This window comes from Simochromis diagramma, unplaced genomic scaffold (assembly GCF_900408965.1).
Source record: "Simochromis diagramma unplaced genomic scaffold, fSimDia1.1 OVJJ01000596.1, whole genome shotgun sequence".
Lineage (NCBI taxonomy): Eukaryota > Metazoa > Chordata > Actinopteri > Cichliformes > Cichlidae > Simochromis > Simochromis diagramma.
Window position 1 is genome coordinate 3,542,222 of NW_024387245.1, and position 144,179 is coordinate 3,686,400.

The 144,179-nt window shown below is 38.4% G+C and overlaps 6 protein-coding genes across 10 annotated transcripts in view; 4 read left to right on the top strand and 2 right to left on the bottom strand.

Moving 5' to 3' along the window:
- Positions 1-1,718: 1,718 nt before the first annotated feature.
- On the bottom strand, positions 1,719-63,271 carry anapc1 (anaphase promoting complex subunit 1). Of its 2 annotated transcripts, none has more exons than XM_040000286.1 (53): positions 63,060-63,271; positions 62,021-62,260; positions 61,501-61,665; positions 61,241-61,283; positions 61,058-61,155; positions 59,643-59,725; positions 59,385-59,458; positions 59,154-59,299; positions 58,918-59,075; positions 58,531-58,659; positions 58,230-58,448; positions 57,758-57,853; positions 57,563-57,653; positions 56,676-56,741; positions 56,403-56,540; positions 56,149-56,292; positions 53,528-53,588; positions 51,219-51,274; positions 50,239-50,370; positions 49,859-49,933; positions 47,868-47,990; positions 46,912-47,081; positions 43,815-43,906; positions 42,781-42,929; positions 41,853-41,931; positions 39,847-39,883; positions 39,542-39,615; positions 38,916-39,094; positions 38,695-38,781; positions 38,465-38,604; positions 38,116-38,234; positions 37,691-37,821; positions 36,797-36,937; positions 34,794-34,946; positions 34,486-34,567; positions 33,965-34,056; positions 33,413-33,547; positions 32,817-32,899; positions 32,069-32,147; positions 31,883-31,957; positions 30,045-30,097; positions 29,814-29,967; positions 29,512-29,705; positions 25,655-25,741; positions 24,920-25,037; positions 22,038-22,115; positions 20,618-20,685; positions 20,329-20,467; positions 18,388-18,474; positions 12,909-13,004; positions 12,066-12,255; positions 6,116-6,247; positions 1,719-5,878 (listed from the first exon to the last, which is right to left on the bottom strand). In XM_040000286.1, the coding sequence occupies exons 2-53, from the start codon at positions 62,234-62,236 to the stop codon at positions 5,736-5,738; spliced, it is 5,949 nt and encodes a 1,982-aa protein (XP_039856220.1). In that variant the 5' UTR covers positions 62,237-62,260; positions 63,060-63,271; the 3' UTR covers positions 1,719-5,735. The 2 variants fall into 2 exon arrangements, with proteins under 2 accessions (XP_039856220.1, XP_039856221.1); XM_040000287.1 differs by lacking the exon at positions 63,060-63,271 and adding an exon at positions 62,865-63,008.
- A 20,431-nt stretch (positions 63,272-83,702) lies between these two features.
- On the top strand, positions 83,703-88,986 carry LOC120714647 (vasoactive intestinal peptide). The gene is made up of 6 exons (XM_040000990.1): positions 83,703-83,914; positions 84,806-84,910; positions 85,425-85,529; positions 86,275-86,400; positions 87,157-87,262; positions 87,664-88,986. Coding segments are annotated over exons 1-6 (453 nt in total). The 5' UTR covers positions 83,703-83,912; the 3' UTR covers positions 87,673-88,986.
- Positions 88,987-102,591: 13,605 nt separating this feature from the next.
- Positions 102,592-105,766, bottom strand: fbxo5 (F-box protein 5). The gene is made up of 6 exons (XM_040000811.1): positions 105,609-105,766; positions 104,508-105,079; positions 104,246-104,416; positions 103,994-104,084; positions 103,425-103,646; positions 102,592-103,260 (listed from the first exon to the last, which is right to left on the bottom strand). Exons 2-6 carry the CDS (start codon positions 105,062-105,064, stop codon positions 103,015-103,017), a joined length of 1,287 nt encoding a protein of 428 aa, XP_039856745.1. The 5' UTR covers positions 105,065-105,079; positions 105,609-105,766; the 3' UTR covers positions 102,592-103,014.
- A 4,583-nt stretch (positions 105,767-110,349) lies between these two features.
- Positions 110,350-116,892, top strand: mtrf1l (mitochondrial translational release factor 1-like). 3 transcript variants are annotated; one of them, XM_040000853.1, is made up of 9 exons: positions 110,350-110,740; positions 111,532-111,592; positions 111,706-111,785; positions 111,959-112,063; positions 112,250-112,328; positions 113,436-113,599; positions 113,785-113,902; positions 114,277-114,413; positions 114,642-116,892. In XM_040000853.1, the coding sequence occupies exons 4-9, from the start codon at positions 112,046-112,048 to the stop codon at positions 114,852-114,854; spliced, it is 729 nt and encodes a 242-aa protein (XP_039856787.1). In that variant the 5' UTR covers positions 110,350-110,740; positions 111,532-111,592; positions 111,706-111,785; positions 111,959-112,045; the 3' UTR covers positions 114,855-116,892. The 3 variants fall into 3 exon arrangements, with proteins under 3 accessions (XP_039856787.1, XP_039856788.1, XP_039856786.1); XM_040000854.1 differs by having other exon boundaries at positions 111,981-112,063; XM_040000852.1 differs by having other exon boundaries at positions 110,350-111,592.
- A 2,465-nt stretch (positions 116,893-119,357) lies between these two features.
- On the top strand, positions 119,358-142,507 carry desi2 (desumoylating isopeptidase 2). The gene is made up of 5 exons (XM_040000864.1): positions 119,358-119,927; positions 131,658-131,730; positions 132,020-132,113; positions 134,560-134,701; positions 139,426-142,507. Exons 1-5 carry the CDS (start codon positions 119,889-119,891, stop codon positions 139,699-139,701), a joined length of 624 nt encoding a protein of 207 aa, XP_039856798.1. The 5' UTR covers positions 119,358-119,888; the 3' UTR covers positions 139,702-142,507.
- A 711-nt stretch (positions 142,508-143,218) lies between these two features.
- Positions 143,219-144,179, top strand: part of LOC120714576 (cytochrome P450 3A40-like) — a 6,612-nt gene continuing 5,651 nt past the window's right edge. The window contains exons 1-3 of one of the 2 annotated variants that reach the window (XM_040000851.1): positions 143,219-143,517; positions 143,623-143,716; positions 143,880-143,932. In XM_040000851.1, coding sequence (XP_039856785.1) covers positions 143,468-143,517; positions 143,623-143,716; positions 143,880-143,932 — 197 coding nt within the window. In that variant the 5' untranslated portion in view covers positions 143,219-143,467. The remainder of the gene's footprint in view (positions 143,518-143,622; positions 143,717-143,879; positions 143,933-144,179) is intronic. The other variant, XM_040000850.1, reaches the window with a different exon arrangement.

The window sequence follows — 144,179 nt, forward strand, 5'->3', positions numbered from 1 at the left end:
CATCATCATAACAGTAGGGGTACAAGGAAGTTCAAGAAAGAAGTACAGTCATTTAAACAGCCTTCAGTCGAGACTTGAGGACTATTAAAACCACGAGACTTTCATCATCTGACAGACATCCACAGGCCATCCCAGTTCCTGTTCCTGGGCTCTGTTTACTGATTAACATCATGTGACTTTTCTCTGGAATGTTTGTTAAGACGTGTTGACTGAACCAGCATGCGTTTCCAGGAAACCACATGCATATAATCAGCCAGCTAAACATGCAGCACAGACACTGGGTGCCTGGTTAGCTTACAAATTACACTGTGTGTTACTAGATACCAGTCAAACACAATGCTACATGGGTGGCATTGTTGGCATGCAAGAACAGAGTTCTTTCACACTAATCTTACAGGAGTTATTGCAGATAAGGAGCAAGTCAGCAGTTGTCAGCAGTTTGGAAATAGTTTTACTATTTATATTGTTGTTTACCAGCTCTACACTTACAGGGCTGTAAAAAAAAAAAAAAGAAGAAGAAGAAGAAAGAAATAAAAAATAAAATTTTCCCCTTCTTGACTACTTATTTTTTTGCATATTTGCCAGACTTTTGTGCTTCAGATAATCAAAAAAATATATATCACACTAAGATAACCCAAGAAAATAGATCATTACATTTATTAAGGGGGGGGGGGGGGGGAAAGCATCCACACCACCACATATTTGGGAAAGCCGAGTTCAGTGTGGCTAGCCTCACCCATGCCTGATTACTGCCAGACCTGATGAACCAAGAAACCGCTTAAATAGAACCTGTCTGAAAACATGAAGCAGACTAAACGATCTCAGAACTCAACACATCATGCCACAAGCTAAAGGAACTCCAGAACAGATGCAAATGGTTGCAAAGCCATTTCTAAAGCTTTGGGACTCCAGTGAACCATTGTGAGAGGCATCATCTACAAATAGAGAAAAACTGGAACATTGTGTACCTTCCCAAGAGTCGAAAATCTACCAAAATTATTCCAAGGGATCCCAAAAGAACTCAGAAAAACATCTAAAAAACTGCGGGCCTCACTTGCCTCAGTTAAGGTCAGTGTTCATGATCCGACAATAAGAAAGAGATCAGGCAAAAATGGAGTTCATCGATCCAAGAGTAAAACATGGCGGTGGTAACGTGATGTTCCGGGGCATTGCTGCCTCAGGACCTGGACAACTTGCCATAGCTGATGGAACGATAAATGTTGCCCTCAACTAGAAATCCTGAAGGAGAAGCAACTGCAATGAAATGAAGACCATTTGAGGAAGACTTCCATTGGTCCATCAGTTTGTGCCCTGAAACTTAAACATACTTGGGTTATGTAGCAAAACAATGATCCGAAACATACCAGAAAGTCCACCTCTGAGTTGCTCAACAAACAATCTAAATGAGGATTTTGGAGTGGCCTAGTCAAAGCACTAACTTAAAGATGCCTCAATGTGAGGTTAGGTCATTCATGCTGGAAAACCTTCCAATGAGGCTGAATTAATAATAATTCTACAAAGAAGGGTGGACCAAAATTCCTCCACAGTGATGTGCAAGACTCATTGGCAGTTATCACAATGCTCGATTGCAGTTTTTGTTGCCAAGAGTGGTACTGCATTTTGTATTTACTAGGTTCATGTTTGTCTACTATTACAATTTGTTTGATAATTTGAAACAGTAAGTATGAATGTGAAAACTAAATAAATAAACATGCAGGAAGGGTGCAAGCTGCATTTAATTTCTCTCTTAGGGTCAACATAGCAAGCTAATATTGATTATAATTAGCTTAAAAGCACACCATGGTTAACATGTTACAAGCAACTAATTCACATGTTCAGCAGACAAGGATGCATTCATTATTAGTGAGCCAATATTGTTTCCTGAAGGAAATTTCTCTCATTACTCATGATCAAATATTTATTAACCTGAGCAAGATACTTTCTGTTTCATTATCCTTTCCCACTGGGAAATACCCATGTCATTATCTATTACCCATTACTCATTATCAATAGCTGTCCATCCGCTGCTAAATACTCCATCACTAGGGAGCTTCATTTTGTGTCATTTTAAAACCAAAACCATGAGCAACAAGTAACTAAATCAGTAGACCTGAGAGACAATTCTCCATGGGTTAGCTTTAGAAATTAGTTACCATTGGTTAACAATATCATCATATGTTAGGGGGATTGGGAAACTTGTAAGGTCTTATTTGTGGGACATGGCAACAAAAAACAACCAAATACTCTTTCCCATATGAGCTTAGCCCACTTTAAAAGCCTGGTGGAAAACAAAACAAAACACAAACACATGTGGAAAAACACTCAAAGCTGGAAGCAGAAGAAAAAAAAAAAAAGTCCCTTGCCAATGTTCGGGTAGGTAAGTATTTGGACAATGAGCTTTTGAAAGCCCCATTAAAGGAGAATAAATTTCAATGTTGATTTAGCAACTGCAATGAAATGAAGATCAATTGAGGAAGACTTCCATTGGTCGGTCAGTTTGTGCCCTGAAGCTCAAACACACGTGGGTTATGCAGCAGAACAATGATCCGAAACATACCAGAAAGTCCACATTTTTTTCAGTTACTCAAAAAAACAAACAAACAAACAAACAAACAAACAAACAAAAGAAAAACAATCTAAATGAGGATTTTGGAGCAGCCTAGTCAAAGCTCTGACTTAAAGATGCCTCAATACATGACATGAGGAATCATGTCTCAGCCTCTGAAAATGAGGGACGATGTATAAAAATGACTAAAATGAATACAAACATTATTAAGACACTTTTGTTAAACCATTTAATTAAAGCGGAGAGTCTGCATTTCCATCAAATCTTGTTGAAAATCCACTGTGGTGATGTAAAGAGGTACAGTTACAAAAATCATGTCAGTGTCCAAATCCTCATGGGTTCCTATGCACACAGAAGCTAACCAACAAAGGTGGTTTTTATATTATGTCTCTTTAAAGAAAGGGCCTCATTGTGATGGGAAAAGGAACTAGTGTTTAAGGAGACTCAAGCACCATATCCACCCAAACAGTTCAGACAAATTCAGATAAAAGCAAGGAAATATTTTAGAAAGACATAATAGAATGACCACAATTGTCTTCTTGAGCAAAATAAAACTCCACATCTTCAGTCGTGGCCCTGAAAATGTCTTTTCATCCTTCAAAGCTATGCAAGTCACGTCTGGTTGCTATTTTAGAGCCTTTTCAAGGTTTAAACCATCAGAAAAGGCTTGTTTAGCACAGCAGGAAACACAATGGTGTTTAAATGTGGGTGGACCAGCCAAAGGAGTGCTTAACAGATGCCTGAAATCCTGTGTTTTGTCCACCCAAACCATAGCATGTAGCCTCAGAATGAGGAAGAGTAAATTAAAAAAAATAGAACACTTGTTGGTCCTTTATTATAACCTGTCTTATCTGTGGATAATGACTCAATTAAATGACTGGCATTTGTTGGAAGCTGGAAAGTTTGCCTCGTCTACAACTTTTGCAAATGGAAGCAAGAATTTGCTGAAAAATAGAAAACTACAACTTCACTATATTATCTGAAGAGTTTGATGCTAGCATGCTCTGTGTGTTGCAGCTCTATGAGGTGGGTGTGGGCCACTTGTTTGCTCGGATGTTTTCCATTTGCTCTGGAATGTTCTTAGAGCTGTTGGTTAGAAATGATCTAAGACTGAGCTAAACACATACTGCAAACCCTCCCACACAGGAACTACATGACATTGGGATTTCCATACTCAGCTGGGAATCAAAATCCAAGAGTTTTCTGAGAGTTTAAAGGCTAAAGTGGATTTTTTTCCACCTATAATACTGGGACACACACATTGTGGAAGAGCAACATATCCAGATATTGATAGAAAAACATGAAAAAAGGGGTTAGTATTGATTTAATAACATCTCTTTGGGAGTTGTAAACAGGAAGTGTAATGTTGCTTTGGATGTGGGCTGCAGCTGGATATATTTATTTAAATTTGAACAAAATGGGTATTGAAAAGGTCTTGTTTGCAATGAATCCACATTTGAATAGACAACCATAACTAGGCTAGTTTGATAATAAAATGTTAAACCTGATGGCACTCCAGCAACTACAGAAAAAGCATCTGGGAACCACACTGAGCCACTGTTGCAGCTTATTAATGTGAGGATTAGTGACCTTACAGTCTCTTAAAGTCTTTTAATGAAATCTATTTACTATTTTTCTCCAAATTTTTATATCCAACACAGTATTATCATCATTAAGATATACATCAGTTAAGTTTTGTTCCAAATTTCTGTCTTTACCTGTTTCATTTATATAAAATTTATTTCTGCTCATTGTTGGTGAAACTGTTTTATAGAAATCTGACTCCGTGAGCACTTTGGAAGAGAAAAGCGTCAAGAAATGGTCAGTTAGTTTTCACTAACTCGGATTTCCACCACTACATGCAGTAGTGCATTTTTAAGCACTTATGCTACAGTCATGAACTGCAAAGGAAAGTCCCAGAGTCTGGGGTGTCAGATTTTCTGGCTAAGCTCAGCATCAAATATCCAACAGAAACACAAAAGTCTGTAAATGTCTTCAAGAAAACACCATCATAACTTACTTCATAAGAAATTGTGTTTTTTTTGTTACTACTAGCACATTTTAACCTGACCATTCAAATTACCTCCACAGTTTTATGCGTTATGGTTTGGTTAAATAAAGGCAAAAATTTAGAGGATTAGATGCTGACCTCACGTTCTCAGGCCATATCACAGTTTCTGTGTTGGTGTAAAGATTCACAAAGCAAACTAAAGCAAGTAACAGTGCAAATAACTAGTAAACTGAGCCCCACCTGTGGGGGACATTGCTTTACTACAAAACTATCACTGGAAGATCAGGGGATTTCTTTCATGTGGCAGGACACCTGAAACAACACAGACCATTTTGTTTCACGCATCACTTAAAAAGCGACCTTTATCTTATCCACACTGATGCAAGGCTGGCACCACAAAAGTAAGATCTGAGCTAAATAAACAAGCATGACGGACACTGGCAACAACACATCAAAAAAGATGAATGCGGTTCTTGTGTTTAATGAGCAGTAAGCAACCGGTCTTTGTCAGAAACATAAAAACACAGGAAATGCAGCAGCATTTTCAAAAAGAGTATCTTCAAAGTGGTGGACATAATGAGATTTAAAAAAGAGGAAACAATAAGGCAGATGATGTCCTGATTATGTTGAGGAGTCTCATTCACCCATAGAATAAAAACAGTATTCATGGAGTGTGCAGGTACTTCTGCTTTTTATTGCCTTTTCTGTCTTTTCATGTTCACTCAACCCAGTGGACTGAACTCAGCTTGAAAACTAGTATATGACAACAGCTGAATTATGATGATCAGTTCATTCTGTTCTATCTGCCACTGGAATTCTGAGTAACCATCTGAAAAGGTTAAACTGCACGATTACTGCAGCCTAAACCTTTTTTATACCATAAAAAAACCAACCTAAATACAAATATGTTACAAAGATAATTACTTTAGTTATTTCATTTCCTAGAGCCTCAGAGGGAAAAAGTCAGTTCTTCTCCATTCAAGGCAGCCATGCTGCATTTAGACAAAAGATGTCTAATGCTCACATTTTGTCCCACGTGCTGCACCTGTTTGCAGCTGTTACAGGTAGAAAATCAGTCCCACGGGTGCCAGCAGTGTAAGGCTTTGAAGTGTTTCTCTGAGAGGTTACCAGCCCATTTACGAGTTCTGAGAATCACAATCAAAATGCTTGCAGTGGAAATCCCAGCAGTGTGTGTGGTCCAGATGCAGAACCCAGAAGGACAGGTACGAGCCTCAGCAAATCTCTCAAAGGGATGCCCAACTGGCTGCTAAGTAACAGTAAGTCCCCAAGTGAGCTGCAGCCTGCATGTGAAAGAATAAAGCCTTAAACAAGTGTACAGTTTTCATCATATGAATTTTTTTGTACAATGGTTTCAAGTTCTGTATGATCATGATGGTAGAAATGCTACTTTCCCCCTCTTAGTTACATTGTAGCGATCTAAGTCATGGAGGTAAATTCTTGATGCTGTCAACAGCATGCTGGATATTTAACATGCAAAAGTACAAATGCAGTTTCATGTGAGCGTATGTTTGTCTTACCCTCCAGCTGTGTGTGTGCGTTCTTGAGGTAGGGGATTGACCGGTACACCAAGAAGCAGGCCAACATGATCGATTGGGTGTCCTTTGAGAGTGCCTCTCCCTTCATGTAGGTCCTCAACACAGAGCTGTTTTCTAGGAAAGAAAACAGATATTTGATGAGATGAGAAACAGATATTGTTTTTATTTACATTTTTTTTAAGCTTATACCGGTAATCAATTATCTTACTAGAAAATGCCTTTTTCCATTCTTTATTTCTTTCTTTTTTGAAACCTGATACCTGTCATGTTTTTGTCTTCTTTGCTCATACATGGTAGAGTGAGCCAATGTGGATTACAGACACTGAATGAATGAACAAAAGAAAACTAAAAACAGAAAAAAATAAGTGATTTTTGTGCCTAAAACCAGAGGACCCATAGTTTTCACTATCCCAAAAGAGGATATCCGCTTGTTATCCCTCTGGAACTCTTAGGCCAGACTGACTCTTAGCACCAGTGATCTGGCGAAAGCCAAGGACTTTATGAAGGACAGTTCTGCACTGAAACTGGAGTAATAAAAGGCTGCTTAAAAGCAAAGTAGCAGCTGTTCAACAGGCAGTATTTAAACTCTGTTTACAGTTCCACTTTAGCAAAGGTGACAGCAGATAGAACAACACACTCATGGTTTGCCCTCCGTGGCATTGATGTTATCAAGTACATTTTGTAAAAACAAAACAAAACTTTACTCGTTGCTATTTGGAATGTGTGTCGTGTCAGCAAACCATGTGGCAAATATGCAGTTCTGCACATTTGCTGCATGCAAATTCACCCCTTGACTTACTTTCAAGCAAGCCAATTTAGCTCAAAACTGTAATCATGTCACAAGACTGTAGAAATGTGTTTCTGTCCCCAGGCTTTGCACGCATCCTTAAATATATTTCAACAGGAAATGCCCCTGGTGATTTTAAGGGTGGAAATCTCCATCTCTCTCAGAACAGTTGTGTGAGAAAAGGTCTCAGAAAAATAAGTCCTATGCTGCTGAATTTCCTTACATTTTCTAAAAACACAATTCAAAACTAATCTTTAATTGATAATGGTCCCTTTTAGTATTGCATGAAATTCAAAGAATCCCATCGGGAAATATCTGACTTCTTGTGTATCTCAGTATCTTTTATGAATGAATTCACTGTTGCATGCAGTCACTTCTCAGAAAGATACAAGGGTTGAAACAAGAATCATAAAAATAACAAGCAAGCTCTTGATACATATTTCATTCATGGTTGAGTTCCAGAGAACTTCAACATTCCCGATGCTTGAGGTCAAGCTAGTTTGGATTTCCTTTCAGCTGTCTGCCAGAGGCGAGAGGCGTCACAAAACATAAAAGTAAAGGCATGTTTGAATTATTTCATGAATGCAGTCCCATCCAACTACTTCACCTGTTTCCCACGCTGCTTATTGTGCATTTATTACCATGTGGGTGTGTTAGTGTACTTGTGTGTGCAAATTCTGTGATGGAATGCGTGTTTGTTTAAGTATATACACAGGCTGGTTAACTTCTAAACTATGACATTAATGTGCTACACCCGTTACAGGAAAACAAGCTGAAACACATCCTGCCTGTGAAATACTCGGCATGTGACACTGCTGCTCAGCAGAGCCAACTCTTTGTCACATGCAGGCACTGCAAAAATAAATGCTCACTAGATCTATATCTATTATCTATCTATACATGTTATGTGTTCACAGAGTCTATACTTGCTGATATTAATGCATCTAATGTCAAGCTTGTTTATCAGTAGAAAAAAAAACTGATTGCTTTTGAACAATGTCTAGCTAACAGCTGACTTTCCTCAGCTGACACCTGTCATATGGTGGCCTTCTGATTCTCTCTCATACAACTTGTCACATTGTCCTTAAAGTGGACTATTGCGCCAATTCCTGCTCCACTCAATTCTATTTTAATCAAACAGAACAATATGAAAACAAAGGTCACCCACAATATTACAGAGAAAACTGCACCAATCAGATAATCCCCTATGCACAAGCAGTAGGCAACAGTAAAAACAACCCCCTTTTAATGACGATGCCTGTCTCCCAAATTATGGGAGACTGGCAGCTGCTTCCACATGAGAGGTCCATAATAGCTGGAGGCTCTGCCTATGATTTTACTTTTAGAAATTCTAGGAGCCACAAGTAAGCCAGCAGTCTGAGAGCAAAGTGACGGGAAAATAAAGTACGAGGAAATCTTTATGATATCATGCTGGCTGATTATTGAAGACCCTGTAATTGAGGAAGATTTTAGATTTAACAGGGAGCCATAGAAGAAAAGCCGTGTCACTACTCTTGCTCCATTATTTTGGATCAAGGCTTTTCAGAGAACTTTGAGAACAACCTGATAATAATGAATTACAATAGACCCATGAAGAAGTAATAAATGTATGTTTGTTTAAATAGATGTTTCTAATTTTAGAGAGATTGTGTCGATGAAAGAAAGCAGTTCTGTATTTTTACTTAATATGAACACTAAATGACATAACCTGCTCAAAAATGACTCCAAGATTCTTCAGTTTTACTGGAGGCTAAGGTGATGGTATCCAAAGCACACCAAAAACAGAGAATGCTGTTAGATTAGTTTTCTATGATTCACAATTCTAAATAATGTAAATAATAATATTGTATACTAGGCCTTGATGCAGGGCCTCAGTTCAGCCAATGCCTGAAACAAGCCCTTGCAGTTCCTCTTCCTTTTAACCATTTTTTCTGATTGGCTGCCCTTCATAAAGAGGTGGATGTGGCTGCTGTACTCACAGTTAGAGCTGTCTCTGAGATGACCATATTAAGAAAATCCTCTTTCATTATAAAAGTTCTGGGCAAAGTTAAAGAGGCAAGATTTAGATGGTTTGGACATGCGCAGAAGAGGGACTGTGGATATGTTAGAAAAAGGATGAGAAAAAGAGGAAGACCACAGAGAAGATTTATGGATGTAGTGGAGGATAGGGAGTGTCTCCTCCCCTGTCTGTTATGACAGAGGAGGGCGCTAGGGATTGGATGAGATGGAAGCAGATGATCCACTGTGGCGACTCCAAAAGGAGCAGCTGAAAAGAGATTATAGAAATTCAAGAATGAAGGGGGGGGGGGGGGGGGAATAGAGATAGATAATAATGAATGAATGAATGAATGAATGAATGAATAAATAAATAAATGGAGCATTCAGGACAGTCTAAAACCTGAGATCTGAAAAATTCCCCCTGACGTTGTTGATATATATTGTAAGAAACACTTGAAAAAAAATCTATTATTCAATGAATAAGAGACAATTATTAACACCGTTTCAACTCGACAGAGAGCAGGACCCACAGTGAGCAGAAGTTGTGTTTGCTAAATGTGTTACTGAATAGGGTAAGACATCTGAGCCTTTGCTCAGCATTCTTCATGTTGTTCTCATGTTGATACCATCAATTGATACCCACATCAGACATCTGTAGCAGCAAACAGCAATCTGTCCCGCATCATGTGCTTTCTTCTACCAACACATTCAGCACAGCTTTACATCTGTTTAAATGTGGTGTAAATGCAACCAGGCAAGAAATGCAAACAGATTCTTTGTTACACAGCACAGAGGAAAGTCCCATCTCTGTTGGTCAAGAATGTATTTGGAGTTGAAACATTCCTTTCTTAACATTTTAACAGCAGTGCTTTGGGTAAAAAGAATTAGGTACAGATGTGATCTTTGCAAGACAGATGTTTGTGCAAGCAAACACCAAAAACCTCAACTCAGGAACTGACCTGTTAGCACATAAAAAACATCAGCTTTTTTGGGGGGTAGGGTGTACTTGTTATACATAAAACAGTTTTTATACATGACTGCAATGCACCCTGAGTGTTTGATCCAGGATGAAATAAGTCATTTTTATTATTAATTTTTATGATTGTCACATCTCGATTAATCATTAACTACACTAAGTGCAGATATAGTTAGTGACCTTGGGTTTAACTGCTAAAATTTTTTATCAAACACTATCAATTAGTCCTCTGTGACCTGACTAGGCTATTTTTAGTTTCAGTACAGACTCTTCAGTTTAAAGGTTTGTAAGATTTAACCTCTCTTCATTAATCCTTGAATTACCCCTCTTACAGTTAGTCCCACAATTTGTTGAATGAAGACCATTTTTGTAGTTATGCCTCTGCACACAGTCACAGTGGATTCCCTTTCCCCTTAAATGCTCTGCTAGATGTTTACTAACTGCCTTTAACTAATGTGTGTTTGTGGGTCTCTATCAGTGTTGGTCAAGTTACTTGAAAAAAAGTAATCAGTAACTAATTACTGATTACTTCCCCAAAAAAGTAATCCCGTTACTTTACTGATTACTTATTTTCAAAAGTAATTAATTACTTAGTTACTTTTTAAAAACACGATTTACAACCTGAAGAGGTGATAAAGCGATAGATCTTTCAGTCCAATTCTACTTTTTCTGCAATCCATCATACAAAATGTAATCAAATGGAAAAGTCTCTTTTTAAAACTTGTTTTATTAGTTTTAACCTTTTAACTTTATGCATCAAGCAAAAATTTAATTATATGCACCATTCTCTGACTTGAAGAAATTAGTTTAACATTTAAACCTATTTTCTGCACATTCCAGCACATAAAATAAAATATTTTTTGTGTTTACACTCAGTCTTTCAAATAGATGCAAGTAAAACACAGCAGAAAATAAATAAAGTCAAAGACTAGCGGTCCTTTTGCTCTATTTTCACCTGTAAAGCAGGACTGGCGTAGGCGGAGGTTTACCCTGGTGCAGGTGTGCCGCGGTCAGTGGAAGAATCCGCGAGTTTCTCTGTGAGTTTCCCATTACGTTGTAGCTACTCGGTGCTTGCTTGGAAGTTTAGGGGTTTTTTCGCTGTAAAAAGAAGTTTTCTTCCCACGCACAACGGACACTAATGTTTTGTCACTTTTTATGGAATCAAACTCAAAGTAAGGTCAGTACTTCCACGCTTTAAACGCTGCACGCTCTCTCCCACAATCGATATGTTATCCATTGTTGCTCTGCACACAGCTGTTGTCACTAACGGCGCACTCGCTTACGTCACTGTCATGAGACATTCTCGCAAAAAAAAAAATCATGGTTTTAGTAACGCAGTAACGCAGCGTTCCTACGGGAAAGTAACGGTAATCTAATTACCGTTTTTGCAATAGTAATCCCTTACTTTACTAGTTACTTGAAAAAAGTAATCAGATTACAGTAACGCGTTACTGCCCATCTCTGGTCTCTATGTTCAGTTTTGTCTTCAATTTTGATTAATTTTTTATTTGATTAATTTACATGTTGAAAGGGAGTGGGAAGAAGTAAACACTTATTTAATCCCACTCCCTTTGCCATAAATTATCAGTTAATATTTAGTCAGCTTCCTTACTGATAACTGAAAAGCATGCTCTACAAGGTTAAGATCAGATGACTAACTTGACCATTGAATAATATCCCATTGCCTTGAGAAAGTCTTAGATTTCTCTTGCTTTATCCTTCGGGTCAGGTCATCCTGTGCTTTGGGTTATGATATCCTATGGTTCAGGTTATTCTTTCAAGTACAGCCCTGTTGTGAAGTTGTTGTTTTTTTCTTAACCACAGAAATAATTCCGTCATTATGTACTTTAGTTATCTTCTGTGCTCTTTTAGGCCTTTGGGTGTTGTTGAGGTGGCCAGCGCATTCATCTGTTTCAAGAATGCACCGGATTGATTATCTGGTCACTCCTAAAGTGGTTCCTCTCTAATAGATTTACTCTGGTTTCTCAGTCTAAAGATGGCCCTCTTCATTTCTTCTTCTATCTCAATGAAAAATACAAATTCAACACTTGTGGTGGTTTACGGAGGAAAAGCTGCAAAATGTGTCTTTGTCCAAAAAACAAAAAACAAAAAACAAACTAAAACTATGGACCCAATTAAAGAAAAGGTCTGAACATGTAATCTCTCTTCACCTTTGAGCCAGCTGTCGAGTGTGGCATCCACCGCATTCTTCATGACCGGCAGAAATTCAGAGGTAAGCAGGGTGTCGCGGCGGTTCGCAGGACCTCGCTGCATCCTGCTGTCCCACAATTCCACTACCAGACGCAACTGCCACAAGGGAAAGGTCTGCAGCAAATCACCCCGACGCAGAGCTGACACTGCCTGAGAGACACCAGCAAAGGCAATGTGTTCATGTGTCTTAACAGATGTAGAGCACTTACTGAAGGTCTGTCAGGCGTATCTACCAGTGGACATTTAAAAACCTTGCAAAATTATTTGATTAGGACATTAGCTTATTTTTTTTGTGGTTTGTTAGCCACAGCTTTATTTCTGTATGAATTTGTATTTTAAAAAACAAAGCAAAACTCTGTACTCCAGGGGAAAAAACAGGCTATAAAGATTCTGTGGTATGAGACAAAGGAACTTTAAATATAACAGGTAAAACTAAAAAGTAGGAAAGACCACTTGACATTCTAATACACCTTCCAATTTATCTGATATATATACATATGTATGATGTATATACGTAGTTATACCCTGTTACTGGTCTAGATTTTTGATAACCATGATTCAAAGAATATTATGTGTTTGTAAATGAATTTTCTAACTTTAAGGTAAATATTTTTTCAGTTCATTTCACTTAGTCATTTAAAACTTAAGCCAACCTGACACACACTAGTATTTCATTTCATGGAATTTCTTTTCTGGAACGTTTGTGTTACTGTTACTTGGTTGTTTAATTGCTTTAAAATTGCTAAAATGTACTGACAGGGAAGAGTCGCCTCTTTCTCACATAATCTGTACGTTTGCGTTACCTGCTCGATAGCAATATATGTGGGCAGCATCTCTGGACACTCCTGCGTCACACATTCGTACAGCATAGCTGAGAACAACACTAGAGTATCTTCTCTCTGCAAAGACAAAACATGGAGTGAGCGTGTGGCAATTCGACAAGGCTCAAGGTCTCACAACATCCAGAAAAATATGTCTCCCTCTCAAAAAAATAGATGTGATTTAAGTTCAGACTACTAAGCTTTACAAAAGATTTTAGGTTCACTAAATACAGGGAGTGCAGAATTATTAGGCAAATGAGTATTTTGTCCACATCATCCTCTTCATGCATGTTGTCTTACTCCAAGCTGTATAGGCTCGAAAGCCTACTACCAATTAAGCATATTAGGTGATGTGCATCTCTGTAATGAGAAGGGGTGTGGTCTAATGACATCAACACCCTATATCAGGTGTGCATAATTATTAGGCAACGTCCTTTCCTTTGGCAAAATGGGTCAAAAGAAGGACTTGACAGGCTCAGAAAAGTCAAAAATAGTGAGATATCTTGCAGAGGGATGCAGCAGTCTCAAAATTGCAAAGCTTCTGAAGCGTGATCATCGAGCAATCAAGCGTTTCATTCAAAATAGTCAACAGGGTCGCAAGAAGCGTGTGGAAAAACCAAGGCGCCAAATAACTGCCCATGAACTGAGAAAAGTCAAGCGTGCAGCTGCCAAGATGCCACTTGCCACCAGTTCGGCCATATTTCAGAGCTGCAACATCACTGGAGTGCCCAAAAGCACAAGGTGTGCAATACTCAGAGACATGGCCAAGGTAAGAAAGGCTGAAAGACGACCACCACTGAACAAGACACACAAGCTGAAACGTCAAGACTGGGCCAAGAAATATCTCAAGACTGATTTTTCTAAGGTTTTATGGACTGATGAAATGAGAGTGAGTCTTGATGGGCCAGATGGATGGGCCCGTGGCTGGATTGGTAAAGGGCAGAGAGCTCCAGTCCGACTCAGACGCCAGCAAGGTGGAGGTGGAGTACTGGTTTGGGCTGCTATCATCAAAGATGAGCTTGTGGGGCCTTTTCGGGTTGAGGATAGAGTCAAGCTCAACTCCCAGTCCTACTGCCAGTTTCTGGAAGACACCTTCTTCAAGCAGTGGTACAGGAAGAAGTCTGCATCCTTCAAGAAAAACATGATTTTCATGCAGGGCAATGCTCCATCACACGCGTCCAAGTACTCCACAGCGTGGCTGGCAAGAAAGGGTATAAAAGAAGAAAAACTAATGACATGGCCACCTTGTTCACCTGATCTGAACCCCATTGAGAACCTGTGGTCCATCATCAAATGTGAGATTTACAAGGAGGGAAAACAGTACACCTCTCTGAACAGTGTCTGGGAGGCTGTGGTTGCTGCTGCACGCAATGTTGATGGTGAACAGATCAAAACACTGACAGAATCCATGGATGGCAGGCTTTTGAGTGTCCTTGCAAAGAAAGGTGGCTATATTGGTCGCTGATTTGTTTTTGTTTTGTTTTTGAATGTCAGAAATGTATATTTGTGAATGTGGAGATGTTATATTGGTTTCACTGGTAAAAATAAATAATTGAAATGGGTATATATTTGTTTTTTGTTAAGTTGCCTAATAATTATGCACAGTAATAGTCACCTGCACACACAGATATCCCCCTAAAATAGCTAAAACTAAAAACTAACTAAAAACTACTTCCAAAAACATTCAGCTTTGATATTAATGAGTTTTTTGGGTTCATTGAGAACATGGTTGTTGTTCAATAATAAAATTATTCCTCAAAAATACAACTTGCCTAATAATTCTGCACTCCCTGTATGTGCATTAACCGCTTATACTGTTGGCCACTGAAAGATGTCCATATTCTCCCGTTTGACAAACCTTTGCATTGTATTTGGAGTATGTTTTGTGTCATTATCCATGTTGTGGAAGTTTTCCATTTAAAGCCTGCAGACAAGTGGTGAGCGGTAGCTAACATCCTTTAATAAAAACATGGTCGCTGAACAACTGTTCCATGGATGGGCTGATCACCCCTGAGGGAAAAGGTACCTTTGTCCTACCAGCTTTTGAAGCGGAGAAAATGGAGGATTCACAGAGCTGTGTGTTTTAGCCACCACCGAGACCATCAACTTTGAGACAACTCTCAGTGTCCCCCTGACTGACGTTCCTCCTTATGCATGAGATAGTTGAAATAAAGGTGCTGTTACAACTCATTGTGTCTGCAGGCTTTATTAACAAATTTCCACAAACATTATTTCCACTCTGAAGCACTTTGTTGGATCTGAGCAGAGAATATAGCCCTGTGCACTTTAAAACTACTTCTTCAGTCACATAATCTATAACCACTAGTAACCAAGTTCCTTTGACAGCTATACATGCCTATATGACCATATAACATTGTCCCTACTATGTTTTACAGATGAATTAGTATGCTTCAGATCATAAGCTCCTTCTCCAAACTTTTCTTTTCCATCATTCTGGGAAGCTAATCTTTCTTCTGTCCAAGGGATGTTTTTCTCAGAAATGTGCAGGCTCTTTTGAGTGTTTTCTGGCTTGCACCTTGTTGTAAACCCCCTACATTTACATCAATGAAGGAGTCTTCTCGATAGATTTAGTGAAGGGTTTTTCCTTAACTGGCTCACCAATGGATTCCTTCTTTTAAAGGTGATTGGTTTACTTTGACTTTTAATCCTAATGGCCTCTTTCACTTGCATTAACATCTCATTGGGCTTTCCAGGGCAAAGGTACCAAATACAAGTTCAGCATTTGGAATCACGGCTATCCCTTCACAGCCTCAGCCTCCTAGTAAATAGACCTACGGACGTTCAAGATCCTACGTCGCCTTGTTCTCGAGTTTCATTCGTATTCACAAGACTTTCAGAAAACTTGACCTCTGACCTCAATCTCGAGGTCGCTAGATCCGAAGATTTTTAGTAGATACACCCGCTGGTATCAATTTCAAAATCGTACATCTCTTCGTTGTCAAGTTATCACATTTACAAACTTGGTTGATCACACCGCCTGCTTGCCCGGTGGGTGACGACAATAGCCCATCAGCCTTTCACAGCTGAGGGGTAAATATGTCTCTCTCTCCTAAACAATGAATGCAACACTTTTGTTAAAACCCTTGAATTCAAGCTGAAAGCCTGCAATCAGCCACATGTTTAGTGTATTAAAATTGTGTCGCTGTCTAAAATTGTATGAATTTAACTGAAGTTTGTACAGAACACATCTTAATCAGTTCCTTATATAGAGGCTGAACTCTGATTAAAAACTAAATTCATTACTTTTAAGGCCATCTGTTCATGTTAGGCACACTCTACTGACAAGGAGAAATACGGAGCCTGTTGGGATCTGTATATTTAAAATCTAGGCATGGAGCTATTTCACCCCACATTAATACCAGACAGCAACGAATCTTGCAATTACACGCCAGAAAACAATTTCCTGAATTTACAGGCTATATTCACATTTAATAAACAAGTAAAAGTAGAAAATGTAGAGGCAGAAATGCTGAGATTGAACAGATAAAACTAGATGAACAGCAAAGAGATGTCCTCCTGTTCTTAAATTTAATTACAGAACACTATGCTTCAACATGATTAATTTTCTTCCATTTCACCATGCAAGTTGAAAACAATGACCTCTGTGCAATCTAACCGATTACCCAGATGTGACGAAGCAGCCACTTTACTCAAAATAAGAGTCAAGTGATTAATAAGATCAAGATGTAGGTAAGCATTTTTTGGGCGTCATTACAGTTTATTTTTTTCATTAAGCTTGTATGCAAACCTGTTTTGACTGAAATATCCTAAAAACTATTCTTATTTTAAAGCCAATCTTTTTTGTGAGTTCTGTGATTTCACTTTTGCCAAATTTATTGCTAAAAGCAATGTTAAGCTCATTAAAGGCACAGAATGTGTGACTTTGAGGTCAAAATTGAGGTAAAATATAGTACAGATGTTAAAAATGTGCAGGAATGTTAAGGGGTAATAACCTGTGTGAGTTTTGAATTTATTCAATACTTGCCTCAGAGGGCCATTGAATGCCTGTTACTCTTGTTGGCATGTTGAGTCAAAGTCAAGGTCTTGAATATTTCCCACATTTCTACCAAGAACTACTGTAGCTGTACTTGAAACTTGTTTTGTGTGTGATTGTACAGACATATTTGTAACATATAAAACACTGACACAGAGTCTGGTAAATGCTTCCTATATGCTTTTAATTTAAGCTGATCTCTTCTAAAGGCTGATATGGCTGTTTGTAGTTAGTTTTCCCTGATTTTTCATCTTTATGTTTATCGTTTGCTATAGCAGTTTCCTGAAATTGTCTTTATTCTTTATATAGAGAACAATTCCTTTTAATATATTTGTAACATTATAAAATCATGCTCATGGATGGGTTGTCCTGCACAAGACCTGAATCAGGATGCAGGAATACATGGTGTATGAAAATTGTTGTTTATCTAACACAAAACTGACCTATTTGGGTTTTGTCTAACATGAATCTGGGAAGACATTTTATTAGCTTTTTGTATTTTTCCATTGCTTACGTCAGAGCTCCTCCACAATCATGGCTCCTTGTTTACTCTAAAGGGAAGAGGAGTTTTGTTTACAATGTAACTATATTTCATTGCCAACTATGTTAACAACAAAGCTGTGAGATATTTGAAAGGTCAGGCTTCCTGGGAAAATTGACAAACTCTTGTCTGGAATAACTCTCTAAAAATACTGGCAACTACGAAGTATTACCCCTCAGCCTCCTAGTAGGCACAGCTATGGTGCATTTTTGCATTTTTTCTCAAGTTATTGCATTTCAGAAAACTTACTCTGACCTTAAGATCAAGGTGATCGAGAATCAAATTCATCCAAGATTTTTAGTAGATGCACCTATGTTATTAATTTGGAATTTCCTTCTTCAGTTATTGCATTTAAAAGATTTTCAGAAAACCTATTTTGACCTTGAGGTCAAGGTCACTGAGAATCAAACTCCTTCAAGAGTTTGAAGCTCTTGCATCGCCTTGATCTCAGGTTATCGCGTTCACTAATATCCGGTGCCAGGAGCCAGCCCCCTGCCTGGTGGGGTGACGATAATAACCCATCAGCCTTTAACGACTGAGGGGTAAAAATAGTCGGTTCTGTTTAAAAAAAAAGAAAGAAAGAAAGAAAATAGGGAAAATGCTGGATGCATCTGGATAAATGAAAACACGTTTTGTTACCTTTTGTTTGCATTTATATTCAACACATTTGCTTTAGAAATCTTACAGTAAACCATAACTCACCACTGAGCTGGCATCTCTTAAGAAAAAAAATCTGTTTAAGGCTGAGTGTTTTGCAATACCATTATACCCCTTGTGTTTGTTCAAACCAGCCACAGGCTCTCTGTTGCTCACCCACAACAGTAACATGACTGCAGGGATAAGCCATTATGGAGGAAACCTGACTTCAGAGTGTATCCGTATCCATTTCTGGATGTAAAACTCACATGTTTCATTCCTTCAGAAGTTTTACAGAAGAGCTCGGCAAAGGAGACAAGAGCTGGCTCAGAGGTGAACGTAGAGATGGCTTCAGGCTGCAGAAAAACATAAAACAATTGTAATATTGCTATAAATTAACATATGGAGGAGAAAGAGAGAAAAGGAAGGATACAAAAGACAGATAAAGAAGCATTTGAAAGAAGAAGACATTTAATATAAGGAAGGGGCACAAGAGATGTGATCTGAAGAAATAAATGAAATCTTATGCAGTTAACACTTTTTAAACAAATCAAATTCATCTTAAAGTGTTACATAAACACGAGACAAAACAGAGGAAAAAGAGGAAACTGTGTCAAAATTGCAACATAGAAGATCAGAAAGAAAGAGGAAAATAGAAGAAGAAGAAATTGAGTGGGGGGGAGGAGAGTGTGGACAAGTGGAATAAACAGTGTTTGTTTTCCCCCCTCTGGACTTCTAAGTATATTGACAGCATACACTGAGACCATCAGGAAACTAGCAAATAGTCTGTCAACCACACAGCTGCCTACTGAACATTTAGTGACAACCTGCCAAGACTGGACAGAAGCATTCACTGGGGAGGAGGTCAATTCATTTCCAGTCACTCCTATTAATGTGTTTGTCTGTTTTCAAATCAAAATTTAAAGGGTACAAAGGGTTTGTAAGAAGCAAAATGCAATAGAAAACTTAAAATGTTATAGAACCCCCCCCCAAAAAAAAAAAAAACTATTCACTGCAAATCAACAGTATCTGAAAGTCATGTTCTTAAGAAATAGGAAAATATACACCAAAGATCTGACACAGGATCTGTAAGATGCATCTGGCCCCTCAGTTGATTGAACTATAGTTATTAATGCGCATTATAAATCTAAAAGAAAAAGGGAACCATGAGCGTCTGTGGATTAGTAGTATCCGACTCCCTACTAAAACCCTTGCTTATCTCAGGCTTCTGAAAGCTGTGTGCAGTACAGTAAGCAAATTGTTGAAGGAGCTCGTTTGCAGATGAACTCACTGGAAAGATGCAAACTGACTCAAACTAACAAGGGTGCGGTGCAAGTTGAGGTGAGCTTTGCATTTGGCACTGTGTGGTAAAACATTGTCTATTAAAGAGGGAGAGACACACAAGGCAAAAAATAAGATAACCTATAGAAAACTAAGAATAAAATGGCTGTTTTTTTTTTTTTCAAATTTGTAATATGAAATTGTCTCACTTCAACTACAACGCATCTAAAATTTTCCACCACCTGTAGATTTTTGTCTATGTGTATTAGGAGAAAAGCATAAACAAAAAAGCTTGATAATGCTTACAAAACCTGTAAACCTACATAAAAATGTACTAAAGCCTTCATTAACCTGCAACATGTTAATGGACTCTCACCACTAACAAGTACACTACAGAAAGTGAATACAATGCAGATGCTCTGGCTGATAGTAGCAAACTTAATCTAATTTTTTAAAAAGGTGGATATTTATTGCATTTAGCACAGTTGCTTCGGTTAGCATCTATGCTGAGCTTTAAGTCAGGGTTTCTTGTGTCACAAATATGGCTCGCTTTTTCACCAGCTAAATCACCATGGTAACATAAGCTGAACACATAACATGAATAAAAACAGGTTATGTTCAGACTTTCAGTTTAATATCAGCTGTTTTTCTCCAATTCGTTTTATTTACAGCATATTTTAAGTGTAATCCTCTATTGGGAGAATATGATTAATACATAGGAAGTTGCTTACGTTGCTAATATCATGAATGAAGCCCAAATGTAAAGTTATAGCAGTGGAAATTACTGTAGCCGGAGGTAACTGCAAATACAACTTCTCTCTGACTGGGGTTTTAGGTTTAGCCACATTACCTAACACAATGAAAGCCTGCTCATGTTGAGCTTCCCCTATAATGTCGTTATGCTTTTCAGGTTGGTGTGACAGTTTTACCTTGAAGGCTTTGACTCCAGAGCTGCGGTGGTTGACTGTGGTGGCTACCAGGCTCTTCCAACCTTGAGGGTCGTCCTTGTAGGGCAGCTGGCCAGCCCGTAGTTTTACATACAACACCCCATCTCTCGACAAGATGGACCTTAGAGAGATAACAAAAGTAAGATTCGCATTTCAACCTAGATTCCACTTATACATTTACAATAAAAAGAAGGAATTATTGTCCTTATCATTTAGCAGAATCATTACTGTAAACCTCTACCAAAGTTATACATGTTCTCTCTATACTTGCTTTAGATGCTGTGTTTCTTTGCTGAGGTCTACAGACAGTTCCCAGTAACGTGGTCCTTTCACTTTTACCTGAAAAAAATATATTGACAAAAATGACAAAAAAGAGATTTTTCCAGGGGGTCCAGGGAATGCTTACTGCAATTAAAATGATTTTGGGTGGCATAAGAAATCAGTGCTGTTAATAAGGAGACTGCAAACTTCTGTTCTAGAGAACAGAAGATGATGGTAGGAATGGGGTGAGATTCCCATCTTCGATAAGGGGGATCAAATTGTGTGCTCCAGATATAGGGGGATCACACTCCTCAGCCTTCCCAGGAAAGTCTATGCCAGGGTGTTGGAAAGGACAGTCTGTCCGTTAGTTGAACCTTGGATGCAGGTGGAACAATGCGGTTTTCGGCCTCGTTGCGGAACACTAGACCAGCTCTTTACCCCCTTTATGGGAGTTTGCCCAATCAGTGTGTTTTGTGGATCTGGAATTCGACCGTGTCCCTCGAAGTGTTCCGAAGGGAGGTGCTTCGGGAGTAGGGGGTGTCTGGCCCGTTGCTATGAGCAATTCGATCCTTATACAACCATTGCAGGAGTTTTGTCTGTATAGCCTGCAATAGGTCAGACTTATGGGTGTTGAACTCATCCATTTCTGCCCTATTCTCAACTATTCTGTTCATAATTTTTTTTTAATGGACAGAATTTCTAGGTGTAGCCAGGTGGTGGAAGCCTTCCACTTGGGGGGGTCTCAGAATCTTGTGTCTGCTTTTTGGAGATGATGTGATTCTGTTGGCTTCATCAGGCGGTGGCCTCCAGCTCGCACCAGAGTGGTTCACAGCAGAGTGTGAAGCAGAGTGAAGAGAATCAGCACCTCCAAGTCTGAGTCCATGGAACTCAGCCAGAAAAGGGTGGTGTGTGCCCACTCTGGGTAAGGGACCAGTTACTGCCCCAAGTGGAGGATTTTAAGTGCCTCGGGGTCTTGTTCACAAGGGAATGGGAGACTGACAGACGGATTTGTGCAGCGACTGTAGTGATATGGATGCTGTACCAGTCTGTCGTGGTGAAGAGAAAGCTAAGCGTAAAAGTCAAGCGCTTAATTTACAGGTTGATCTGTATCACCTTACCCTATGGTCACAATCCTTTGATATTGACCCAAAATAAAAATGTGGATACAAGCAGTGGAAATGAGCTGAGTAGCTGTCCATGCCCTTGGAGATAGGCTGAGGAGTTCAGCCATCCGGGAGAGGGTCAGAGTAGAGCCACTACTCCTGCACTTCAAGAGGAGCCAGTTGAGATGGTTTGGGCATTTGACAAGGATGCTGCCAGGGTGAGGTGTGATTGATTGATGGATGGATGGATGGATGGGAATGCGGCAACCCCTACAGGGAGTAGCCAAATAAAGGCAAAGAAGAAGAACAACTATTCTCTGGCTTTACCCGTTTGAGAAGTTGCAGCTCAGGAAGCAAGGTAGGAGCCATCAGTTCTACTGTTGTCTCGTCATACCACTTAGTCTCCTATAAAAAAAGAGGAAACAGTGTCACTCACACTCTCAAAGTTAGCCTGTAAGATGTCCAAGCACCTTACAATTTCACCAAAGTGCACTATCACCCTTTTATCAGTACAGGGTATTAATACACATAATATTTTATAGAACTGAAACATACAAAACGATACACATTTGATCTATATTTACACAGTGTCACCAAAAAGTATAGAATAGCAGATTGTATGTGAATGTAACAGTATAACAACATGAGGGACAGCACCCCTAAATTCATTCACTTAAATTCATTTTGAAACAAACCATCTCCAAGTCTGAGTAAGTTTTCACAGATCTTAAAAAGCACACGAACACTTTTACACACCCACACACCCACACACACCCACACACACACTCTGAGCATTCCACTGTGATTAAAATTTAACTGAGCCATTCTATTGAAGGTAGTCCTGACAAGCCTCCATCTTTCTTTATCTGTAGAAATGCATAAAGAGTTCAATTCAATTCTATACTTCACTGTTTATCTCTCTCAATGACTGTAGAAAACATTTACACAGTCACTGATCTCTCCCAGCAGCAGAATTTATAGATCTTGCAGTTTAAAATACAAACAACAGTTTAATAGGTTTTAGCAACAGTTGAAGATGAAAAGCAAAAGACACACAAAGGGATTAAAGTAATGATTCTGTACACAAATAAAAATTAGGTTCAATTTATCTAGCCCTACAACAAACTGGCAACCAGTGCCTTTTGCCCTGTTACAGCTGGGATACGCTCCAGCCCTCCATGACTCTTAACTGGATTAGAAGAAGAAAAATGGATGAATGGAAGCTTCTATATGGCGGGGTTTTTTTTGAAATGTGTAAATTCCCATCTCTTTGGGCTTCCTCAGCGTTTGTCAAACTACGAAACCAGCAAAGAAAAGATTATAAGTGACTCAATAAAATATTAATGAAAATGACTACGACTATATGAAGTAACTGAAAAAGGTTTTGGAGCAGACACTATTTGCTGGGCATGTTAAAATTCACTAATGCTAGAGGCACCATGGAGGTTACAAAGAAGGATCTTGCGTCATTTCTCCCTTCCTCATTTCATCACTCTACAACAGTACTACTATGACAAAACAATTTTCTTGCTCAGAGCGCATCATTTCAAAAGTCACTGGTATCGCTCTGTAGCCCTTTTCTTTAAAAAAAAATAAAAAAAAAAAAAATGAGTAAAGACTTTTTCCTGACACACCTCTCAACTGATTTCCTCTCATTTTAGACACAAGCATGTTGAGACCAACTGTTCCAAGAAAGGTCTGCTTGTGGACTAAATTTGCAGAGAATTAAGTTCTGAAGGAATGAGCAATTGCCAAAAGCAGAGAAAAATGCTCCCCAATTAATCCCAGATTATACTTTGTGTGTATTTTACACATTGGTGTAAAAAAACAACAAAAAAAAAAAACAACAAGTTCTTCTTCTTACTATTACTATTTTTTTATGTTGCCGATCAATTTTGACGATGTATTTTTGATGATATGTTATAGCTAGTTTTGTTTAAAGTATGACAATAACTACACAATGCCAGTGTCGTCTGTCATTTATTTGAGTAAATTCCCATTACCTATTGGCTTTGTTCCCAAGAGTGTCAAATATTTGCTTTTACAGATATTCCAAAAAAAGCCAGCAATTTCTATGGAAAGGATTTACCTTCACACATGAATGGTTGACAACCATTGATACTGGGAAACGGCACCAATGTGCGTCACTGTGGCATCCTAATGATGCCACAGTGACGTACATAAAATTCTAACAATGTACTTGCTGAAACAGAAAACAATTGCTGCTGTGTTTTAACACTAGGGATGTGTGTGTTGCCCTTAATACTAGAAACTTTTTTTCCCTTCAAGACTTGCTAAGCAGTTATGCTATTTTCACTTTCTCTTATATAAAACTGAAACCTACACAGTGCTGGATACCAGTTTTGGAGAAAACTAAGGTGCAGTGCAATGACTTTCCTCCATTTACATGTAACATGTTTAACTAAGAGCACATAGGCAGTGAGGCCAGCTTTTATTTAATGAAATTGTCACAGATTAATTCGAAAGCACATCTTTTGTCTTTCAAAATCAAGGATACTTGATCAAAACTAACAACGAGGAAAACAATGAGTGGCATATAAAACTATGCATGTCTACATACCAGAAAGGAAACTAAAGTTAACATAGGAAAAGACTATATATTTATGTACAACAACCAGATGTGCAGAAAAAGGAAAACAACTGTATGAACAGCTGAATTATTGCTAATCAGTTAAATGCAAAATTAGTAGCAAATATATACATATATATTAGCTACCGTACTCATAAGCTGGCATAAAACTGCTGCTCTTAAAATTTTAAAATAGCAACAATATGAATGAGATGAGACCACGGTAGCTGATTTTACACTGACATGAAGATGATTTAGTTTGAAAGTGTATGAAATCAACTGTAGAGGAAGTTGACTAGCTAAGAGCAGTTAACACTGATAAAAAAAGCAGAACACAGTGGTATAGTGGACAGGCAAGTTTTTCTAACACCTCAAAACGAACAGAAACCATTGTGCACTACACTCTACAGTCTGAGTCAGAACGTACATTTGCTTTTGTGTTAATGTAAAATTGGAGCACAGAGCACAGCGGTGCCATTTGTGACAATGAGCTGTGACAAAGAATGAGAGGTGGTTTCAAAGGTGGCTTTGGGACAGGAAAAACTATGTTCAATTTTGAAACATGAACCTAATGGTCATTCACAGGTATTAGGTTGGTACATGTTTCTTGTAACCTGACCTTGTAAGTGACCTCTAAAAGGGCATAGCAGGGCTTCAGGGAGTCCACATCCACAGGGACGAGCAGTCGAGGCTCTGCAGCCAGCACAGCCAGGTGCCGAAGGGCCTGCAGGTGGTAGCTACAGCAAACACAGAAATACAAATATGCATTTGTTTTGTTTTGTTTTTAATTACTAATATGAACGGATAGACATTCAATATTGTTTGTTAATATAAAGAATGACAGAGAATTGTGTTGTTATTCTCCAAAATTGAGACAAGCTTAGTTTTTTTTACTGCAGGTGTGCCATTCTGAATTTTACAGATCATATAGATCAGGCCTGCCCAATCCCAGTCCTCGAGAGCTACTATCCTGCAGCTTTTAGATGCATCCCTACTCCAACACAGCTGAATCAAATGGTTTGATCTCTTCAGCATGCCATCATGTTTGGCAAAGGCCTGATAACAAGCCATTCATTTGATTCGGGTGTGTGGGAACAAGGATGCATCTAAAAGCTGCAGGACGGTAGCTCTCGAGGACCGGGATTGGGCACCCCTGATATAGATCATATAGAAGTTGTACAACAACTAGTACAAAAACACATGAGAGAGCCACACAAGCAATCATCTGTCCATCACTAATGAAATGATCACAAAAATCACATTTTTATAAGTTTCTATTGCTACTTTTTGGTACTTACATGGGTTATCAACTAAACTCTTATTTTAATATTGTGCGCATATGTATTAGTCTCACCGGTTGTCAGTGCTGTGAGCAGGGAAGTGTGGATACAGGGCACACAGCAGAGCAGCGATGGCTGAATTGGAGGTACTGAGGGTGTACCTGAAAGATGACATCAAACATCATCACTAAAAAAAAGATACAAATACACCGTTCTTTCTTTTCACAAAACATTAAAACATGTTCAGTACATACTGATGGGTTTGTAAGGAGAATTTAATTACACAAGCCATTGTAAAGAAAAACGACAACAATAAACTTAAACAATAGAGTACTGTACAAAAGTCTTGAGTCACCAATGTTCCAGACTTCCAAGTAATCTTACACTGCAACTTAGTGGCAGCAGGTCTTATGGAGTGAGGAATCCAATTTTGAAATGTTTGGCTCAAATTGTTGTCATTTTGTACGAAGGTCAAGCAAGAGCTACAACAGTGTCTACAGCTATCTGTAGGCGCCTTCATGGTTTGTATTTCAGCCAGCTTTCTGGGGATATTGTCAAAATTAATGGAATTCTGATCCATAGCAAAATATTCAGAAATAAGATATTCCTCAAGACTTTTGCACTGTTTTTTTTTTTTAATCTAAATATATATTTGAAGAACCTTGTGTATAAAACCAAAACACATTCTTCCACATAAACTTTGTGTTCTGTTAGTTAAAGCAGGTGAGTGCTGTAATCCAGTTAAAACCTTCAGACTGCAGTAGAGCCACTTAAACGTAATAGCTGGCAGTTAAGCATCTACTTTGACTGAACATTATTATAATGACCCCATTAGTCATACAATAAAGGCTTCTTGTGTCTGGAAGGTTACTGAGGTTCAACTGGGATAAAGGATGTTGCTCTTCATTTAATGGCTCCTTAATACTTTTAATTCCTCTACTCTAGTAGTTCCAAACTTCAGGGTCAGCATACCCTAGAGTTTCATAGAGGGTGTTACAGAAGTCCTGCAGCAAGTACACAGTAGACAGATAACACAATAATCATGCTTCAAGCAAAAAAAACAACCGAACTCTATTTCCAGCTTCTCAGTTCTTGATAAAAGTGAAAATAGTTTGGGCTTTGGGGCACAAAAATGACAAAACAATCACAGTAAGAAAAATCGACACTTCTGTTAAAACTAAATGTCTAACTTTTGCTTATACATTCCTTGAGACAGAATACCCTTATTGTACCCCCATAGCCTTCTAATAATTGCACTCAAAACTCTGGTTTCAAAACAGACAATGACATATGGCAAAGGGAAAACAAGGACAAACAGGATGTCCTTAAAATCCTAAAACAATTGGGAGCCACTGCAGTGCTCTCTACCAAAATACTGTTTACTTTATACCGCTACACTAAAAGCACCTCAGTCCAATGAGGTGCTTTAGTGAAGCATCATCAGTTTTCTATTTTAAGCAAATAAAGATTTTTTTTCTGCTTGTAGCACTGAGTCAGTCAAACTGACTAACAGCAACATTACACGACTGAAGAGTCCTACCATTTGGGCGCCTGGCTGCTGCTTAGACTAAAAGAGGGATGAATGCTAACAATCAGTTCTTTTGAGTCACTTTCCTTTTGTGGTGCGCTTGACATTTTCAAATTCTGTTGAAATGAATGAACTTCCAGGAGACTGAGCCAAAAGAAAAAAGAAAAAGAAATAAATCCAAACAAAATAGGGGCAAGTAGCAGAATCTAACTCTAGTTCTGAGTCTAGCATTTTAGTCAGTGTCAGTGGGACAAGTATAATATATCTTATGTGCTCATGCTTAACTAGTACAAACTAAAACTCATGCAAACAGAAAGAACTCGTGATAGAAAAGCCACAGTCACCTTTGAAATACAGATCTAAGCCCTCTTCACACAAACTGTGTACACTGTTGGAAGAACTGGATTGAGCTGCCCATTCTCACATAAGCAGTGAGAATGGGCAGACAGTGTTCTTACTACTAGAAATACAACATCTGAGGCAGAATAAAGGTGCTGTAGGGTGAACTGTGTAGGGCAAATGAACACTGGCTCACAATATCTGTCCAGTTATCACATGGGGCCAATCAGACATCAAACAGTCGTCGTACTAGGGAGGTGACAGTTTAAAAATTATTCAATGTGAAATCCAGCTGTGTCAGACACAGTTTGCGTCACTTCAGTTTCCTACTGGGGGACAATTACCAAGCTCTATCTCAATTGAGATCCAATGGGAAGAGGAAATTAAATAAGTAAATAAAGAAGGAGAGGTTGAGGAAAGGGGAAATAAAGAACAAAAAGGATCACCAAATAAAGAGACCAAACGTAAATAGGAAAAACATACGTGAGAAATTGAATGAGGGAAAAAAAAAAAAAAAAAAAGAACGGCCAGGATGTAATGATAACTGCTAAATAAGTGGAAAGCAAATGTGACCGGGACATTTTCAATGGAAACAGAGAAACTAAATGACATACGAGCAGACAGCGAGACTGCAGGAAAAGTGACAGTGACATAGCATGACTCTGCTACCCAGCATGACCTACAATCTCTGAAATGACACAAGACAAACTGCTTATGAAAATATATGCTATCGTGCAGAGCATTCAAACTTGCAGTCCTTACAGTGTGTGGGCTTTCAGCTGGCAGGTCTAAAATAAAATGTGACCTGAATGAAATGAAAAGGTCCATCTGATTATGGCTGTAGGTGGAGAGATGTTTTTGCAGAATGTGATGAAAGAGTGGGAGCTGTTGTTTCTCTTCAAAATACACAGACCAGGGTCAGCGGTTTGAGGAACCTGGCTTGGGTGTGTGTTTGCGTGCACATGTGCGCATGAATGTCATTCATTATGTGGAACACAGCACTCAAAGCAGACTCAAAGCAGACTTTTTTGTATTTGTGTGGCTAACCCACGCTGTGCATGTGTACGTGTTGCATATGGTCTTTCCCAGAGAAAAGCAGGGTGGGTGTGGGTTTGCATGTATGTATGTATGGATGAATGCATGCAATTGTTCAATTCAGGTGTCATATGACAGCCTACATACAGAATATAACTCAAACCTCAGTGTCTTCCTTCATTCAAGAAGTATGAGCAACATCAAAGTGTGTGTGTGTGTTGGTGTGTGTATTTATTTTTTGAAGCATGATTCCTTAGAGGTTGTTGTGGAAGTTTAAAACAATGCCCACCTTGTTGGTACCTTGCCTGTTGTATAGTCTTGAAATGATTTTATGTATGTAAACATTTGCGTTTATCTATGAGTATATTGTACAGTTTTTTCTTCTTATTGTTATATTTATTACTACTGTACTTCCAAGCTTTACAGTTCTTCAGAAAAATCTACATCAGAGAACCACATTGTTTCATTGTGTGAGATGTTTCTCCAGTATCTTGAATATTGGAGCCACCGTTGTTAAGATATCATCAGTACAACACTAAATATGTATTCATCTATAGCTGAAAATAAAATGCAGCAAATGGTCTAGTTGATGCTTTTTGGAAACAAAAATGATTTTAAAAAAGCCAAAAAAAAAAACAAAAAACCAACCTATATTTAATATTTAGAAACTAGAATATTTGTCACCTCATCAAAATGTTATTTAGGACAGAGTAAGCCATCGCTAGCCAAGAGTTAGGCTAACTACAAGAAAACCAGCCTGATCTTTATGTTCAAGTAAAAACACAAGTTCAGTGATTACAGAAATTGCTTTACCGGCCGCTCTACCCTTTCCCCAAAGCAACTTGACAAAAGCCTTTTGATTTTTGGCCTGAAAATGCACTTCAGCTATGAATAAATAATTGACAATTGATATGAATTCAAATGTATTATAGTTTTATACTAGTTTTCTTCACTTGCAATAAGGAATATATTTTAATAAATTTCAATGGGATTGGGAAAATGGCCATATTTTGGTTGTTCCCATCTCACCTGCCTCCTCCCAGAAAGAGCAGACCCAGTGCCATGTGATGAGCCATGTGGAAGCCATAGTTCATTTCACCACCAGTCCGCTTGTGGAAGAAACGACAAAGCTGCAGGACCTTCAGGTTTCCTGTACCAGACATCACCATGGACATAGCCAGCAGAATCATTGACAGGCAGGTCTGGAGGTTGTAAAATGTGTGCTAGGGAAGAAAAAGAAATCAAAAGAGAAAATAATTTAACTGTAAGTAGATGAGGTAGCACAACATTGTTTCTTACTGTTAACAAAGTCAAAAATATAAAACACTCACAGCACCCACAGCAGCTGTACCAGCAAAGGACATGATTGTCATGTGGGTCCTGGCCAAGCTATAAAGGCAGTCAAAGGCATCAGAGTTGGCAGAGCCAGCAAACCGTAAACCAAGTGCCAAACAGGCCCCAGCTGTAATGTAGTCTTGGGCTTGGCTAAGAGAAACAAATACAATCAATTAGCAGAATTCAAATGTATAACATGAGTTGATGTTTTTGGCTTCAATACTTACGCCATCGTCTCCATGTTAATGTCCTCTGAAGGGTCAAAAGTCCCTCTCATGATCTGAAAACAAAATGAAAGTTGAAAACAAAATATAGACATGAGTGGTCAGGTTTCAGAAACAATACTTTTGACAGTATTTATTTGCTAAATTAACTGAAAACTCACAAAATTCTCATGATAAAACTATGGAAATAGAAAGTAAACATCAGGGAGGAAAGGGCAAAAGAAAAATCATAGGCAGTAAGGTGACAGTGGTTTAGAGTTAGCTTGCTCTCTCATGTTTGTGTGTGGCCAGCTTCATCCCATAATCCAAAGACATGCAGTTACTGGGGCTAGGTTAAGTTAACTGGTGATTCTGAATTAGCCTGACTCTCTCTCTCTCTCTCTACTGGTTGTGCAGCAAGCTATCCAGGATGTACCCTGCCTGGGTCCTGTTGCAGCTGGCATAGGTTCCAGCTAGCACATGACACTGCACAGGGTGAACTTAAGAAAATGGATGGAAGGAATGAAAAGATATTAAAGCATAAATCTCTGTATAGTGCTGACTATAATGCAGCTATTCATACCTGATTAGAAGGGCAATAACCTGTTTTGAGTGTGCCAAGGTTCTAGTAACTAGTATTTATTGCCATTCAAAATACAAACCACAAAAATGTAGTTTTACATATTTATATCCAGTGGTGTAAATTACACTGTAGCAGTGTTTCTTAAACTGTGGGGGTGGGCCCCCCTACTGGGGGATAAAGTCATTGCAGGGGGGCGTGGACAACCAGAAGAAAAACATAAAAGATGGGAGTGAAACTAAACTGAGTTGAATGCTATCATGCTGACAGTCTTTTAGTTATCTATTTGACAGGGAAAAAAACATGAAATGGAATACATTTATGTTATTAAAGATTAAAAGTATGGGATTATTTTTTCCTTTTTGTCATAAAAAGGCAGAACAAGCCTGAATTAATTATTTGATACAGTTCCCAAGGGGAAAATATTTCTGGCAGCTTTGCTGACCAATACATTGAATTTTCTTCATCATGAAGATATCAAGCAACAAACACTGCAATAAACTATCCACATCTACAGGTAAATGCTTGGCTGATTTACAGATAAAATTTTGGCCTTGGTCAAATTTATCTGAGTTTATGTTATCAGTAAGCCTATAAGGACATAGGAAGTTAAAGGCTAATATGCAGACTATTTGTTTTAAAGTCACTGTAATTATTCACAGTGTTATCAGACACGGCTTATTTTCCTGCCATTTCTCAAGCCTAGCGGCCACACAGGTTTTCACTGTTCTATAACTATATTTACATATACACGTTGGACATTTTTTAATGTTTACTCTCCCAGTCGTTTGTTGAAACATCTCTAAGATGTTTTCAAGTTGTATTTTGCTCAGATAACTTTTCTGTTTTTAGAAATAGCCTTTTTCTTGTTTATCCACTGACGCCATTTCTGCTCATGTAAACTACCCATCCATCTTTGGGTGCATCAGTAAAGTACAACTACAGACCAGGGGAAATGCTTTTATTAACAGAATGTAGCTAGAGTCATTATGCTGTTACAGCAGTTACTAAGAACCAATATCAGTGCATCTTCCACAAAATAAGCCACCAGAATTGGCTAAATTAGTTAACTGAAAAAGGGTAAACCTGCCTCCATCCACACAAAACCACACGTCACAAATGGGATTTTCTTTGCAAGTTGTTGATTTGTTGCAGGGTGTGTGGCATCATGGCTCCAATCATGTCCACTTGGTCCTGTTTGTGTGTGTGTGTGTGTGTGTGTGTGTGTGTGTGTGTGTGTGTGTGTGTGTGTGTGGTGTAGGGTGCGTGTACTTGTTCTCACCTGTGGGATGTTACTCTTGACCCAGATAGTATTAGGCAGGATTTCATCCCACATGATAATACACCGGGCCAGAGTCTTTAGGGGTAGAGAGAAAAGAAGAGGAGACGCAGGTATATCAGATTAAAATATAGAAAGGTGGGAAAAAAGATCACACACAGAAACACACAGAGCTAGATCCACACTAACCCTCAGCAGCAGAAACTCTGGCTTAATGAAGTCCAGGAGGAACAAAGTATCTGGAGGTTTCAGCCAATCAGCAATCGACCTAGTGGGCGAAACCATGATGAGAAAAGGGAGTGTTAATACCTTCTTTCAGCACCCTCTCAAACAACAGATAGCAGATGAGCTTTAAAGAACCTCTTGACCATTAGACGGTTAGAAACTGGAGGAGTCTCAGTCTGATGTAGTGTAATGTCACTATTTTTTCCATCAAATAGGCTATGGTGCTCCAGTTATGGTTCATGTGGGCAAGAAGTGGTTAGAAAGTCGAACACAGCACAGGACATTTTGGCCATTTTAAAGAAACACCCCACCAGCATTACAGAGTAATTATGGTGGAAAGATTCTGTGCCCCTTGAACAGTTTGCTACTTCTAATTCTATAACACCGGTATTACATTTTTGGGGGGGTAAATATTTAATGTAATATTTTTATTTTTATCTTTTTTTTTCCAGTTTATTCTATCTAGTTCTGTTTCTCCTAATAAAATAAAACACTTGTCAGCAGAGTATCTCTTTTTAGATTGTTTTGTCACACCATGAAGAGTATGCCTACACTCTTTGTATACAAATTTTAGGAGGTCAGTAGAAAGGAGATAAATCTAAAACAGAAGTCTTTAAGTCGCCTTTCCAAGACATGGAATAAACCTATTTTCATATCAAAACTTTTTTATTTTATTTTGGAGACAAAACTGTAAAAACCTTTTTTCTCTCACCTGTTGTTGGTCTTGAGGTAGATCATGGCGAGGGCTAGCGTAGCACCTGGACATGTCACATCTACATTAATAGTGTCACCCTCCTGAAATGACCATTGGTAAGGTTAATTAGCTAATCACAGAAGCCAGACCACTGTTTCATCAAATCATTTGGTCAAACTTCATCTAAAGAGGGGTGTGTCCCAACTGCAAAACCCCTTCACACCTACATAATTAAACATGACAATTAGCTTTTGCAATTGGGATAGTTTATTTAATGCAATATTGTTTACTCGTGCTACTTTAGAGTTTTCTTACACATTTGACATTGGCACATGTGACAACAATAAACTGAGAACAAACCTCAACTAATACGAATATGGAAAATAAAATTCATGAAGATTTGTTTACCAAATCCTTTCCTATTAGTGGGGAAAAAACAATACATCAGCACAGACTGAACATATGAAGAACCATGACAGTTTTTGAGCTGCAGTTCTTATTGTATGGTAAAATTCTTTAGTAGTTATACAGTCACATTCTTCAGTATTATTTTATCGCATTGAAATAACACTGCTACACTGTAGACAAAAAAAAAGAGGGTTTCTTTCATGTACCTTGATTTGGTAGCTGGGGGATTTGTGCCTCTCCCGGTTGGCCCCAGCCTGAGCTCTGCGATGTCCCCCAACCATGTACTGATACAACTGCTCAGGGACATTCAGGTCTGTCATCCCAATCAGGTTGCTGCCATGCTATGAGGAGAAAGGGGAAGGAAGCACAAGCAAGGTAAGTGCAGGACAGAAAAGGATGAGAGTAGAGATAAGAAACAAGAGACATGCAGAGACAGATGTCAAAGAAAACCAATATTTGAACTTGGGTTTTGTCCCTTTATTACTGGGCTTCAAGCATCATTAACACCTGACAATATTATGATCTGAGGTTTCTCTTACAGAAGTGAGCAGGTATCCAAGGGACTTTTAAAAGAACTTATGTGGCTTAATAACAGAAAAAAAATGTATGTGTACAAAAAAATAAACATAACAATCGGGTTTTGTGAGAAGCTGTTACTTTTTTTTTTCTTTTCTTTTTTTAAATTAGTTACTATTGCAACAAACAAATGGAAAATGGCAACGTATATTCATATATATATGTTTTTTTGTTTGTCTTACCCCCAGACAGACCATACCAAGAGCGAGCCCAGCTGCTAACGAATAGGACTCTCTGTCTGTACAATATTCCATCTCTGGTCCAGGGGGTCGACCTGAACAACAGACAGACCAAAAGTTACCATCTATGCATGGCAAGAAAAATCTAATTAAAGTAAAAATAAAAGTTCAACAGTGAGACTGGATGCAGAGTTTAAAATGGAGCAACAGAGCTTAAGCAGAACTTCTAACCTGACTGTTTACAATGTCTATTCAAGAAAACAAAGTATTTTTCTTGCAGTTTGAGAGACACCTATCCATTAAACATGCATTTGGCAATTAAATAATAGTCCAAAACCCAAATTATATTGTGCACTTTTTTTTCAAGGTGTTACATATATAAAATACTGTTTATTTACTTCAGTGAAATTCATATCCAGCTCTTTAATTAACAGCTTTTAATGTATCCGATTTAAACTTTTAGGTAATTTTATGGAACTTTTTCCATTGTGTTGTCTCCCTTTTGCACACACACACTTACACACCTATCTCAGACAGCAAGACTTCAGCATTGTGTCTATGGCCCGTTCCTTGGTACACCAGCCCGATGCCAATTACAGCTGCAACCTGTAACAGAAAAAGAAAAAACAAAGAAAAAAAAAAACAGATGAAGAACTGAATGATCATCCAGGGAAGATAAAAAGAAATCTCTTCGGGGGTGCGACAGGAAGGGCATCTAGCGTGAAAATCTGACAAATCAAACATGCAGCACTACCTGCTGGGGCCACCCCTTGTGAAGACGGAATAAATCGAAATTAGCTTTATCTTCTTCTTTATACGTACTCACTCTTACCTGAACATTGTGTGGCACGTCCAGCTCAGTGGAAGTGGGCGGGAGAAGGGCAGGAATGTGTATGCCAAGTAGGCGAGTGATCGACATGTCCATGGTGCCCAGTTTGGCTGAAGACACACCCAGGAGGAGCCCAATGCTGGTCATTTCATGGCCCTGAGAGACAGAGGCACCCAGACATTAAATCACAATAAAAACTGCATCTGCAATTATCAGTGATAATCAACAACTTTCTAATATTTCATACACCTAGCAAAAGCTAACAGTAGAAAAATATTATCAAACAGCTTCTCTTCAAATAGTAGTCACTTTTAATAAAATTTAGACTATTACTTATTGAAAATGCAGTGTAATGCATGCTCTAATATGCAGTCTAACTGGCTTGATCTGTGACTCTCGTATCTGAGATCATGACAGACAGTTTTCATTAGACCCCTGTGTGCACATTTGTTTGACCGACCACAACATGTTTTAACACAAACAGCATGAAATAGGTGATTGCCGTACATAGTGAACACATGCCATGAAGTAAGAGGCCATCTGTTGGACAGCCTTCCTTAGCCTTCATAATTTAGACATCATATTATCATTTGACTAAAAGTAAATGAAAATGTTCTTGTATTGAATGACAATGTAGACAAAAAGCTAAGAAAATGATGATTAACCATTTACTAGTTTGTGAAGATAACCGCTGGGACCTTTTATGAAATTGTAAAATATGAGTTGCTCTCTTCCAGGGATGTCAAAAATCATGGGTCAAATACAAGTTAAAATACAAACTGAAAAACTAGATACAATGACACAGTTTTTGCTTGTAAAACGCTGACACAAACTGGAATGTTTAAAAGGTGAATGGCATCACCCCAAATTCTTTTTAAAACCACAGTCATAAACAATTCTGATGAATTCTGATCTTCAGTATGCAATTCTCTATCACAGCAAGAATAGAAACTGTCAAAAAACCACTAGCAACAAACACGCTTCAACCACGTTCATTGCTTTCATTCACACTGGAAGCTGTGACATATTTTACCATCAACTCTCTACATCTGATTAGTTCATTCTTGTGTGTCGAGCTGTGGATATTTATTTCTGAGGCTTTATTTTAAAAGATCAATTAGTTAGGAGACTATGAATGAGATACTATAAAGCTATTTTAAAGAGTATAATTTAAAATAAAAGAAATATATACTGGTGAAATCTCGATATTAGGGCAGTTGAGTTCCAAGATTCACCATTACGGTTTTATACCAACAATATAATTAAACATTAAACGCATAAAATAAAAATTTGCAGTGAAAAACATTACCATGTAAATGCAGAGGGGGAAAAAAGAACTCAAAATAGGAGGACATGGTGTAGAACACAATTAGGACTGAGCAGACTTATATTGCATCCATACAATGACTAATACAGGGAAATAACTGTGATTATCATCAACCACAGCTTAAATTTACACTTAATCAAAAATCAAAATTCAAAACGGGAAATGAAAATGAATCAGTCTTAAACATAGCGTGGATACTCAGTATGGATGAGGTTCAAAGGCTCAGCAATCTTCAAATACCCTTTCACACAGACATTTGAATTTAGAAAAAAAAAAAAGATTTGGCTTGCGACATCCTGTTGTTTTTCTCACCCGAAAGTTGGAAGGAGTTGTCTCATGTCTAAGTTCTCACAAGGGAAAGTTTCACTTTGACTAGCTGCCAAGCTATGACGCATGTTTATGTATAAACTGTATTTAACTTCAAATTTGTTTTCATCTTATCGTTCTTTGTAAGTTGGGCATGTGACAGAAGCGGGAGCTCTAAATTATTGCAAGAAAACAAAATTTAGAGCACAACCGGCTCTAAACTGAGCATTTAAAGTACAAAGTATTCTTTGAGTGTAGAGTGTTATACATGTACTTACGCACACTTCTTACTTTCTGCTGTAAAACTCAACATAGCAAAGAAATACTGAAATTGTTCCAGCACATGTAAGCCTGTGTGTAGACAGGTGTGCACCTTTGTGAGGTAGTCATGTATGTTCAGCGTGGCCAACTTGGTGAGGTGTCCATTGAGTCCCAAGGCCATAAGGAAGCCTGCATACTCATTAGCCAGCTCAGGGCTCTTTGGCTTGTTGTAGGCAATCCAGGCTGAGTCCACCTTAAAAACAAAAAACAAAATTAAACTATATTTATTGGTATAACACTAATAAATGTCTTTGCTGCAAGAGAATGAGGTTTTTTGAGTATTTACAATTATTAGAATATTTTATTTGTGCTCAGTTTTAATATCCATTTAGCATTACACTGGCCAAAGAATAAAAGACACTCAAACTAGAACAACAGTGACATTGTAACTAATATGGCTCACGTTCCATTCACAGTTATTACCCGTACAACTACTCTAATGCCCATTAAGTGATCGTTGTGTGCAAGATTAGCTGAAATCGGACCAAAACCCTGGAAGTCTCCATTCTTGTTAATTATGAAGGAACACAATGACAGTAGCTTTAGCCAGAGTTAAAAGCTAAAACCAGCTGAACAGTATAAATAAATATTCATCAAATGCTTAAATCTGTTAGCATCAATATCATATTTTTTCAATACTCTCCAGTTTAACATAACAATGACATTAGAAATAGGTAAGTAGTAAATAAACACGATGTTGAATAAGCAATGTAAAATGTTTTACATTTAAGGTTGGATAAAACTGAAGCTGTGGAACAAGCTAGCGGGTTTTAATTAAAATTATTCTACAGAATTACAGGTAGAGCTAATAGAAAAATACTAATAAAATAATAAAAAATAAAAATTAAATTTTTAAAAATATTTATAGGCCTGTCAACATTAACATTTTGGGGTATTTACTAAGTAACAGACTGATTGATTAAACATGCAATGATTTCAGTCTCACCTGTGAGGCAGGGGCTATTTTAAGCCCAGCAGCTACCCCGTTATGAAAACTGGGCCAGCTAGTCATATTGGGAGGAACATCAATGTTTCCGCTGTTCAGATCTACCACAGTATTCCTCGGAAGGGCACGGCCTGAGGAAGAAAAATAAAAATGGGAAATAATCTGCAAATGCATGTAGTTATTAAATCGTTAATCCTCTTAAACTTTGGAATATTTTGTTCCTGATTTAGCAAAGATAATTACAATGTTTTTTCTTTTTTTGGAAAGTTATGTTTCCTCTAGGGCAGTGATAAATTGTACTGCAACAGCTTTTATTATTGCACAAACTAATTTTATCTTCCTTTTAAATGAACCATTTACAAATTTCCACATTCTCTTCAACTTGTTCCAGTAGATTTTATTTTTTAACTGAAAACTTAAAATACCTGTGAGGTTGAGTTTTGGGACAGGTAAAGGTTCAGTCGGTACTGGGTGATAAGAGAAGAGAGTGAAGAGGCCCCTGCCAACTGGCAGGGCCATGGTCCTTTGACACAGCTGCAAGAGTCTATAGAAGGCAAGGACATGGACAGGGCAGGTGATAAAAACTATAAAAACATCACAGATTCTAAAAAAATGCCAACTGGCCAATAAGTTTACCACACAGATTAGGGGAGAAGAAAGGAAACACAGAACAGTACAGAAATATACACTGCATATGCCTTTTTAGAACTGGTGTTTTGCTGTCTCTGTTTCAAGACCAAAGATGTTCATGACAAATGCATGCATTATACTCACTTGTTCTCTTTCTCCTCTATGTACTCATGGTCAGACACCTCTGGCAGCTGGACAACACTAACCCGGACAGGTCTGGAGCTCTGCAGAAGCCTCCTGACCTCTTGGACCCTCAGATCCTGACTCCAAATCAGTCCTGTGACCTAGTGAGAAGAAGACATAAATATCTGAATTTTTTCTACAGAACACACTACTAACAAAAAATATATAAACATGTTTATGAATTTGTTTACCTCTTGAACAATGTCTGACATCCCATCCTCCTCCTCATCTGGTTCTGTGGTTGCAGGAGGTTCCAAGGACAGGCCTGAACTTACAGACTGGAGAAACACACAAACTATAAGGCCAAAAAAGAACCAAAACTTTGAAAACTTACTTTCCTATTTTAGAATCTGCAGACACTGAACTCCATCTTTATCTAAATAATTTAGGTTTTAAGTTTTTTTACACTCACAGCTTTGCTCTTGGCAAGGGTCATTTTGTGGGCTTGTTTGGTAAGATCTTGTCTTCCAATCAGAAGACAGACCTCCTCTGACCAATCAGAACACGGCTGCTCCCGGCACCGATAGATTGCCTCTCTAATAGGCAAAGCCACACCAAAGGGGACCGACTCCAAATCTTTCAGGGTGAAACCTAAACCAGTGAAAAATGCACAGTTTTTTAGAAACAAGGAATATTCTGCTTTAGAGGCAGTGTCCTTTGAGCGCTAACATAAATACACACAAACAGGTGGGTGAAACTCAAAAGCTGCTACAACTGTTGTATGTACATGCTTTATACTATTGTCAGCTCACAGCTGAACAACAAAAATATCATAGGTTACATTACCCATTTTAAAATAAAAAGATTTAAGAAGCACACTTATATTAAAAACCAATATTAAAACCTTTATTCACACAGCAAACATGTCACCCAGCAGTGAGAAAGCACATTTAGGTTCACAGACTGGTTTCAGTGGACAGGTGTGAATGTGTAAATATGCATGTAAACCACTGTGGTGACGAAAAAGAGGATATAGCTTCAACATTCCTTTCTGAATATAGATTCTTTTTTTTTTTTTAAGAGACATACTTCTCTTACCCTGTGAGGTGAGCCAGACCACCAGCTGCTCAGCCAGATTTTCACTGGAGGACATCACTTTAACACTGCTCTGTCTAGAAAACATACATACAAGAGAAATTAACTGAAAACTTTAACTGTTATTAGGTATAAGATTTTTACAAGTTGACCTTTAGGGGTATATTAACAAACAGAAAAATAATACAAAAGAATGTGCTGGTATCCTGTATGTCAGAATTCATTTTAGCCGTTTCAATGCCTTAAAAGAAAAAAAAAAAAAGAAGAAATTTAAAAGCTCTTGCTCATGTTTCTGTCAGATGAATTACCTTCTTATTTGGGGTTCAGTGGCAGAGGATTTCTGGCCTGATGAAAATGAGAGAGGGGGGTGAGGAAGATCAGCAGCAAGGAAAACAGGTCAATGAATTTACAAATCAGGCTTGGCACTCTTTTTGCAGCTCTTACCGTATTTTCTGCACTGTAAGGCATACTTAAAGTCCTTTAATTTTATCAAAAATTGAAAGAGCGCCTTATAATCCGGTGTGCCTTATGTATGAATTCTGGTTGTGCTTACTGACCTCGAACCAATTTTATGTGGCATACGGCGCTGAAAAATCTGTCAAAATGTTTTAGTACAACTTTGGTACGCTACAAAGCCACACTGCTAGATGGATTGTCGGAGCATTATGGCTACCGTAGTCAGGGGCCTCGCAGACTGGGACCTTAAGAGGACGGAGTTTTGGACCCAAAGTCAAATGAACACTGCAGCATCAGTGAGAGTTAAAAACCATAAATTCTTTCAGCTTTAATAAGATGATCAGCGTTGCTGCTTTACCAGGTGTAACAATTAAGTTTAACATCCAGGCATCCATGAAAACAATGTATTAAATTTAACAGGGCTGGAGGTTAGCAGGAAGTTACCTTGCTAGTTTCCACCTAAACATGATATAGCATGTTATAACTGAGAGATTTCTGAAAAAATTAAAATGTACAGCTCTGCTATCACTTCCAACATAAACAAAGACAGAAAACTAAACAGCAGTGACGTTTGTATGGTTACTGAAGTTGGACTAGCTGGTATATAATGATGTGCTATGTGATTGCTAGCGAGACAGCTATGTTAGCATAATTGAAGCTGAAGGATGAACGCTAACTTTTTTCCACTCCAAAAAAATTAACGTGAGGGTTCTCGATGGTTAGGGGAAAATGCAATCGCATGGCCGGTATGCTGTAAACGGACTAAACTTCAGTCAGGAGAACAACTGAGATAACCCATCCACAATACGAGGTTAGTCATTAATATACTGCAACAACTACTGGGAATAGAGCAGCTTCGAGAGAATTCAGCATTGACGAATAAATGGTACGGAAGTGGAGGAAGCAAGAATCCATCCATTCATTCGCTTATCCTTTTCAGGGTCGCGGGGGGCGCTGGAGCCTATCCTAGCTGTCATAGGGCGAGAGGCGGGGTATGCCCTGAATAGGTCGCCAGTCTGTCGCAGGGCTAACACACAGAGACACAAACTGCATGTCTTTGGATGGTGGGAGGAAGCCGAAGTACCGGGAGAACACACGCAAACACAGGGAAAACATGCAAACTCCATGCAGAAAGACCCCGGCCTGATGGTGGAATTGAACTCAGGACCTTCTTGCTGTGAGACAACAGTGCTATCAGTACCATGTCACCGTGCTGCCAGGAAGCAAGAATGAGTTAAGTTTGATGTATCTAACTGTTTTGTTTCGTTTAATGTGCCTTATAATCCAGTGCGCCTTATGTATGAAAACAGACCTGTTCGTCAACAGTATGCCTTATGGTCCAAATAATACGGTAAATATATTAAAGCATTTTCAAATCTGTAGTAAAAACTGTAACCAAAAAAAAAAAAAAAAAAAAAAAAAGAACATTAAAATGAGTGGTTAAAATAAAGGCGACATTTTGTTCCTGATGAGTGTGGGATTGTGTTTGTGTGGGATAGCATCTGTTTATTAAAAATAGCAACATAGTGCTCAAAAAGTCACTCTGGATTCTCAAGCATCTCTCACACAAAGCCAGTGTCCAAGTCAAGGCAAAAGTTCATCCAACACCTGCAGCAACAGCTGTCACCATAGCGCTGTATTGTTTTTTGTTGAAATAAACACAAAGGAAATCAGGTGACACACAAACCTGCGTCACTCATCTTTCTTTCTGTGCTACTGGGCCCTGAAGCATGAAGGCAGGGGACTGGCAGGTAATAGGGGGTGGTTGTCAATAAATGAACCCAAACATGCATACCCACAGAGAAACACACAGTGCAGCATGCAAGAAAATGATCTTAAAGGTTAGTCACTAACAAACCTGCAGAAAGCTTGGCTAGGTACTTGGATACATCTGTTGAAGTAGCATTTTCATCTCCAATGACATAGAGAGCATAACTCTGGAAAAAAAGGTTAAGAGAAGAGATGTAAATATGATACAAAAACACTTGCACAGTATAGATTTTTACTGCATAAAAAAATAAATATCGACATTTCCAGTGAAGAGCAGTTATATTTTCTAAAGAAAAAAGAAAGAGATAATTTAAATAAAACTGTTCTGTGAACTGCAATGAACTGATGTGATCAAAGCTTTTTAATGGATGAATATGAACCTCAGAACAGGATGGAGTGAAGAACTAAGTGGTGAAGGGGAAAACCTTTAATCAAGAGGCATTTAGGCTTACAAGGAGGGGACCTAGAGTGCTCTCACACTTTACTTTACTCTTCCTACTGCCGATTCAGGAGATACTGTGCGCATCGAAATATGAGCCAGTACACGGTAAGGAAAAAATTGTGCCACAGTCATAATCAAAGCACATAAATTTGTGAACAAATATTTGAACAAACATGATAATATGACCAATGTTGTATCCATGTCTCTCTGTTGAGTACTGTCTTTTTAAGAGTGATATGAAGCACCAAAACTTAGGCCCTTCTTATTTAGCACTGCATATCCATTTCTATGCAAAAAAAAGGGAAGAGCAACATCATTTTTACACTGCGAAAGTACAAATGCCTGAGTGTCACCTGCACATGTGGTGCTTAATATTTTATTTTTGAAATAAGAAAAAAAGGTAAGGAAATATGGTTCATGAATTGCAGCTTTCTAACAATTCTATAAAGCAAGTTAAGAAAAAGGAAAGACGGACGGCATTAACTTCTTGGAGATATATAGATAGATAGTAAGCTACACTCACTATACTTGAAGAAAGTTATTTTATAAAATGACAGATGTGCTTTAATCGTACCACAACCAGCAGTCTGGTCCTCTGGCAGATACCCGGCAGGTAGGGGAAAGGTGGGCTCTCCTCTCCTCTCAAGCAGCTACTGAGCCAGCTGAACACACAGGGAGGCTCTGGTCTCAGGAAAGACGGCCGCTGCATTTGGCAAATCAGTGCTAAGAAAAGCCAGGTGAGGAAGAGGAGGGAGAAAGGTGGTGGGTGAGGTAAAAGAACAAGAGATAAAAGGGAGCTGGATGGTTATGTCACTTCATCCTTTCTCAGAAAACCATGTGCACAAAATAACAGCAACACTTAATATTCAACCCTGCAAGTATCCGTGTCACAAAGCAAATAACCACCTGACAGGTGTTCACATAATTTTTAGGACATCTGTCACGAAAACTTAAAGTGACAACAAGAAAACTTCCCCCCGCACTGAGTCTTTATTTTTAACTAAACCTTGTTTATATTCAGACTAATTTTAAGTGCTATGTGTTGGGAATGCCCATCGGTAGAATTTCACACTCAAAACCAATCGGGTCAATCACAAGCAGGAAATTACCAGGAAGCAGGAAAGTCCACCCCTGTGGAAAGAAACTGTGCAATGGCCTCAAAAGCCTGTAAAAAACTATTCCTCTGTTCAATGGTGCTCTATCTCATAACAGCAATGCAAATGATTGGAATATTGTGAACCAATCACCACTTAGCCTACATCAGGTAACATTACACTCATCTCATATTTAGAAAGAAGAAGGAAAAAAAAACACAAAAAAAAAAAAAAACCACAACAACAACACACAAACACACAATCCAACAATTGACAAGCTAGCTCAGTTTTTGAAAACCACAGCTGGACTGAGGGAAGATTACACATTACAGTGCCTCGTCATGCAAATTTATTTTGCATTTGTTTACATTTGCAGCACCTTTAGGAGTCCAAGAAATACAAAGGAAGGCTGCTAAAACAGCTTTTACCAGCAGCAGACCATCCATCCTCCTGTTTAACATGTCTTGTCCGTTTCCTGACTTGATAATGTTACAGACAATTAAATAAACCTTACCCTGGTCTATCAAGCAGCTCTCAGTGAAGCCACTAATTATTGAAGGGTAGTCTCTCCAGTACAGATCCACATACTCTTCAAGCTGAAGATCTCTGCAAACAGAAACAAACATACATTAGCATTCTTTAACAGTATTTTTTTTTCTACTTAGAAGAACATAAGGTTTATAACGTTCTATCAATGGGTTATTAAGTCTACCATGTACTAGGACTCACACATGCATATTTCACTGCACAGTTTTAGACTAAATTGCTGCAAGTAATTAAGAAAAGTCTAAAAATGGCTCAAATAGCCTCTGTGACATTTAACGTGTTTCAGGTTGTAATTGAATACACAGTGAAAGTAATTAACAGCAATGAATCATTATCTTTCAGCTTAGCATCAGATAATCAATATTTTTTAATCTTGGTACAAACCCCTGATTCCTACAGATTCTAGCTGTGTGTGCGCACTTTGCACAGAGACGCAGTAAGGAGCGTACAGTTATCCAGGTTTGTAATCTTTTTCATCTGAATTCTTTATTTCTTCTACTTCTAGCCATGTCTTGTGCTCCTTCTCTAAGTTGGTTCTTTTTTTAAGCGTCTATATTAATTAATGATAATGATAAACTGTAACTGGAAGTTGGCTGTGGCTGCCATAAAGCCTCGAGATGAGAATACCCCCCATTGCATTCTTCATGTTTTGAAATTGGAGATGCACAAGATGTGGTTCTATGAGGAATCGGGGAGCAATGTATGGTCAAAGTAATGATATATCAATGACCAAAATGTGACTATTCATTGCTGTATCCGCCACTGTTGACTCTAATGGTTCAGTCACACTAGAGTAAAAACCAACCACTGTAGGGACTAGGAAAAAGAAAAAACTGGTGATTATCCTGTGATTGCAAACAGCCAAATTAGTTGCGGTGACCCTAAAACTCTGACCATTTTGGATTGCAAAGCAATTCTAAAGGTCACCTTGAGGGAGGAAACCTGTCTCCAACCAACTGCGGTCCATTGTTGACTAACTCCAACCACTCTCAAACACACAGGCGAAGGTAAGTGCAAATAACTGCCTTCTAATTTATAAATGCAAACAGATTGCAAAAATCAATATGAATCAGTCTGTGCCAATGAGTGCAACTCATCTGTGATGTGTCTCTTTGCAGTAGTGTTCTTGACTCAACTGGTTGCCAACTGTATTCAGGTTCTATTCCTATATAAAATCCAGGTTACTGAGCACCTGTGTCATTTGACAGTTAAATCACAGTCCTGAAATAACTATGTCACTTTTTGAGGTGGATTTTATGAATTACTGTTTCAAAACTCTAAGATTCTTCCAATACTTTATACTGTGCAATTTTTGTGTATGTAAACGTCACCAACAACACAACACAGATTGCATATAATTGCCAACTTGACCCCATTCAACAGCAAACAGATAGCAGATGGACTCCATCTTATTGCTGTTTTATCACAGCTCTGAAACACTGAAGTCGTTTTGAATTTAAAAAAAAAAAAAACAGTTACAGTTTTGATCTCTACTTGTGCCATAGTCTCCAACCACAGTTTTCCCTAGTTAGACTGTAGTATTAAAAAAGGGACCATAATTTACTTAACAAATGGATATATAAGCAAATATCAAAAGTCAGTAGAATATAAATATCACACTGTATTCATTAATACTTGACATGACCAATTAAGACAAAAAACTCTTCAAGAAAGTGTTTAGTTAGATTACAAGTAAAGCGAAGCCTCATATAACCAAGCTACTTAAAAAATATTTATAACACTATAGGAAATGTAGGGAGGATTTTCTGGCTTACATGTATTTGGGATTGCACCAAAAATGACCTAATCCAGAGAAAAAAAATGAAAAAGAACAACACGGAGAGACTGAGTTTTTCAAAACTGACAATCATGGGTTCACCACTTTCAAGCAGTTAACAGTTAAACTCGGAATAATATTTATCATCACTATCAAATTGGAAAAGAAGGTACTTCCATCATATATTTTGAACTATAAGTGTTGTATCATCTGGGCTAAAGAAGCACCATCAGGTTTGTTATTACTGCACATCCATGATGGTATGAGTGAGGATTAGAGCACATTGCAAAGTTGATTTGTGACTAGTTCATTCTGTTAAAGCACCATTAATGTTGAATATATCTGTATGGATCTGCTAGAGCAACATATGCTCTTATCCAGTGTCCTTTTCAACCAAGACTAAGGAAGATAATGACAAACCACAATGATTATGCAATGCAATAGCATGGCTCTATGATAAAAGTTTAGGAGTTAGCCTTTAAGCTGAAACAGTTGAAATTCATTTTTGCTTTCAAAACTAAAGAAACTGGTCTCTCCAGTTCACAGGCACAGAGGAAACAGACTGGTCATGTCTTGACATTATGTTAACAGGTTGTTTTAGATTTAACATAAAAACAGGTCATCCTAAAACTCCACTGTAAATTCTGCAAAGAAAATTAAAGCAACTGCTCATTTAAGGCATTGAGATTACTTATTTAAAACGGTTATCGTGCCAGTTAAATGCCTAATGAAACCATCAGAATCATCATTTAACCAGCTTAACCAGTTAATAAAGTACAGAGAATGCAAAAATTAGAACCATATTTGCATAACAACCCACATACTGACAATACAGGCCAATTACTCTAAGAGTACTTCATTCTCCCACTCTCCCTATTCTGTTACTGTCATTGTCACCAATAACCGAGGTCACTTAACAACCTGCTGAAGTATATTTCTCAGTAAAGAGCATGGATGGCACACAACACAAGCTTTCACAGAAAACAATGATGTGTGTTTTTCTTTTCTTCTCGTGGTTTGAGTTCACCAGTGGAAAATTAAACAAGGTTCTGTTTGTTTTGATAAATGTCGCCCAGCTCAAGGCTAGCATTTCTTTACGCCTCATAAAAATAAACAGGCTCTTGTAAAAATGTTGGACAAGTATCTTATAGAAAGATTCGGTCATCTGGACAGCCAAAGCCAACTGAATGTAACTTAATTTCCTTATACAAGAAAAAAGAAACATAAAAACCTCAAACACACACACACACACACACACACACACACACACACCTAGAAGAATGGTTACCTAGCCAGCTGTTGCAGCAGGCAGACTAGTGATGAAGCTCTCGCTCGCTGCAGCTCATCCAGCTGCAGTTCCTGATAGAGCAGATGGAGGACATAGAAGAGTGCAGGGATGTGAGGGAACAGAGGAGCTGAACTGTCCAACTTCAGAGATGGACTCGGGGGAGAAGAAGCCTAGGACATTCAGTGGCAAAAAGAAAGAGCAGAAACATTAAATTAAAGGGGGAACAGGTTAAATAGGATGTAACAGGAGATTTTGTAATTGCCTGGAGATATAACAGCAAACTTATACTGACATGACATCGTGCAAAAACAATCAGGAAGAATACAAGTAAATGCATGCCAATGTCTTTTGCTGTTCTTTGCCAGAATTGTCCCCACAGTTAAGGTGAGCTCCAGCAGCCCTTCAATAACACCAAATGAAATTCGGTGTTATGTTCTTTGCACAATTTTTTACTTACTGTGGTTTTCCTTTAATCAAATTAAAGGTGGTATTGTTGCAGTGTTGAGCTCCCTTTTCTAATAACATTTCATGTTTCAGCTATTTTGTCCACAACAATAACAGCAAGGAATATAGGCTAAATAACAGAAAGCACCTCTGTGTATAAAGCAATACAAATCAGCAGTGCTATGAAAACAGAATCAAGGAGACTCAAAAGAAGGTCAGTCAAATCAACATGACTAAAGTTTGCTAGTTCACAAAAGTCTGCAGGCATACTGAATATACCTACAATCAGTGTGCTGGGAATCTCTCATTGTTTTATCAGGAAATTTGAATGAGGGAAAAAAAATAAGGTGGTGATGGAAGAAGAAGAAGTATGGTTGATTACACCTCTATTTGTGAGCATTAACTCTTATTCCAACAAATCATACCCATAATGTCTAAGCCCAAATACACCAACAAACAAACAGAATCAAAGAACATGCAGTATATGGATTCACCCAGTGTTTGGTACATACAGCGCACAGGCCTTCAGTTTCTGAAGTGACTGCACTATTGCCGTCACTGGCATCCAGTGAAGTGGCAACGGGCAAGAAATTCATCTGACGGTGGTAATGGGACCCCATCAAGTAGTCCCAGTCCTACAGGGAGAGGAAACAAAGATAAACGCCAGTCAAAAAGATAGCTTTTAAAACCAGAGACCAAAACATCAAATACAGTCATTAAAATGTTATGTGAACTGCAAAATGACCTTTGAGACATTTCTGTGCATTTGGTCACTTGACAAGACAGACCACATTTTGGTCCAACTCATGGCTCTCCATTGTTTATAATTTGATTGGTAAGGGGATGCAGATCGTTAGCAAAATAGAAACAATAATATGAATGATGAATGAGTTTGGAGAAAAAAGGGAGAGGCATGCAATTCAAAGAACATCATCCCTATAGTGAAACACAGTGGTGGGAGTATTATGGAACTGGAACTGGGAATTTCTTCAATTTAGTTTTGAAAGAAAACTTCAAGCAGTCAGCAGCAAACTGGGTCTGGATTGTCAGTTCGTCTGCCAACACAACGATGACCCAAAATATGAAGCACTAGATTTTAAAGACAAAAATGATGTTACAGCACAAAGCCCTGATCCTACTGAAAATGTGTGAGGTGAACTGAAGACAAAGGTCGATTCTATCATCGGGGGGGCTTATACTTTTCAGTTTGATTTTGTTTTTCAGGAAATAATTGTGTTTCTGTGGGCAAACTAAAATAATTTAGGTATCCAAAATAAAAATTGGGATGTTTGGAAAAAGCTATGCTGAACATACCTTGCTCTGACTTGGGAAAACCTTCAGAAATGAAATAATTCTAACAATTCTGTCCTCATCTTTACATCTTTGATGCACCATGAAGACAACAGAGGTAAGAAGCTGACACTGTCGTCCAGTCTAATGTGACTCACACATTTCTTCAGGTCACACACACACACACACACACACACACACACACACTACAGCCTAAGCCTCCAGCTAACTGACATTTTCCAACCATATTTTGCTCTAATGAGAACACATTACTTAAGAAGCCAACCAATAATTAGGACTATTTAAAGAAGACTGTGGAGGGGCCATTTCAAGGGTTAAGACTTGGGTTTCAGATTCAGGGTTACAGCAAGGGGAAAGGGAACACATTGTGCCAATGTGAATCTCCTCAATGACAAAAGCACAAATATGTGTAACTATGTTTAGGATTGTAGGACAGATTACAGTCCCCCCCACTGCCCTCCTCCTAAGAGTAAACTGGGATTTCCCATCACACAGTTCTCCATGACTGTACTGGTTTACTTCTGGTTGCTTCTTTTTTTTTTTCTTTTTTTACTAAAATGTATTTTTAAAATCTTTAGGTTAAAGGCTTTATTATGTCCTTAAAACTTATAAACACAATAGCAAAAGTAAACAGCAAACAAGCTAAAATAAAAATAGCTGAAACAGTTTCAAAACAACAGTTTCTAAAGCATGAATTGGACCTTTTAAAATTACTGTTTAATATAAGAAAGAAAAATAAAAAAAAATTTACACTATTTTATATCATTTATTTAACCAGGGAACTCTTACAGAGAAACAAGAAATTATTTTTCCAGGAAATTCTGGCCAAGGGGCCACCACAAGCAGTATATAGAACAAAAGTAACTTTAGTAACTGAGAAAATTAAGACATGGAAAGAAGTCAAGGGATGTTTCATGAGACTAGAAATCATTAGTGATATACATTACTTTCTAAAATCTGCAATTTGGGGGATTCAAAAGTATATAAGTATAATATATAAGTATATTCAAGAGTATTGAAGCACTTGCTTTTTGCTGTGTTTTCTTTTATAACACTTGTTTCACTGTCTCACTATGTGAGACAACCCTTGCATGCATAATTGATTGTTAAGGGATTATAAGTCTACAAGCTGTAATAAAGCTTGATAATTGTGCTCTAAAACATCACAACAGCTCACACTTAAGTAACACACCTCATCAGAACCTCCATCGGAGGGACGAGCCTTCTTGGCTGCAATCACTGGAGAGAGAGGCATTTCAAAATGCAGCTGTGAAAGTAGGAAGGAGGACAGGGAGCAAGGTCAAGACATGCAAATTACAGTTTAAAGCCACAATAGGATTTTTCTAGTCAAGAATTAAAAAAAAAAATAGTTCAAAGCAGACCAGGCTTTTGGCTGCCAAGAATCATTTTGTATAAATGTACAAGATTTTTACTGAAAGTTTCATTTTTAAATCTACTCAGTATGACTGCAAATGTCATTAATTATGAAACAAATTGGAAAGCCATTTCTACAATACATTAACTGGAAATTACAATTACAGTTTAAAAAACAAAATACAAATGCTGACTCACATTTCGTGTCCAGGTCAGGCGCTCGGTGTTGTAGCCCATCAGTGTCATGAAGCAGGTGACAAACAGGCTCCACTCTGTGTGGGCACTGGGACCTCCAGGTGCATTGTAGATGTTATACCATTTCACCAAAACCTGTTGCATTTAAAGAATTTAGCAAAACTAAATGGAGTTTCTCTAGATCATTGCAATGAAAATAAAGAGTATATCTGCATGTTTGTGTGAAAATAAAGCCCTGAAAAACATAATTTTGTCATTCAGCCTCTTACTCTACCTAATGAGATCCTATACAATTTCTGCCAAACCCTAATGAGGCTGTTATTGTATACATTTCCTTCTTTGTTTTTCCTTCTTGATTAGTTGGAGACAGTTAGTTGGTCAACTCTGATGTCATAATCTGTACACTAACCACGACTGAGTAACATTTAAATAAACATGATGGAGATCTTCCGCTCTAAAGGTTTCAGTGCTTATAAATAGCACAGCTTGAGGTTACCTTTCCTGAGTATAAAATTTCCTACACAATATCATACACAAGTCCCAGATTCAGACCATCCTTTTTGATGTCTGGATTTGGATTAAATTGCAAATACATTTACTTAAGACCATCAACACAAGTTTTCCCAATTTTTTTGCCCTTCATTTCAGTTTGAAATGCATTTGTGAACATACGATGGCCAAATTCAATTATGTGAAACCTTTCCCAAAAAATTCAATCATGGGTAAAGATCCAGATCCAGACTGACCAATCACAGGTAGAATTTTCATGCAAACCCATCAATAGTTTTTTGAGTAACCATCTGAACGAACACACACGTACGCACGCACACACCTCCTTGGTAGAGTTAATAATGCACTGAATTGAAATTATTGGCAGACTGGTTAAGTTGTTATTCTGAATCTTTGCTTGTCTGCGGACAATGTCAAGTTTTTAACTAATACATAATTTGTAAGTGAAATTCCACATGTTCACTTCCACCAACCTTCATAGCAGCTTCCTTAGGCAGGATAAAACGAATTGCCTCAAGGCACTTTCTCACTAAAATACACGAAGGGAAACAAGGGAAATAGCAAAAGTGTCACAGTTCATGGTAGTTCGGTGTGAAATTCACAATCATATGAGGCAATTCAGAAAACACACATTTACTAACATTTTTTCTACATAATGGATGGAATTAGATAACCATTGTACAGTTTTATTAGTTATATTACGTTTAAGAAATAATAATCATTAAGAATGTGAGAAAACAAAACATTAGTTTTTCTAAGATGCAATAATTTCAAAACAGGAAAAGATGAAATACATAAAAGGTTGCTCGTTAGATTCTCTCAGCTGTAGAAAATGGTGGAAATGTTATTGTAAAAGTGTTAAATTCAGTAAAACCACTGCCTGAATTCTAGGCTTAAAACTAGAGCTAAAACTTTCTAATACTTGTGCTACCAACCACAGACAAATGGAAGTTTAGAAACAAACACAAAAAAAGTGCAATACAATTATTTTTAACAGATTTTTTTAATGAATCTCATCCTGATCTGACAATTTCCACCTATCATCCTCTACCCCCCAAAAAGAAAAATGGAAATTACAAACTAACTACCACAACAACAGTAATTAGCGCTACCATGTCTCCTAACAACTCTGGCCAATCAGATGCTTAATCAACATCACTGGGAATCTTAATTGGACACCCAGAGTTGGAAAGGTCAAGAAAGAGGTAGCTAAATGCCATTTCATTAGAGGAAGAAAGCCTTGTCTACAGGATCGATTACAAAATAATGGAGAGCAACATATGAACAAGACACAAAAGGCAGGTACACAAGGCAGCAAGAGTGATACACACTGCTTAGTGACAATGAAGGCTTTAAAAATAAAAACTAACAAAAGCTAGAAGAGAAGGTTCATGGTCACAGTAGATCCACTAGTGGTAGACAACAGATGAAATCATCCAGCTGACCTCAAAGTTAATTGGTTAGAAAAAAAAATATCTGTAATTTAGTTTAATTATTACAAAGTACATGGTCATCAGCTACTATGTGCTATTGGGAAATGAAATCATCGGGGAAATGAATAGGTCTGTCTGCTGTTATACCATAGAGTTTGTTTTACCAGCTGAGTGGACTTTCCAGAAAAACAAACAGTAATTTTCCATTTCATGTGGAAAATCTTACATAAGAAAACGAAGCAGACAGAGCAGACAGTCAGAATCTTTGGAAAAGTTTGGAAGGTTTAAAGTTAAAAAAGGCATTCATTTTTTTAAGTTAATACCTTTGGATGATTATCTAAAAATGCTGATTAGATAATCAAAGGCTGTGGTACAACATAGCAAGAAAATATATATTATGCAAATCTGTTTGTTGGATCTTAAAAATGTTATTAACCCCCCCGGCAGGTACTTTTAAACAACTGAAAGGATAATGACATTTCAGTAAAGCCAAAAGGTGAAAACCTTAACCAAAAAAAAGAAAAAAAGAAGTGGCAACAGTGGTTTTATCAGCAGTGGCAAAGATGCTGCCTCACATTTGTTTAGATAAAAGCTGCTAAAAGCTTTTAGTACTACCTGATTTAAAAGAAAAAGATCCCTCCATTTTTATTCCCACTGTGAACTGATGTTAATGGTTTAGCAAAAGAACAGGCTTTTTAAAAACAGTGAAAACACTAAATAGATTTGTTGACTAATTTTTACATCAAGCCTGTGTAAGAGATTACACAATAAGAGCAGATGTGGATATCTGTGCTTCTGCGCATCTAAAAACAACTGTGTCATCTTTCCAATTCACCTCAGCATAGCAGGCCATCTGTTTCCAGATATTTTATTACCAGAGGTTCAGACACACATTACATTTCGCTTTCAGTTCATACATGTACGACCTTTCCTTTCCATTTCCTGAAGTAGTTATGATGCACAACATCATTCTGTTAAGCCATATATAAAGATTTGAGCTACATCTATTATTTAGAATACATTTAACTATCCTCTTTAATAGATTAAAAAAAAAAAATTAACAATTCTGGTGTTGTGAAAGTGTTTATCAGTGTAATGTTTTGTGCTTGCTGCCCATGTGTGTCTGCCTCATAATGGTCCTCAAGACATCAAGATTATATGTCACTGTGGACACGATGCAGAGAGGCTCTCAAACCTAACTAAAGGACCTCACCGCACTGACTAAGCGATCTGTGTGTGGTCTCACTTAAAATGTACACGCCAACACTGTCGGCTGCAATGTCAACTCTTAAATGTGTGAGAGCGTTTCTTTGATTTATTTTTTTTAAATGTATATATGTGTGACTCACCCAGGTCTGAAGTAGCAATCTCTGGGATAGAAATCCTCAGCATTGTGCCAATGCTTAGTTCCTGGAGAAATTGTGGAGACAGATTGTGCATACATTTAAATTATACTCTTTAAGTTCAATTTCACATCAATTTCATATCAGTGCAAAACAGCTGTTTGTGAGCACAAAACTGATAAAAGACCTCAACAGAGAAAGCCTGATTGCAAATCTCAGAAAAAAGAAACTGGTGTGTGCAATAACTCATTGTCTTCGGGTATACTAGACAGACTCGCCAGAAACACTAAACAACAGCAAATAACATTTAATTACATGCAGTCAGAAACTTCCTGGCTGCAACTTAAGCTGATTAAACTTTCAAGCACTACTCCAATCACTGATGTCACATCAGGCGTTCTTACAGCATTTTGTCAAAAGTGCAACACACATGAAATTTTCAACCCATAACTTGAAACAAAATGCTTCGAAATATTTCAAATAAAGATTCCTGTATTGATTTGTCATAAAATAAGTAGTCTGATCTTCATCTATAATTAATCTCTACCTGTACATCCTGTAAAGATCACACCATAAGTAAAACTTGCTAACACCTTTGTTCATGTGTTCATTATAAGAAAAAGATTGAAAAAGGAAAGTTTTGAAGGACAGAATAGAAAGTAGCCATTAAAAACATAATTACAAAACATCCCATGTTTGCAAAAGACAAAATGGAGGTTTAACAAAACTTCTTGAAAAATGCTTTGTTGTTAGGCAAGCTAAACCTGGACCTTCGGTGAAAATTAACAATGTTGAGTTTAGAAGTGAAAAAAAATAAATAAATAAATAAAAAAATAGCACTGCACAACAACACCTAAACGTCTACGCAACTCCGAAGAATGGTTTAGTTGTGTTAGGGATGCCTTGAGTCTTTGTTAAAAGAACCGTGAATTCTAAATTGTATTCTTTATGCCGGGTCAAGGCATTTCTGGTGTCCAATTCTGGTGTGACTGTGAATGTGAATGAGGACTGTCTCTCTCTATTAGCCTTGTGACGGACTGGCGACCTTCCTAGGGTGTACCTCAGGTGGATTTCAGGGCCTTTGTGACCTGAAACTTGGGAGAGTTGGTGGTGTTGGTGATGCAACAAGACAATGACCTAAAGCACACCAGTAAGTCAACAACAGAATAACAGAATTTTTTTAAAACGTGCGTTGAAATGGTCAAGTCAAAAGAGTCCCGTCTTCAACCAAATGACTTCCTCTCTCTGCTGGGTTTAATCAAGACATCCCAGAAATACTGATGAACTGAAACAGTTACATGAACACTCCAACAATTCTTCCTGTTGATGTGCAAGTCTAAGAAGCAGCTTCTTGATGCTAAAGAAAACTCAACAAGATATAAATTATAGGGTTCACTTAATATTTCATGATTGCTTGCACTCGTTTTACTTTTCTTCATTTTTTTTCATTATTCCATTATGTGTTTTATCCAATTGTAAAGTGTCCTTGGGTGTCTTGAAAGACGCTTTATAAATAAAAATTTTTATTATTGCTATACTTTACGAGTAATCAGTTCACAAGTTGCGGTAATTCCGAGCATTTCCTGTCCTGCAATTATGTATACAGCAGCATTTTTCTGTTGCAGCAAGTTATATCCAATTATTCTACCAGCTGCATCACAGCTAATATCATCAGCTGAAAAGAAAAATAACCAAATCAGTCACTGAGAGCATGCAACTTTCACATTTTCACCAGGATTATAACTGTATATTTCCAATTATTTTGAATAGCTGTGCTCTAGATGGAAAAACAGACCAAAACCTCTCATCACATTTTCTCCAGCAGGTTTTGTCCTGTTCTTGTCATTTTTTCATGAAAGAAACCCTGATGTGAAACTCAACAGGAGCAGGAGGTTTGAAAAGTCCAGTGCGCCGCATTAGGAACAATTAGTCTCTGGATTGACATATTGAGGTCTCAAACAGAAATTCAATGAGCAAAGCCAAAAGAGCAGCAGCCTGCAGACAGAAAGCTTTCTGATGATGTATAAGAGAAAGAAACAGTGATGTTTGGCTGGTGTGTAACTTAGAGAATAATGTAAAGTCCTGGAGCTGAAGAGAGTGTCTAGACCAAGTCTGACAGGATTAACCCAAGAGGCAGAAACACGAACAACGTTGCTTTTGTAACTGTCATTCACAAATATGAATGTGCCTGAATCACTTGTGCAGACACAGATAGACATTAGAAACAAGAAACAACACCTTAAGGGAGAGTCTCACTATGTTGTCGTGGTGCAGTAGCAGTCAGTCCAAATTTCACTTGATGCGTTTTTACCCTCCACTGCACTGACAGCTGACAACCATCTTTTGGCAGTTTGTATCCGAAAAGTCCCCTTCTAATAATCAGCTCTGTATATGTCATTAAACTCAGATGAGTTAAAAAATTAGGACACCAAACATTAATTTGAACTTGTGTTTTGTTTTGGCTTTGATTTGATTACATCATCTGTTTCTTGTACTGGCTGTGAGTGTGTGGATGACCGATCATCTGAGTTAATTCCCCTTGATTACAAAACACACGTTTTACCTATTGTTGAGAAGAAAAAAAAAAAAGGGATCAATGCCATCTATGTTAAACACAGAAAACCTACCAGAGTCACCCGGTTGCAGACAGGATCACGTAAGGCATTGATGTAGGGTGTGGCTGGCTGAAATGTGTAATCCTCCAAAAAGGAAGCATCATGGTGTTTAATGTTTGGACCCCTTAGCCCTGTCACTGGTGAAGGCATGGCATCCTGAAGAGAGGTGTTAAAATAGAGAGGTGAACCAAAGGAGTCAAATGTACCAGATATACAGTACACACTTAAAAAGCAAAGAAAAGTGCATTTACAATGCATGTTAATACCTCATCAAGCCTTTGGAGATGCCTACTGCCAGCGTTAGCTGGTGTGCTAACAGTTTCCACTGGAGTGCTGCGGTGAGGGAGGTGATTGGTCAGGCTGAAGGAGGGTGACAACAGTCCAGGCACAAACACCTTGCTGACCTACGTGACAGCCAAGAAAGCAATCCCATGATTCATTACACCGTTAAAAAAAAATTAAAAAATAAATAAATAAATAAATCAAAAAATCTGAGAACTCAATTGTCATCTACAGGAAGCAAAGGCAGCTGTGCTTACCCTGGTGATTCCTGTATAGAGAACCAAACTACCACAGGCCTCCAGAACTAGCATGGCATCTATACTCTGAGGAGCAAAGTTTCATTGTCAGAAACACGTTGAATGTTACTCCAAAAAAAACAAACAAACAAAAAAAACCTCCTGCTGTAATTTCCCCAACTGTCAACAACTGAATACAAAGAAAATTATCAAATATTCACACAAGATGCTAGAACCTGTAAATGTGCATACTTAAAAAAATAACTTAAAAGTTGAAATGATAATGAATAAACAGAAATCACTGGTTTCTGCTCCAAAATTCAAGCATCCAACTCCATAGTTTTCCTGGGAGACCTCAGGTCACATGGTAGTTTTACCATCCAGACGATGGAGAAAACTAAACGTTTCAGGAAAGAATGACCAACCTGATCTAAACTAGAAAAAACATTTTGCTATTAGACTTTTTTGATAGGCATGGACCGGACATAACCACCACTATGATAAATAATTACAGTTTTTAATTTTATTTTTAAAGTTTTAATTACAGTTTTTCACAAAATCCTTCGCGGAACAGATTTATCTCATGTATATACACACATTAGTTCCTGTAGGTAGCAAGGAAAACCTTAATTATATCTTGCAAAACTTGTAATCATCCGGATAAGATTTATATTAAAAAAAAAAAAAAAAAAAAAAAATACAGGAAGGCCTCCTACACAATGTTTACAACTTTACACCACCCATGCAACAATTTGTTAAGGTGGAAGAGCCTGCTAAGGGCTATTTTCAGCACAGTACAGCACCATAAACTTCATACAGACTCTTGACTCTAATGAATACAGTTTTCCCCCGTTTTAACTTTTGCGCTTTCCCTTTCAACTCTCCAATGATAGAATTTTATAATGTACCTGCAGAGGCTCTGCATCTTTAGCAGGGATGGTTGTGACAGAGGGGAAGATGAGCTGTGACGTATCATTGCTCTCAATAAACTTCACACATCTGCAGAAAATAAAATGATCATGAAAAAAAAAAAAAAAGTTAACTTGTGAACTCACATTTCACAACAAATTAGGGTGGAGAAAGATGTGTGTATGTTTGTTTACCTGAGCTGTTGGTGAGATTCCACCAGGAAACACAGGTAATGATTCTCACAGAGATCAGAGGTCAGGAATACTTTAGATGCCTGGCTGCTCATTTCCCTGTAAATGGTAAAAAGAGATACTAACTGATGTCAAACAGCAGAATTTGCTAAATTGGAACAGCCTAAAGCAACAGAAAGAACTGTATTACATAGAATACAAATGATGTCTTTAAAAAAAAAAAAAAAGTTCTGTATTATGCAAACACAAAGAACAAGTTGCTCACAAACTTTGATCTAATGGCTAATGAACAACTTTGCAAGACCATTCAAGCTTTCATTGCTTATTGCTTTTTATTTACTGATTAAAATAGTCTCACATTTACAATACGGCAAAAGAGTTACAAGCTTAAAAGCAATTTTTACATTTTTAAGAGCGATCTTTGAGCTAAAACTGGTCAACAGCTTTGAAGTTAGATTTCAATGCTGCCAATTACCTGTTGGAGCCAGCAGTGACCGCCTCACTCCATAGCTGCTCCATGCAGAGGTCAGGTATGATAGGTTCCATCTCTGGGACCAACACTGTCTCATTGATAGTACTGTTGGGAGATGCTAACAAGCCATGGTGCCCCCTGGGGGATGAGCTGTGCAAAGACGTGTTGAAACGAGCCACACCTGAAAAGGATGGAGCTGCCATGCCTGGAGAGTGGGCACGGCTGAGACAGGAGGACAGGGGATAAGCATTTTTCAGTTTTTACCTATTATGGGTATGGCCCTCATTGGCTAGGTTAACCTCACCTGAGGGCGGCCATGTTGGATATACTCGGAGAATGAACTCTAGAGTGAGTTCCTGGTGAGGATGTGACAATCCTGCTCTGGTGGCTGTGCAAAGCACTGTAGTGGAGGGGAGAGCTGGAACCAACAGCACTGCAAGAAGAAAAACAGTAACCAGGTCAGATGCTGACGTTTTGGTCTCTAAGTTTTTAACTTGTAATTATTTTTAAGGCAATATAATCCATTAAGTATCACTTTATTGTTCGGTCTGTATGACACAGCAGCAACCCCAATAACTGAGGAGCTGTCTTTAGACAGTGGGACTTTTGCTTTACTCAGAAATGTAACAAGACGCTAACTAATTCCTGCCCGTCTGCTAATCACTTGATTAGGCTGCTCCACTTTCAGTACCTTGTTCCAGTGCCAAGACCATGCCCACTTGGACCAGTGCCACCAGGGGAGTCATGACGGGAGACATTCCGCAAATGAGAAGTGAGAAAGCCTGAAGCCATCAGACCCAACGGTGTCCCAACCGGTTCTGCCGGACACCGCAGGACTGTAGAGCGCTCCTGACAGGGTTAAAAGGCTTTAGTTTAGGAAGAACTTAGTTGGTTTTAGTGTCTTTGTGTGTATTCATGATCACTCACATCATGTGTGACTTTGCGCAGAGTCCAGACAGAGTGTATTCCTTGAACTGTGTCATATGATACAACTATAGACGGCTGACAGCAGGTGAACACTATCTTCATGGCCGAGTCAGACACATACTGCACACGGGAGCCTTCAAACAGGCCTGGAAAAAAAGAATACGCACAAATTCAGGAAAAATATGAAATAAGTTCACAAGATCTCATTCTGAGAAGATCAGTGTCTCATACCTGCAGGTTTACACACAACTGGTGCGATCTCATCTAGAGGATGCAGCATGCTGAAAACTGTGGGCAGAGGTTCCCTGTATGGGGGGGTGGGGGGGTGGAATAAGAGCTCAATGCCTCGGTTATATACTTCCCGCACTGTTTTATGTTTGTGTAGAAATGTCTGTCACTACATTATTTCACATGGATGCACTGATTAATCGAAACGTGTCATGTACTTGTGAAGGCATGTGATTGCAAGTGCAGAGTGTGAGCACATACCCAGGGGGGCTGAAATGTGCATCATTTGCAGTGTTTTTACGTTCCATAAGAAGTCCAAACTTTGTTGCCCACACATTTGACACCTTGAAAAGAAAAGACAGTACAGACTCATGAAACATTTTTAACAGATGTCTGGTATCAACAATTTTTAAAAACACTGATGGCAGCCGATGGTACTCCCCAGCCTCCTAGTAGAAGTATGAATTTGACTCCATTCTTAAGTTATTGCATTCACAAACTTGGGTGTCCATATAGCCCCCTTAAATGCTAAACTGTTCAATATTTTGATCTGCATTTAAAACAATACAAAAAACTGCATTCTGTTTACAGATCCATCACGACCAGTAAATAATAAAATTCATAGTTGGGTTAAATTTTGTCCAACAATCATGAATAAAGTCTCTGTCAGATATTTATTTTAAGGCTAGAGGTGCCACTTGTTTTCTTTGCTTTCCTAGAGTAGTTTAATACAGCCTTATATAAATGAATATTGAAAAACTGACAATATTCACAAAACTTTGCATTTTACATCCCAGCTATTAAAGTTCTTATTTAAAAAAATGGTTACTTGTACTATTTTTTAAATTATCTTGAATAACTTTCTATTGAAACTAATACTAATGATATTCTCTACCACTTAAAAACAGCACTGAAAGGTTAAGAAAAGTGCAACACCCTGAGAGCTTCAGTGTCAGGGACACCACAGCAGTGGGGATTCTTCCTGTCACAAAGGCTCTCACAAGGTGTTTCTTGCCTTTCTCACAACACCAACCCACGGTTTGCTTGCCTCTTTATTAAATTCAGTTATTTAGTAAGAGTGTATGTCCAACCTTTCCCGTAAGAAAATATCAAATGCTTTATCACGAACACAACATGCCTCAAGTTTAAAAAAACAAAAAAACAAAACTCAAACGTTGAAAACACATCCCGAAATCAAATTATATTTTGTTGGTGTGCAACAGACTACTGAGTGAAAGACACTCGTAAATACACAAAGCTATGCACACACATAAACTCACACACACTTACTTCCCACTATCAGTGATGCAAATTTTCTATCATTACTGGTTAACCAGAAAATGGTTAACCAATAATGGCTCTGAGAAATATCCCTAATCCAAACGTGGTGGGTTGTGTGGTTTTAGTTCAGCAGCGAGGTGGGGTAATGTTTCAGAGATTTATGCATCCACTAATCGAATTATCCTTTTATTCAGCAGTGTTCTGGAACATGGGAGACACACAAAGAAGCCTGCAGTTACTGCTGCATGTCAGCTTGCATCTGTGTTGAGGTGGAAGTTTAGGTAGTGGAGGTCCAACTGAGTCACACAGATTTAAAAGAATTTTGTGGCTCATGTGTAGACCCATCTCTTTCTCTGGATATAAACATTCCCCATTAATATTGCTCTATACCTCACCTGGAAGGGCAGTGGTGAGATGAAGTCTTTTCCAGTCATGGTGTGAACATTAACACAGCTACTCTGGACAATACACACTGTGAGCTCCACTTCTTCATCTGCAAAACATTAAAAACATTCTGTGTTTTGTTCATCAGGACTGCAATATGAATAAGCAAAAAACTGCACAAAAAGACACAGTACCATCATTCTTCTTGTGAGGAGCAGCAAAGTTGCACCACAAGGCCTGGAGGTAATACACAAAAAAAAAAAAAAACTGTTTCAAGTCTTAGAGCACAGAATCCTGACAATCATCGTGGGCGATATACAATCTATATAGTAAAGCAAAAGCCATACTGATTCCTGACAGAAAACAACATGGTCCCTCATTTGCCCTTAGAAATGAGAATGGACAAGCACAATTATGAGAGACCATGTAGTACACAAAACAATCAGAAACAGACCTGCTGCACTGGGCTGTCAACAGTGAAGGCCTTATATACACTGGAAGCTTGAGCCCTACTACCCTGGCTCCAGACAACCACGTTTCCTGCTGCATAGAGTTCTTCTTCAAATTCCACATCTTCCTCTTTGACTCCCTTGCAGCCCTTCCTAAGCTGCCAAAATTCCTGTCATTCAAAACACATCAACACAAAAACCAAATCAAAACCACATTTGAGCTTAACAACACATTAAGTACTGCAGTGCAGCAGTGTTGTAACAATTGCACTGACTATATTAGTGTAAAAAAAAAAATCATTAAAGATTTAAAGTAATTAAAGATATGTTAATGAAAAATCAAATTTAAACCCTTTAGGTGTATTCTATTTACCATTTTCCTTCTTATATTTTTACTGTTTAATACACACCAGTTCCTCTGAAGAGCAGGTCAGGAGAACAATTCAGGCTATCCATTAAATAAGACTGTTAGATGGTCCACTCCTATTATGAAAAATTATAGATCATAATACTAGACACTCTCACCCTCTCTCTCTCCTGCAGACTGACTTCCTGCAGGGACCCCACCAGGCCAGCAGCACCATCTGATGCCCACAGCTCGGAGGCAGGCTGGAGCTCTCTGAGCTGCAGGTTGAAGGCGTTTGGATGGTTCCTGCAGTGCTCGCGGCCAAACGGGACAAATGACTGCAATTCCCCTGCGGCAATCATCGTGGCTGTCTCTTCATACACGACTTCCGACATGAGTTTCAGATATCAGCATTATTTCTGAGAAGAACAGAGTTTGAGGTATAAATAACAGTATTTAAAAGCAAGCAAGACCTTTTTTCAGACACAATACAACTGAAGAGCATCACCAATTTGCGCCATACCAGACCGTTTAGCTGTAGTATTCATAACCATTATTTAATACGATAAAAAATAAAGTATAGATCCTCGAGACAAGTTTATTGTAGTACTTAAGAACAAAGAGTTTCACATAAACTGTTCTCTTCTGTCATTTTCTCTTTATGACATTAATGATGACATCACTTTTATCAGTAGCTTATCTGTAAAGTACTGTGAATACCAGTGAGTATAAGATGAGGTGTAAATACACTTCCTCTGCGTAAATAACTTTATTTAATTTACTTGACTGAAGGACAGATTGCATTACTGGTGGCTAAATAATGTTCTCTATTAACACATCGACAACTTAGCTGGCTGAAGCAGGCTCACTGGACCTTTACTATTACTAAAACTATCCCGTTAGAGGGGTCAACATAGTAGGAGATAGAAATCTCATTAACAATTTCCACAGGACTTCCACGGTAGCAAGTTTCTGTTGACTTTGATAGACGCGACATGCTAGAAGTTAGCTGGAAGTTCTTACCTCAAATACTCCCCCAAACAAAGTTCGGTACTCTACAGACACTAAGATGCTGTAAATTACATAAATATACAACTTGACAGTCAGCTATGAGTCTGCATGCTGACACTAAACACCATTGAAACGGCCCGACTAGCATGCTAGCTACCGTTAGCTGCAGCTAGCTTTCAGCTTACAGGGAGACATTTAGTCGCTAACCTGATAATAAGGAATAGTCTGGCCCTTGTCGCGGAGTCCTTATCTTTCCTTTCAATGCGTCTCGCTTGAGCACAACGTTGTCACCCTACAAACATAAAAACAAGTGGCAAATTCCGTATTCGCCTATAGCAGGTTTTCAAATGAGCGCGGACATCTTTGCTGTCCCGACATCCCATTCCTCCACGAGTCAGCCAATCAGCAGCGAGGAGGCGATATGTTGACATCTGATAGGCTGCCTCCGTCAGAGTTATGGACACTGGTGTGAAAGACTGATGATCAGGATGTCTTATGTAAGTAATTCAGCCATAAATTAAAAATATAATATAATTAATATAAAATATAATTTAAAAAATAAAATAATAGTATTTGTAGAAAATCTAGGTGTATATATAGATATATGAAGATGAAAAATAAATAAATAAAATGAAACTCAGTTGTTTATGTCTTTCTTTAGGGACATTTACTATTAGAGACCATTGGTAAATTTGCACTTGAGGCTTCCAGTAAGGTGAAAGCTGTCGGAAAGGAAAGCAAGAGGCTCAGAGATGTCGAGGATATAAATAATACTGCATAATACTACAAATATTATGTCTTGTAGCAATAAAATGTTTTTGAATATCTATTAAAGTTATTTAAAGCTGCAATTTGATTATGCATTATCCCCATATTTCTGCTGTTCAATCCTTCTATATGTGAGGGCCAGTCTATAAGAACAAATTGGGTTTAAAAGAAGGATGGCTTTAAAGAAAGATAATCTAAAATATTTTTAGACAGCGAATACATTTCACCAAGGTCTAATATATGATAGAACTGTGAATAATGCAAAGTCCCTCTGTTTAAATATACTGTGACCATAATAGTTCCACTGTAAGTGTTCCAGAGTGACTACGGTGGTTTGACAACAACCATGATTTTTGAGGATGAAATCCTTTGCACTTAAAATAATGAAATATTTCTATTTAATTTCTTGTATGTTTATAATACGCTTAAAAATAACCATCAACAGTAACTGTTCTGACCTGGCTGACAGCTATTTCGGTTTATTGAACAGATCAGATTCAGTATTTTTCAGTACTTAATTAATAATTACTTAATTACTTAATTAATTTTTTATTTGTATGCTAAATAAAATACATGAAACAAAATTGAAAAAAACATTGAAAATTATTTAAATTAGTTGATAACCAAAATGAGGTTTGGATGCAAAAACCGTCCACATCTCAAATAGTGATGTTTGACTTTCAGACTTTCAGACTTGATGACGATGTTAAACTTGGAGGATATTAATAAACAGAGCAGAGAAAATAACTGTCACCTCAATTAGGAGTAAATATGCTGATATTTAATGGGGGAAGTAGTGGGTGATTAACAGCATGTCTTCAAAGTCACACAGATATTTAGACTCAATATTCAAAGAAAACTGTCATTTTTATGTTACATTTAAAAGAATATCACATCTGTTTAAATGTTTAACTTCTTTTATTAATTTTCTAATCACATTTTGAACAACACGTTTTGCTATGTTTGAAAAGCTATAGTTTACATCATTACTGTAGTTATTTGTAAGAAAAAAAACATTTAGGCCTACTCCAATATTATTAAGAGCAGTTATGTCATGAATTTCATCCTTCTGCCTCAAAGAAATCAAAGTCTGCACAACGTAGTCATGAGAAAATACACTGATGTAGGAAGCTGGGAGTGGCTCGGTGCTCATGGATGTGATGGATGTCACACTGCAACAAGGTATGATCTGAATGAGTTAACTCTTCCAAATGATATCACTGCAGCTCACTGGGGAGTATGTGTCTGTCAGGGAAGGGAAGGCAGATAAATAAAGTGAGAGAATGTTATTCCATATCTGACTAACAGCTGTTGTCTTTTCCCGGTCTATTGTGTATTTCACATAATTGCCTGAAAATAACACCAATTTTTGGCTCTAAATTGAATTCTCATCATCCTCTCCTGCATGCTTTCACTAACACTAAATGACTTCTGCCCCAAACTATTGCCTCATTCTGAGTATAATTGACTGATCTGTATCAGTGAATACTCTCCAGATGCTGATCGCAAAAAGAAAACATTAATTATACTGAAATAAAAACAAATACTGCCAAAAATCTTTTGCACTTCTCGGCATCTTCATATTTTCTACAGTTCTCTGTCCTGTTCAGTTATGTAACAGGCAGGATTTTGACCGAAATACAGAACATGGGGTACGAGAGTCAACTCAAACACTCTGTTATGTTGCTGGTAGCTCACAGAACAAACCTAAACAGGGGCAGAAAACACTAGAACACAATGCAGGGAGACACACAACAAGTGAGGGAGGACATGACAAAGAACTAAGGAAAACTCAGGGCATAAATACACATATGAGGTAGTTAGGGAGCAAAGAAACAGCCACAGAATCTAACTAACACGACAAGTGACCAGCAAAATAAAAGATAAAAACACTGAGACAATGAATAACATGCAAAATTGACACAAACAGGGAAGCTAAGAAAATAACAAGAGACTAAATCAAATAATCCTAAGTAGAATGCTTGTTGAAAATAGACATTAACTGAAACTTGAGGACTAAATTATAACCAAGAACCAAAAAACGCCTTCATTCCAAGAACACAGGAAATCATAAATGAGAAGAAACTCTTAACTAAGAACAAAGAATAACAAACTCAAAACACTGGGTCAAACACTGAGGACCATGGCACCCACTTGCTAAACAAGCTTGGACTTATAAGCATGTTTCTAATACTAAAAGAATGTGCAGTCCACATCATTTCTCCTCTTCTTCTTCCATGGCAGGTTGTTGCCCTTGTAAAATGTTTACAGGTAGATCCTTAAATACATGGACAAAAATGCAATTTTTGTAATTTTGCATTTGTATACCAACACACTGATTTTAAATCGGGCAATCAAGATGTAAAGAAAGTGAAGATTCAGCTTTAATTCATTGCAGTGGGTTTAATAAATCGTATATTATCATATGAAATGTTTAGGAATTGCATTGGTTTTTGTACAGTCTCCCATTTTCAGACTCTCAAAAGTAACTGGACAATAATTAATTAGCAAAAATGTAGTAATTACTAATTCCTAATTTCTAACTAATACAATATTTTTTAGGGAGGAAAACGTTTTTAACTCTCAAGGATCATCTATTAATCGATCAACACACAAAATTTCATAACTTCAGCTGATGATTTTGTTGTCATAAACAAAGTTTCCTCATTTAGAAAAAGACAAGGATCATTAAATTCCATGGCATTATAAATAAGAATGTGTTTTTCATATATCAGCTTGACTTATTTGGCCCTAAGAAAAACTATATAAACAGTAAAAGTTGTAGTAACAGAGTTGATTTATGTAAATTCTACTGCAGAGCAACCTTCTAAGGTGTTGCTGAGTACAAAAGAACAAATCCAAGAAAGAATTATTGCACAAGCTGTTATTATATTGGATAAAATTGGATTTTTTTTGCGCTGCCTTTCCATGAAAATGAAGACTTTACAACACTATATCTCAACATATAACGCTCATATAACCATGACAGATACCTCATTACACTCTTTTAGCTGTGGCAGATTGGCTCGTATTTGGTGAGGTCATCTTGCCACAGATGCTCGGACTTCATTACTGAGGGGTTGTGGTGACCCACTGAAGCCGGCTGGGCAGGGACACTGATAAAGTCGCACTCTAGTATTTGAGAGAAATTGCTTAAATGTTCCAAGTGAGCAGCAAAGAAAGTATCTGAGTAGACTGATGGCTCTTTGTAACATTTCACTCCATCACAGCTGTTGCTCAGTTACTGCTTAAAAAGCAGTTTGACAAATACATCAGAAGCACCCACATAATCTAATGTATTTCAGCAACCTGTCCTAAACGTAAAAATTTCAGTTTTTGTTTACATTATGTAAGAGAGGCTTTGGTTCCACTTTATGGTCATTTTCAAGCCTCTCAGTAGTGGATATGTTATATTGAAGGGTGTCTAAAGCTCTGTACTTTTAAGTTTTACATTCAGTATCCTCAGTCACTTCTCATGCAAGGTTATTATAAATTATAAAATTATAAAATGCAGGCTTACCACTTCCATTGTAAGGTTAGATTTGACACTTAAAAACAATGCAAATTTAATTCCCCTGAAGAATAATTAATGTCAATTTCAGAGGGATGAGTAATATAAATGTGTTCATTTTGAGTGTTTAGTTTTCTTTTCTTTTTTTTTTTTTCATTAGTATTTCTTTCGTGTTTAAAAGTTAAACTTGTTTATGACAGTCTAATAGAACTGGATGATTTATAAATACGTGGAGATGTTTGTGAGAGTGTAAACTGGTATGTTACACGGGCTGTACACCTCAGACTTTCAGTACAGCTCTGTGTCATGCCACTTACAGAAATACTCTGACGAATCTTCAGTAGTGGGAAATGTTGGTGACAGGCAGGAGGGGAAGGTCAGAGCACTTTTATAATGTGTTACTCCCCTTAGTATGTGATTTAGAAATAGAGACATACATGTTTTTCTTGATAAAAAAAAAAAGCTCATGCATAATGTGTTCATGGTGTCATTTAAAAAGTTAGAGTAGATTAGTCTCAGTAGATTAATAATCCATTAAGATTAATATATAATGTATAATATGTACTGTGCGAATGTTTTAGGCAGGTGTAAATTGCTTTAAACAAAGAATGCTTTCAGAAATATAAATAATTGTTTATTGGTCCCAAATGTATTTGTTTTGCAGGATAATGACCCCAAACATACAGCCAAAGTCATTAAGAACTATCTTCAGCATAAAGAAGAGAAAGAAGTACTGGAAGTGAGGAAGGATGTGAGGAAGCCTATATCCACAGAAGATCTGTGGTTAGTTCTCCAAGATGTTTGGAGCAACCTACCAGCTGAGTTCCCTCTTAAAACTGTGCAAGTGTACCTAGAAGAATTGATGCTGTTTTGAAGGCAAAGGGTGGTCACACCAAATGTTGATTTGATTTAGATTTCTCTTTTGTTCCTTCACTGCATTTTGTTTATTGATGAAAATAAGTGATTAACACTTCCATTTTTGAAAGCATTCTTTGTTTACAGCATTTTTTCTCACCTGCCTAAAACTTTTGTGATTAAGATATGACCTACTTGTTTGTGAGTGTGTTAAAAGTTTTATAAATAGTTAATTCATATCATGATTCATGTTTAATTTGGGAAGCTGCTAGTTTTGAGAGTATTATTTTGAGGAATGATCTGGAAGTAATCATTTGCTTCTGAACATAAGACTGGAGAAATAGTGACCAACTTCAGAGAGAAAAGGCTAACAACATGTCCAGGGACAGGATGTTCATGTGGCAGAGGTGTACAAGTACCTCACTAACAGCAGAATGAACTGAAAGTCTAACACAGAAGCTGTGTACAAAAGGGGAGCGAGCAGGTTCTGTTTCCCAAGTAAGCTGAGATCCTTCAGTGTGTGCAACACAATGATTGAGATTCACAGATGTGGTGAGCACAGTGTGTAGGGAGCAGCATCAGACCTGGTGACTCCAACAGACTCAACTGATTAGGAAGGCTGGCTCTGTGATTGGCAGAAAATTAGACACTTTTAAAGATATAAAATAGAACAGGTTCATTAATAAACTGTTACCCATCATGGATAATCTTAACCAACCTCTGCATCATTTTGCTACAACTTTGAAACTGTTGAATATCATTCCCTCTCTATGTTCCATGATTACCATATTGGTGCAAATCACTTCCAGTGTGGATGCAGATTTAGGCGTTTCTTTATGAAACACAAACATAATTTATTCTATGCATTTAACTCCTAATGAGTCCCCAAGAAAGCAACTTTGTGGTCTCAAAAAAGAGAGAGCTGGGAGAGAGTAAGCAAACTGAGGGAAGTCAGCTGTTTCTTTCAGAAGATAATTAGAAGTTGTGAGACAATGTCACGTGTGACACTGTACCTACAAAAGGGATCCAGCACAACTTAATTAACAGCCAGAGAAAGTGAAGCAGCAGGCCCTTCTCCTAATGATATGACACAGGGATGAGCTTATGCACTGGCAAATAAACTTATCCCAAGGAACCATTTGTATTCATAACAGTTTTCAGTTTCAGTTCTTCCTGGATCTCCGCCCTCCTCTTGGCACACCTGCGAGAACCTGTTCATCATCAGCCTACTTAAGCTGGAGACCGTGGATTATCCCTTGCAAGAAGATTCTGTAAATAGTTACTTTACTACATGAGCTATAAAAAATAAATTCACTTAACCTGCTTTCTGACTCCTGCATTTGAGTCTGGCCTGCCTGTTGACCATGACAAGCAGCATTGCGAAAGACCTATAATTTTGTCTCATCTGCCCTTTGTGGTGCACTTTCCGTATGTCTCCAAAGGCTGATTCTGTTCATCTGGACGTAGTGTTTTCAGTGGGAGAAACGTTTCGTCACTCATCCAAGTGACTTCTTCAGTCTCAGCTGACTGCAGGTTTCCCCAGTCTTATAAACAGTACTTTTGCATAATGACTGAAACCAGCCCACTGAAGGACAAGTGGGCTGGGAGGTCAGTTCCTTCATCATAATTATGCATATTCTCATGACCATTGATCAACCATTGATCAGCAACCGCTGATCAACAACTACTTCAGTGATAACAGTGACAACAGTGATAAGTGATAACACAAACATTCAAAAACATGATTTTTTCGCCCTCAATAAACATGAATCATTAATTATAAGAAGCATGAAGCAGCACAAGTGTGGGTTCAGGGTCACCAGATCTACAGGGTGGACCATTTATATGGATACACCGTAATAACATGGGAATGGTTGGTGATATTAAAGTCCTGTTTGTGGCACATTAGTATATGTGAGGGGGGCAAACTCCTCAAGATGGGTGGTGACCATGGTGGCCATTTAGAAGTCGGCCATCTTGGATACAACTTTAGTTTTTTCAATAGGAAGAGGGCCATGTGACACATCAGACTTATTGGTAATGTCACAAGAAAAACAATGGTGTGCTTGGTTTCAACGTAACTTTATTCTTTCATGAGTTATTTACAAGTTTCTCTTTGTTCACAGCCATTGACATGTCGAAGAGGTTAACACATGAGGAGCGGATCGAAATTGTGTTGATATCTGGTGAACGCAGTAACCGGGTCATTGCAGCAGATTTCAATACAAGACACCCTACGACACAACCCATCTCCCATGCTACAGTTAGCAAACTGCTTGCTAAGTTTCGTGAAACTGGTTCAGCGTTGGATTTGCCAAAATGTGGACGGAAGAAAACTGTCACTAATGAAGAAACATCAGTGGCTGTCCTAGCTTCATTCAGCAAGAGCCCACAGCGTAGCACTCGCCGCATGTCACTGGAGAGTGGCATTAGTCGAACATCCCTTTGGAGGATATTAGCTACTCACAAATGGCACCCTTACAAACTCCAGCTACTGCAGCATCTCAACGAGGATGACCCAGATCGGCGCACAGAATTTGCAGAATGGGCAAAACAAAAATTGGAACAGGACCCTCAGTTCACGCAGAAGATTTTGTTCAGTGATGAGGCAAACTTTTATGTGAATGGTGAAGTTAACAAACAAAACCACCGCTATTGGTCTGACACTAACCCACATTGGATGGATCCCTCCAAGACTGTTGGACCAACAAAAGTGATGGTTTGGTGTGGTATATGGGGTACAACAATAGTGGGTCTATTCTTCATCAATGGAAACCTCAAGGCCACTGGATATTTGAAATTGCTACATGATGTGTTTCCCTCTTTATGCACTGAAGCTGGCACGTTCCCTGAGTTTTTCCAGCAAGATGGTGCACCACCACATTATGGGTGCCAGGTCCTGAGCATCCTAGATGAACAGTTTCCTGGAAAGTGGATTGGTCGTCGTGGGCCAGTTGAATGGCCCCCAAGGTCTCCCGATCTGACCCCCTTAGACTTTTATCTTTGGGTTCATCTGAAGGCAATTGTCTATGGTGTGACGATACGAGACTTGCAGCACCTGAAACTACGGATACTGGATGCCTGTGCTGGCATTTCTCCTGCGGTGTTGCTATCAGTGTGTGAAGAGTGGGAGAAGTGGGTTGCATTGACAATCCAACACAATGGGCAGCACATTGAACACATTTTATAAGTGGTCAGAAACGTGTAAATAACTCATGAAAGAATAAAGTTACGTTGAAACCAAGCACACCATTGTTTTTCTTGTGACATTACCAATAAGTTTGATGTGTCACATGGCCCTCTTCCTATTGAAAAAACAACAGTTGTATCCAAGATGGCCGATTTCTAAATGGCCACCATGGTCACCACCCATCTCGAGGAGTTTGCCCCCTCACATATACTAATGTGCCACAAACAGGACTTTAATATCACCAACCATTCCCATTTTATTACGGTGTATCCATATAAATGGCCCACCCTGTAGTTCTGACCATGAGCTTTGTCAAAAACATTGCTAAGATTTCAATTTATCAATTTAGAAGCAGGAAATTGTAGTTCATCCAAGGCCCGTATGTCTTTATGATGTTCCTGCAGTGTGAGAACAATGAACACATGAATGACTACATAAAGTTATTAAACTGAGAATTTGAAGTTATTTTAGTTGCCATTGCAGAAGTTTTCCTTGTTTGGGAATTGTCATGTATTTAATAAAACAGCTACAGCTACAAATATTACTGAACATGTGGGTAAAAATACAAAAATAACTCCATATACACAAGTATTGTTAAAAACTATCTTGATTTCAGTTCACTTGTTTTAAATGAAATAGGCACATTGTCTGCAATTACAAACAAAGAAAAAATACAAAAATTGTCTTTAGCATCACTAAGAACTCTTGTCTAAAAGTTTAAACAAACAAATAGTTAAATAAATCCAACACAATCTAAATTCTCAGACACATTGGGTTTTATTTTCTTTTAGTAAGATTTGTAACCTGGATAGAAAAGATAAGTCAATTGAGTTATTTTCTTGAAATGGGAGAAATTTGTAAAGATAACAATAACAATAAAAATATAATACAATTCTAATGACAAAAAAAAACAGTTTTTGAAAGTGTGTAACAAACAAGAAAAACACCAGTATAAGGTTGTGATTAGCATCATCAGTAGTTATTTCAAACAGGCAGAAAATTTTTTATTTGTGTACTAACAGCAAATTGTACATGAAATTTATAGTTTGTGGCCACATAACATCAAATATCCTTAATAGAGATGTTGAAATGATCTCAGCACACTTTGACATGTCATTGCAGAAAAGCTCAGCTGTAAAGAATGACTTTAATGATGACTCTGTGATATTCAGCCTGCTGGTGACCCAGTCTGCACAAAAGAAAACCCTCACCTACAGTATGCAGCCATTATGATATTACTTATTAGTTGCACTTTTCTGACAGGTTAAAATGTCTGCTGTGAAAAAAAAATGAAAAAGAATATTTTACTCTGGTTAGATGCTATTACACTTTCTCTCCCTGCCGAGAGCTTCAGGTGATACATCACACATTCTCAAAGCAAAATGTATTATATAAAGATTTTTTTTTTTTTTTTTGATGGAGAGATGAAAGGAAGGCCATGGTCATGTGCCATATAATTTCCCGAACAGGAAAACCAAACTAATATGATTGGTCCTCATGAGAGCCAGATAGGTACATCATTGGCAGGCCTTTTCTGGTTAATCAGGGCTAATGATGGGAATGTTCGTGTGCATGTTTGCACTAGTGTGTGTTTCACCAATTAAAGTCTCAAGATGGCATTGCTGCGCGTAATGTCTGCCATGGGGCTCAAACCAGGCCAAATGTATTTATGTATTTAGTTAACTGAGGATGCAATGAAGAGCTCTGGTCATCTAATTGATCTGAACAAGAACAAGACCTTTATTAAAGCAGCCTCCAGGGACTTGAGCTCCGATGAGTGTGTAAGTGTGCCTGAGTGAAAGAGGAAGTTACACAACAAGATGAATCTCTCTGTTGGTGTGTGAATTATAATGCAGGTTCTTTTACGACAATAATATACCTGTATGTCTCATATGCTGACAGGGCTGTGTGTTATTCCTGCACTTAGATTATCTTTAACAGTAATACTAGTCTCTTGTCATGCCAAGCAGAGCCTAGAACTTGGAACCAATTTAGCTTAGATCAGTAAAATAGTACAATGGAATACAAAATGTTAAACAAAATGTAGATTTCATGTTATAGTCACGTCCAAGAGCCTTTGTGTTTATGACTTTATCAAAGGAGGAAGTCACATATAGTGTTACGCCAGTATTACTGCATGTAAGAGTCTGCTCAAATCCAAGTGAGTACAAGGCTCCATGACAATCTTGGTTTATCCCACTCCCCCCAACATGATGTAACCTTACGGATTTGTACATGAAAAAATCAAGGGCAAGGCAGGGCATTCAAGAAAAGAGTATAACGAGAGCACGTTTTATTAGTGGTCTCTGCAGCTGTCTGAGTTTGTGTCATTGTGCCCTTGTGCTTGTGTTATGATCCCTGGGATCCGTCATCGATCTGGGTTTTGTGTTTTGTTTTCCTGTAATGCCAGTGTCTATTGTATACATTTTTTTATGTTCTTTTTTTATTTTACGTGCATGTGGCTTGAGTATTTTTTTCTTCCCCGATGTTTGTCCTGATTGTCTACTCCTATCGACTCTTGTCTAGTCTTGTCTCCACTTCCCTGATTACCCAGTGTGTATAAATAGTCCTGTCCTTCCCCTTCGTCTTTGTCAAGTGTCTGTATATATCTCCCTGTGTGCTTCTTATTCTGCATGTTCGGTACTGGCACAGATGGGATTTTTCTGACTCTTTCTACAACCCAGATAATCTCGTCAACCTTATCTTTTGTTTATGTCCTGGAATCATAACTTTCAATTAGGTTGTACACAAAGCTTTGATTTCACCCTCTGATTATTAAACTGTAGTCATTCAGACCCAAATGGACCTTTGCTTAGTCAAAGATACAAAAAGTACAACCCCAGCCTTGTCGGGAGCATGTCAGAGTGAATAGATGGATTCACCAACGCTGACTTTATTATGGGAGACTACAGCCCGATGCATGCTTATTGCACTGCATATCTCTATCTTCTTTTTAACAATGAATGATCACTAACCTTGCATTTATTATTATAAGAGACAACAGAGTGCACCTATTCCAACCTAAGGCTAGTAATTGATTGGATCAACCAGCGAGATGCTTCGTTTTGACCTGTTATTGGTTTGTTAGCTGTATCTGATGATCACCAGACCTTTTCATGGAAAAGGAGGAGCCTCAGATCCCCCCCCAAAAAATATATCAAAGTTTGATGGTTCAGTCTTTTTAATGTATGAATTTGTTGCCTTTTTCCAGTTATTTTAATAATTAAAACATTTGATCTATTGGTCGGAGAAAGCATGAGCGCGAGTCTTTTAAAGCAGCGGTCCCCAACCCCCGGGCCTCGGACTGCTACCGGTCCGTGAGTCGTTTGGTATCGGGCCGCGAAAGTTGAGGCTCAGGTGTGAAATGTATGGTTTTCAGGGGTTTTATCGGTTTTCAGCGTTATTTTGTTATCGTTTTTATCGTTAACTCGGTTTTCCTGGGTCTTTTCACGTGTGTTATGAATAAATCTTCTTTTTTTCGGTACCGGTACTAGTTTTATTTTGTTGTATTTATCCGTGACACCTTAAAGGCCGGTCCATGAAAATATTGTTGGGCATAAACCGGTCCGTGGCGCAAAAAAGGTTGGAGACCGCTGCTTTAAAGTACCACATAAAGAACTGATAAGTGAATTTGTGTTTTCAAAAACTAAAATCACAATTCAGATGTTGGTTTATTATTTATTTGTTTACAAACAAAAAGAAACTTAGTGAAGTGTATTACTGCTCGGTGTACAGTCTTTTTCAAATGCCAAGGCTATCACCATTTCTGTGAGGGTGGAATCAACCTTAAATCCAATCGTGTATTATGAGTCAGGTTTTGTGATCTGTTAGCTCGAAGATCAACTTACCAACTGGTTGGCGACTGCTCCTGCTATTCTGTCACCCCTTGTCATCCTCTTGACTCCAGAGACACAGATTTACCTGTACTCAACCCACTCTTCTTTGGAAACACAGATGTCGAGTCAGGATTCATCACACGCTCTGTCACTGTGCTTTCCCGAGTAAAGCTGACTCTGATTCCATTAGCTCACTGACTCACAATACTTGCCTCCTGGATAGCCTGCTAATACTTAGCTAGCTCCCCCTTAACCATTCAGTGTTGTACTGAACCTCCTTCAGCTCTAAGCTGAGTCTGCTTGGTGAGTCTCACTAGTACCTAAATATGACAACCTTACTATTCCCTAAACCTTTCCAAATTATTTTAGTGCTTAAATTTGAATAGTAAAATCATTGTGCTACACTACATTACATTACTATAAGTTGAATTCAGTGGGTGTGACATATTACCTTTATGGTCACTCAGCTTGAATAACCTATATGATTATTCAAGTTGACTTGTTACGATGTGACAGGCTAATCACAGTCTGACTGCAGCTCGGTGTTTCACATGACTTAAAAATGATATCAGTCAGATTCTCGCCACATTTTCCCAAGACAGTTTAACTGTTTGCAAGCTAAGGAATACAAAAGTCTTAATTGTTTTACTTTTTTCCAACCTATAGATGTTCTAAAATGGCACATAGCAGTTAATGCTATTATTGAGTTCATTAGGGAGGAAGTTAGGTGTCATAAACCTGTCATTTGCATTACAGCATTAATGATGTTCATTTCCCAAATTTCATCCGGCAGTGTTGGCCCAGTCTTCATTTTCAATTCTGAATGCAGCCTGTATCCTGCTGCAGTAAACTAGGTTTAAACCATCAGGGGAGTTTAGCTGTAATGTATCAGACTAATCTCCTCTGGTTGTCAATGGCAATCCATCACCTAACCCAACTGGGTTCATGCTGAGCCTGGAAGAGAAGAATCTTTTCACCCGGGAGACGAAAACCAGTTTGAAACATCACCTATGACGACATTTCAGACGAGTGCAAAGGCTTGCCATTCGTCTGTAGAGGGATGTCTTGATATCATCTTCGCTACACAATCACCAGTGGGAAGAGAAGTCATTCATACTCTTTTTGTTTTTTACTATATTTTTACAGTTAACATAATTATATACATATAGCAAAATATACGCAGATAAGATGAGGTAATGCATTTCAGGGTTTCATGGTTATAGTGAGGAACCTTTGTGTTTTGGGTCACACCACAGACATGAGTCATCTGTCTGTCATTGTGAGATATGACAAACATCTTAATTCGGCGTAAACATTTCATAACATTTTCCTGTCATTAACATTAATTTATAGCATCCAATAGGCATGCATCAAATGTTTTGAACACTACTGTTACACTACTGTTAACAGAAAATTTGAACTTTCCCTGGCCTTTTCACATATTTCACACTCAAGCGTCCTTTTCACTTTATTTTAAGCTTGGCCTGAAATTTTTTTTTTCTAAATTCATTTGAATCCCTCGATCCTGTTTTCCTTTCATCTCTCTCCATCTTTATTTCAGTCGCTTGCCTCTGCCTTGGTTTCTATCTCTCTTACACACTTTCTATCATCATCTATCTTTCCTTTACACCTTTATCTCAGTATCTTTACTTTGTCTCTCCCTACCTGCCACATAAACTCACGAGAGAGATTAACTAAGGTGGCAGAGAGACCCCAGTGAGTCCCATCAGGCTGCAGGCAGCAATCTGCCATCAGAGTTGTCGCTCTATGTGGCTTGCTAATTGGATAATGTGGTGCAGAGAAGGCACTCAGCAAGCCAGGGGATTCCCCTCTTCACACCGTCAGGTGGGAGAGTCACGCTGCCGACTCTCACACAGACACCATTTGGACCTAAAATTGGATTTCACTCATAATTTTTTCCCACATTTGTAACCTTTAATGAATGCAGATGGATTGCACCCCTCCACCCCCACCTTTTTTTTGTCCCTTTACATCTCTTTTCCACAGTTGAGTTTATTATTAGTGTGTTTATTCCTTATAATTATTGGATCTCGAAGTTGTTTTGTTTTGTTTGTTTGTTTGTTTTTTACATCAGACTGTATATGTTCTGCCCCCTGTTCTTTTTTTCTGTTACTTTGCAGTCATTTTAAATCAGCTTGTCTTGTGGTTATTTGATATCTCTTTGTAGTTGACTTGACTCATTTTGCAGAATCAGTCTGACAGACTTGTTGATGGTAAATGGTAAATGGCCTGTATTTGTATAGCGCTTTACTAGTCCCTAAGGACCCCAAAGCGCTTTACACATCCAGTCATCCACCCATTCACACACACATTCACACACTGGTGATGGCAAGCTACATTGTAGCCACAGCCACGCTGGGGCGCACTGACAGAGATTTTAATGCCAGCAGCCCTCTATGTCATCCAGGTGTAGGCCTGCCTTCACTCTCCATCTCGCTCCTCTTTGTGAATGTAAGCATAAACGTCAATAACCAGTCTTTTGCAAAGGTAGCCAAAGTCTCAGCAGGGACACCTGATCTCCATCTTCAATCAGTGCTGTACTTAAACTTGGATTCCACCATCACCACTCCTTGCTAGATTATTGCCCTGCTATTTAAAAGAGTTCAAACAAATTTTAATACTAGACAACGGCAGCCTAAGTAAAAGTTTCTAAATGATCCTAATCAAACTTGCCTCGCCCTTTGTGAAAAGGTAATTGCATTAACCCACTAAAAAATAACACATCATCCGACAAGCTTAATAAACTCTAACACATGAAAAAATATAGTTATTGACATCTGTCAGACTGGAAAGGGTTACAAAACCATTTCCAGTGAACCACAATGCAAGCTACTCTTCACAAATGGAGAAAACTTGGAACATAGATGAATATTTCCAGGAGTGGCCGGAGCAACATCTAATGAACTGCAGGCCACTTGAATTATGTTGTGATTCAACAATAAGAAAGCGACTGGGCAAAAACTTCATCGATGGGGGAGTCCCTAGGTGAAAACCGCTGCTGACCAAAAAGAACACAAAGGCTCATTTCATATTTGATGTTATAGTTTAGGCTAACTTACCTGCTTACTCAAGTATAATAAGTTATGTACTAACCTGTCTGTCTTCTTCTTCCTTGTAGGAATTCTGTTGGAAACCTTGCTAAATGCCTACTTTCAAACTTGTCTGTCAAACTCTCACATAACCAGCCATCTCATGTACTCCAGCGCTCTAAGTACTGCCCTGGTAAAAGAGAAGGGAAGCCCCAACTCCTGTTAGATCACTTGGAAACACTTACCTAATCAAACTTCCAGCTGTCAACCCTACATGTGATGATTTCATTAAAACTGTGTCCTTCATTTGACTGTTTCAGAGAAACCTACACAGCTAATGCTTGGTTCAGTGTGCACCCATTTATTGTGGCCATACTAAGCGCAAACAGATAATATTCAATACACAACTACACTGCAAAAATTCACAGAAATGTCATGCTGGTTTCAGCTGATCTTTGCTGGTTTCATCAAATGCTTTACACAGTCGTCAGTTATTCAGGTGACATCACTTGCATTATGAGTTCTCAAGAAAGGCTAAGATTATTTCACTATTCATTATTTAGTTCTCAGCACACTATTATGCTTATATGGAGCTTACATATTTTCTTAAACACAGAATTAACACAGATTAATTTAATTTCTATCAAGTATATTATTATCTGTTATATTGTTATGTATATCTGCTATACACAAGGCACACAGACCTCAATGAATGGTGCTTGACTGGTGCAGAACCAGGGCTTATTTCTTCCCCTAATGAGCCATGATCCAGCTTGGTGAGTTACTTATGGATTGTTGCGTGATAGTGACTGTAAGGACACAAAAGCAAAAGAAGGTTTGAGCTAAGAAATAACAACAAAGTTGGTTGCTTTGGTAGACGTGAACTAGCGGTATTTAAAGTGCCAAATAAAATCTTTTAAAAAAGAAAAAGGCATCAGATTCCTGTTGACCTCAGTGCTCTGTGCCAGCTTGTGTGCAGAGGTGACCCATTACATGTCTATAGGAACGTTTTCCTCCGTACATTCCATCAAGACCCACATATTAATGCTGATGTTTTTCCTCCATCAGCTTCCTCTTCCTGCACAGACCTGCCTCCAATCACTGCTGTCAATTAGACCAGCTCTTTCTCCATGGACTTCTACATAATCTACTTTCTTTCTGGACTGATCACATTAAGGTTTCACATAGTGCCATCATGACTGAGAAGAGGGAGGGCGAGGAGGTAAAGGGGGGTTCATCTGCTGACTATGAGGCGATATCAAGGACCAGATAGGGGCCAGAGACTTTCTTGTCACAAAGAGGTAAATAAAATTTGCAGTGATCATCAGGTGAACAACCGCAAATGCAAGCAAAAATGAATCATATTTTTCACATTTTCCATTCAGACACACTCAGCAAAAATCATGAACCACTCCTTATTTTTTTATATCTTGCTGGGAAAATTAGAACTAGGTGCAGTGATTTACTGAAACATGTAAACACACATAAAAATACACCACAAGTCACAAAAACAGAGGTTTTAGAATTCTAACAAGCTTGAAAGTCAACATTTGGTATAACTGCCTTTTATTCTTCATGATAGTGAATTCTTCAAATAGTCTTCAGGAATAGCTCTTCGGGCTTCCAGGAGGGCATAGAAAGATCTTCTTTGAATGCTGGGTGCCTTTATACTGACATTGTCTCTTTATGTGTTTCTCTATTCATGTGTGTTTTTACTGCATTGGTAGTGTACTTATGATTATTCTGATGCTGATCCACAATATCACTGACTGAAATTTTGAGCAGTCAAATTTAGATAATCTCAGAAAAGCACTACATAAATACAGTCCATTTAGGAGGATATGATGATGTAGAACATGTGGTGAAGTAAACAGTCAAGTAAATGCAAAACCATGTATTAAACATTCAATGTCACTCACTGCTAATATAAGTGATGGAAGTTTTATTTTTTTAATACGATAAGATAAATACATAAGAAAAGATCTAATGCTGGGAGTGTCACAATATGCAGAAGCAGACTGTATGTATTGTGAATACTGGACCCAAATGCAGACACAAAGGAATGTGAAACAAAACTTAAATTAACAAAAAGCGAGCCGTTTAACATGACTGATGGAGAAATACAAAGCATAAGGCAAACAAAGACAAGAATAAACAATACCCTAAATTGGGGAAACTAAAAATAAACATGAAAAACCCGAAACGTGAAACTTGGGATGGAGACATGGCGCAAAAGACAAGATCCAGGATGGTGCAAGGGAGAGATGCACAGTGGCCATTAGTGAGCCAAATCAAATAAGAAACACATGTTTATTTTTGGCATTTCCTCGATTAAATTCTGTTTTGCTTCTGTTCTGCATGTATTTAATGTAATAGGTTGCAGGATTTTCACTCCACTTAACAGTTGGCCCTCAAATCTTTTATATATTTTTTGTGAAATTGAATGCACAGTACCTGTTTTGTGCAACAGATTGTATACTGAAAACACTCTTATGGCATACTGATTAATAAAACAAGAACTGCACTGTTTTTGATTCATTCCTCAGAGAGTTGATAACTTTAAGTCTCAAAGTTAAACACAGATCATGGAATATGTACAGTAGGACATCATCCAGTCTACTGTTCTGTGACCTGCCCTTGCCTCCTGCCAAATCTGGAGCAGCCACCAATATTTAGCCTTCTCCAAAGATCAGCCTCAGGCCCAAGTTGTTTCTTTTCATTCTTCTGTCATCTTCATTATCAATAACTGTTTATTTGTATTGTGGCTGTGCCCAGATCAAGTTACAGACTCCTGAGCACAAATGTTTGATGGACCCTAACCACCTTGTTTTGATGACTGGGCTTTCTCCCCCCTCTCTTTCATAAACTTGTGTCTCTTGAGAACACCAGAGACCTGCTTCTGAATAAGTGCTGAAACAATGAAGCAGAGCTCATTGCATTTTTAGATGTGTCTACTTAGGAAATATAAATCAATAATAATAATATTAATAATGGAAGTAAAATAGAAATAATCCCTGGATTATCCCTGGACCCTTTATAACAACACAGGATGGGAACATATACAAAAATATACAATTATATATACATAAATATCAGCATAAATTACAATTTATTGGCGATTTAAATCAAATGCTAAAAACTGGGAAATATGTTAAACTTTTGAAAGTTATAAGCAAGAAGACATTGAGCGATTTCAGGCACAGGTAAATATTCAACTGCAGGTAAATTCTGAATAAAATTTCTGAGGGCAAAAAGGGTAAAACAAAAAAGGTGAATACTTAATATTAAAAAGATTTGTTTTTAACATTATTAAAGTTTAAAAAAAAAAAAGTAATTAGTCAAACACATTAACTATGAAGAGTCAGTTCAAAGTTGGACTAGGAGCGACGAACAAAGACCAGGGACAAAGTAACACACCGGCCAGAACTATGGAGACTAACAGAGACTATTTATAGAGTTAGGGCTGATAAGGAACAGACATGGAACAAAACACAACTGAAAGTGATCAAGATGATCAGAAGACCTTTAAATAAGAGCCTAGAAAGAGCCATCTATCAAAGTGAAATAGGAAGCAACCCAGAAGACCCATTACTGAACACAGAGACAAAAAGACTCATGCCAAACATAAAGACAGAGACAAGGGAATACTGGAGGATAAACGTATAAACACAGGAAAACAAGAAAGAGGAAAGAGCAGACGGAAACACAGAGGGAAGCAAATGCATGAGGAATTCATCAAAACAGAAGCTAATTAAACACCAAGTATTCAAAACTATGTCCATAGACTAAACAGCTTGTCCCTGTTTCTGCAGCCTGCATTTGGATCCTAATTCTATGCTTCATGACAACAAGAATTAATGCTCAAGATCCCTAAAATGAAAACAAAACAAAAAAAACTCAGCCTAAATATAATCAAAAGCTTAAAAGCTAGACAGCGAAATCAAACAGAATGCACAGAATATTAAATATGAATCCACAAAATGACTCAAAACCCTAGAGCCAAAACCAGGAACCATGACACAGATCGAATATTTCATATCTTCAAAACATCTATAAAATTTGTGAAAGTTGACACACAATTGTAACAGGATTGTGTTTATCTGTTTAATTCAACAACAATCCTGTGTATTGTTTCCGTGCTTATTTTTTCAGCTCTACACTCTCACCTAAACGCAGCACACAGTCACGCTTTCTCTCTCTGTTTCCCATGTCTGAGCCAATCATCTTTTCCCTCTCCGGTGATATTGGCTAAATGGTTCACACTCATTTGGATGGACGGAAAGATGGATGGATGAGGTGCCAGCTGACGTCACAGCTATTTCACTGTGCCATTCCAGCAGAGCAAATCAGACTCATCAGGGACACTGTGGGTGGACTCAGGAACACTTCAGTCCTGTGTGCTATTCTTTTGTTTAAAGCCCAATACAACCTGAAATAGAAAGCAGCATCACTACTTTGCAAACATCCTGTAACTTTTTTTTTAGTTTATTGGAGGTGTAATCTGCAATATCCACGGTATTTTCTTTTCAGCACTATCAATGATGCTCAGCACTCACTTTAGATTTAAACAAGAAGGTATAAATAGCAGCAATAGAGGATTTTTTTGGTAGCATTGTTGTGGAATTACTGTTTGTGTCAATGATTAAATAAATGGAAATAAAAATAAGCAAGAACACTTCTTCTTCTACACTTTGCATACATTTATAACTTTTGAACACTTTTAAACTCTGGTTGAGAGAGATGGAACTAAAACCTCAGATATGCTGAATAAAAGTGAAGAAAACATTTGGCTATTACATGCACATGTATACACTAATTAAAATGATTTATTATCAGAGTGTCTCAACATTCAAAGGCCAATGGAAATTGTGTAAAACATCCCATATCACACTCCACTAGTTATCAGAAATTTTCATCAGACAATGAAATGCACACTGAAATGTTTGAGAGATGTGTTGGCATTAAAATAAATATGAAGAACATGATGAATGTTTTTAATTATTTTTAATTAAATATTTTAGTTGCCGCAGTGGCTCCATGTTGCATTTTTACTGTTAAATCTACTTTGATGACATTGTTTCTGAAACCAGGAAGCCTTTAAAAAGCAGCTCATTAAAAGAAAAAAGGTATTAAACAAAAGAGTTCGTGATTTTTTAAGGTGTGGCTTTTAATTTTTGTTCTATATTGACCTTTCGCATGAACGTTTTTATGCTCCAGAAGTTCATGATATATATTCATCCACAGCTAAAATAATCAAGTCTTTTTAAACTCCATTGCTAATGCACTGTTCAAATGCCCATTTTCAGGATGACAACAAAGGGCTACTATACAATAACATTTATAAAATCATGCTAACATTTGAAATTCACAGCTGTTTTATTCTTATTCTAGTTTCCATCCAGGTCTCAGAGCTTTCGGTTTCATTTCCAGTCCAATTTCCAGTTCTCCCTGACCTGCGCTATAGTTTTGCACGATGAGGAGCTCATGGGGAAATGATCAGATGAGTCAACATCAACCCTGGCATATAAGTTAGTTATTCCTACGTTTAATCAGAAGAAACAGAATAACACTCCCCACTAATTCCACCATAGGCCTCTTTGGTTCCGTGAGCAACACCAATGACGAAAGCAGCGACTCACTGACGTCTCAGGCCCCTGATGAGTCTGATGCTTCTTGAGGAATATCCAGGTGTATAAAACGGCAGCAGAGCTGAAGGTAAACAGAAAGACAAAGGAGAACGAGAGTGAGGAAACATCGGAGCAGCAGTGTGGACATAAAGAAGCGACTCAAGATCAGGAGTCTGGGCAGCACAGCAGAGAGAACCAAACCAGACAACTTTCTCTAGCGCACATGTAAGATTTTCATTTGTATCATAGTAATTCTGGCGTTCCTTTGAGAATTTGTGTTTGTTTTCGTATTTGGTGGGATTTTAGTTTTGGTGTTATGCCCGCTTCCATCGGCTTTTGGAAACTCTTTACTAATAACTGAAAGTTGAGTTTTACATTGAATAAACTACGTGTTTTGGTTTAAACAGCAATTGGAGGCATTACACTTCTTGACGAAGGGTAATAAAACTCCTCGACATATCCGCGCTGTGCACAATTACGCATGGGACCGCGCCAGATGTTTTTCTTTCCTGACAAAAGTCACTGTTAAACCTGAGTTGGTTTAACAGTGTTTCGTAACGGTTATTTCCCTGACATCCTTTCGAATATAAACGCTTTTATTTCGTTTCTTCAGTCAACATCGAACTCTTACTGCACTGAGAGTCACGGAACTGAGTAGTTAAAAAGAAATTTTGAAGCAGAAAGTTACTGATAAAGATATTTAGACTTCCGGTGATAAATTTACTCGTGGTATTTTGATGGAGATCGCAAGCGTTTTCTCAATAACTCTTTTGAATTATACATTTCAATACCACGTCAGATTGTGCCAACACAGTCAAAGTATGTGGTATGTGGAATTATATCTTTAGTCCTACCCTGTGACGGCGACGCGCGCAATTGCGCATTGGATTCCGATGGCTTCTTGTCTTCTCTATGTCAAGATCGGCACCAAAGGGGAAATTAGTTAGAGTTCGTTCCACAAATAGTCCTCTCTTCTCTGCATTTGCCTCGAGAAACTGAACTGGACTGTTGCGCGTAATTCCGGATAAAGGATATCCTTCCCCTGTTGGCACGATCAGATATACTTTCTGTGTTCCAGACCGAATGAGCATAACCCTTCACCATTTCCATCTTCAGGTATAAAGCGATGGTACAACGAACCGGCCCCCACCTGCTTCTCCTAATAGCCCTGTGCAGTGTGTTGTACTCCCGGACCCTAAGTCTACCGCACACAACCATAAGGTAAGGGCAAACACGTGTTATTTCCAAAAAACAAAAATGTATAGAGAAGGAAATGTACCCAACACTGCATGGTAGGACGAACAGCTTTGTCTTTCGACTCTGGAGCCGAAACTTTTGTTCTTGAGTAAATTGTTTAACTTATTGGTTTTGTTGAGCGCAGATGACATGGATATGAAACTGAAAGAGTGGGGAAAGTTTCCTCGGTAATAAATACAATGAGGTATGCGATTAACTGCATTAGCTGAATGAACCGTTCATTAAATGTAAGCATCGGACTTCTACAATAGCGACCACTTTGGAACTATTTAAGAAACTTGTTGGGGGTAAAATCTGAGATATTTGATCATTATTTATCATTACACTATCATATTACTGAGAAACTTACATAATTTGTCATAAGGCAAAAGCAATAAAATATTCTGTTACAATCATAAGCACAATGGGTATGTCTCCGGTTTAGTTTGGATTAAAAGTATCCGGGTTTTTAATGTGAATGCCTTGTGAATCTGTGCAGAGCGACGAGACACGCAGACGGTCTGTTTACCAGCGGATACAGCAAACTCCTGGGACAGCTATCAGCACGGAGGTACCTGGAGTCTCTGATTGGAAAGCGAGTCAGGTAGGTGAAATAATCCCCCAAAAAGCATGCTAAATTTCGCTTTTGAGAAAGCAGTGGTTCTTTCTTATGCCCAACCCTGTTCTTTTTATTAAATGTATATAATGATTCGTGTTTAGGCTTAATAAACTCGTGTGTAAATCTGTCAATCCAGACATGAGAAGTATTTAGAGGCGTTTAAAATATTTTCGGATTATATAGAAATGTTAAGTTTTCAGAAAATTCTAAATAAATGAATACATAAACAAAGCTTATTATCTGTAGAAAATTTCTTTGTTCATTGACCAAAACCACAGTCAAGGACCAGTTGTTGACCATAAACCATCAAAATATGGGTGCTAAGGAAAGTAAAGTACAGTTTGTTTGTTTTTTACCTTAAAGCTATAAATTAGGTTGAAAGTTGATTTTTCTCCAAACCCCCAAAGTTCATATTTTATTTCATCGAAAACATTTAGTCATATAATCAAATTAGATACAAATAAAAGAAATGAGTCCATGAAGACTTCATAGAAATGTTATATTTACTTATATTTACAATTGAAAGAGTTCATGCTTTTTGTAATTGCACACATATTTTAAAGGTTAATCAGTGACATCACATCATGTTTTTATATATTCTAGAGGAACACACACCCATGCACACACACATGACAACATGAGTCACAGACCATGAGCTGCACTGAGTTTGCATTAAGACCTGCTGCCCTCTGAGCTATGGTATCACTCTGCTGTCATCTCTTCTGTTCAGTGATGAGCTGATGGACGAGCCAGCAAAGCGTCACACAGACGCTATCTTTACAGACAACTACAGCCGCTTCCGCAAACAGATGGCTGTCAAGAAGTACCTGAACTCTGTCTTATCAGGAAAGAGAAGGTAGGAATCAGTCCTTGTGTTCACTTTTTATCTCACTGTATACACAGATAGCTTTCTTAGTTTCTGAAGCCGCTTATGGATGAACAGAAGAATACATTAAGAAAATAATGGAGCTAAAAGAACATTTACTTTGATTACTTCACTCCATTTTGATGGATGCTGGTTTTATTTGATGTATAAATGAGCTTGATGGTTGCAAATCACAATAACCAGTTGGTAAATTGATAAAGTGGCTCTGCTCAAATGTATTTATACATTTTTTATTTGGGTATTGAGTAAAGCAAATTTGCTGAATATTGTGCAAAACATGCAGCATTTGCTTTAAGAAATCCTCATTTTAAGGGTCATTGACTAGACTGTTTGAATTACCTGGACGTGTATTTGTAAAGCTACTTTTCTACAAAAACAATAAATCCAGAGTCCGTCGGATTCGTAAGGGTGATAATTTGTACATTTGATTATGTGAAGAAAAAGACCTTTAGAACCTCAAACGGAATAAAATCAACTTTGGTTAATATATATGTTTGTGCATCTTCAAAACTTTGTCACTTCAATCACTTAATACAAAAATAAAAGTAGTACACTCATCTAACTAGAAGAAAATACACTGAACAATTGTTATGGTTTGTGAAGAAATATGGAAAGGGATAATGACAAGTCTTTCAGATTATTTAGACCTGTCAGGTGTTTATTTAAAAAAAAAAAAGTGTGGATCTTGAAACCCTCTTTCCTCCCCGATGTCCTTACACCACACAGCCTAGAAGATCCTGTAACCAGCGAGGAGTCCAGGGATGAACCCAAAACCTTCCAGGAGAGCTACGACGACATAAACGTAGACCATCTCCTAAACAACTATCAGCTGGTAAGTACAGACACATATGCACACTAATACACAGTTACTTGCAGGGGAGAGAGAGCATCAACATCAATGACACCTATTGGTTTCTTTTGACTCAGAATTTTGGAGCCTTAAAACGTGAGGCATGCTAATGCCAGCAAGCGTAGTTAACAGCCTACATTCATAAACTGTACAGCTGCAATGCACAGACATATTACCAGATAGTCAGTGCTAATTAATTAAAAAGTGCTAAAAGCCACCAAAGGCACAAACAATGTTAAAAGGTCCAGTTTTATGACAAGTATGAAGCTAAATTTCTGAAGTAACTTTTCACACAATTAGTACCTGACTATTAGTCAATGCTGTGTTATGTATTGCAGCTTTTAACCTTCCTCTCTGCCTGTTCTTTGCTGTTCTTTTTGCAGGCACTTTGAGGAGAAGTCCATGCTCGAGTGAATACCTCAAGTCATCCTCATGAAACCATTCATTCAGAAAAAACAACACCGTATTAATCCAAAGGACATTCAAAAGTCAACCAACAATGATGTGTTCTCCAATGTGGTTATCTAGCTATCTGTTCATCTACACAGTACACGTTTTCACTGTATATATACCACATATATATACACAATGCTAATCGCAAAAGAATTTTCGGGCCGCACTGAGCAACATGCATGTGTCGACAAATGGCAGCAGTGGATAAAAAGGAGGTCGCTCTTGTTCTATTAACCATTTCTGGGGAACAACAGCAGTGTTAAATTTAAGAGAATTGTGTCCCATGAACTTTCAGTTGAAAATTTGAGCCATTGACTATTGATAGAAAAGTGTGTTTTTTTTAAATAGCATACCGGTTGATTTTCAGTGGATATACTGGCTTTACTGGCCAATATCAAACATTCATTGGAAGATAAACATGATTAATCTGTCACAAACCTTCATTTGTCAGACAAAGGTTTAACTTCCAGTGGAAAAAAACCAATCCAAAATTTTATCTAAGGATCTTTGGCCCTATCCGCTTTTGGGATTTTAAATGACCCAGTCAAGTTAAACTAAAATAATAACACTCAATCCAATTTCATTTGCACAGAGAACATTCCCAGTAAATTTCATATTCATGACATATTAACTTTGGTTTTAACTAGCCAGCACTTGTCAAATTAACTTTAAATGGAGCATTCAAATCTATGTAATTAAATTCAGACTCATTTCATTAACTGTCAGTGGAGCATTGGTACAGCTGATCTTCAGTGGAACATTAACAGTGTTAACTTTTAGTGAAATTACAGCTTTATGCAAATTTCATCAGACTACTTGTCACATTTTGATTTTGTGATTACTTTTTTTTTTTTTTTTTATTAATTTTCAATGGATAATTTCCCCTGATTATTCCTAATGGTATAACTTTTCCATTAAATTTAATCAATTAGTTGACATGTTGAATGTTAATAAAACTCCATTGTTTTTAATGTCTTCATTTTTCATTTCAGGGTATCTGTAATCCTCTCAAATTTAAGTAAAGCATTTGTCCACTCAAACTATAAATGAAATGTGATTTATTTGGTTTCCAGCCAGAGGTACCGTTTGTAAATTTGTTTATTTAGAAATGTTCAGTTGACCCATTTAATGTCAACAGAACAATAGTCATAAGATTGACAGTGGAAGATTTGATTGATTTCCTTTCAACAGGATAGATAAATTTATTGCTCTTTAATGTACGGTTGTGTTAAATTAAAGTGTTGTCCCAATCATTTTCAGTATTGCAGTCATGATCTGTGCGCACACCAAGTTGTCAGAGAATTCATAAATGTTCTTTTCATGGGGGATTCACAGGCGAGGAGGACACACATTGAATGGACACAGATGCATATAATCACTTTACATTATTCAGTATGTAGAGCAAAGAAGTTATAACTGTGCATAGACCTGCCTTTAGTGTATTTAGTGATGTAAACCAGTCACCAAATAAAAGATTTTGGTTTATTTTTCAAAGCTGATGTGTTTTGTCTGCCTGATTGTTTGATGAGTAGAGAGCTCATTGCCTTCTACACCCAGCTGATTGTAAGTTTGAGGACAAAAGTTTGTTTAGTGGGAATCTAAAGAAAAGTTAGCAAAAGGTTGGGGTTGTTTGTTTGTTTGTTTGTTTGTTTTTTCATTCTTAAATGTGTTTCAGACAAGGAGGCAAATGTTTTTGGGTCAAAATCAGCATGTGAGTTGTTTTTCCTGAAAGCTGAACATTAAAACAGAATGCTATCTCTCTTACACAATCCTTTTTTCCCCATCAGATTTTAACTGTTTTAAAATATTATTGCTACTCTGGGACAACCAATCAGACCTTCTCAAAACACCATGAACATAGCGTGTAGATGACAACATGTCGACACATATGAGCATGAAGCACCAAGCGGCCTTTACTTTATCCCTGTGGGTTTCATCTGATTGACATAAAGATTTGTGACAGTGACATAAACAAACTGGATATACCCTGAGTGCATTTCTTTTGCCTCGACCATTTTCAGTGCCCAGAGAAGCAGGTGTTTCTGTGTGGGGATCCTATCAGGATCTGTTTTTAACAAAAGGCAATATGTTGCCAATGGCGATCCACACATCATGTCTCTTTCAGGACAATTATGCCATTTATTTAGAGTCACGGTCGGTCAACCGGAAAACATCTATAGCTTTAAAAAAAAATTAATAAATCAGTCAGTTAGTAAAAAATACAGACCATGTTGAGATGATCATAAAGAAAACAAAATGAGCATGCCCCCTGTGAAAAATATGTTGACCACACCACATTAAAGAAGTTCAGTCACAAGTTAAAATGAATGTGGCGCATTATAACCTGTGATTCCTCAGTTGTTGTTTCTAAATTACTGTCGGACTACTTATCACATAGAGTCTTGAACTTGTACATTTTCTAGGGGAGAAGAAGATTTGGCAATAAGTAACTCAATTTATTGCTTAAAAACCCTTGGAGACCCTAGAAAACAATAAGGAGGAATTTCAGCACCATGGACAGTGACACTGGGATATTATGAGTTTTACATCTTTTTGTTTTTATTTTATTTTCTGATGTGGTTCTTCCAAATGTTTGCACTGGGGAGGGGCTGGATCCTTGTTTTTTTTGTCTTTTGTTATGTCTATTGATATTTTGTATTATTGCATTTGTGGCATTTGGAGTTTTGTATTCTTGTAGAATGGGAGGGAGAGCTTTCAGTTTTCAGGCCCCTCTTCTGTGGAACCAGCTTCCAGTTTGGATTCGGGAGACAGACACTATCTCTACTTTTAAGATTAGGCTTAAAACTTTCCTTTTTGCTAAAGCATATAGTTAGGGCTGGACCAGGTGACCCTGAATCCTCCCTTAGTTATGCTGCAATAGACGTAGGTTGCCGGGGGATTCCCATGATGCATTGAGTTTTTCCTTTCCAGTCACCTTTCTCGCTCACTATGTGTTAATAGACCTCTCTGCATTGAATCATATCTGTTATTAACCTCTGTCTCTCTTCCACAGCATGTCTTCTATCCTGTCTTCCTTCTCTCACCCCAACCGGTCGCAGCAGATGGCCGCTCCTCCCTGAGCCTGGTTCTGCCGGAGGTTCCTTCCTGTTAAAAGGGAGTTTTTCCTTCCCACTGTCGCCAAAGTGCTTGCTCATAGGGGGTCATATGATTGTTGGGTTTTTCTCTGTATCTATGAAGCGCCTTGAGGTGACTTTTGTTGTGATTTGGCACTATATAAATAAAATTGAATTGAATTGGATTGAATTTTACTTTCAGCAGTTATTTGTGGTTGGTTTCTTTATGTTAATATTCTCAGCTTTTTCGGTCTTCTCTTAGCTTTTTCTGTCTTGCCATTTTCTTTATTTTGATAGTCATCTGTCTCTGTTCCCATGTCTTAGTTTATAATTCCCCATGTCATATTTTCGGATTTAGTTCTGCATTGTCTCCCAGGTGTCTCCATTCTGCCCCTATCACCCCTCTGTGCGTTTATAGTCACTGTCTCCCTTTGTTCTTTGTCAGATTGTCATTTACATACTTTACATACTTTACTTAATTACTTTACCCAGTGTTGTGTTCTGTTTCTGTATCTACTTCAAGGTTCAAGGTTGGCTGTAACAAGGTTGTGATGAGGGGTTATTTGAGTTACTGCTGCCATCCTATCAGCTTAAAGCAGTCTAGTCATAGCAAAAAAGGGTGATGATGTGTCTTTCCACTCACTTGAGGCAACACTGGAGATGACACAGGCTTGAAAAGAAAAGCTAAAACCACCTGTAGAGAGGAGAGGAAGGTGTTTGCAACAAGATTGCAATACTAAATGCTGCCCTTTCAAAAGAATTTGCATTCGAGAAGCTGTAACAGAAGAACACGTGATTGTCAGATGTGTTTGTCTCCCTTTATCTTAGTGGATGATACTTTTTTGTTTTTAGAAAGAAAAAATTGGTTTAGTAATAGTATAAAATAATTGCTCGAAACTAAAGTTAGTTTGGAAACAAAAATAATATTAAACAATGTCAACTTGATCTCAAATCTTTCTTGACAATAAACCTGATTGGTATGTTTCTTATCATGCTGTAAAGCTAAATCAGGGTTTTCAGTTACACTTGTGTAAACAAACAAACAAACAAACAAACAAACAAAAAACATCTTCTTTCAGCTCTAAGGTTTTGCAAAATTAGGGCATAAAGTAATAAATCTTGTCTTTAACAGGTCTCACCACGTGATAAATGCAAATGAAATGAAAACACAAAAGTAGTGTTGAATTTTTACTCCAAAAAAGTAATTTACTACAGATTCCTTGTTAGTATTCTTAAATGCAATCTAGCATGTTACTTCATTAACTGCCTGAGAAAATAATTTATTACTCTACTCGTTGCATTACTTTTACATTACTCTGTAACACAGCCTGAAATACATTCTCACATAATTTCCAGTTAACAAAATAAAGCTGAGGTTATAGTCCCGCCCACTGACACAAATCCTAATGAGAACATACAAGATCTTTGTTTTAGTGTTTACTTACACAAACCCGATAACAAAAAGAACATTTTAAAACCCGTTCAAAGAGCCTTTAAAGCCATTCTAGGAACATACAGTTAAAAATGAAGGCTACAATGCTGCAAGCTGTACTGCTCGTCACCACCTTCATTAGCAGATGAAGAAGTAATTAAGGCGTCACTCTGGGTTCTCAGTTATGAATGAATACTTGGAAACCTCAATGTTCATGAGCACTATTGTCAAGAAGAGGGGCCCAAAATTTTTCCACAACAACGCAAGAGATTCATAAACAACAAGATGACAGTTACTTCAGGTTATTGCTGCAGTATGAGGTACAGGTTGGGGCTCCGTAATTCTGCAGTTTGGTTTAGCTTTTGTTAAATAACCAATGTCCCAATGCAAAATGTGATGTGCTGTTGCTTATCAGGGGTTGCGTGTAAATAGTTTTAGAAACTGGCAAGTTCAAGATGATTTTTTATTATGTTCAGATACATAAAACCTTGGCATTGACAGATGTGTGTGGTGTACTTTGGTTTTGTTTAGCTTTGTTTTTTACCATGAATGTATGTTTTCAGAAGGAATCAATAAGATTTGGACTGGGTGCTACATAAAGAGCTGATTAGTGGAAAAACCTAAGATGATATGATTTTTTTTCTTTTTTTTTCTTTTTTTTACAAGAAAAAGTCAAAATAGCAGTGCTAATGGCTCACACACTCGTAACGTCACTCCACAACCACAAATGAATGCATCTTGTTCTGTTGTATAGTTTGCCTATTATAGTTTATTAACACAATTTCTGATATAATCACAATACAGCTTTTAGAAGTAAGTAAATAAGTATGTTACACCTTTGATTCCTATTTAGTTGGTCTTCACAGTTTTAATGTAAGTGTGTCGCACTAGATAATGGACTGCAGGTCTGTTGTGTCATGTCTAAATGATTGTATCATGACTAAAGGTCTAAATGTAGCTGTGCTTTTATCCATGTTGTCATTCTTCATGCCATTTAGGAGACGTCTCAGTTATCCCACTGTGAGTTTCCACAGCTTTGCTGTGTAATGACTCCCACTGTGGGAGAGAAAGGTTCCCTGAGATGAAGTTCACGAAGCTTTCTCATTGGTAGCTTTCTCACTGATCAGCAAAGCATCAACTCAGGAATCAAGTAAAGGATCATCTTTGTTTTTTTACTATAATGTGTTTTTTTGTTTTTAACAAACTCTCCGTTTTCCTCTTTCCTCTTGCTAAACTTTTGGCTCTTGAAAGGCTCATCCATGGAGTTTCACAGGCTCCAGTTTTCCCAAAAGCATACTTCTTGATAATTCGGACAAGTTCCAATCATAGTGTCAACCTATGAGGGTAAAAAACCAAGCCCAAGCTGAAGCTGAAGTTTGTTTTAAATATAAATAGTTTCACCAGTGTTTAGGCACTTGTGATAACTACCCCCAGATTGTATCCCTAAGTGGCTATGTCCATCATTTATGCACAGTCTCTCCTTTGCATGCACAAACCTGTCACGTCTACCTGAAGTAACAACATTTTACACTTTGATATGTACGTTTTGTTGTCACCATCTGCTGACAAGGAAAGGAAAAAACTACTGGTTTTCTAACAATTTTCTTTTGTGATAACTGTCGACTGTTAAGATTGTCTGTGATGTTAGAATTTCTCTAAATCAAGCTGAAGAATCAACATGACCTTAGTGGAGAAGAACAAGCTGTCTTTGTTCATGTGTAACAGATAACTCGAAATACTCTGGTTAAATCAAAGGTTAACAGTGAACATGTTAAACAACTCTTCTTCATAGCTCAATGCTAATCTATATTTCGGATTTCTCTTTTAACTGATAATTATGTTATGATTAATTTTTACTGTCCTTTGCCATTTTTACTATAAAGTCCTTAAATAATCCAAAGGGTAAACCATGCTTGCCCCCAAATGACTGAATTCTGGTGTTAGGTAAAAATGTAATTGCTTGCTTTCAGTTGTGACTCACTTTGTTTACAGGTGTCAAAATGGCAGCAGATATTTGACTCATAAATGTCATAAGCAACGTTCTGCAGGGTCGACCCACGTGCAGCGATCTTATAATTAGCAGGTGTTACTTGTTGTGGGTGAAAAACTTAAATTACTTCGCTGATTCAGTAAAACCAATCACCAATTTCAAACTGTGCTTGTACAGTAACACTTTGAGCTAAATGCTCACAGTGACGATGTTGACATGCTGATGCTTAGCACTCCTTACCATTTTCACTATCGTAGCTCAGTGAGTTAGCCTTGCTAACATTTGTTAATTAATCTGTCATCTTCTGCCACGTTGCCAACCAGAACTGCCTGCAGAGATCATAGAATTAGTTTTTCCTTTAGGAACACATGACAGGAAGTAAAGCAAAAAACATCAGGGATAATGAATTCACTCAATGTCCAGTGCAGTCTTGAAAAAAGACTACTACTCATACCTGCTATCCTCCATTACAACTATCAGTGTGGTCAGTTTACATACAGTCATCGTGGGCATGAACCTTCAATGAATGAACAGTCCCAAATACCCAGCAAAATTGGTTTTGGAATGGATAAAGCACACTAGGTTTATGGAATGTGCCAGGAAACCAACTAGTTTAAAGGAAGTCTACCAGTTATGCGCAGATGACTGGTAGACAGATAGAATTATGCCAGAAGTTGCTATAAAAGTGTCTGGTTGAGATGTTGCTTGCTCAGGGACATTTAACCAAATATTAGTAGAGTGGTGTATAGTTCGGCCTACTGGTATACTTTAAACTACGTGTGATTTAAAGTAAATCCAAAATAAATTCAAACCTCTTGCTTTTTAATTTCTTTAGAAAAAATAATGCCACTGTAAATAGAAAAGTCCACTCAAAAGATACACAAGTAACTATGTCCTCTTTTAAGCATGGCAGTAGTGTATACCTTATATACTTTATACAAATATATACATAAAGTTTTTAAAGTGTGCATGGTTTTAAACACATGCAATAGCTTACACATCATTATTGTGGGGATATGTGATTGTGTGTGTGTCTGTGATTACTGCCTGCTTTGTCGAGGGGCTTCACTCATTAACTATCATCACTGCTGATCTTAATGGACCAAAACAGAGTAAAAATAGATGGAGAGATAGGGCTGCAGCCTTTTAACACCGAGCACTGTGGGTGGGTGTTCGCGTCCGTGTGAACGTGTGCGCTTGCTAAAGCTCAACTGCTCCTTCTATGATTCTGCTGAGGACACTCGTGCATCCACAGAGTCATAAATCCAGCATGCTGCTCAACTTCGCACCTTGTTGTTGTTTTTTTTCTCTCAGCACTGTTGACTGATAACACAAGACTTGGTTGCAAACCTTTAGTAAGTTCATGTTGTCTCCACTTAGCTCATACAACAAACAGCAGAAATTATTTAATATCAGCTCATTAGGCGAAAAGGCAGCTTTGCGCACAAACCTGGGTCAAACAGAAATGAAAGCCCTTTTGATATTTGTACAGGTCCATTTATCAGCTGCCCTGGAGCTTTTGAAATTGATTTTGCAGTCCAGTCTCACAGCAATTTTTGCAACGGTGGGTTTCACAAACTGTTTGCGTGCACAGACACATTTGCAAGGCTATCAAAAATGAAACAAACAAAATCAGAAAACCCCAAAACAAATGTAGATGAAGTAAATTCCCTGTGGTATCCAATTTCTAATGTTTCCAGCGTTAATTCTCCGTCAACATGTTTAGTGTTAGTCTTCATGCAACAGTTTTACTTTTTCTCATGTGCTCTTATTCCTTTCCCCCGCTTGTGTTTAGTATTTTCTCAATTCTCTAATGTGTGCCTCTTAAGATAAGATATCTTATCTTGTCTCCTCTGTCATCTTTCATCAGTTGCATTTTAGGAAGTGAGACAACCTTCAGCATGGCATACTGAGAAGGATTTTAGGGTCAGAGACAGGAGAGAAGAGGTTTACCAGAGGAAATATAATTGATGCACAGGTGTATCCTTTGTGAGAATATTCCTTCAGTGTATAAAAGAGGTGTGACACTGTTGGAATATGCACCACTGTGAGAGGAGGATTCTTTAAATAACAAGTCCTTTCATATTCATAAGTTGTTTGCGTTATTTAATGTCAAGGTTTAAGGTTCAGTTAAGTATTAAAAGTCAATGACATGCTGAAGTGCAGGCTTTTAGCTTTAATAATTGGACAGACTAAGATCACTTTAAATATAAGGACTGTTATTAACCCACTAACACCAGTGGGATTAGTGGGTTGAAGACTATAGGTTAAAAGCTTCCATGAAAGAGCACAAACCAAGCCATGAAGTCCAGGATTTTATCGAGGCACAAATCTGGGAAAGAGTGCAGAAAGAATTTGTCAGCATTTCACTCTATGCCTGTCAATCCTGTTGCCCTACTGTTTTCTATCATGTTAAGGAATCTGAATCTAAGGGCGGCAGTTAGCACTGTTGCCTCACAGCAAGAAGATCCTGAGTTGGATTTCAGGGTCTTTCTGTGTGGACTTTGCATGCTCTCCTCATGTTTGAGTGGGTTCGCCCTGGGTACTCCGCCTTCCTCCCGCAGTCCAAAGACATGCAGTTAGTGCAGATAAGTTAATTGGAAACTCTAAATTGCCCATAGGTGTGAGTGTGAATAAGCGGCAGAGGATGGATGGATGATTAGAGGTAGGCAAGCATAAATTTTAAATATATTTTCAGAAAATAAAGCCAATTAAAGGAAAAGCAACAGAATCCAGCGAGTCCAGGGAACACACAAAGGCAGCTCCAAACGATGATATATACACACAGGAATTCTTCTTTTAAACAACTGAAATCTGATTAGATCTGATTCTTTCACACTAGAACTTTCATTAAAACCTGTCTCCTATTTTTAGAAGATTTACAATTACTTGGAATGGATGAGATCATTGCTGAACTGTACATCACCAGATTAAATCAGAACTGACAAGAGCACAAGCAGCCAGGCAGTCGCAAATTTTTAAAAAGGCGTGCACACACACAGACACACACACACAAGACCCCTGAACAACAGCTGAAGCCAGATTATCTAAACCCCTTAATTTAGGTGTAAATATGAAAGCCACCATGTATTCTAATAGCAACTGGTTCCACAATTGTGTTTATTATTCAAGGCTGGATTACCAGCCCCCCATGGGGCCAAGACCTTCAAAGCCCCAAAATATGTACAACTAATGCACAATCGTGACTTGAATTATTAGGGATCTGTTTGCCTGATGTGGAGGGTCCGTGTGTTTATCTATAATATCAATATTATTTCTGTACACATTATACTTTGTACATGCACAATGATAAATAAATTTGAACATTAAAAAAAAATCACAAGCCACATCACGGGTGGTAGGTAAGCAAACTGGAAAAGGCCACCAGAGCTCATTTAGCCTCTGTGGTGCCCAGTGGGTCAATCTGGTACATCGCTTGTTTGATATACAATAAAGTATTGTCTCAATACAACAGCTACAGCTGCTTAAAGGGTACAGGACAAATATTTCCCACCAAAACATATAAAACATATGAAGCTGGATGTTTCTCAAAGGGAGATAGCAAACTTTCTCTCATGGATTAAGGTTACAAAATATTTGAGCCTGCTTGCAGCACAGCAGTGAACTTGGTTTGTTTGTTGTGCTCCATTCTTGATTCACTTCCTGTTTCATTCTTGCTGTGCTGGAGGCGCTCGAATGACAGCTTAATTTCAGGGCTTTTACAGTTCAACTTTGGTGACACATGGCCAATTGACCTGTGGAAGTCACTGCACATCAGGATCATCAACCTGAAAAACACACAGCTCACATGGTCCGGATGTTGCCTTGACATACACCAACCCCCGCACCCTCTGTCCTTGGGCTAAAATGAGCTATTTATGCAAAAAAGCAGAAAAAGAGTGAACTTCAAAAGAGGCAGATAAAACACCAAAAATAGTGACAGGAGAAACGCAAGAGGGATGACGGCAGAAACAAAGACATGGATTTCACCATGTGGTGACGCTTTATGTCATCAGGAGCTTTCAGGTCCAAACCTGCACGCTGTGATTAAGTAACCATGGAGTCTGCTAAACACCTGTTTATTAACACACATAGTAAAACACGCACACACACACAGAGGTGGAAGCCAAGCCTAATGACTTTTACAATAAGCAGCATCAGGTCTGATTGTGTTGGAGATGTGTCTCGCTGCGGCAGGCGATCAATAAACCCGCGGGATAAATGAGCCTTGGTTGCAGGGGGAGCAAAAGGCCACAGCACAGATTAATCAGCAGCCGCTGCAACAGCTCCATCAGCAGCTCTCACGTTTTACAAAATCGTCCATTTAGTTCCATCATCATGACATTTTCTTACATGTCAGGTGTACAGCTGCTGCTCTTCTCTCTATCAGCGCATCTCTGGCTCCTCAATTACTTTCAAGCCAAATCACTGTCTTTGCATTTGGTCATTTGTGGTCATTTGGCTCACACTGTGTTGGAAAAAGAAGACACGTTTTATTTTAATATGTAAAAATGAATATTACTGGCTCATTCATTCGTTAAGCAAACATATTTAATTAGGCTCTGCGATTTGCAGAGTGGCACCTTTCATAACTCAAATGATTAGAGATCAAGTTGTGGTGAGATAATATTTTTTAAAATACCTCAAGTATATTTCTTATATTTTTCTCTGTATGCTTACACAAATATAAAACACATCAGTAAGGCTGTGATTAAAACTGTGAGGTTCCTAAACAAAAAACAAGAATTAGGTCAGTCCAGTGTTTTCAGTTTTCATGCCGGGATAAGCAGCCTGTTGGTTTTCAGTATAAAACTGTTTCATTATATAAGATGGACACTTATTGGTTCATTGTAAACTTCATTTATCACTGGCTGACATTAATAGTCATATATCCCAAAAGAACCCAGAAAAATAGTCATAAAATGCAACAATCGCCTTTGCTTTTGATTTAAAAGCACCAATGTTTTTGTCTCCACTGACAGCGTTCGGGCCTGGTGGCTCATCTTAAATTTGGACACAATAACAGGCTTCAGGCGTAACTAATAAAATCAATAAGGATGATTTTGTTGAGTCCTAAACACTGGAAAGACAGCAAATGCAAAACTTCTAGGTACTCTCGTTGGCCTATCCTCCCGAGAACCGAGGGAAAAAGAATCTTCGCATTGAACGTTTTTTGTGATTTCCTTCCTCTTTGGAGCTAAAAGAGGCTACCCAAACACATGCGATATCAATGGAAAGCCCTGGATGTCCTCTATTTAATACATCAGGACTTAGTAGGATAGCTCAAATAAGTCTCCTGGTTCTCAGGAGGCTATTGTTAAGATTACTGTTATGTTGTTTTTTATTTTCTCTTAGGTTTCTCACATAACATGTCCACCTGGATAGAGGAAACCATTTTTAATAAGACGTGTTTTTTTACGAGGCCAAAATCAAAGAAACTTAACTGTAAACCTTAAATGTACACCAGCTATTTCACAGTGACCTCTGACAAGCGCACACCTGTGGTGCACCGAGGCTTTTCTGAGAACCACGTCACAGCTCCATCTTGCTAAACAGAAATCATTTCCATGCAAGAGCTAAATGAATGCTGGCTTATGTTTTTATGCGTCATCCCAACAAACCACACACACACACACACACGCACACACACACACACAGCAAGTCAGCGAAAAGCGAGCGAGGTATAGATAAAGAGAGGGAGAGAGAGAAAGAGGTGAGAGACAAATGGGCTGTTCTCCAAATGTCAGAGGCAATCATGTAATGTCAGTGATGCTATTTGCGGCTTCATAACTCTTCTAAACAAACGATGACTGATGCAAGCAAAGATTTTTAAGAGGAAACTGAAGACAGATATTTTCATTCCAGGAGGAACTTTTCAAATGCTTGTGAGGGTTTATTTTAAAAGCGGATTTTCCAAGAGCACAAGGTCAGACTCACAGGGATAAAAAATAAAAAATGCATTTAAATGCTAACGTTAAAAAGGCACTTCAGGTTTTGCAGGCACTTTATCAAAAAGCAGAACTGAGTTTATGATGGGTATTGGAAAATTATTAATATAATAACTTTGATAAATGAAACACACTTCTAAAACTTCTGTCCAGAATCTCCAATCTTTTTGTAAAACATTAAAAACTGGGGTGTTCACGAGATACCCAAGAATGCTACAGCAAGGGCTTCTTCAGGTTCACTGTGGTGTTATTAAGACCTCATTGAACATCATGTAACACTCCTACATGAGCACGCAACCCCAAATTATTATGGTGGAACACCGCTGAGGAAAATGTAGTCAAGGATCTTCCCCAGCGTAACAACATGTAGCAGAAAATGTATGGATGCTTGAAAGCACCACCTCCCTCACTAACTACATGTTAATCCCTTCAGCAAAGAAAGGTGCACATTAATCTTCAGTGGTGATTCACCACTGAAGATTAATGTGCACACGAGAGTCGCATGACAGTCGCATCTTTGCTGAAGCTCGGAGGAAATGCGCCTCCAAGGCAGCTCCTTTATGAGGTGATCAAGGAGCCAGGTGGGGCCTTGAGTTTCACAGGACTGTGGCTATATGATGATCGTACAGCAAGATAAAGAAGATTAACACTGGCGAACAAAAATAATTTATTTTGAATCTTCACTGTAATAAAAGGATGTTGGACCATGAAATTTTGAGGAAAATTATGTAAATATGTGATTAATGTCAACACTCCCCTCTGGCCTGAATTTGCAAGACTGGGCCCAGTGCTGTACTCATGAGTATAAAGGCAAAAGAGGAAGTGAAAACTATACTTTTTCATGTTTGTCCTAAGCATCAGTCACCATGCTAGCCTGCCACAATGAATTGTCAACTATTTTTTTAGTTTTTTTCCCCAAAACTGACCCCTGTGTAAGAAGATGTACATGGTAGGTATATACACTGCAGGTACACCTCATAAAACATGAGACCAGATTCTACATTTTCTGGGCTTAAATGTGTTTTTTTCTGTTAATACTCTGTAAAATGGGCTCTCCATAATTCATCTGTTTTATTTAAACAGTGTTAACATAAATCTGTACAAGCATACATGACCAGTTATCCTATAATCCACAGTATCTTGCAGAAAGATACTGCAAGATCACTTCAGTTCATTTAAATGTCCTGTATTTTCCATGTGAAGAGCAAAATAACAGTCAAATTTCATAAGTTGACAAATGGTCAAAAAAATACAGAAAAGCTGAATTGTCCTTGTGAATTAGTCTGTGTGTCTGTATATGGGATTTTTATCTTTTAGGTAAAATTGCCTGTTTATGTGATTTCCCGGACCTTTCCTCATAGTTTGTTGCTGTTTATACAGCTTGAAATGCTTTTACAATCAGGCTTTAATTCATTGTATTAAAAGAATTTAAATATTTCACAAGAGAGCTTTGGCACTGAGAGGCTTTTTTCATTTAAGTCATAGTCGCAGTTATAGATTACTTCAGTGGACAGGAGATGGAGAGGTAGCAAGCAACACTGCCCTCTGCTGTAATAAAAGCTGGCAAATAGAATTGAAAAGAAATTGTTGACATCTGATGCCAATGATGCCATTGAGGCTGCATATTGACTACAGCGGCTCTGTGGGAAATTATTAAAAAGAGAAATACTTTGGAGCTTTAAATGCAGTAGTTGGTGTTATACTCAAAGTTTTTCTGAGGTTTCTGCAGTCCAGCCTGAAAGTAGTCATCAAGCATTAAAGTTTAATAGTCATATTATTTAGTATTACATGTTTAAAAAAATCTTGTAGTATAGTATTAACCCAATAAGGTGCTTTGTTTACAGGCTGCATGTTTGTCATTTCAGAGTTTGAGAAAGCAGAAAAGGAGAAAGAGCCTTCAGCTATCAAACCACTTGCGTGGAACCAGCTCCCAGTTTTGATCAGGGAACAAAACCATCTGCACTTTTAAGTGAACGCTTCACTTTCCTTTTTGATAAAAGCAGGATCAGGAGACCTTAAATCCTTTAGTTATGTTGCTGTAGGATTTCCCATGAAGCAGAGCTTTTCCTTTCATGCTTGCCATTCATTTAAATGCCACTACTGTCTTCTATAGGTAATGAAACAGGCTAAGCTGAATTGGTACCATATAAATAAAACCAACTTAAGTATCATTTAAACTAAACTGCAAAAATTTAAATTGTTTGTGATTTAGCAGTTTAAATATACAGAATTCAAACTTCAAAGCAGTGTTAAACTGATGGCAAAGGCACATCACTTCTTATTGCAAACTAAACTGATGAGCGCAGAAGCTTTATTCAGCTTCCCTGAGATAAATGTTGTGTTTTTAAAAATAAGTAGAATAACACAAGGTAAGGTTTTAAAGAAACAATGTATTTACAGGAAATGCCATACCATACAGTACAGTACAATAAACTTTAATACTTATTCATATTTCCTGAGTATCAAAAATTTATTTAAAACTAAACAATTTACATTATCTAAAAGTTACATTACAATATATTTACATACATTTCATTTAAAATAAAATAAAAGCCTTTATTTTGGGTTTTTGGCATCGTCTTCTCACAATCAGGATATATTTTTTTGTTCGATTGTGTCAGTTTTCTTTGAGTGTTTCACTCAGTGTTGACTTCAGTATACAGGTTTTGGGAAAAGTACGTGCAGTGAAGCAATTTTCAGGTCGAGCTTATATAAAAACTTCCACTCTTGTCCAAGGTTTGGACAGTGCTAGTGGAAACACTGCTGGCTCAGAGGTTAGCTGCTTTAAAAAAAAAAAAAAAGAAAAAAAATCTGAATAAAATTCCACAAAGCTTCCATCACAGTCGCCTGATGTTCTTCTTGCTGCGAGCGCTCCCCGGTGACGTCTTAGAGAAGTTGGCTCGGGGAGTCACGGTTCTGCAGGGGGTCGAGCCGTGGAAAGACTCCTGACAGCGAGTGCAGAAGGTGAAGAGACAACTAAGGCGAGTGCACGTAGCTTTCTGAACCGCATTCAGATGTGTCGCTGGTGAGCCGCAGCGTTTGCAGGCACGAAGAGACTCGTGCCGCTTCAGAGTGCTGGCAGCCTGGAGATAGAAAGAATGAAACATGGAGGTTTGTTAAAAACAAGGCTATAAGGAACATTTATGCATTTCCTACACTGAAAACATCATTTGGAAAATTAATCTTGGCCATGAGGTTGTTTTTCAGTTCTGTTGCATCAGAGTGAATTGTTGAAAACGATGCTCACCTGGATGTACTCGTTGAAGCGTGAGCATCGGGAGGTGGGTGTGCTGCCTCTCTGAGAGGCAGCAGCCCGTCTGGTGGTCATGCAGCTGGGGGTGGACGAGGAGGATGATGAAGATGGAGTCTTTGAGGAAGCCGTGGTCTGCATGCAGGACAGCACCATCCTGGAGACAGCCACATCTCTTGTCAAACCAATATCCCTCTGTCTCAGAGAGTTTCTTGACTCCTAAAAATGAATTAATCAAATGATTAGAACATTTGCAGCTTTAGCAGTATACTGTTATTCATATTGTTGCAAGAAAAACAAAATAAAGACTCAAAACTAAATATTCTTATACAGGTTGCCTTATAGAAAGAATGACATGAATTGTGAATCCTTTCTTATAGCTCTAACAACCACCCGTTGCATGTTTTCCTTACATGTGCAACTGTTCTTTTAAATAACTTGTAAGAAGACCTGTACGGTAGGTTGTGGGCTTTCTTACGATGTAACTACTTGATAAGAATCACACTGATGGCCTGAAGCACAAAAGCATTGTCTGAACCAGTGTCATGTTGTGCAAGTTTCCTCACCCTGAGTTCCTGCTCAGCTCGCTGACACCGCCTCAGAGCTGCTGCATCCTCACAGATGATTTTCCTCCAAGTCCTGCTCACTTTCTTACAACTGTGAAGTTGAAAAAAAGAAATGTAACATGTGATTAATAAGAGCACAAAATTAACAGTTACAAAGATTCAAAAATTAATTCTGATATCACCTAAATTCAAATTTCCTTACTGCCAAATACATTTATCCAGATAGGACAAAGTGAAAGGTTTGCAGCTTACCTAATGAGGTCCAAGTCTTCCAGAAAGGCCAGGATCTTTGTCAGGATACATCTCATGTTTCTGGCCAGCAGAGACTGAAAGATATCGCTGTACTCCAAGCCCATCTGACGTCCAATCACCCGATCCAAAAGAAAATTCTCTGCAACTTTTGTGACAATGCTCCAGTCGTACCTAACACACACAGAAAGACAACATTTTATAGCTGCCCAAGCGTAAACCAATCTAGATGAACACCCAGTCAAACAAGATGTCAAATTCTTACCTCTTATTCTTCTCATAGCTCTTAGCAAGTTCTTCACACACAACCCGCTGGAAGTTCAGTATAGGCAGGTGGCTGTCGCTGTGATGGCCGGATGGGGTGGACGACGAGTATGCCGCAGTTCTCCTCTGGGGACGAACCACAGGAGTGCAGACTGCCTCCAGTTGAATAGGGGTGCTCCTTACTTGACATTTGGAAGGAGAATTACGTGGCATTCCTTGATTTGTAGCAGTAGACGACACTACTGTGGACTTTCCCAGGATGTGGACATCCTCTTCGTTCTCATGGTGATATTCAATCTGACTGTTTTGCAGAGACAGATAACCACTATCCTCAAACTCCAGAGTCCTGTCATGCGCCATGCCAGTGCTGTTTTCCTTGTCGTGGATTGCACTGGTGTTGTTTTTGGAAGAGAACAACACCGTGGTCACCTTTACAGGGGAACACTGAGGTTTGATGGGGATGGGCTCTTTTACTGGGGAAGCTTTGGCCTCCACGGCAGAGGCTCTTGGAGATTCGCACGCGGCAAACTTCATGATGATTCCGTTAGAATGAGACATTCACTTTGCAGATTTCTAAGTACAGGAGAGAAATAACAAGATTGTGTTAGGTTAGGTTTTACGGAGTGTACGGGACTGAACGCAACACAGCTTCCCAAATGCAAGCTAACCAGGCCACATTAAACATCAAATGTAACCTATGAGTGGCTAGACAGGGAATAAAGCTATAATATAAACACTGTTGTTTAAAAGGGGAAATAAGGTTGGAAACTTTTCAATAAGATAGTTTTCCAAAGTCTTGATTTTGGCGCGATGCAAATTTGGCGGAAATGTAGCGATGACGTGAAGCTACTCGGTTTTCGCCCATTTATGCTGTCTTTGGTCAAACGTATGTCAAATAACATGAACTGGACATTAATGAGAGTGATTTTAAATAAAATCCTGTTATAATACCGAGCTACATTTGCGTGGTCTTAGATGACAATATGGTAAGTAGTTTGCAACTAAGAAGCTACTTATGACAAACTCCTCATACCGCGAACAGAATAACATTCCGCTAAAGAGAACTCTTAAAAGTTTAGAAAAGGTACGTAACTCCTCTTACCTTACTGTTGTTATATCGTTATCCACAGAAGAGTCCTAGTAGCTGGTCAAGTATCTTTTCGACTGTCGCCCGCTCTTCCCAGATTAAATACTCCTCAACTGAAAATCCGCCAGTTGCAGCCACTCTTTTGAAATCGGTGCGCAAATGGCGCAAACCAATCACAGTACAAGGGGAGGTTGTCTCTTTAAAACGTCAACAAATGAAAGCTGGCTTCAGTTTCGGTGACGTCACCGCGCAGTGAACGTGTTCCCACTGCAAAACTGTCGTGAAAAAAACATGGCCTTTCTGAGCGCCATTCAGCGTTTGAAGCTAATGTAAACAGATATATCTCACGCACTTAAACGTAAGAAGTTTCTAAACGTTAGCCGATTTGAAAATCGTGGCATCCTCCGGAACTTAGCATATTTTGCAGACCGCAAATATGCAAAAAACAAAATAATATTTCCAAATCCTATATTTTGAATATGGCACTTCATAGGCGAAATAAGCCTTTTAACCTCCTAGGACCTGGCGTCCACATATGTGGACATCACATTTTGGGTTATTTAGACCAAAATACTCAATTTTGCTCTACAAGGGCCTGATATCCACTTACGAGGACATTATACTGCTACAGTTTTATCAAAGTTTTAAACGAATATCCTCATATGTGGCTCTTATTTTTCTTAAAAACAAAAATAAGGTTTAAAAAAAATCTGGTACTTATTTGTTTTTACATTCATCGGGCCCCAATGTGACCAAATATCAAAGAGAAATTAAAAATGCATGCCGTGGAAGAGTTTGGGTCTTAGAGGAGGTTAAAGTCTTTTTTTAAAGTTGGTATGTTCGGAATCTTTAATGCAGCTTGAAATTAGAGTTACTATTGAATAATTCTGTGTTGTTAACACTAGAAAAAATAAAATTATGCATGCACTAATTAGGATATTTTGGGTGAAAATCGATACTACTGTTTAAATAGAATTTATTATTAAAAATCTTTAGCACACAACCTTTAACCAATTAGGCATACGATAAACATCAGCCATTGCTTGGTAAATACTGGTAAATTCAATTACCAATTAATTATTTGCAGGGTTTCTGAAAAGTTTGAAAGGCCCACGGATGTTTAATCAGTGTACCTGATTAATATTTATGACTGAAACTAACACTCCCGTTTCAGGATGCTTCAAACATTTAAATGGAAACAACAATTTTCATCACTGGGTTTTATTGAGCCTGTTCTTACATGGAAAACATGAATAAGAGACTCTTTCCTGCCATGATTCCCACTGCTTGACAAACAAAAGCTCTACAATGCAGATAATGTACAGGATGGTTAAGTTCACACCCTGCCTGGAATGTGTTAAGTAGCTCTTTCACTGAAACCAGTGGGGGAAGCTGGGGGATGTAATGTAGGTTTATTTCCAGACACTGTCTCAGCTTTTTTCTCTAACACTTTTCTGTTATTTAAGTCATCAAAAACATAATCAGGATCTCTGTATAATTTAATATTTACAGAAAGAATCAGAATCAGAAAGGGGTTTATTGCCAAATGTTGAGCAGGTTTACAACATTAGGAAATTGCTGCGGTGCTTCAGTGCAAATTGCTGCGGTGCTTCAGTGCAAACATGGTGTCATAAAGGACAGTGAAATGGGAATTGTTGATCAACTGGGAGAAAACATGAGAGAGGGTCACTGAAGATGTATGTGACGGCTCATTTTGCATACTGGAGTCCACCCTGATAAGTTTAGTCTCTTGATCCTGTTGTCAAACTCTAATTTACAAGTTTAGTCGTTCTGGTTGAAAGTTGTCCCAGATACATTTCAAAGCAGCTTAAAGTCAATAAAATGCTCAGGTGACCAAATCGTTTTTGTAAAAGCCACAAAGGCCATTCTTTGCTATTTAGCTTACAGTTTCTGCAAGCTAAAGGTGTATATGTAATAATGTTATTTAACAGTCTGTTGTATACGACTTTAAACTTTAACAGTAAAGTATGCAAAGTATGTACCGAGCAAAATTATGTGTTTGTATTGATGTGTTGATGCTGATATTAGAGAGTTTTGTTCATGCATGTGTGCCAATGAATTATTGTTTCCAGATTTAAGACAGAACACAGTGAAATACCTGCACCCCAGACCACATATGGTCCCTGCTCATCCTCTTGATTGCCAATTACTTCCAGTATAATATGGGTTTCAGCGATATATTCAAGTGGCCTGTTAATTAATCCTAATGATTCACACCATGCCCAAGCAGTGGGGGGTCTACAATTCACATGCAATATCATTGACTCCAAATGCCATGAGAGGCCACTCGAAACCCCCCACCCCACAGTTAATTAAAAACAAAGCAGCCTTGTTAATTAGTAGCAGCAAGATTGTGCAAGACTGATTAGTATAATTATATATAATTATATATGGAAGGGTATGTTTATCTTGGGGGTCAGGGATTTATTAACATTACACATTTGCACATCCAATAGGCTAAATTCATTCAAATGTATTTCTAAAATATAATTTATGACAGTATATCTGATATTTGTCTTTTCCTTGTCTGTTCAAGTAGCATTTACAGTGTGGATTTTGTTGACAAGTTCATCAAGGATGGGAAACTTACTGAATTTAGTATTCATTTATATCATTAGCTCAAAGAAGAAGGTGTGCTCATATCTAAGGTTAGTTTCAATAAGTTTGGTCAAAGAATAACATGGGGGTCATTCCATCTTAAATTATTTTTTTTAGAAGTCTAGGGAGATTGGAAAGAAACAAATTGGACTTCTTTAAGTTATATGAAGACGGTTCACCTCTCATCTGAGAGGCTTCTTCAGTTGTGACAGTTTCTGAAGGGTAAATAGTTATATCCTTCAGAAATGGGTAATAAACATGTTGAATGACATGAAATTCTTAGTCACAAATATGAAGAAAATGCCATTTTTATTCAACTTTCATGCCGGTTTGAGAATATATGATAAATTATACCATAAAAAACAAAAACATCAGTATGTAGTCTAATTTGAATTAGACTATCTCTTCCAAGTTAACAAATTGGTAGTCAGAAATTAGAAGTAAATATGAAATTACAGTCAAACTGAAGCTGGAAGCATAATGAAATCAGAAGAGCTTGAAAAAAAGGTCAAGTTACTACAGTAAACTTGCAAGCTTATGGCTAAATAGTTGAGTAGAGCTACTGTGTCTGTGCATGGGAACAGTGTTATTATCATTATCATTATTGTTGTTGTTATTGTTGCTGTTGCTGTTGTTATTGTTTACCACAATTTCAGATCATGGGTCCGTTCTTCGTACCTCGCTAAGTAAGTTAGCTGGATTTGATTGTTGACGATTTCGCGTGATCTTGGATCGTTCGGTTCTCCGAAGCTCATCCGGGACTTGCTGTCATAGCAACAGATCCGTAAGCGTAAACCTGCTCGGGAGCAGGCTTACTTTATGTAAACAAGATTAGATCGCGGCCACTCAGGTATGTCCGCTTCATGTATACGAAAGCAACAGCGATATTTTACCACTGTTTTGCCATAAATAAATATTATCAATGTAACTAAAGTTAATGCAGTACCTGATTCTTTTATTGATTCCATACAGATACACACAGGTCATTTCCTAAAAAAAGGGAAATGTACTATTAATCATTCTATTTCATGTATTTGATTATTTCAGATGTAATTCATATTTTAGAGTAGTAATAGTAAATTACTTCGTGTAATCAAGATGAGAGACCACGGCTATAAAAGCGAAGGTGGATTTGGGAAGTCTGTCGCAGCCATGTCCTGTCCGTATACGCGAGCCACCCATTGCGGAAGGTGCAAGATTGATAAGGAGAGTTTTCAGAACTCAGCGTATATTGCGGGATAGACAGGATCCTTTTGCTCAGCGCCACAGTGTGCTCATAGAGAGATATCGATTTTCCCGTGAGGGTATTATTTACTTAACCAACTTGTTGACGAGGGGGTGCAGGACCACCACCTGTCTTTTTTTGCTCTGCCCTTTTCTTGGTTGCTGTTATAAACAAACAAACAGATTATTTCAGGGTCTCTTTCCAAGAGACTAAAAACAATATAAGTGATAAATATTACCATTCTGTAGGATATTCTTAGATTTCACTTTTACTTGTTCCCATGTTCTAGTGGGTCCTGTCGTGGCTCTAATGTGAAAGAGGATATAATGTAATAGGCCTATAATATAATATAATATAATATAATAAATTTACCCTACCGCCTACTGGTGTTGGCCAGAGGGGCCGATGGCGCGATATGGCAGCCTCGCTTCTGTCAGTCTGCCCCAGGGCAGCTGTGGCTACAACTGTAGCTGCCTCCACCAGTGTGTGAATGTGAGAGTGAATGAATAGTGGTATTGTAAAGCGCTTTGGGTGCCTTGAAAAGCGCTATATATAGCCAATCCATTATTATTATTATTATTATTATTAAATTACTTACGAGTTTAATTTGTCAGCAACTTTTCTGCCAGCCCTCTTTCCTTGCTTTTGCAGCCTTTGCAGTGTTCCCTTGCGTTTTAATTAAACTCTGAAACTCCTGAAATCCCTCAATCAAGAGTTCTTGCTCTGCTGCCGAAAAATACCGAGCGCGCTCCTTCGACATTTTCGCCGACCAATCAAAGGGTTGCCGATCGATGTTTCTACTATCGATGCGTAGCCCCTGTTAAGCCACCCAGTGATCTCACATTACTTCATCCAGCTATACTAATCGTCAACAACAGGTGTGTTCGGAGAACCGGAATAGCGAGCTCAAAGTTAGCGCGATGATTTGATCTTGGATGTAGTAAGCGAGGTACGAAGAACGGACCCCATGTGTGGTAACCCATTCTTTAGTTTCTCATTGTGGCCAGGTGCAGTACACAACACCATCCAGGAGGTGGCAGCAGTGAACTGTAAAGCTGTTTCCCAACCGCAAGAAATATGAAAAAAAGAAGAAAATGTTCAATATGTCTGCGCCCTTTAGCAAGGTGGTAACGACGCAAGCTGTTTGTAAATGATGTTAATAGGACGTTTCTAGACAATGTTTAAAGAATTAATGACTGGAGCCTGTTCCGATATAGACACCGCTAACTGGAAAAATGGAGTAAAGCATTCGGCAGCTTGACATTTGATTTCATGATCACGTTGAGCTAGCAGGGAACCTTCAGTGAGTTGTTTACCTCCTCAGATATTCATATCATGTTTTTGTAGATTAGTTCAGACTTAATAGTAAAAACCCCGCCCATCAGCCATGTTTTGTCAAAGATTTTCTAAATCCAAAAGAAGAATCTGTTGTTGGTTGTAGTATTCCGTATTATAGCTGCTCACCACTGACTTGAACCTGTTACAAAATTTTAAAAAAGTAAAATTATCACTACCGTGTTATATTTACGCCGAGTTGAAGAATTTTTCTTCACTATATAGGCTGTATCGTAACTCTTGTGTTGTGTTCGGGTCAAAAATGGTCCCTAGCATCTGGGAGTAATTTATTTGTGTTAAAACATAAATAAATACCAACTTTTGTATTTTTGAATGAGATTTGGCTAAATGGACTAGAGACCGGCAAAAATCAAGTCTGTTTACTACGCAGTGAATATTTCAGCCACATCTACATGTAAAATGGCTTACAGAAGACTTGTAAACCTTCTGCCCAGAGTAAAAGAGTCTGCCTATAACCTATGGATACCTCACTTTCAAAAACCACCATATGTCTTAAACCAAAGTGTTGAAAATAGAGCTAAAAGAACTCTTTACACCAGCAAACCACTGATGGTGAAGTTGCTGTCAGTGGATGAGATTTTTGCCAGGAAGTCTCTGCAGGAGCACCTGAGGAAGACTGAGGCACAGTACAGCGAATGTTTACAAGCCATCAGCGGTAATTTGGGAGAGGAGCAGTGCAATGAGGATGAACTGAAGGCCAAGAGGACCAAAGTGTCCCTTCTGGCTCCTCTTATCCAGACCATCAGAGAGCTGGACACCAAGCAAAAAGAGATTGCAGAGACTGAGACGCTTCTGAAAGGTTTGTGGAAAAAGATCTCTAATTAATAAGCCACAGTTGGCTCTCACTTTGTGAGAGTAGAATCACTCTCAGATTATGGTAAAAATTGTATTTGTGTCTGTTTTTCCTCAAAGATGAAGACCCATCTTTGCGGGAACTGGCAGAGGTGGAGAGAGCAGGCTGTTTGGAAGATATTCAAACTCTTAGACAAAAGGTAGAAACTTGATTTTTTTCAATTTGTGATATCAAGGTCTCAACGAGCTGTTGGTAAATCTTATTGAGCACGCTGACAGCGTTTCTCTTTGCATTTTCAGTGTCGTTATACTTGTCGCACAGCTGACACATTATCACATTTCTCTTGTTAATCAACATGCATCATCAAATCAGATTCTGGATCTATTGATTCCAGAGGAGGAGACTGATCTGAGTGACCTCGTCCTGGAGGTCACCGCTGGCGTTGGTGGTCAAGAAGCCATGCTGTTCACTGCTGAGGTCAGGAAGTACATATGTGTATTAGTTATTTTAAATTGAATATTGCTATTGCAGCAGGCCAAAAACGGGATGCTCACAGACACACATGCCATCTGCAATAAAGAATAAAGAAAGAATAAAAAAAATAAAGAATTAAGCGAAAGGTTTTTTTTCTGTATTTACATGCCAACTTCCTCTCCCCTTAAGGTGTTTGACATGTACCAGGGCTTTGCTCATCACCACGGCTGGTCCTTTGACATCCTGGAGCACACAACCAGTGAGCTAGGTCAGTCGACACATACATTTCTATTACAAAATCTTCCACAAATGTATTTTTGCCATCATATCATTGTTACACCTTTTAAGAAAACTATCATTACAGTTTTTAAATTAAAAAGATTCCCTTAATTTATTTATTGGATTTCCAAATGAAGGAAAGAAATTAAAATAGATCTGTTCAGTTAAAGATACAAGCTCAGCATCATATATATGAAATCATGTAGTTTACAGAAGCCAAATTTCAAATTCCTATATTTACTCAATGATATATTCATAGCAAAGTAATAATCCTAAAAGACAAAAGAATGCACAAACAAAAATAATGCCATGCACTAAGAAAACTTCTAAGAAACAGAAGTGCTTGTTTGACAAATTTAAGAGAAGAATCAAAATTAATCAAGAATTATTCTTGATTAGTTTTTGGTGGTCTCAGTCACGTGGTCACTCTTACGTTTTTATGGATTTTCTCTTGTTTAGTATCTGTCAGAATCAGAGTGAACTCAAATTTATGTGTCCTTTCCACATGAAAAAGACAGTGTTTGGCAGTTTTTGAGCTAGTGACTGAAATGTAGGTTATGAGGTGATGTCTAATTAAAAAAAGAAGAAAAAGTAGATTTGTAAAATATGTGTTTACAAAAAACAGCAAAGGCCTGAAGCTTTGATTTAGTAAAATTGTAATAACTTATATCAAGCACAAGAGGGAGCCCTTGTGTCACAGAAATGCTGAATGTTTGGCGGCATGGATTCAAATAGTGCCAGTAAACAGTGGGCAAAGGTTCATTTTTAAACTTGTAATCTAAAAACATGCACCAAAACAAATACTTTATTCATGGTCACATTAAAAGACTCAATTCATACCTAATTTTTTCCATCTGTTTTTGTATTAGAGTAGTGACATTTTAGCGGTTGTTATAATAAAACAACATCAGGGAAATCAGCTTTTTTATGCTACAGTGCTTAACAAATTCCTTAGACCACCTATTGTAAAAAAAACAAAACAAAACCCCAAAAATAAGAATACACAAATATTAAATTTATTTATGTTAATTTATGTTAATTATTTGCCAAATAAAAAACTGAATTCAAATTTTTTTCACTGCTCACATATGAACAGGTGGACTACGTCATGCCTCAGCTAGTATCAGCGGCCCTCAGAGCTACAAAAGGATGAAGTTTGAGGCAGGAGTTCATCGCGTTCAGAGGGTTCCCAAGACTGAAAAACAGGGTCGGATGCACACCAGCACCATGACTGTGGCTGTGCTGCCCCAGCCCACTGAGGTACAGCTGCACACGATAGATGGATGTATCCAAATAACAAGGATGCTGTTAAAACAGCTCAGTTTGCTTAAATGAATCCTCAATAAACTTACAAAGTTTCCAGAGTGTTTTATTCTGTTTAGCTGCTGCTTATCTAAATATATGTAGTATATGTAATTTGTAGTGTTTGTGTGTGTTCTTGTCAGATCTCTTTCACGATAAACCCAAAGGATCTCAGGATAGACACTAAGAGGGCGAGTGGAGCTGGAGGTCAACATGTCAACACCACAGACAGCGCTGTCAGGATAGTTCATCTTCCTACAGGTAAAAACTGTACAAACTGAATGCAATACATGGCAAACAAGTTTCGGGCATCTTTTATTCTTTCTATGGGGAAAATAGACTGTTTTTCATAGACTATTAATGAAAGGAGATGACAGTGCTGTTTAAAGTGGTTGAAAGGAGCTAGGTTAATTGGTGATTGTAAGCTGACTGTAGGTGTGAATGTGAGCGTGAATGGTTGTTTGTGCATATGTATTAGCACTGCGACAGACTGGCAACCTATCCAGGCTGTACCCTGGCTCTTATCCAGTGGATAGCCTCCAGATCCCCCACGACCCTGAATTAGATAAGGGGAAGAAAATGTAAGGATGGATAAATGCAGTAAAGTAGATCTTTATTGTGTGTTTGTTGGGCAGGTGTGGTCGCGGAATGCCAGCAGGAGCGATCCCAACTGAAGAACAGGGAGAAAGCCATGAAGTCCCTGAGAGCAAAACTGTACAGCATGAAGCTGGAAGAGGAGACCAGCAAACGCTACAACCAGCGGAAAATACAGGTGGGACACAGTGAGATACAAAGGACAGTTAAAGGTAAACCACAGGTGGAAACCATAAAATACAACATAAAATACAGATGTGATGCTTTGTCTCTAAAACTCTGACATGATGTTGAATTTGACTGGTGTGAAAATATAATGAAAACACGGGTAAGATATTAGTGGTTTTGTTGCTAGAAGTAACAAACATTGCTAAATTCAGTGCTTCTCCTCTTCCTTCTCCTCCAGATCGGCACTAAAGGACGATCAGAGAAGATTCGGACCTACAACTTTTCCCAAGATCGCATAACAGACCACCGGATCGGCTTGACTCTGCACGATTTAAAAAGCTTCCTGCTGGGAGAGGATCTTCTGGATGAAATGAACTCTTCACTTAAGGAGTTTTCCAACCAGGAGATTCTCATGGAACTGCTGGGAGAAAACAGTCAGGACAGCTCATGAGTTTGTCTCTTACAGAATGTGCATTTATTTCAGATAATAATGTAATGCTGGTCATTCCTAGACTGTAAAAACTGTGTGGGGGAAAAAGAAGATGATGCATTGAAAGTGGGCACAAATCTCAGCAGTGCCTGATACGAGATGCGTATCTGAAGGTGATAAGCAGCGTCACAACAAACAAAAAAAAGTGGCAAATAAAATGTATGAGCTGCACAGTGATCACAAAGTCGTATGTTTTGGTACCTCATGAGTTGAAGAAAGAGAAATTCAAAAATTTGATTCTAACACGTTTCATGCAACAGAAATGAAAATGAACACAGCAGATTCTTCATCTGTTTTCATTATAATAGCAGATGGATTCTCCAGTGATTGTCTCATGCTGGGCAGCCTTCAAAAAATGCTGCCAGATGTGTAACAAGTATTAACTGGACAGGACAAGGCAGGAATCTGCTGCCAGGAAAGTCTGAGCTCTTCTGCAGGGGGTGCGTTGAGATGGAGGGCAAAGTGGCCCTAGCCCCTCCTGATCTATTACCCAACCCCAATAAGCCAAATCACCGAATCACACATGTGAAGCTACCCACTCACTGTGGTGACTCACTGTGACCAAGGGAGGAGCTGAAAAAAACTTTAGGTGATTTTTTTATGTTAAATGTTCGTACTGCTTAAGCAGGATTATAAATTTTCTCTGCTTCCTTACTACCCAAGAGGTCATCACAGCAGATGGATCTGTATATTTGATTTGGCACAGATGTGACACCAGATGCCTTTCTACAACCCTCCTGTTTATCCAGGGTTATAACCTCTGGTCTCAAACTAGGGATGTTTTTAGGCAAACATGTTAACCACTAGACTATGGAAACACTTCAGTAAAGACTTTAAAAACTTGTTCCACCAAAATGCAAAACAGTTATTCAGTACAACATGCTATTTAATCTCTTGCACAGTGCTATTAATCATATACTGTCATCTATATTGGAGCATGGGGGTGGAAAAAAAAAGTCTGAAAATCAAGCCCAGTGATTTACAGTGCTTAATAAATTTATCAGACCATCTGTCCTAAAACCAAGGAAACACGAATATTTTAGAAATCTTTTAAAAACTTGTTTAAAAGTTATATTTTTATTTATTATTTAAATAGCAAACTGAATTCACGTTTGTATACCTCAATGTGAGGTCACTCACTGGTTACAAATGAATCAAGCATAACTAATTTTTCTGCTCAGGAATGCAAGTGGATTACTTTAATTTGGCATCTTAATAAAAAAATAACATGCTTTACTGTTTTACAAAAAAACAGAAAAAATAGTAGATTCGAGGACCAGAACAATAATTAGATTTTAGCATTAAAAATACAATTTTGATTAAATAGCTTGCACATACTGGTGAATTAACCATTACAGAAGCACATAAAATTATTTTGGTAACTACCAATACTGGTAATTTAAGGCAGCTGTGGCATAAACTTTAGATTGAATGGTAGTATAATACATTTGTTAAGAACTGTATATACCATTCTTGTTGAATTGAATCTGATCAGATATTCTGAATTTAAATTTCCAGTGGACCCCCTTAGCAACCTAATTTTATTTATTTATTTTTAAGTCTTTGAGTCACCCTGTTTCTTGTGGGATCTTGCTCTAATTCAACCAAAATGACCTAATTACTGTTCTCTCTCTGTCTCTCTTTGTTTTTAAGATATGGGGTATTGTGCTTTATTTTTATATGGATGGAAAATACATTAAAAGAACCACCCTAAACCACATTTGCACTTTCTGTATTAAATAGTGTAAACTCTACTTTGTTTATTTAGAAGATACACTGCTCAAAAAGAAAATAGAGGGAACACAAAAATAAGACATCCCAGATCTGAATGAATGAAATATTCTTATTAAATACTTTGTTTTTTACATAGATGAATGTACTGAAAATAACATTACACAAAAATTATTAATAGAAATCAAATTTAGCAACCATGAAGATCTGGATTTGGAGTCACACTCAAAATTAAAGTGGAAAAACACACTACAGGCTGATCCAACTTGATGTAATATCCTTAAAACAAGTCAAAATGAGGCTCAGTAGTGTGTGTGGCCTCCACGTGCCTGTATGACCTCCCTACAACGCCTGGGCATGCTCCTGATGGGGTGGCGGATGGTGTTTTGAGGGATTTCCTCCCAGACCGCCAACTCCTGGACAGTCTGTGGTGCAACGTGGCGTGGGTGGATGGAGCGAGACAAGATGTCCCAGATGTGCTCAATTGGATTTCAGGTCTGGGGAATCTTGCAGGAACTGCTGATACACTCCAGCAATATGAGGTCTAGCATTGTCTTGCATTAGGAGGAATCCAGGGCCAACCGCATCAGCATATGGTCTCACAAGGGGTCTGAGGATCTCATCTCGGTACCTAATGGCAGTCAGGCTACCTCTGGCAAGCACATGTGGCTGTGCAGCCCCGAAAGAAATGCCACCCCACACCATTACTGACCCACTGCCAAACCGGTCATGCTGGAGGATGTTGCAGGCAGCAGTCTCCACGGCATCTCCAGACTCTGTCACGTCTGTCACATGTGCTCAGTGTCAACCTGCTTTCATCTGTGAAGAGCACAGGGCACCAGTGGCGAAGTTGCCAATCTTGGTGTTATCTGGCAAATGCCAAACGTCCTGCACAATGTTGGGCTGTAAGCACAACCCCCACCTGTAGATGCCGGGCTCTCGTACCACCCTCATGGAGTCTGTTTCTGACCGTTTGAGCAGACACATGCACATTTATGGCCTGCTGGAGGTCATTTTGCAGGGCTCTGGCAGTGCTCCTCCTGTTCCTCCTTGCACAAAGGCAGAGGTAGCGGTCCTGCTGCTTGGTTGTTGCCCTCCTATGGCCTCCTCCACGTCTCCTGATGTACTGACCTGTCTCCTCCATGCTCTGGACACTACGCTGACAGACACAAAAAAAATCTTCTTGCCACAACTTGCATTGATGTGCCATCCTGGATGAGCTGCACTACATGAGCAAATTGTGTGGGTTGTAGACTCCGTCTCATGCTACCGCTAGAGTGAAATTTTCTCCATCAACTCCCCACGCTGCCACCTACAGAAGTTCTCTGACGACTCTGCCATAGTCGGCCTCATCACAGGTGAGGACAACTCAGAGTACAGACAGTGGACTCTGGACTTTGTTGACTGGTGTCAGCAGAACCACCTGCTGATCAACGCCGGGAAAACCAAGGAGTTGGTGGTGGACTTCCGGAGACGCAGACCCACCACACTGACACCAGTGAACATCCAGGGAGTGGACATTGAGATAGTGGACTCTTATAGGTACCTGGGTGTTCACCTGAATAATAAACTGGACTGGAGCCACAACACTGATGCTCTTTACAGGAAGGGTCAGAGCAGACTCTACCTGCTGAGGCTGCTGAGGTCATTTGGAGTACAGGGAGCGCTTTTAAAGACCTTCTGTGACTCTGTGGTGGCATCTGTCATTTTTTACAGTGTTGTATGTTGGAGCAGCGGTTTATCGGCAGCTGAGAGGAAGAGGTTGGATAAACTCATCAGGAAGGCCAGCTCTGTTCTGGGATGCACCCTGGACCCAGTGCAGGTGGTGGGAGACAGAAGGACTCTGGCCAAAATAACATCTCTGATGGACAGAGTCTCCCACCCCATGCATGTAAATGTTGCTGAACTGCAGAGCTCCTTCAGTGACAGACTGCTGCATCCTAGATGCATGAAGGAGCGTTTCCGCAGGTCCTTCCTCCCTGCAGCTGTCAGTCACTGTACAATCAGAACTGTTCCCAACAAACATAGATGTTTACATCTGCGCTGTAACTGCAATAAGTTAATTAACCGATTCGCACTACAACCTGGTTTGCCTCTTATCTGTAGTTATTTGTATTTAATTTAATAACTGTACAGTACTCTCTGTATATAGTAACCACGGTCCTTAATCTAAATATGTAAGAAAAATTGTGTATGTTTCTGTTCTGTGTCCGGTGTACTGTTTGTTTGTATATGTGTCTTTTTGGCTGCTGTTACAATCAAATTTCCCCTTGTGTGACAATTAAAGGATTATTCTATTCTATTCTATTCTATTCTATTCTATTCTAAATCACTGCCAGCATTCAAAAGTGACCAAAAAATCATCCAGAAAGCATAGGTATTGAGATCTGTGGTCACCAAATGAAAAACCCTTCCTTTATTGGGGATGTCTTGCTAATTGCCCATAATTTCCACCAGTTGTCTATTTCATTTTCACAACAGCAAGTGAAATTGATTGTCAGTCAGTGTTGCTTCCTAAGTGGATAGTTTGATTTCACAGAAGTGCGAATGACTTGGAGTTACATTGTGTTGTTTAAGTGTTCCCTTTACTTATTTATTTATTTATTTATTAGCAGTGTAGTTTGGTTGGGCGCTCGTTTTCTTTATGAACTACATCACCCATAATGCTCAGTGCGCTAAGGGAGCTTAATAGAGTGATGGGCTCATCGGTCTACTCCTCAACATCGTCCAATTTCTCCCAGCAGTCGCATCCTGCCTGCAGCTCCATTGCTACCGTTAGCCGGGGCTAATAAGGGAGTAGCAAGTCGTTTTTTACACAGGGAATTTCATTTTTATGTACCTACATTATGTTATTTAACTAAGCAGTTTGTTTGGGAAAATGAATTTGACTTTTTTCCGCGGCGCGGCGTCTTCTGGAAGAGAAAATTCTCCCTGTAAAGTCAGTGTTTTTTCGCGGCGACCTCGGTAGCCGACCGGGTTTAGCAAGTCAGTTTTGGTAACCGATAGATTCATCTGTCCGCCTCTGCTGCTGCTCTGTCGGGGGACAAAATCAGTCAGATGTTGGACGGTGAAAACATCATCGGAACTCTAACATTTTTACACCGAGTTGCGAAGTTGAATTACCAAGGTGAACATCTTTCGAGAAAGAGCCAGCAATAATAATAATAATAAGAGGAGGAGAGCGAGAGTTTGGATCTCGCACCGAAGGAAGAGAACCCGGAGAGAAGAAGGGACGCTAGGGGAAGAAAATCCTGATGCCCAGTGATGGCAAACGAGCCGATTATCCTAAATGTCTATGATATGGTAAGTAGAAGCGGAAACGTGAACGTTTTCTTGCTTATTTGTTATCACTTGACCTAAGAAGTATGTTTGAGAGGAGTATTATTTATCCAGGACACAACGCTGAAGCGCGTTATAAAAATGCGATTTTAATTCCTCGTTGGTTATCAGCACTTGTACAATAATGGAAGAAAAACACTCAAAAGCATTTTCGCGTAATTACGAACCACTCTTCAATTCGGCATACTCACACAACACCAAAGCAATTGCCGTTTAATGCAGTTCCATCTTTAGTAATTAGTTTGCTTATTCCCCCTCAGTTGTTTTCTTGCAAAACACAGTGAGTGAGTCAGGGTTGCAAGCGGTTGAACCAATTCATGTACGCTTTATTGTCGTATGATCCTTTTCGAAAGGTTTTTGTCTATTTGTATTAGATCCAACATTGTTTTGGTGTCTGTTCAGTGCAAACAAAATAAGCCGGTTTGCAAATGGCGACAGGAAAAGCAGTGTGAAAAGAATCAAGAACGAAAATTAAGCAACTTGGAACCCACAGCTGATTTGCTAGTCCATATATTAAATCTCCGTTTGTTCTGGCTATCTTTTATGTATCTTCCATGATAGCACTGCCAGAAAACTGGTCCACTGTGGACTACAGACAAAAAAACAAAGCAAAAAAAAAAAAAACTAGTAAAAGTTTAGGCTTTACAGGAAGTCACTATTTAACTAAGCCTAGTTTTGCATCTTAAGGATTTCAGTTCACTCTAAACACCAAACCAAAAGCAGATGTGAAAGTCGCATGGTAATTTCTACTGCATAGAACGTGCTATCGACTCTTTGTTATAGCATTAGTCTGAGGTTCAATAATTTGAGTCACTATGTTGTCACCATGCTGGGATGAGTCAGTGGGGATGGGTTCTGGAAATTGATGTATTGATGAATCATTGATTAATATGGCTGAAGATTACATTTAAAGTGGGTCTTGCTTGAGGTTATAAAACAGATCGGGGTAGTGCTCTGGGACAGTGTGCATGAACTCCTGGCTGGAAAACCACAACATCCTTTGTATGTACACTTGGCTTTGTGACCTGTGCATCGTAAATCATGACGGTCTTCCTTACTTGAACATGTTACTCCCTGGTAAAATATATATGGCCTTTTTTAGGACTCGATTCTTTTCTTCTTGGTCCTGCTTTTGTTCTATTTATTGATGTCCCTCTGCAGCTGCTGGTCAATATATCTGCAGAGGTTTGGGGTCACATGGGTTGAAATGGATTAACACTGAAAGCCAGAGAGTCATTAAACAGACCTTTGAGAGTCAGTAGAAAAAGTAGTGTGTTGCACGATTACAAATTATATACATTGGTATGTATTCATTCCTTTCTTCCTTAGTTTCTTATTCTTTATTCCCCTTTTTCTCTCTTCCTGTTCTCTTCATTACTTTCTTTCACTTTCTCTTGCTTTCCACATGACTTGCATTCTCTGTAAAGTCTGAAGAGCTTTTATTTCTGTCTTGCTTCCATTCATGTGAATAGCTGCAGGGGCCGTTGCTTTAAGAAGCTACTCATACACATCTAAAAGACACATGTGTAAGATTTTTAGAATATATTTGAGAATCAACAGTAGAGACGGAAGGACATGTTTTCCATACAGAAGAAACTGTGTGTTTTTTGCTTCTGCCTAACGATCCGCTCTGAACCATGCATATTTGCAATGTTTGTGTGGAAACTGGTGCCGCGGCAAACATTCACACTGTGGCAGGAGTCCAGTCCTTCATTCCAGCACTTTTTAAAGGCTTCCTCTTTCTTTTAATCAGCCAGTTCAGACCTAAGTACTGTAGGAGGGGTGACCTGCTAGTGGCATGATCACTAACTGGTGGGTACATTTTGCTGTCTGCTGGTTGTTAATGTGCTTCCTTTCCTTCACTTTTGACAGTTGACCTAAATAAAAATCAGTTTTGCTTTGTACATGCATTGACCCCCACGATGATAATAGCAGTACAGCAGAACTAATGGTTTTGCACCTCGCTTTGAGTGTAAGTATACAGTACTGTGCAAAAGTTTTTGGCAGGTGTGAAAAAATGCTGTAAACAAAGAATGCTTTCAAAAACAGAAGTGCTAATCATTTATTTTCATCAAGCAACAAAATGGAGTGAATAAACAAAAGAGAAATCTGAATCAAATCAATATTTAGTGTGACCACCCTTTGCCTTCAAAACGGCATCAATTCTTCTAGGCACACTTGCACACAGTTTTTGAAGGAACTCGTCTGGTAGGTTGTTCCAAACATCTTGGAGAACTAACCACAGATCTTCTGTGGACGTAGGCTTCCTCACATCCTTTTGTCTCTTCATGTAATCTCAGACACACTCGACTTCCAGTACCACTTGTTCTTCTTTACGTGGAAGCTAGTTCTTAATGACTTTGGCTGTATATTTGGGGTCGTTGTCTTGCTGCAGAATAAATTTGGGCCCAATCGTATGCCTCTCTGATGGTATTGCGTAATGGATGAGTATCTTTCTATATTTCTCAGCATTGAGAACACCATTAATCCTGACCGAATCTCCAACTCCATTTGCAGGAATGCAGCCCCAAACATTCAAGGAACCTCCACCATGCTTCACTGTTTCCTGCACACAACCATTATGGTACTGCTTTCCAGCCCTTCGATGAACAAACTGCCTTGTGCTACTGCCAAATATTTCAAATTTTGACTCATCAGTCCAGAGCACCTGCTGCCATTTTTCTGTACCCCAATTTCTATGTTTTTGTGCATACTTGAGTCGCTTGGCCTCGTTTCCACGTCGGAGGTATCGCTTTTTGGTTGTAGCTCTTCCATGAAGACCACTTCTGGCTAGTCTTCTCCGGACAATAGCTGAGTGTACTTGGGTCCCACTGGTTTCTGCCAGCTCTGAGCTGATGGCACTACTGGACGACATCTAATTTTGAAAAGTAACAAGCTTGATGTTCTTTCATCTGCTGCACTAAGTTTCCTTGGCCAACCACTGCGTCTACGATCCTCAGCGTTGCCAGTTTCTTTGTGCTTCTTCAAAAGAGCTTGAACAGAACATCTTGAAACCCCAGTCTGCTTTGAAATCTTTGTCTGGGAGAGACCTTACTGATGCAGTAAACTACCTTGTGCTTGTTGATGTGCTCAATCTTGCCATGAAATGAAACTCTTTCACCTCACCTTTGTAGCAGAGGCTGTTCCTCACCCAGTTTTAAGCCCCCGACACAGCTGCTTCTGTTTCAGTTAATGACTGTTTCAACCTGCGTGCGACATTGATGATCATTAGCACCTGTTTGTTATAATTGGTTGATCATACCTCTGACTATGATCCTACAAAATCCCTGACTTTATGCAAGTGTACCTATAGGAATCGATGCTGGTAGTAACACCAAATATTGATTTAAAAAAACTGATTAAAAAAAACATTATTTATATTTCTGGAACCATTCTTTGTCTACCACCATTTTTTTCACACCTGCCTAAAACTGTGCATAATACTTCACTTGTATGGAAGTTCTGTGTAAATGTGTTTTGCATTCAAGGAAAAAAACATCAATTTTGCTCTACTGCACCGTAGATTCCAGTGAGTGTTGTTTGACTGATTTTCTTGGAGGCTGGTTGAGTCACTTGGTGGGGGACCATCAGTTTATAGACTGAGTCACTGTTACTGGGCCACCAGTAACAGGGTTTTCTTTTACTTGTGTTCTATGCATATTTTAGCCATGAATCTTTACCAGTACCAAGTACCAGTCCACATTGGAAAGATACAAGTAGAAGTTATCTGTGGAGCATTTTCCCTCCATTATATGCTAGCTTGTCTGCCACTGATGTTGCATTAAGTAAAAAGAGAACAACATGAACTGAAGTGAGTGGATCGGACAGCGGATTGACTCATCACTGATACCAGTCCATTGTATTTCCACAATAACTCTCTTTGAGCTGGAATAAAATGTTAATATTTTAGTTAAATAAAAAAATAAAAATTGGATTTCTATGAGGCTATTGTTTTAGCTTACAAAATATAATCTTGGATTTAAGGAAACTGGAGAATAACAGAGCACTGATAGATGAGGACATGCTTCTTTTACTAACTTGGACTCATGTTGTACTGTTTTTTCTGATGTTCCCAAAATTCCAGTTAGAATATTTTACCATCCAAAATATTCTTTAAGGACAAAAAAAAAGTCAAAACACTTTAAGGACAGAAGAGATGGCTCTGTTGTTTTGCTCTTGTGAGTAGGGATGGGTATCGTTTAGGTTTTATCCGATACCAGAAACGGTGCCAGTGCTTAAACGGTGTTCGAACCGGTGCTTAAAGAATGGAAAACACCAACTTTGTCCAAAAACCTCCTCATGTTTAACTGTTTTCCACTTTTTCTTTGGTCATTTTAGCCTTTTTGGCCAGGGTGAAGGGAGTATCTGGCATCAAACAAGAAGACAGCTGCATGTAACTGCGACGGTGTTTGCTAGTTCACCTTACATGCGTTAATTTAATAACGTGGTTAGCCTATTCAGCGTAAATTACACACGAACAACATTAAGCTACTGACCCAGAGAAGAACGGCTGTTGCTGCCATCATCATCCGTCATCATTTCTGCTACACTGGCAGGTCTGGGTGCCAGGACTCTTCTCTTTGGGTTTTGGGGGGATGTTGCTAACTCCAGGACCGATAACAGGCACCACACCCGCAGTAGATGTGCTCGATGTGAGGTCTCGCAGCAAGCTATCAAATACGGTGAATTTCTCGGCTTTTAAAAAAAAAAAACGCTAAGCGTCGCCAGGTGTTTCATCATATTCGAGGTGTTACCTCCTTTGCACAGTATCAGCTTAAAGTACTTGTTGCAGGCTGCTGGGTTTGCATCTTTTGCTGTGAAGTACAGCCAGACTTTTGACCGCTTCGCCTTGGGCGTTTTTAATCTGTAGCTCTGCTCTAAAAGAACGTACGTACCTGGGCCCGCCTACTACGCTTGCAAAGGTAAAATGATTGGCTGGAATCCAAAGTGTATGACATCTCAGGGGGGAAAAAAGCACTGAAATAAAGCACTGAAATGTGCGCTGCTTTTCGGTCTGGTTACTACCGTTTATGTCAGACCCGGTGCCATCATGGCACTGGATACCGGTACCCATCCCTACTTCCTGCGATTATGTTCTCATAGAAGTGAATAAGGAGGCTGTTTTGTCATGCAGTTTATTTGATGGTCTCAATGGGGCCTGTTTTATTGGGAGGTGTAAGCTTAGGGCTAACATTTAATGTAAAAGAAGGTGAGAAAACTGCAAAGATCAGATGATTGCCGAGGTCAAGACAGTTGGGTAACAACTCAGGATCCTTACCTCAATCTCAAGAGCATCACCATTTATGCAGTGTGTGTGAGTCTGCCTGCTCTGTTGTTCTTCTTGGAGCACAACTGTGAGCATCTACTCAAAAAGATTGATAACAAGTCCCCATCCCCATTGAGGATCGATAATGTCACGTGACTGTCAAGAGTGTATGTACAGACATGATTACAGGCGCCCCCTCAGCCCCAAACCACTGCTTTTTCCCAATTCCCCATTCTGTCAGGTCCTCCCCACAGTCCTGCTCACATCTCAGCTAAGTGGATTTCCTGGACAGCTCTGAGTGGTTTAGTGCACTGCTCTAATGAGACAGCATTATCTGCACACCACCTGTCTGCCTGCCAGCCAGCACCACGGGTTTCTTTGTCTCAGAGCGTGTAAGAGGACATGTTAGGATATTAGGTTTAACTGTGTAATGGAGCCTGATACTCAGCCGAGCAGGCTATGTGTTGGCTGCAGTGTCTTTGTGTGGATCAATTAGGGACATGCAGCAGTCATGATTCCTCCTTTTCTTTTTTGCCACCTAGTTTACAAGGTAATGTGGCCCAAAACAAAAGAAGTTGGGAGTGTACTGTGTTGCTACAGCCACATAAATCTCTGCTAGTGGAATATAGTGCAGCGTCTCTAATGGAAGACATCTAAACCAATTAAAATAGTACTATAGCTTGGGTGTGTGGTCAAGGTTATCATTCATTAAACATTGCAATGATGGCAGCTTTCACCTCTGTTTTATTATGTAATTGTAGACAATCAGAGTTTGGAACCAGACCTAATTTACTGTACTTCTCAGTCTTTTTAATTAGAGCTAACAGCTGATATAAAACTGGAGATTTTATTTCCATAATAAACAGTCTCTTAATACAAGTTCCTCACATTTGATTCACTCACTCAGTATTCACTTTATTATATACAAACATAAAAACTAATACAATGCAATCTAAAGCTATCAGTAATGGAAACAATATCTGAACCCTGAAATCCTTTGCGTGTAAGGCAAATGTCTTAACGCTGCACCACAGGTTATGGGAATGTCAAAATTGCTCATTTGTGTTAATCAAATCAACAGACAGCAGTACAAAGAGCTCACAGGAATCAGTAACTTGGAATCAGCAGTGATCTTATTATTATTATTATTATTATTATTATTATTATTATTATTATTATTATTTATTTTTATTTATTTATTTTTTTTATTAATCAATTGCCTAGTTCAGTGTAAACTTGCTGAGTGTTTAAAAAAAATAAATAAAAATGTAACACACTTTGCATGGGAGATTTAAGATAACTTTGTGGGTAAAACTAGAGCAAACTATTGTTGCAGATGAAGGTAAAATTCACCAGAACCCATCTTGTGGCTGGTAGTAGCTTCCTTCCATCGATTTCTGTTTTGAGCTTAGTTTCAGTCCGCTTGTTTCCGCTACACTTTCAAATCAGCGGTGTACATCTTAACTTAAAAACAGAAGAAAACTACAGAGCAAACTACAGCAAGCATTCATCCACCTCTCTGTCTCCTGTTCCTTTCATTATCTGTCTTTTAATTCATTCATAAACGCTCAGCCTGTTCTCTACAGCACACAGGTTTTAACAAGCTTTGAAGTAATGAGGTCTGAGATAAGAGTCTTATTTCACCACCGACAGGGGCGAGGAGTAGCAGCGTAACAGACTATTTGTCTTTGTTACTCCTGTTAACGGAGTGGGAGACAGTCATTTTGCATTTCGATGCAGATTAGTTTTCTTAAAATAACTCCTACACACGTTCTACAAGGACATATTGGCACATACTACACTGCCATTGGGTGTTAGTTCACCAACCTGCTGTTTATGTTTCGCCTTATATAAAGTCAGTTAAGGAAGTTTTTTTTGGGGGGGGGGTGTCTGTTTATTTTTAGCAGCTCAAATGCTGATGTGTGTTCAAGTTTTCTAGACTGGCTTCTGTCACCATTACTGTAACAGAAATGTAGAAAATGTTTTAAAAAGGAGCCAGCAGCCAAGGCTTCTTAGTCAGTGAGAACCAGCTGGTGCACACACAGATGGCTGCTGTTCCTGGGCTCAAAGAAACCACTTCAGAACTGATACAGACATGATTTCATATCCGTAGGAGATCAGCTGATGTGAGAAACTCTTTGGTGGGAAAAACCCTACCAGTAAGTAATGTTAGGAAATGGAAAAATGAGATGCTTTATTGTGTTAGTTTTTGGACTCAATGTTGGTCCTTTATTACTGACCTTTATCAAAATCAAAAAGGTCTCTATAGTGAGAGATACGTCTGCAAGCTCTAAATGCACAAGCTGTAGCTGGACTCTGGTAAAATGGGGATATGCAGTGGCATTTTTGCTTCTTCAAACAAAACTACTGACACTCATGCTGTGGCTTCTTTGTGCAACATTTGACCCATATATAGTTCAGGAAACAGAAACCCAGCAGCATGACAAGTTTGAAATGTGGGTTTGAAAAAACAAAAGTTGTGCCAAAGCCTCAGTAAATGTTGTATTTCATCAGAATGCAGATTCTGTTTTAAAGTCAGTTCCCTCAATAAAGTTTAAGGGTGTGTGTGTGTGTGTACAGTGGAACCCAACTTACAAAATTAATTCGTTCCAAAGGGTCTTTCGTAAGTCGAAGCACCCATTGCGCCTTTTGAGTGAATGATAGGCTAATTGCTAACTACAACTACAATACGTCAAAGTGGAACAGCGAAGCGCAAGTACGAAAGCCAAGGGGGTTGTCACATGATTCGGAAGGCATTATGGGCATTGTAGGCATTCTGGGCTCAGCCAATCGGAGCCAGCGAATTTCGTTACGCGGGCATTTTGCCATAACACGAGCAGAAATATTGCCGTTAAGTGCCTTCGTAACTTGAATTTTTCGTTAAATGGGGTATTCGTAAGTCGGGGTTCCACTGTATATTTTTTCCCCGCATATACTGTTACAATGGTGGGTGTGCATATTTAACATGGCTGGCTCTGTGCAAGTTATCCTATAAGCCTAAAGCTTAGGTTTCAGCTTGGTTTCATGCATTTGGATGCTCTTGGCTCGGTATGATGTCAGTGAGAGGATATCCTAGTATGGTCATCTCAATCACAGAGCTCTGGCTGTGAACACGCAGCCCCAACCATCTGAATTCAAATAAGGAAAAATTGAAAGAAGCACATCAGATAGTGGATAAAGCGTTTAAGGTGCACTGTAACTGTTTTAGATATTCTAGTAGAGTTGAAGAATACATCCAGTTTACTCCTAGTTCTTTTTTTTCCATTCCCAAGACTGGAAAAACAGGGAGCATTGCATTTGGAAGGGCATCCAGCAGGTAGCATCCGCAAAGCCTTTGTGATCAGTTGGTGTTTAAACTCTTACATTCCACAGAGGTTATATTTTGCATTGCAGATGTGGCGGAGACCAGCAGCTCTGCCACAAGTGACTTTAAGCAGCTACATAATGTATTTGCATAATGACAGACGGGAAATGTGATAACGGTTTTAAATAGCAAGCTGTCTTCTGTGATACCTGATAACTGTAGTTTGCATTGGAAGCTGTTTTTATGTCAAGAAGGAAAGCCTCTGTGTGTACACACTAATAAAATATGTCATTTTCACGTAATTAAGTTGTTTATTGTCACTCTGGTTAAACACATTTAATGCCTCAAATATGTAAGATGGAAAGCTCTAATATAATATACAAATCCAAATAATACTTAAAATCGATTTCAACAGATTCCTAATGTCAGAATTGATGCCTTTAAATGGTCAGCATAACACAGAGCTCAAAGAAACTGTAAAAACTCAAAGTGCTACATCTCAGACTCTGCAGGCCTCAGTTAACTGTTAAAGGTCATGGCAGTACAGTTAGAAAAAAGACATGTATGGCTTTTTTGGAAGTGTTACCAGGAGCAAGCTGCCAAGCATGGTGTCACAGGGGTGATTATTTGGGCTTATTTGGCAGCCGTAAGATCTGGGAATCAGCGAGTTGACCACAAATTCCTCTGTATACCAAAGTATTCTAGAATCAAATGTGAGCCCATTTGTCCAGCAGCTAAAGCTCAGCCAAAATTAAGTCATGCAACAGGATAGGGCTGCCACGATTAGTCGACTAGTCACGATTACATCGACTATCAAAATCGTCGACTACCAATTTAATAGTCGATGCGTCGTTTGAAGCTTTGTAAGATCCCAAAACACGCAGGAATAAGTAGTAGGATTTAAGCGTGTAATAGCTGACTGAAACAGTAGATGACAGCACTGCATGTACAAGGATGCCAGCTGCCCTTAAACCCCGAAGAAGAAGAAGCTGTGTCCCAGAATTCATAGCGCGGCCCAGCTAAGTTTCCAACAATGGCGGCAGCTAGTTAGTTTTAATATTACTCTTATTATTCTTTCTGGGTCACAAAATAAACGTTTAACATATTTTCAGGCGAGAATGTAACTGTGTAAACCTCAAATATCTGCTCAGTTTATCAAGACACCGCATATTTTCAAAAGCGCGCCGACGTTTTCTGATATGTCTGTTACTCACCAGCTCAATACCTAGCCCGGGTTCAAGGCTCACTAGAGCCGGTGAGAACACCGGACTCCCGGCAAACCCACCGCCGTCTTTCGCTACTCAGGTTAAACATGATATATAAGTCACTTAAATAACTTAAAATATTATTGTTTGGCTTTTTTCAGTATTTTATTTGTTCCTGAGTAAATCTGTTTGGCTGAGATTAAAGTTATAGTTTTTACACAGCTGAATCAACATCAAGCAGACAACTGATCATCAGAAGTGTGAGATCAGAATCAGAATACTTTATTGATCCCTAGGGGAAATTATTTTGCTGGAGAATATACTCCGGTGTGCTGTTATATTTTAGATAGCAAGGAGCAGATGGCTGAGTTTATTAAACTTCACCGAAACAATCTGCAAATTTCATTAAAATTTAATAAACTATCATCTTGTCTTTTTTTTTTTTTTTAGTTAGCACATACCTTAAACACTTAAAGCTGTAAGCTAATGATAGTTATACAAGAGCAGATGCATGCTGGTGCAATAAGCTGTACGTTGTACGTCCAATTGATGCATGATCTGATTAGTCGACTAGTCGCAAAAATAATCTGACTAGTCGACTATCAAAATAATCGTTTGTGGCGGCCCTACAACAGGACAACGATCCCAAACACAACAGCAAATCTGCAACATAATGGCTGAAAAAAAGAATCAGAATTAGTTTTTCACAGGACTGTGTAGGTGTATATTTTTTGTAGACTTTGTCTACAAAAAAAATTGTCTCAGATTTGCATGGTAAGAAATCTGTCACCTTTTGTTACAGTGCACTGGCAGAAAGGAACTGATCTTGGTAAATTTGGCATGTTTTAATCATGCTGATCAGCACTTGATTTGGTTTGAAGAAACGTCAACGGCATTTAAAATTGATCAGGTCCAAGACAATAATCAATTAACTGATGACGTGGCACAGTGAAGCAGTAGGAAGATGTTTGAGGTATGAAAAAATATTATATTTAGAGATTATTATTCAGCTTCCTGAGATGCTTCACCAACACTCTTCTCTGCTCCATCTTTTGTGATAAAATAATGTTTTTGAGTGAAAATTCTGCCTAGCAACAGACTGCCCAATCACCTTGTAGACACAATGTTTAGCAGACATACTACAGAAAAGATGGATAGCAGTTTCAAAGATTAGTGCAGCAGTTATTGATTTATTTCTGTGCAACTTGACTGTCATTGTCTGCATGCAAAGAAATCTTGTGTAAGCATCAGGGATAACATCTGCACTGTGGTCATAAATTCCCACAGAAAAGTCTGTAAATGTGTTTTGTAGCTGAATTTGATTATTCTGATATGAAGACTGGATAAATGCCAAGGTACAATAGGACAATGACAATTCAGTAATAAGGTTTGCATAGCTGCAGGATGTCAAACATATTGCCTTTTCAGCTGCCGTCTGTGGGTTTATTGCAGTGGAGGCTACATTTTGAAGGAATTTCCCGTCTTTCAGAGGTCAAAAAAATTGAACTATTACTTGTAGTTATGCAATGATTCACTGTCTGTCTGTAACAGCAAGGATTTAGAGATACCCTGGAGCTGTCTGTGCATACTCCTCATTCCTTCTTTCTACCTCAGTGAGGGGGAGGTTTTGTCTTCTTCCTGAAGAATATCCATATAAATTTGATATTACATTGTTTTAGCACATATTTTTTTAATTTGATTCTTGTTGCTGTTTCTTTCACTTTACTATGATATGTTTACATTTTGAACAGTTTAACAAGAAAAGCTTTCATGTTGGGAAATTGTGATGGATTGTTTTTGTTGACATTTTGTAGACTAAAAATTTAAATATATTAAATCAATAGGTGTAGAAAACATGCATTATTATTTTACTGTAATTTAACAAACGTGTTATTCTGTGTTTCTCCTTCTGCCTTCAGTACTGGATCAATGAGTTCACCAGCTCTCTGGGCATCGGAGTCTTTCACTCAGGGATTGAGATCTATGGAAGAGGTAAGGTTGCCCAGAAATAAGACTCCGCCTACATCAAGTTATTTGCCTAAGGATAGTGTTACAGAGAGGATGCCTATTTTATAGCTCAGGATATATATATATATATATATATATATATATATATATATATATATATATATATATATATATATATATATATATACACACCACTGTTTTCCCTTCCAGGCATGTCTAAACATACTTATATATAGTGTATATATAAAACTGTATCTTATCTGCTAATGGCTTTTGTTACATCAGCAGCTCAAATTTGTTCTTGTGTGTTTAGAGTTTGCCTATGGCGGACACCCGTACCCATTCTCAGGGATCTTTGAGATTACACCAGGTGATGCAACTGAGCTTGGCGAGACCTTTAAGTTCAAGTAAGTGTGGGATAATTGGTGTTTATATGAGACATACAAGTATAGATATGCATGTGTTCTGTTTTGCTAAATATCTTTCGCAACAGCCTAGGCAGCTCGCAACATGCTTGGAGTTTTTACGGTGAAAGAGTTGGCCTGTTTAATGTAGAATGTTAATCAAATGGCGAGTCAGTCAGGTTACCGCTCAGAAGTTTGTTAGTCTATTAGCTATTAAACTCAGTAGTGACGAGAGGACAGTCGTTCACGCTCCAAGGGCTGGGCAGTAAAATAATGGCAATGAGGAATGTATCATAAATCTATTTGGGTCCACCCTTATCTGTGCAGTTACCTGAGTAGGTTGAAGCAACACAGGATCTTTGGAAAAATGAGTAACTGCAAGGGTTGCCAGCTGGCACACAAGGGAGGGGAAGTTATTGGGAATCTGTAGAAATGGTTCTAAACATGGAAAAATAGAAAATCTGTGCTGCAAGATGTTCCAGCAACCCACAACAACAAAGACAAACACAGCCATCCTTTGTTCCTATGGGGCTGAACTTCAAGGCACATCTGAGACCACTTTGAAGTTTACGCTAGAACATTTTCTAGTTAAGAGTGCCAGGTTCTGCCCCAAAGGCATGATGCAGGCACCTATTTTATATGCACCTATCTAAACAGCTATTAGAAGTCACTTAACATTACTTACTTGGTGTAGGTTTTAATAACCGTTAACAGCCTTTTAGGTTGTTTGCTGTGAAAGGACAATCTCAGTTAAGTGCATTCTGCTCATTAGATGCCCGATTGTTCATGTCATTCTTCCACAATAAGATCATGTGTAGAGCAGAGTGATCGGTTCGGAAAGTCAGACAATGTGTCAAATGTCTTTTGACTACTGACAGTAGTTTGGTTTAGGTGGAGATGCTGGTAGGTTCTGGGTAGCGCATACAGTACGCGTGTATAGTGACTGTTTTGGCCAATCAGCCATTGGCCAAGTTAGAAAGCACTGATTTGTTCCCTAGATAAGTTAGAGCTTCATGTGCATGTTCTTTATACCCATTTGATCAGTTGGTCAGCTGTTGAGCTGTTTAATGAATTTGTGTATTTCTCCTACAGTAAAGCGAGCTCCTGTACATGATGTGTCAAACATTTTAATGCCTTTTTGTAACAGTTCATGGCCTATGTCTTGGTCAAAGACTGAATAAAACAGAAGATTGAGATTTGAAAAAAGCTCAATTTATCTTGAACTGAAACTGCAAGTTTTCTCTTTTACTTTATTTTGAGGAACGAGCTGAAACTGAAAAAGTAACACTAGCAGACTGCAGTTCCTTTTATGGTCACTCAAGAAAAATAAATATTATTACTGCTGGAAAGTTGGACATTTTTCTTTATGGATCATTTATACTTTCATGACATCTGAGGGGGGGGGCAATAATATTTTATTTAACTCACCAGGCTAAATTGTGTTTAGGCTTGAACACAGTGTTTGGCTGTAATAAAATTAAATAAAATTCATAATTGTTGATGTACTTTTCAAGTATAGTCTAACAACTTGAGTTTTGCAAATACACTGCAAACCAGTGCAGCTTTTTACCATATTACCAGCTGTCTTTTAAAAGCTGTTTTGTAGTGGATTGCAGCAAAATGTGTCGTGTTTCTGATTTGTTTTTGTTTTTTTTCCATCCTGCAAAAGATGCACATGATGCTCTTTAGGAATGTGGAATCCAAATGTACAAAACACGACAACTGATTTCAGCAAATCAGTTCAGTATGTTTGTGTGCTTGTCTACTCAGACCTACTCTGCTGCTGAGTATTACTTCTGCTCTAGTTGATTTGCCCTGTGGCTTTAGACAGACTCCGCCTGTCTCGCACGCACACACACACACACACACACACACACACACACACACACACACACACACACACACACACACACACACACACACACACACACACACACACACACACACAGTAACTGTCTCCAAGCAGGCCACTAAACCAAATATGGATCATCTGTGACAAATGGCTGCTTATTATCCACAAAGCTGAGGCCTATCCCAGTGAATAAAGCACTCTCTCATACTAAAATCATAATCATTTCATTTTAATTTCATTTGATGTTAAAGCCAAAAACTCAGATCACCTTTAAAATGTTCTCAAAGTTAACTACTTCTTTTTTGGCTGAAGGCAAATCACAAAAAATATGTCAACGTTTTCTTCAAAAAATGTGCAACAATCAGTGTTTTTTAAATGCACACAGTGTTGAACATTTTTCACCATTTTATCTGCTGTCAGACAGCTTTTTCCAACACAAAGTGGAATAGTCGCCCTCAGCCTGACTCACTGACAGAAACAGTAAAGAATATATCAGTAAATGAAAATGGTAAAAAGTAGAATTGGATTAGAAACATTTCTTTCCCAGAAGATGCTCTTTCAGTAACATCAGTACCTTCTGCCTGTTTGTCTCTGCAGAGAAGCTATTGTCCTAGGAAGCACAGACTTCACAGAAGAGGATGTGGAGCGGATCGTGGAAGAGATGGGGAAGGAGTACAAAGGCAACGCCTACCACCTCATGCACAAGAACTGCAACCACTTCTCCTCAGCACTGTCGGAGGTGGGTTAAAAAAAACACACATCATTTCATTGCACATTACTCTGAGCTGCGCTGAGTTTAAAAGCCAAGTCTTACGGTGATTTCGCACCTATAGTTTGTTTACTGTGGTTGAAATCACTTGATGAGTTTGTAAACTTGTAGCTTTCCCCATTATTTGGTTTGTTTTCACACAGAGAAACATCCAAGTAAACGCCAAGCGAACCAAAATGCATCACTCAAAAAACCATGTGAGACTGTTCGCTCATTGGTCAGATGTGTCTGGGGCGGGAGCAACAACAGTAAATACAGGAAGAAGGTGCTGTGTAAGAACAGCGCGTGCGTGCGTGTACATTGTTTCAATCAGCTTATCCTGGTGTGACTAATGAGCAGGGAGTTTTCCAGTTAGCATCTAATGCTGTGTTGGGGATTAGGACACTGATACGAGCCCAGACATGCAGAGCCAGCTGGCAAACACACACACAAACGCGTAGAAACACAGACAATTAATAAAAGACACATCCTTACAACATACCATGGTATTTTCTAAACCTTAAATGCAGACAGTACATCACGTCAGTGCAATACAATAAAATTCAGACATGTACATGGAAATAAAATCAAGCACACATGCAGGTTTACCATTGAGAGTCATCCATCTTCCATCTCAGGATTTGATTTTTTTTTTTTTTATGCTTACTCTAACCGCATTACCTTGAGAGGCTGACTCAAAGCGACAGAGTAAAAAATGGCAGGACACATTGATTGTTGTTGCAGGATGCTTGAAAGATCAAGCATAAAAATTAAATCTTCAGAAAGAATGTTTGATGTGTACGACTTAGATGTCAATTTCTTTTTGAAAAATCAATACTGTACTCCCTGCAGACCACTGAACTCTAACAGTAGATCAGTAGAAATTCCTAATAACCTTTCAGTATATTGTAGTCCTAGTAGTCTGACAGAAAACTAGATCTATAAACCTTTACTTGCCTCTGTTTTATAAAATGTTGGCCACAATGTGGGGCTCTAGCCAATTGGAAGACTGTTTGTTTCAAAGAAAGGTTGTTACTCGAAACACGGTGACCTAATGTATGATAAGAATCATTAAACGTGAATTTCAAAGTTACAGTCATGCCTGACTTATTTCTCATTTAAAATCGATTTCTCGTGAACCAGCGGACCACAGGGAGCACTTCTGCTCTTTTTAGGTCATCTGTAGAAATCCCGTCCTTTAGCATGCATGCGATTTCACCACAGATGCTAAACTTGCACAGAGTGTAAAACTGGCTGTCTCAGGCTTTTGAAAACTAAGCTGCAACCAACTGGTTCCAATTAAATAATGATGAATGTCCAAGGGCAAAGATGAAGCCAAACCAGAGGCATGTTCATCATTTATTTGTTATATTTATTTTTTTGTAAGATGTCCCATCCTGTAACTTCATCCTCTACCTGAAAATAAAAAATCAGGTTGAAGGATCACCTTTTTGACACATTGGAGGTCTAGCTCTTGTGACAGAGAGATAAGTGCATTGAATACAAAAATATAAAAATAAATATAGGAGTACAGTGGTCCCTTGTTTATCGCGTCCTAAAAATAACCCGTGATAGGTGAAATCCGCGAAGTAGCCAACTTTATTTTTTACAATTATTATAGATGTTTTAAGGCTGTAAAACCCCTCACTACACACTTTATACACTTTTCTCACACAGGCATGAATATGTTCACACTTTTCTCTCTTGTTTAAACACTCTAAAAGTTCAAACCTTCATAGAAAAATAAGTTCAGTATTATAGAATGAAACCAAAGGCTCCCGCGGGTGTCTTTGACGGTGCAAAACGTTTTGTCGACATTGTGTTTGTTGGGGAGAAAACTTACAAACATACAGTACAGCGCTTCAGAGTCACACTGCTAGCGATCGAAGATTTATGTAAATTTGACAAGCTGAAGGCATTCTGTACTGTACAGAAGGCACGGGGCGAGATTGATTGACAGTGATCTACAGCTAATCAGGACGCAGAACACAATGCGCTGTTTAAAAAAAACAAACAACAAAAACGTGCAATATTGCACACAAAAATCTGCAAAACAGCGAGGACCACTGTATAGGAATTAATTGTAAATGAGGAAACAAGGAATACCTACACAGACTTTCAGTGTACATAAAACTGCTTTATCATCTAAAATCCCAAACAGACTAGTAGCATCAGTCTCTCAGTCAACATCTAAACTGGATAAAATGAAAGAATATTTATTTTCATTGAGGCTTTCTTCGTCAAATAAAATTGTGCTAACAATCTGTACGGATGAGCTGCTCGGCTGGGAAAGAGTAGCAGCAGTGCTTGTGGTGCACATACATACACATAGTGTCAAATACATGGCATAGAAAAATGTTTCTGTTGCTGATGTTTCCAACCCATTTCAACCGTTTTATATTGGATGGATATTGCCTATTGTTGATCTGAAGGCTTACTTTATTATTGCAAAGGAATATTTCATGACAGTAGTGTGAATTGCTACAGTTTATTATATATCAGCCACATGTCAGCCAAACACTAAAGAGATGATATTTAAGGATTTTGGTGAATGTAGGCGGCCACCTCTTCTTCTGCAAGGAGCAGTTCTTGCTGAGTCTCTGAAGAAATGAAAGAACCTCATCGCTGGAGCCTAAACAACCTATGCAATCTAGTATCATCAGCAAAAATCAGCCACTTTGTAAGGATTTTTTTGTAGATAAAAGCAAACCCGCTGTCTCTGTCTCCTTACACGTCTGTAAAAGCAGCTCGTCAGCAGCTTCAATAAATGTTCTGATCAAAGCATAATTAAGCCCTTTTACTAGGAAAACACTTTGAGTTTCTTGGAAGCCACTTTTCCCATTATGCTGTAACAACCTCTAATAGCACTGAGTAATCATAATTAGCCATAACATAGACTGTGTCTGCTTGTGCAAGCATGTTAGTTGTTAAGGAAGATTGTGAGAGAGAAATGTCAACCACAGACTGAAAAAGGTCCAACTAGACGTACTCGTGAACAAACTGTTACAGTAGGTTGAGAAATCACTAGCACAGAGTCATATTACAGATTTATTTATGGCATAGAAAGTCAGGAAATCTGATTCAGTTTCCTGGAAGTTCAAGACACAGGCAGGATGTAGTTTCTGGTTATGCAGTCATTGTTTCAGATTAATTTCCTCCACAAAGTTCTCTTATGGAGAACAAACTAACCAGGAAGTGACAAAGTGACTTATTGAATATAATTTAATACTTATTACTGCTCTTTATCTCCCTCAGTGTTGGCATAGTCGGTTATTTTATATAAGCTCTAGCACTTCACTTGCCTAATGACACAACTCACTGGTGATATGGAAATTCAGAAAATACTATAATATAATATGTGGAAGTAAACTTTGCAACTTTTTATTTGTTAGCTCTTTTCTCTCTCCTCATGTCCCTCACTCTCTTCCCCGTGGAAGCTTATTTCCACCGCTGAAACAAAAGCCCTACATAATCCTGCCAGTCAAAATTTTGACTTGACTTGCAATTTCAACTTATTCTTTTCAATTTCCAGTTATTTTACCAGACGTTTAAGTTTATAAGTTGACATTTTTAGATACTTAACTCAAATTTTAAGATGATCTAAATGTTCTGGATAACATCCTGAAATTTTGACTTAAGGATGGCAAAAATGTGTTTTTCAGTGGCAGAAGCTCCCATACTCCCCTCTCAAGGTATTTTCCTGTTAAAAGGACTTCGGTTCATTCTTTCTTCTATAATGTAAAGCTATTCGAGTCCGATTTTGTTTTGAACTGGGGCTTCATACATAAGTTGAATTTAAGTAAACCTTTGATTTTTCTGTCAGTCTAGTAACTAATGATTTGTATTGGTATTGTATTGCCCAGCGATCCCCGGGCCATGGACCGGTAGCGGGCCGCAAGAGTTGAGCGGGTGTGAAATGTATGGTTTTCGGGATAATAGGATAATCTTTTTTATCAGTGTTATCTTTAACTTGATTTCCCTGGGTCTTTTCATGTTGTGTTATGAATAAATCTTTTTTTGGTACCGGTACTGGTTTTATTTTGTTGTGTTTATCCGCAACACCTTAAAGGCCGGTCCATGAAAATATTGTCAGACATAAACTGGTCCTTTGCGCAAAAAAGGTTAGGGACCAGTGGTATTGACTACTAATTAAAATACACCAGTTATGGTCAGTTATTTGTAGTCTTAGATATAAAAATAGTAGGGTTGCATGACTCGCAGATCAGTTTAACCCTCGTTTGTCATGTACTGGGTCTTTGTGCAGATCCTCAGTTCATCTTCTGTCTGAGAGGAGTCATTGTAGTTCCCTTCCACCTCCCTTTAAGCAAACTTTATTCTGTCCCTAACAATAAAAAGACTTCAATAGTAGGTGGATAGAGCTTTTGTCTCTGAAATGACTTATTTGATTTAATTTTATTGTACTTTGTATCATTTGCCGTTGTGGCTGTATTGCATGGCTTGATGACGTTGCAGAAAGGGGTCTGCGCTGTTTTTGTGTGAATATAGTTCATTACGTACCGCAAACCATAACAAAACATGTAAATGATAGGCACTAAACACGAGTGATTACTTTTTCCCTTGATTTTGACGACTTGCATGGAGTTGAAAAATGTAATATTATTCATTCACTTAAAAAAGAATATACATTTGCTTTAAGGAGTCACTTCTTGTGTACTGAACTTACTAAAACGTTCCCTTCCTGTCTTTCTTCTCAGATCCTGTGTGGCAGGGAGATCCCTCGCTGGGTCAATCGCCTGGCCTACTTCAGCTCCTGCGTGCCATTCCTCCAGAGCTGCCTGCCCAAAGAGTGGCTGACCCCAGCTGCCTTACAGTCCAGTGTGAGCCAGGAGCTCCACGGAGGCGAACTGGAGGAGGCAGAGGATGCCGCCGCCACAGCCTCCCTGGCCTCCATGTCACCCTGCTCACCTTCTTCGTCCTCCAGCCCATCCTCCTCCTTGCCTCGTCACTCTCGCCACCAGCCCCGCAGGTAGAGGCTGCATGGCATGCTGAGAAACTCTGGGCTGGACTTGTTACATTGGCAGCCAGGTAACAGAAAACCTGCTGCAGTTGATGGATCTATCTACAGCCAAAGGTCCTATCAGACTTATCCTCGCGCATGGTGGGGTGTCAGCCAAACACTTGAAGAAGTCCTGAGCAGTGAAATGTTTTTTTTCCTGCCGAAGAAAGGAGCTCTTATTGCTGACAAAGACGGGAAACCTGTGGTCATCGCTCTCATCAATCTGAGATTTTAACTTTTTCACATCAAATATGTTTTCATTATTTTACCTGCCAAATTCCTTCATGTGTTTACCAGCCACATCCAAACTATACCAGTGCTTTATTTATCAGTGGTGTTGATCCTCACCAAAAGGGTATGATTTAGGTTTGGAAAGGCTTATGGCTGTGTTAAAAATGTCAGAGGACTGCTACAAGAATTAAAAGTGCTGGATGCTCTGCCTTATACTTTTAAGTACAGCAGGTCTGTGAGGGGATTTTATTGTCTTGAGCGACCTCCCAGTTATTATTGGTTTTAAATGTCCAGGAGCTGAGCGCTGATATCATTTGATCTGTGGCTGGTAAATGTTTCCACTGCCGCCTGCTGTATTTCAGATCTGGTCTGGGACAGGTGGCTGCTACAATCTTGAAAGTAACAGGTGGATTTTGGGAATTCTTACCCTTTGCCTCAAATTGCTGGATCCTCTGCCTTTTATTTTTTATTACAGCAGGCTGTAGGTTTGTAAACAGCCTAAACCAGAACTACAATCAGCTGCATAGACAAGAACAAACAGATCCAGAACCACTGTCAATCCATAAGACTTTCTTAGCTTCACAGAGACCCCCGCCTTTCTTCTATGATGTCAGATCCTCCCTCCCATCCTTAATAACCTCACATGCTTTGATTAAAGCAAACTAATGAAGTGGATTTACTTAATAATTATGAAGTAGCAACAAGTATTTCACCACCAATAATGTAAAATGTTTCTAAATCATTTCTTAGTTAGGTTCTAGTGAACTCCCCTTCACTTGATTTAAGATGGGAAACATTTATTTCTCAGTAGCAGCTGCCAAGGTGCCTTAGAGCACCCACAAGTGTTCTGTTGGTCAACTGTAGAAGACTCCCAGTAGTTTAAAAGCATAAAGCAAAACGTTTTATCCGAAAAAAATCGAGGTCCACGCTCACACTTAGGACACAATGTCAGTCTGCAATGTATACAAATGTGTCTGAAGAAGAAGCGAAGGCAGACGAGCTCTTCTTTAACTGACCTCTCTTCAGCCTGCACTTCTCACAGTCTCTTTCTTCACACTGTGTCCAGTTAGGAGCGACACAACGTGGTGCCGTTTTGAAACATCGCTGCACAGTTTAGTTAAGTTTGATTATCTGAAGGTTATTGGTGGGGAAAACCTCATGATTTACTCAGACAAATATATATCCTGTTAACAAGGAGACATATGCTGCATATTGTGTATTGTCCCAAACAAGAGCCATGGATGTTCTGAAAACATGTTATGAAGACTAACTGATCTTGGATACCCTTTTTTTTTTTTTTTTTTTTTTTTTTTTTAAATCCTTATAGTATTTCTACAAAATAAAGACTCTGGCCTTTTTGTCTGTTTTGCCCTTAAACTCAGGACTCTAAAAGGCTTTGTAACATATGATCTTTTAAACTTTTTTATCCCACATGCTCATTTGCGTTGTCGCTGTTGCTTTTCTAATGCAGTTGTCACTCCATAGAGCTTTTCGGCAGCACGCTGTGGCAGTGCAGTTTTCTACTTTTCGCTCAGATTTAAAGGAAAAAGCTTTTGTTTACATCCTGTATGCTTGTTTGCGAGCCTGCACACTTTTTTCCTTTTTCTTTTCTTCTCCTGTCTGTGCATGAATGTAGGAGCGTGTGCCCCCACTTATAGTATAAGCGGTTTCAACGAGCTACCAACTGGGCCAAATTTACCACACATCTCTCACACACTGCAAAGAAATATCAATCTTAACAAATGTAGCACTGTTTTCAGGGTGTATTTACAAATGCGTCTGCATCTTTAAGAGATTAGTTGTATTCTTTTTGTGCTCACGCTAATTTTTAGCAACATTTTGTGGCAGTGTCAACCATCGGGTAAAAATGTTGTTTTCGGGACTTTCTAACAAAACTGAAGCAGTTTTACAGGAATCATGTAAAAGACACAAAAACCAGCATATTTTATCTGATTTGAAGTGAAAGGGTTTAATTTTTAAAAGTTATTTTCATGTTTCACTAAATAAACTTTATAATGCACACTCACACGTACTGTTGTTGACGACGCCCTCTGCTGGCTGTTATTTGTACTGTTACTGAGGTTTCCTGTAACCTTCATAGCTTCAGGTGGTTTTCAGCTGTGATACAATCATCTGTCTGTTGACAGATACACAATAAATCGTTAAACACTAATCATCAACAAACTTAGTTATTACTTTACTTGTGATTGCCAAATTTAAGGTATAGTAAATTAAAATGACCAAAGATGGCTGTAACGTCACTTTCTTCTTCTTCTTTTGTTTCTTTTTACGTTGGCAGCCTATGAATTGTAATCACCCTCATTTCTTGTGTGCATTTATTTTCTCAGAGGAGTAAATATCCTTTAAAGAGATAGCTTGTGAGATTTTGCGCCACCTTTGTGAGCTATGAATGCAGATCGGGAAACCTCAATCATTCAAAACACAGAAAAACTGACTTCAGCCGTTTCACAGTGAACTTGCAGAGACTTTAGATGGAGCCGAACACATTTGTATCTGTTGGAAAGTTATTAAAGAAAATATACAATCTGTGACTGTGTTTGTGTCATGGCGAATTAGTTTTATGGCTATAGATTTTGTTCTAGTAATGTGATTAAAGATTCCCCTTGTTTTAGGTTTAGATGTGTTATTTGTTAGTAGATTGTTGTCTTTAGGGTTTAAACATTTATTTCATGGGTCAATATTTGTTTTAGGAGGGCTTTGCTTAATTTCAGAACTAAGCTGCAGTACAGAGTGACTTGGAGGTTTGACACTACTTTTTACAGAGAATTAAACCCACCTATGAGTAATCTTTCTCACTGGCAGATCGGCAGCAGAAGTTGGTTATTTAAATGCAACTAAATGCAACTCGGCAAACTCCCAAATCTCTGCTTTCATAGAGGTGCTCACATGTGTTGACAGTCATTTAATCAACTCTCGTAAGGGCTTTTTGTTAAATAATAAGATGGGATAAAAACTCATGTTTGGGTTATTTGAGGTTTTATTTACTCATATTTATTTACCTCATTTTAAGGCCTGCTAAAGAACAGATTACTTTTATTTTATCCTGCTGTGTAAAATCTTATGAGTATACTGCAAGTGAAGTTACCTGAAAAGAAAGTTAAAATCTGAAATGACACTCAAAAAATATATCTCAAAACATGTCTTTTTATTAATTGTATTTTAAATTCATCAAATCATTTGGGATCACACTTTTTTTTTTTTTTTTTAAACATGAATAAAGTAATAAAAAAACTATCTGGTGCATATTTGTTACTAATAAGCCAAAAATAAGTGCATATAATTAAAAAGTGTGAGTAGTAGCAGAGTGCCTTTTGATGCCGTAAAAGTTTATTACACACTGATGATCATGTGATAACCTGTGTCACTGATGTTTGATCAGTAGCTTTATCTCTTTGGGCCTCCTGGGTTATTGTGTAAAATGAAAATAGGTCGCTTGTTTTCCAGCTCGCAGCCACATTTCCTCTCCTGTTTGTTGGAACAAAGTTAAAATGTTTTTCACCTGGACTTTGCTGGCCCTGCTTTTTACGTTGATTTTACTGTGAGTATTCCTCCAAAGCAATAGCTGGGTGTCATCCTGGCAGAGTTTTTTATTTTTTACTGTCCAACTGATGATCCCAATTTTTCTCCTTTTTTTGTAACACAGGTATGGAATTTGGCCATATCGTTTTTTCAAAAAGCTGGGGATACCTGGACCTCGGCCCCTGCCTTTTATTGGAACGATGCTGGGCATGAGGAAGGTACGCACAGAAACCAAACTCACCTTAGAGACTGGGATATGAAGAGCTGACTGATTTGATCCTTGAGAATTCGAGATGAGTGAGCTCTCTGTATACTTTAGATGTCCTATTCAGTGTTTTTTTTTTTTGACACTAAAACAGATTTTCTTGTAACTTCTTGTAGGGAATTCTTGCTTTTGACCAAGAGTGCCATGCGAAGTATGGGGACATCTGGGGGTGAGTTATTGCTTCATCAGTATACATACAAGAAATCACCAGGAGGTCTGTTGATATCAAATTCTGTCTGTGAGCCATGATCACTGCCATGATCACTGGGACAGGGTGGAAAAATATTCACTGGCTCACATTTTTCATGAAGCCATTTCTCCTTTTGGCCTGAAGCAGATCTCTTTTAGTGGAAGCATAGCATCCAATTTTCTTTATTTTAGGAATAAAAGTGGAAAAAGGTTGGGGATAGTTCTTT

Excerpts from the sequence above, each read along its gene's own strand:
- anapc1 (XM_040000286.1), bottom strand. The coding sequence starts at position 62,236 with ATGTCGGAAGTCGTGTATGAAGAGACAGCCACGATGATTGCCGCAGGG. Across the intron at positions 61,666-62,020 it reads GTCTGCAGGAGAGAGAGAGG|GAATTTTGGCAGCTTAGGAA; the intron begins GTGAGAGTGTCT and ends TTTGAATGACAG. Across the intron at positions 18,475-20,328 it reads CTGGAGTCAAAGCCTTCAAG|CCTGAAGCCATCTCTACGTT; the intron begins GTAAAACTGTCA and ends GTTTTTCTGCAG.
- LOC120714647 (XM_040000990.1), top strand. Across the intron at positions 85,530-86,274 it reads CTGATTGGAAAGCGAGTCAG|TGATGAGCTGATGGACGAGC; the intron begins GTAGGTGAAATA and ends TCTTCTGTTCAG. Across the intron at positions 86,401-87,156 it reads GTCTTATCAGGAAAGAGAAG|CCTAGAAGATCCTGTAACCA; the intron begins GTAGGAATCAGT and ends TACACCACACAG.
- fbxo5 (XM_040000811.1), bottom strand. The coding sequence starts at position 105,064 with ATGTCTCATTCTAACGGAATCATCATGAAGTTTGCCGCGTGCGAATCT. Across the intron at positions 104,417-104,507 it reads AGCTATGAGAAGAATAAGAG|GTACGACTGGAGCATTGTCA; the intron begins GTAAGAATTTGA and ends TGTGTGTGTTAG. Across the intron at positions 103,647-103,993 it reads GAGCTGAGCAGGAACTCAGG|GAGTCAAGAAACTCTCTGAG; the intron begins GTGAGGAAACTT and ends ATTCATTTTTAG.
- mtrf1l (XM_040000852.1), top strand. The coding sequence starts at position 111,193 with ATGGCTTACAGAAGACTTGTAAACCTTCTGCCCAGAGTAAAAGAGTCT. Across the intron at positions 112,064-112,249 it reads CCATGCTGTTCACTGCTGAG|GTGTTTGACATGTACCAGGG; the intron begins GTCAGGAAGTAC and ends TCTCCCCTTAAG. Across the intron at positions 114,414-114,641 it reads ACAACCAGCGGAAAATACAG|ATCGGCACTAAAGGACGATC; the intron begins GTGGGACACAGT and ends CTTCTCCTCCAG.
- desi2 (XM_040000864.1), top strand. The coding sequence starts at position 119,889 with ATGGCAAACGAGCCGATTATCCTAAATGTCTATGATATG. Across the intron at positions 119,928-131,657 it reads TCCTAAATGTCTATGATATG|TACTGGATCAATGAGTTCAC; the intron begins GTAAGTAGAAGC and ends TTCTGCCTTCAG. Across the intron at positions 132,114-134,559 it reads GGCGAGACCTTTAAGTTCAA|AGAAGCTATTGTCCTAGGAA; the intron begins GTAAGTGTGGGA and ends TTGTCTCTGCAG.